The 144,179-nt window shown below is 39.8% G+C and overlaps 1 protein-coding gene across 4 annotated transcripts; it reads right to left on the reverse strand.

The window, feature by feature from the left end:
- Positions 1-3,419: 3,419 nt before the first annotated feature.
- Positions 3,420-88,978, reverse strand: NETO1 (neuropilin and tolloid like 1). 4 transcript variants are annotated; one of them, XM_084621041.1, is made up of 11 exons: positions 88,133-88,978; positions 81,846-81,899; positions 79,207-79,344; positions 71,652-71,900; positions 32,777-32,818; positions 32,541-32,668; positions 24,851-25,079; positions 9,261-9,374; positions 6,224-6,782; positions 4,989-5,063; positions 3,420-3,799 (listed from the first exon to the last, which is right to left on the reverse strand). In XM_084621041.1, the coding sequence occupies exons 1-10, from the start codon at positions 88,158-88,160 to the stop codon at positions 5,003-5,005; spliced, it is 1,602 nt and encodes a 533-aa protein (XP_084477167.1). In that variant the 5' UTR covers positions 88,161-88,978; the 3' UTR covers positions 3,420-3,799; positions 4,989-5,002. The 4 variants fall into 4 exon arrangements, with proteins under 4 accessions (XP_084477167.1, XP_084477165.1, XP_084477168.1 ...); XM_084621039.1 differs by having other exon boundaries at positions 79,207-79,347; XM_084621040.1 differs by lacking the exon at positions 3,420-3,799 and adding an exon at positions 3,951-4,258 and having other exon boundaries at positions 79,207-79,347.
- Between the last annotated feature and the right edge of the window lie 55,201 nt (positions 88,979-144,179).

Here is a 144,179-nt window from a genome sequence, read left to right on the forward strand (position 1 = left end):
GATATGGGAACTGCTTTTCTCAAGAACCTCAAATGGAATGTGGGTTAACAAATGGGTTTACATTTATTTTTATATATTGTGGTAGCCTCTGTGGGGCCCCAGTTATGAATCGGTAGATGCAGTAACATATGAAATTAAAAAGACACAATCCGTGCCTCATAGAACTTACCACCTTATAATATAATGAGAAACAAGAGGTGGAAACACAAACAGGTCCAAATTTACCATGGTATTGTGATGTTTAGTACAATAAACAGCAATCACAGCATCTTGATTCCCTAGTCATTCTCAATTGTTCTGTAGGCTTCCCATTAGAGGTGAGTTTTAAGAAAGGGTGTGAAGGAGGCTAAGATGGTGGCTTTACAGATTTTTATGGGGAGCTACTGCTAAGTGCAAGGTGCAGCATGGGAGAAAGCATGAAAGCACTTGTGGAAATATTGGTCTAATGGATGATGAAGACTGGTATCACTGGCTGAATGAAGATAAGGCCAGATCAACAGCTTGATAATGCATTGCACTTTATATAAAGGGTAAGGTGAAGCAGTAGAATTTTGAGGTGACTCGAGAGAGACAAAATTTCATTTGCTGAGTCAAGAACGGAGGAGGTAGTGGTAGTCAAGATGTAAGATGGCAAAGTCATGAAGGCCTGGATAGCAAGGGAAGAAAAAATGCAGTAGGAGACAAGGTAATGGTCAGAAAGAGAATTCTAGCAACAGTGGAGAGTGGGCAGGTGAGCTGATCCCAGTTTGTAGGTGAGGGCGAGGAGATAGGCTTAGTAGTCACATGGGAAATTTCTTTGTACAAAGTTCTTGAATTGCACAATTTTATAAGATCTGTGATAACTCAGAAAACTCTCCATTTTTGCTACCTTAACTGGAAAATTCTTGGGTGTCAACAGGGACCTACCATGTAAAGAGGGACAGAGGCCAAGCAAACACAAAACTAAGGCCTAATCCTTGTTTGCAAGACAGTCATTCTGCAAAGCACAACAAAAGCAGATCTATACACAATTCTGAAATGTTCAATAGTTTCCTTCATGTTGGAGGCTTAGAGAGCATCTTAACACAGTCACTGGTGTGTTAACCAACTTATTACAGGAAATGAGTGACACCTACACATCTTCCCAACACCCTCCAGTAGTTACCCAGACTATCCTCCCTTCATTGTTCCTCTGCATGTTCCCCATATCTCCACCTTTCTTCCCTCTACACTTCCTTTTCTCCAGCAACTCCCAACACTACTCCATCTCAGTTCCACCCACTTAGCGATAACACCCCAAAGATATTCATGGATGATGGGATAGTCACACATCTCAGAGCGATTTTTCTAAGTTGTCTGAAGAACCAGATTTCAGAGTAACAGCCGTGTTAGTCTGTATTCGCAAAAAGAAAAGGAGTACTTGTGGCACCTTAGAGACTAACCAATTTATTTGAGCATGAGCTTTCGTGAGCTACAGCTCACTTCATCGGATGCATGCCGTGGAAACTGCAGCAGACTTTATATACACAGAGAATATGAAAAAATACCTCCTCCCACCCCACTGTCCTGCTGGTAATAGCTTATCTAAAGTGATTATCAGGTGGGCCATTTCCAGCACAAATCCAGGTTTTCTCACCCTCCACCCCCCCACACAAATTCACTCTCCTGCTGGTGATAGCCCATCCAAAGTGACAACTCTTTACACAATGTGCATGACAATCAAGTTGGGCCATTTCCTGCACAAATCCAGGTTCTCTCACCCCCTCACCCCCCTCCCAAAAACCACACACACAAACTCACTCTCCTGCTGGTAATAGCTCATCCAAAGTGACCATTCTCCCTACAATGTGCATAATTAAGGTGGGCCATTTCCAGCACCTGGATTTGTGCTGGAAATGGCCCACCTGATAATCATTTTAGATAAGCTATTACCAGCAGGACAGTGGGGTGGGAGGAGGTATTTTTTTCATATTCTCTGTGTATATAAAGTCTGCTGCAGTTTCCACGGCATGCATCCGATGAAGTGAGCTGTAGCTCACGAAAGCTTATGCTCAAATAAATTGGTTAGTCGCTAAGGTGCCACAAGTACTCCTTTTCTTTTTGTGAAGAACCAGAGAATCAGATGGAATCCATTTCCACCTTGCTCCTATTTGGATGGCTTACTTTGCAACCATGAGTCCTAGAAACTTGCTTCTTTTGTGGTGACTTCTTTTATTTTAATGAAAGCTGAGATTCTGTGGACTTGGAACACGTTGTTTGGGCCAGGAAAATACATTGAAAGCCGTGATTGGTTGACACTATCACCTAAAAGGAAAAGGAAGTACAAAGCACTACATGCAACAAAAACAAAAACCCCTCAACTCTATCGTAATTCCACTTGGTACAAAAAAAAAACACAATGAGAAATAAGCAAGCTGGGTTGAGAACTTCTCTATATTAGAAAAATTGCACTGAGTTAACTAAATTGATTTAATTAAACTAGTGCAAACCTAAAATGTAGACACACACAAATCAGTTTAACCCTTGCTTATATCAGTGTAGCATACATCAGTAAGCTACAGAATTAAGTAAACTGATTTACCCAGAAGTTAAATCAGGGTAAGTGCATTTACATTAGGGTTTTACACCACTTTAACTAGATCAGTTTGAACTCTATTTAGTCAAACAGATGAAACTTTATTAATATAGTCCAGCCCTCAGTCTAGTTCTAAAAGGACAAATTTCAAGTTCACAAATATCTCCAATGCCACATTTAGCACTCTTGTAAGGATTAGCAGAGAAGCACAGGCAATCTTTTACTGCTGTCGTTTGTATTGTACTTGTAGTGTGGATGTTGTATGTACAGCTGGTTGAAATGTTTTAGACAGAAGTTTTCTGTCAAAAATAGGCAGTTTTGTCAAACATCAAAGGTTTTTGTGGGAAAGTATGGATTTTGATTAAACTTTAGAAGGGGAAAAGGTGAAACATTTTGTTTTGGCAACATCAAAATATTTCATTTCATTTCATTTTTACTTTTACATAATATGAAAATATTTATTTCAATATACTATATCATATTTATATATTATATTTAATATTCCTTGTATATAATATAACCTTTTAATATATTATAAAGGGTGAAATGTTGGAGGGCGGGGGCAATTCTAAAGTATTTGGTTTGATTTTTAGTTCATGAAAGCTGAATATTGAGTATAACCTTGTAGAAACAGGTTTGGTAAATTTCTGTGTAAGGTTGTTTTGCTTCAGTGAATGAAAACATTATCTTAAAACTCAAGGTAAGAAATTATTATACATTGTTTTATGTATCTTTATATAAAAAGTTACAAGTAGCAAGCATATGACACAAAGAAATGGAACAGTAACAACAGTAATTGTGAATGCATGCTTTTTACAATGTATCTAATAAAAGGGATTTTTGCCAACTCAAATATTCAGTAACATACATGCAGATTATTTTCTCAGTGGTCAAATTCAGTCATTTTGCTAGATGCATATCCAACAAACATTTCTATTGAAGTGATTATGAATGGCTAAATACCTGATTTCAATAAATTGTTCCTGAAATTGGGTATCTTACTTCGTAACTTTAATTTAAAAAGAGGAAAAAAACAAAAAGAAAAATGACCAATTATGATAATAATTAGAGTCTTATTGCCATCTAGTAATTTTACTCAATATAGTTTGCTGAACTTTATCATGATATGAGAAAAGGTGGTCAGAGAGTCCATAAAACCTCTAGCTGGTGTTTCCATGGTCCATAGTTTCACATTTCATTGAAGCATGTTCAAAACCACTCAGGAGCGCACTATTCTCAAGCAGTCTATATAATGAAAACAATGTACATATAACAAAAGTTCAATGTAAAATCATCTTCTTTCACATATCACACAATAGACAAGCTGATAAAGACATAAAATGTATCAACTGAAATAATACTAACATAAAAAATAAAGCTAGGATAGTTTCAGCCAGGAACTAATTTCTTCTTCAAGTTTCCAGTAAATCTCAAAATGTATTGAAAAACTAAGGAGCACTTTGTGGCCAGCAACCAAATTACAAAAGAAACATGTTATTGTGCAATGGGAATATCTTGCTGAGGAAGTAAAAAACGTCTGTAACTCTTAGGTTTGGATAGAGGCAGTGGAATGAAATTTAGAAATATATCCCCTTTTTTTCCAGACAGTTGAAATAATTCACTCTAGATTTTTCTTTTCATAGTCCCCATGTTTGCATAAATAGTTCTTCTCTGAAAACAAAACACTGTTAAAATATTTTCTCCCTATAAAGGAAAAATATAGGTAGACAAATATATTTATCTACATAAAAAACATTAAAGCATTTACACTTTCTCCCTACAAAATAGATATAAACATCTGATTAACAATTGTATATATATAACATATGTGTATAGCCTATGATCTAGCTGTAAATTCTTTATGAAAGTTGAGATTATATTTATTCAGATAAATGGTGGTGGTAATAAATTAATTTCAAATGAACTGCCTACTAAATGACAAGTAAAATGATTTGTAAATGGTAAATATTAAAATGACACTACTAACTCCCAAAACTTGAATGATTCAAATGAATTGACAACAGGTTGCTTCATATCTTCATAACTAAAATAAGTTAGGCTGCCAGGTTTTACATGCTGTATCACATGATAGGACTTTTAAAACGTAATTTTCATAAATGAAACATGAAACACCACATCCATGCAAAGCATCTGTCTTTATAATGTGTTAAAATGCAGATCACATTTAGCAGTGGGATGTTACAAAGCTATCAAGTATAAGGATTTTAATAGATTTAATGTTTAGTTTATATTGTTAAAGAAGTCATCTGCAATTTTAAATTCTCTCTATATATAGATATTCAAAACTGACTCTATATACAGAGACTTTAGCTAGCTAGCATATATCTTGAAAACTATCAAACTTTGTCAAATAAAACAACATATAATGAAATGCAACAGATGGTGCATGTGGCATTCATGTATGTTTACTTACCTTGAATTTGCCTTTTAGACCCTAGTTGTGTTGTACTCAGACTCATGTTTGCTTAGAGACCCAATGAGGCAGAACCTGGAATGTTATGGCTATTTCATTCAACATAATAATATTTGCATAGAAGAAAAGAAATATATGCATACACACACTTAATAAAAAGTATATATCTTGCTAATTTGATCAATTTGTACCAATAGCATCGAGCCATTTACACTGGCATGCAGCTAGATTAAAAAAAAACTGATGAGTTTTTCAGAGACTAGCTAGCTTAAATGTGTGCACAAACACACACACACACACACACAAACCAACCAACCAACTATGTAGGGAATATAAAACACAAAAGCACAACAATAATATATGCAAGGCAAAACACAAATACATATAAAAAGTTTCTGAGTGCTCTTTTCCAAATAAGTCATTCATAGGTGTCTCTGTTTTCCTTTTTTTTACTTGTAAACTTTTAATCATTCTTATTTACAGGCATTCAAGATGCAATACACAGTAAAAATAGCTTTTGTATTTAAAAAATGCCAGACTTCACTTTTTTTCATGGATTAGAAAGTCTCTTCTCAACAACATTTTTATATGTAAATATATAAGAATATTCTATAAGTACTGAAATGCCTCATTTTAAAAGGGAGAGAGAGAGAGAGAGAGAGAGAGAGAGATTAATGACAAGCAGTGATCTCATGGTTAATAACAGAAAAAATATTGTAATATTTTGAAAATATGGTCATTCAATTTGCAGAAAACAGCGTTTCATAAGAAAGGGGGTTTCCTTATCTCTGAAGTGTGTTTTGCATTGATCTGTCATGCACCAAAATAGGTCAATACTCCCCCTTTTTACTAATTTGTACTTTATTGTTTTCATGGATTATGGGACAATACTCAAGGCCACCTCTTAGCTATAAGGAAACCACATGCATGTAGCTCTTTCAAAAAACTAGATTTGATCAAAAACTTCTTTGGATTAGTAAAAATTGTGTCCACTCTTAGTTGAGGGGTGTGTGTGAGTGTGAAAGAATGAAAGAATAAATGAATGAACAGGGGTGAGGGGCTTCAGGAAGGGAGAAGGTGGAGATAGAGAGAGGAGAGAGAGAAAGACAGAAGAAAATATTATGGCCTAACCTACAAATAAAAAGAAATGTATAAAAAATGAGGAAAACAAGAATATTTTAGGGGCAATCAAGTCCTTATGCAATAGTCTTCATCAAAAATCTATTGATACTGACCGCTGGACAGCTTTATCATGTCTTGACAGCCTGTGACTTGTAGTTGGTACCTCTTCAATTTCATCTATCTCACACGCATCTGCAGCATCTTGTGAGTAGCTATGCTTCATGACAAGAATATTTCTCCTGTTCATGGGCTGGATGAGGGGCTTTACAGGCTGGGGTTGTATTTCTGTCAAGATAGAAGCATCTCTTGTGCTGAGGTTACTACGGCTGCCCTTAGTGCTAGACAGTTGTGATCCACAGTGATGGTCATGAATGCATTTTGAAGATGATCTCCGCAGTTTATGATAATTTTCAAAGTCATCTGCAACATCCGCAAGGTCAGCTGCAGCCCCTGTCCCTCTAAGAGTACATAACTCATAGTGAGGAGGCTCAAACACCTCCTGGAATACTGTTTGATCAAAGTCTGTTTTCCTTTGGACAAATTTTTTACGAGGTTGTTTGATCTGTACTATAACAGAGATAATAAGTAGGATGATCACAATGCAAGAGGTCACCCCAATTACAGTCCCACTGGTATTGGTAAGTTGGTCCAAAATGTTAGCCTTTCTTTTTTCTGTGTAAAGAAGAAAAGCACAGCATTAATATCCGATTAAAAAATAAATGCAGCCATGACTGTTTTGATGCTTAGCATAACATTGTTTCTATTCTGTGTTTGAGTTTACAGAAGCAATTTTGTAAAAACAAATAAAAAATGGTATTAATCAAAGATAGAGCAATCATATAGCAATACCACAACCTTTCCCATTTGCCACGTGATAATCAGAATGTAATCCAACTCAAAGATATGAAAGGCTAGTTTAGTTTTTAAACACTGTCTATAGTTTCATCCCCAAATCCCCATTGTATTGCAAAACAAATCACGAGTCTGCTACACAACACTTCTGTTTTACTTCCATCTCTCCTCACTAGATATAGGAGATTGGGAAAGGAGATCAATGAAAGCAGGACTAGTTTATGCGGTTTTAAAAATAAATATTTCTTTGCATTTGGAACTCATCTGAACTCCTAATATTGATGAGCTGAGCTGATGGTATTCAAAGATTGAGCTGAATCAGAAGAAAATGGAGGAGCTATTCAAAATAAGGTTTCCAGGAAAAATCCTCTATCAGCCTTTATTTATTTTATTTCCTAGAACCATGTTAATGAATATGATCCTTCAGAACACCACTGGCTTCAACTCAAAGGTTGATCCTACATACTACCCATACCTTTCTGTGGGCTGCCAAGTGCCAATCTCGCCCATTGTTAATACAGGGAAGAAAGAGAAATTCTCCCTGCCTGCTAAAATATCTGTCCCAGCATTAAAAAGGTTCAGTGAACTCTCAGAAAGAGAATTTAATGTCATCTCCCCCTTCTGTGTAGTTCTCTGTGGTTTGCTTCCTAATTTACAGGTGCCTGGGTGGGCTGATGGTGGCACTCAATGGGAGCTGAAAGAGTTCAGCACCTCTCAATAACAGAAACTTTAGGTACATGACTTTCAATGGGAAATTGTGAATAATGTTTAACTTTTAATTCAGCCTCATTTCTACTGTCAGTCTAATGCATAACAGATTGGTGTTACTTCAAAATCAAAGGCATTCACAACGAATCAGTGACACCCACTGCTTGGCCTGCAGGCACCTTTTCTTGTGGCCTTCATGGTATTTAAAGTGATGCTTCACTCCCCATTGGGCTGCTACTGGAGGTTGGTTCCCGGGTCCTCCAACCAACTGATGAAGACCTGGCAGCAGTACCAGATTCAAAAAGCAGCAGCACTGCAATCAGCCTATTTGTTTGCTGGAGCCAGCAAATCTACTTCTCTAGTAAGAAATATAATGGGAAATAAATAAAAAATATGCCTTAGAGGTAATGGTACAGCTTCAGCATGGCACTTAAACGAGGGTAGATGAGATTCATTCTAGAAATTAAAGGAAGGAGTGGGTCCCCCTCCTTTTTTTTTAATTTATGAAGAAAAAAGAAAAGCGATATAGCTTTCCCCCAACTGTAATCCTAGCTTCTGCAAGGCATATTACTCATTTTAAGTGCTTCGTTGTGTTTGTTGCCGGTATGAGTTCATTTACATTTTATTTTCTTTCCCTGCTTGTCAGAGGATTTTACAGACTTCAGTGGACTTATAAGCTGACTGTTAAGCCACCCTCATTTTTCCCCTTGATTGGTTCCTAAATTTGGCTTATCTCATGTTTGCAGGATCAAATCTGCAGTGGCAGAATAAGCAAATGGTGTCCACAGCCTCAAAGGAGAGTTAGTTAAATCATCTGAAGAAAACAAATGCTGAATTTTTCAAAAGTAAAGGGAATCTGACATAGGCCACTTGGAAACCAGTGCCACCACCTGATCAAGAGTGCCAGTCTGTCTCCATGACACAGACGTCATGCCTGCTTTCCTGTATCTATTCTTTACATTTCAACTTGACTGGGAGATTATACATGGATTTGGCTGCTTGATACAGAATTACTCCTGCTGCGCCTGGGGTTTCAGTGCTGCTGTTGCTAGCAACAGGCATCACAACTGGAAAAACTGATTTCAAACATGATAAGGGATGCTTTTCCCTTACTTCCCCAGCCATCCACATTGATGTCAAAGTAGCTAGTGATAGCCGAAAGCTTTCTTTCTCCTCCTCGCCCACTTCATAAAAGAGCAAATAATGTTTATGCCCCACCTCCTGCCCCACTACTGTAAAGGTATCTATGACATGGACTCCAAAGTTGAGTAACAGACTAAACCTCACATATACATGCAAGAAAGCATGGGACACAGAGCCCAAGAAATCAGAGAGCCAGCCAATGGGTCATAACCTATACAACCAAGTCAAAAGCAAAGCAAAATGGCAACATTTTAGGCAAGTTCACCAGTGTTTCCATCCCTCTTCTTCCTCTCAGTTGGCTGCTGTATATTGCCCCTTATTTGCTCTTGCTTGAAGCCTTAACCCGTAGGTCTGGCACATAGGTTAATAAGTCACTGAGAATAATCATGCTGTTCCCTACATAGTTAACTATCTTGACAATTCCAGTTCTATATACCTATAAATTACCTTTACAGTGGTTCTCATCCCAAGGATACACACAGTTCTGGAGTCCATTGCAGACCAATGTATTATTAATACACATATTACTATGGCAAAAAAACGAGTTGGCTTCACAGGGGGCTAAAAACAAAAAGAAGGAAAACCAATATTAAGCAGTAAATCACTGACCTTTCAATATTAAGAACACCTAGGAATGATCATAGAACATCAGGGTTGGAAGGGACCTCAGGAGATCATCTACTTCAACTCCCCGCTCAAAGCAGGACCAAACCCCAATTTTTTCCCCAGATCCCTAAATAGCCCCCTCAAGGATTGAACTCACAACCCTGGGTTTAGCAGGCCAATCCTCAAACCACTGAGCTACCCCTCCCCCATGCTGTAATGTTAAACAGCAATTAGCTATATGACAGAGGATCCTCAGAAGCAGTAATTCTTTATTATACTAGTCGCACCACTCAGCTTTCAAGTCACACACAGCCTACTAATCTGGGGCACAGGATTTCTCTCATGTTTAACATGGATCGGACTATTGCCCAATTTTTTTTTTATTCTAATAAATATTTCCGTTTAGAATGTGTAGAAACTCAGTTCTAGATACAATACTGGTGTCAATGAATTAAGAGATTGATCTACCTATGTACTTATTTGACACATATTACAAGCATCTGAAAATAGACATTCCACAGGAGATAAAATACCCTGAATGATAAGAAAGGAGAACTACAATGCAAATTCACCCTTCTGATAACACATGTACAAAGATTATAAAGCTCTATGAGCCAGGAGTAGTGCATAGTTCCCCAAAGGTGCATAGGCTGGTGAAATCAAGTCAATACTACTACTAAAGCCTCAGGATAAAATTTGATCTGAAGGCCATATACTATCAGTCTGCACATGCAAAATCAATGCCATCAATAGAAATTGTACATGCTTATCAATGAACTATGTTGTTCAACTGCTGAAAGTCCTCGGGTATTAGGCTGGTAAGAATTCTCCTTCAAAATGCTTTAAAATGGTAACATTAAAAAATGTTTAATGCTACATATATTAAGTGTCATTTCAGTAACACTCCTTTTATTAAAAAGAAGAAATTCAAAGAACTATTGAGCATTTTTTAATGGCAACTGTTTAGTTATATCAGAGTAAAACCAATATAAACACACTGGTTTCAGCAAATGTTTGTGCTTACATAACACCGAAATCATTTGCTTAAAAAACCTGAAAGTTGTTAAATGATCTAATCACGTTGGTTAATCTGAAAGGATTGTGATGGGCACAATAATGACTTTAGAAGTCAACTGCTGTTCTCGTGACAGCATGTGTCCTATTTTTTTTTTTTTAAGTAGGACTTATGGTCACACACATGCTTGGCATTCAGACAGACGTATTTTAGAGCAGTTGCAGATTTACAAACTCAGAACAGTACAAAGGATTTATACTGTGGAACTTCATGGCTTCCTATATCACACAAAAAGAAATCCACTATTTAAAAAGTGCCTAAATGCAGATTTCCATAATTGACTGTCACGGCTTCTTCAGAGCTGTTACAGTCTGTTAAGCAAATAATAAATGTTATCAAAACTTGTACATTTCCCAAAAAATACAGTCACCCAATAGAACATAATAGCTATAATGTGTATTTTCAATTTTAGCACATACACCAAAAGTCACTTAATTAGCCAAGCAGATTGTAATGACTCCAACAGAGCAGGTATGCTCCATCAGCTAAATAATATGCCTTTTAAAAAAGAATAAATATTTATCTGTCTGATCACTAATATGTATTTCTGTGATAGCACCTTAATGTTTTTAAAAGGTCCTTCATGTTTACCCTCAGACTTTCCCTTCCTTGTTTTCATCATTGTATTGCTCTTTAAAAAAAGCCAACCCTATAAATTGGTAGAGTTAAATGTATAATACATGTCAAAGTACAGCTGGGTGAAAACTTGGCCTATTTGGCTTACAGGGTCTCCAGAGGTTGGAGGATCTATTCTTCTGTTTGACTCTTTGACGGTTCCACCCCAACGACCATTTGAGTTTGGAATTTAAACACCACATTTCAAAACCAAAGTTCAGCTAAGCTGAAATGGCTGGATTTTACCTGGCTTCCACAGAAAACCAACAGACAGGAGCAGCTTTGCTAAAATCTCAGCTCAGTTTGCTCAAAAGGCTGCGGAAAACTTCCCCAACCTTGCCATGGCCCCAAGCTGAGTTTTAAGTTTGTTACAAGAAGGTTGATCTTCTAAATTAGACAGAAACATCACAATAGCTGATCGTAGGCTTGAGAGCAGCAAGAGGAGAGACTGTGTTACAGTAGCACATACCTGCTGGTAGGGATGCACACCTAGCAGCAGATATGTGCTACCTCCGCAGTCTCTCTCTCTCTCTCTGCTGCTAACCGTTGTGTGGAGCCACTTGGCAGTGAGGGCTGGTGGAGACTCCATGTTATGTCAAACAGTTGCCTCCATATGAGATATTACTGCACTTGTACATTATAGCATCAGCCAGAGATCCCAATCAGAATAAGGCACCCTGTTGTACTGTGAGCTGTACACTGTATATATACAAAGACAATCTCTGCTTCTAAGAGCTTGTGCTCCAAGGGAAAAAAATTCACACAAGAGAAGTCTGAGCAGCCAGTCATGCTGAGGTGTGTGGATATATAGCAAGGAGGAAGTAGAACACTGGGAAATGGGACCAAAAAAAGAATAGATGGGGAGAGAAGAAAACAGAAAGGGAAAGGAGAGACAGTAAGAAGTTTGAAACAACAAATTAGAATAATCAAAACCTATGGTGAGAAAGGAACAGAGAAACTAGTCTCAGAGCATGGAGAGAAAGGTCTGAAGCAGCATTCTGTCCCTGAGGGTGTAGAGACACTTAGATGCCTATGTCTTTGTTCTGGCCTTAGTAAATCCTAGCTGTTGTGGTCCTAAGCACCAGAGAGGAGACTAATGATGGAAAATCAACCCCCATAAGGGAAATTTGAGGAGCAGTTTGACGGAACAGTATGTCACAATGCACAGAAAGAGAGGCAGATCCAAATGTGAGAATGTGGGGGAGGTGGATGGGGGGCGGGGGGAAGATAAAGACTACCAGTAGAAGATAAAAGCAGCATTAAGGGGTGAGAGGAGAGCATGGGGTACAACAGAAAAAAAGCTAGGTAGAAGTGGTGGTGAAAAGAGGTGAGAAACATGAAGGCTAGAAATGAATAGGTTACAGTTGTCAAGGGATAGGCAAGACAAGCCTCAGTGTTCTCAGCAATGAGAAAGAGGAAGGTAAGGAAGACAGTGTGGTTTAGAGAAGTGGCAGCAGATTTTAGAAAAAGCAGCAGAGCCTGGACATGTGGGGGGAAGAATAGTGAGGGATTAGAGGACATCAACATTAGAAACTTTCGTGACAGGGAGGGTAGAGGAATTCTCAATTTTGAGAAAGGTGGTAGAAGACAGTTTTAGAGGAAAGAAAAATTCACTTTTTAATATATGTAAGGTTGACATAGTGGGACACTCAAAGGGACACTTAGGAGATATGGAAGTGGATGAGATCACCCAGGGAAAAAGGGAAAAAGGAATAGATCATGGACAGAATCCTGAGGGATGTCAACTGAAGTGAGGATAGAAGAAATGAAGAACCACTAAAGCAGGAGTAGGACAGAGTTTCATGACAGGGGTTAGTTCATGGTGTTGAAGGTAACAGAGAGATCTAGAAGGAGGAGCATGTAGAAGAGACCTTTAAACTGGACAGAACGGACATAATTAGTGATGGCCCTACTGAGGGCAGTTTCAGAAAAGCAGCAAGGGTGATGAACAGGTTAGAGGCTTTCAAGGTGAAGGTGGGACTTTGGTGTATCAAGAACCGATATGTTAAGAAGCTTAAAAGTGAAATGGAGGAGGAACTGAGCAAGGGTTTCTTAAAGGCAGAGGAGACAAGAACAAACAAAAGAAAAGAGAAAGGAGTAAGAGGTTGAGAATAAAAGAAAGAAAAGCTGAGTGATGGAACTCTGGAGGAAGGAGGAAGCAGGTGGAGGATAGGTCATGGGGCTAAATGTATAGAGAAGCAGGACAGCTTCAGAGCCAGTCTGGGTGAAGATGAACATAGTAACAGCAATCAGAAACCCAAATGTAACAAACTCATAAATCTAAAAAATAAGAATATACACCATGTTTTAGATGTTTAAATTAGTTTGCTCCTCCTCTGCTCCCCTGAACCTTTGGGAAGGGATAAAACAGTAAATTAACCTTTGGGATTTTTTGATTAGTGGTTCTTGTGGGAGCAAAGGATGGGATCTAGCAACACTGAGGGTGTATCAGTGCCCCAGATCACAGGGGAAGTTGCTCCAGAGCAACTTCTGCATTTTAAAGAGACACAACAGAGGAGTTTCTGATGCTCACTACTCCAGAATGTGGGCATCTCAGTCACTCCAGAAAGTAACAGAGTGGACTAGGGATGACTAGTGGACTAGCGAAGAGATTTAGCTGGTCATTAGCGTCCCCTGAAGAAGATGTCAAAGAAGACAGAATGAAGATGGCATCAGGTAGAGTGGGATGGTTGATTATAGGGTTTGGTGGGATACCTAAATGTTTCAGAAATTGATCATGAAAATGATCAGAGTTCAGGGTGTGTCACTAATGTTAGGGGAAATTTTAAATTTAGGGGTAAGTTTTATTGCTCACAAAAAGTAGCTTTTTATATCACTGGCTACAGCTAAGTGCAATATGAGAAAACATAGCACACACTTCTCCACACACCTCTGCAAATGCTCCTGCAAAACGCTTGCTATTCCAGACTGGAGCCTCTCTCAGCAGACATCCAAGTTAGGTGTAATTTCATTACTATTCAAGAGTTTCATTTGGGAACTAGACTGGCATACCCACACTCATTTTTCCCCTGCATCTCAGAGCAGATTTAGATAAAGATCCCAGAAGGAGACTGAACTAGAAGTTCGTAATGTACACTCATTCAGCACAATGACCAAACTATAACACAACCCATCATAGAATCATAGAATATCAGGGTTGGAAAGGACCTCAGGAGGTCATCTAGTCCAACCCCCTGCTCAAAGCGGGACCGATCCCTGACTAAATCATCCCAGACAGGGCTTTGTCAAGCCTGACCTTAAAAACTTCTAAGGAAGGAGATTCCACCACCTCCCTAAGTAATGCATTCCAGTATTTCACCACCCTCGTAGTGAAAAAGTTTTTCCTAATATCCAACCTAAATCTCCCCCACTGCAACTTGAGACCATTACTCCTTGTTCTGTCATCTGCTACCACTGAGAACAGTCTAGAGCCATCCTCTTTGGAACCCCCTTTCAGGTAGTTGAAAGCAGCTATCAAATCCCCCCTCATTCTTCTCTTCCTCACACTAAACCATCTCAGTTCCTTCAGCCTCTCCTCATAAGTCACGTGTTCCAGTCCCCTAATCATTTTTGTTGCCCTCCGCTGGACTCTTTCCAATTTTTCCACATCCTTCTTGTAGTGTGGGGCCCAAAACTGGACACAGTACTCCAGATGAGGCCTCACCAATGTTGAATAGAGGGGAACGATCACGTCCCTCAATCTGCTGGCAATGCCCCTACTTATACATCCCAAAATGCCATTGGCCTTCTTGGCAACAAGGGCACACTCTTGACTCATATCCAACTTCTCGTCCACTGTAGCCCCTAGGTCCTTTTCTGCAGAACTGCTGCCGAGCCATTCGGTCCCTAGTCTGTAGCAGTGCATTGGATTCTTCCGTCCTAAGTGCAGGACTCTGCACTTGTCCTTGTTGAACCTCATCAGATTTCTTTTGGCCCAATCCTCCAATTTGTCTAGGTCCCTCTCTATCCTATCCCTACCCTCCAGCATATCTACCACTCCTTCCAGTTTAGTGTCATCTGCAAACTTGCTGAGGGTGCAATCCACACCATCCTCCAGATCATTTATGAAGATATTAAACAAAACCAGCCCCAGGACCGACCCCTGGAGCACTCCACTTGATACCGGGCTGCCAACTAGACATGGAGCCATTGATCACTACCCGTTGAGCCCGACAATCTAGCTAGCTTTCTATCCACCTTATAGTCCATTCATCCAGCCCATACTTCATATTAGCTAACTTGCTCTATTTTTCTTTTATAACCTTAAATCTTTACAATTTTAACTCAAAACATAAGAAAATTCTAGTTTTAAATAGTCCATATCAAATTAATGCACCAGTTAAAGGCAGTTTTTAAAACCATCTAATACTTTTTCCAACTGCCATTTGAATTGCTGCCCAGTCATTGAAGCACTATTTCATGACTGTGTATGCCATGTTACAAACACAGAGAATCTTTGCTTTCTGCTTGATTCACATCCTCTCAGCTATTGAAAATGTTGGACACAAGATGGTGCACTAAGACCAGAGGATCTAAAAACACATTCAGCGCTCAGAATATGAAGTAAATGGGTGACCTCATGGAAAGAAAAAAAAAACTGTTTCTTCTTACAGCACATATTAGGGACAATGACTAAAACCCCAATATATAAAAGATACAAAGTGGCCTCTCCCCTGAAAGCCTACCATTTGGGGGCACTCATCTGCAAAGTTCGACACCCAACTTCTAATCTCTGCTCCAAATCAGGCACCACCTCATTCTGTTTTGTAAAGGGAGCCTAAGTCCCCTTGTGAATCTACTCTGATGTTTTCCCCCAAAAAACTATTCAGTAAATTTGTGTCAAATTCTTAAATAATTTTAGTCAACATCAAACTGCACTTTTCAGCAAATAAACCAATTGTCCAAAATTTTTTGCACAGCTCTAATTGAGAGTCATTCCATAGGCCCAATTTATATAATACAAAACAAACAAAAGCAGTATTTTTTTATTTGTTCAAAGTCTAATTTGCTGCTTTTACCTATAGATAAGGTAAAGTAAAGCAAACAGTCCTCTCAGCAAGAAACATTTTATATATAGTTCAAGCAACTATGATTCAGGAATAACCCAAACCTTGACTACAACCCCCAAAAGAGTGTATGATACACACACATTTATATGCAGTATATTGGATGTCTGTGTATAATATGAGTGAAATATACTATTATTTACCTTCACCAAATTTCTCTAAGCTTACATGGCTATTCTAAAAAACAAACACTATTATACAGCAGCGTCAAAATATTTGTATAAGGTCAAATCCCAACTTGTCATTGAACTGGTGAGGCCAGAGCTTCACAACCCAGCTGAGCTCAGTTACCATGGAATGGTTAGTGAATTCTCAGAGGCATGCCCTCTTCAGGAACAGAAATGGAGCAGCTCTTCCCCATCCTCCCCCTGCCACATCTCTTCCCCTAGGATATTTCTTCACTACACAGTTAACCCAGACTCTTACCTGTTTTCTACCCAAACCTCCCTCCTAACCATCCACACAGAAAAGCCACTGACTCAGGTTTGGATGTGATTTCATACTGGGCCAGCTGTGGGGGTGTGGGTTAGAATCTGTGCTCTGTTTAAACTCAGGCTGGAACCCACACACTAGGTGATGAGGATGCAGGCTAAATCACTCAAGAGCTGATTGTCGTCCAGCACCTTTATACAATTCTCCTGAAGGGTAGACCAACTAGTTCTCTTGCAATGCATAGTTGACTGGAAAAGAATCAAAGATTCTTAACACAAAGAACCATGGGATATTCCCCGAGACTGTATGTAGAATGAATGTAAAAATAATGAGGACACACCAATAAGGGTAGGGTTTTGCAATGGGGATGCCCATACTCAGGTACTCAAAGCAAGGTGTTGATCACCAGTGCGATCTCTGCAATGAAGATGAAACATCAGAAGCTGAGCTAGTGACTCTATCCCCCACGACAACACATAGTAATGAGGGTGTTGGGAAGTGAGTTCACATTTCACACAATCCCCCAGAGCGTCAAATAAGTCACAGCACTGTGAGCAAGATATTTACATTTAGCCAACGGCTCAATTGGGACTGTTTATTCCCCACTCCTCCTTACTGAAGAAGAAGGACTTTCTTTTTACAAGATCATGAGAAGTGAAATCTTTCAGGTATTCTTCCCACCATCCTTGAAACAGTGAGAAAAGATTTGTCCTTCAAACACTGGAGAAAAAATGCTATACATCTTCCACTTCATTTATGCCATTAAAAATGTTAAAATAGCACACACTACAATACACTTGTTATTAATCATGAAGGTGGCATAATGTGTACTTTCCTTTCCTAACATTAATGACAGCATAGTACCAAAAAACAAACAAAAAGAACCAACCCACCCAGCACCTTCATTGCCATTAGGAACTTGTCAATAACAATATTTTACTTAATGCTATTCTGTCTTGTTTATGGCTACCCTGAAGCACATTTGGTCAGTTTACATATTATTTTATTATTGGTTTTATAGTACCCCTCAGAGCCCCAGTCAGGGACCAGGACCCCATTGTGCTAAATAACGTACAAATACAGGACAGAAATACTGTGTCTGCCCCAAAGAGCTTACAATTTAAGCAAATGGGAATTTTGCTAAGGGTTAGCAGTAGATACACACCAGTACTTAAGGGTTTTTTAAATTTAATTTAATTTGTAACTGTTTGATTAACATTAAATAATGTGGATTATGGTCAAGATTCTACCACTCTTAAATGATAGGTCAGGTATCAACTTTGGTGGCATAAATGCACCCAAAGAGTCAAAGGTGTTAACATGACTCTGTACAACACTTTTAAACAAGAATCAGGGTTTGGTATACAAGACCTCAGCCTGCTTAGTGCCATGGCAAACACATCATGACAAATCCTTTTAACCCTTCAATAAAGATACAGAAAAAGAAGGAAAAACAGTTAAAACCATTGAAATGTAAAGTATTAACTAAGATTTTCATCTTAACAACATCCCTTATTCCCTATCCCTCCTGTTATGGAGAAATTTTAAAAGGAAACCCTGCTAATTGTTTTAGATGGTGTTAAAGATGATAACTTTATTTGGGGGTGGGCGGGAGGGAGAGATGAAGTTATTTGAGATGGGATGGAGACGTTGTTATTCTTGCTGTTGTTAAAGTTCAGTCCAAGTTTCTAGAAGACAAAACAAACACAAAGGGAAGAGAAAAGACAGTAAATGCAGCTTTTGTCTCTGGTGTTGACCCATTTTCAACATTACTACTGGAAAGCCGGAGGCACAGAACTCAGCCTTAACAGCCACTCCAGGGCCTGGAAAACTTGTACTCGCATCAGGCTATTTCGAGGATTGCTTTTAGCTGCCTCTTTTTCTTTACAGGCTTTCAGAAATGTTTCAAAATATACAGTCTTGGCTGGCTAAACCAGACTCTTATTAGACAGAAGGCAAAAGGAGAAAGATGGGAAAGAGAAGAAATTAGGTAAGGAAGGAAAAGGACACATGGAGGTGGGAGAGCAACAAAGTCTCACATCCCAGATGCTATTTGCGATTTAGCAAGACCTAGTGGTGTCATCTGGGCCCCTCTTTCTGACTCACTTGGGTCAGGACATCCCTCAGGGTTAGGGTGAGGAAGGTCCAACATTTTTACAGTGTATCTTGGGGTCCAAGGAAATCGCAGAAGTGGCAGCCATGATCGTGAAGCTCAATCTTTCCCCGTATTTCAGTCAGCAATTGTTGCATTAGCTTCCACCAATTTTTCTTCCAAGTCTCCTTTTTGGAGAATCACAAAAGGGATTTATGGGTGGAATAGGTCATCTTCCCTTTCTTTTGTCCACCAATTAGGCCTATTTTCTAACACACCAATTTTGGTTCATTGACTTCCAGTCCCACATTTGTCTTGTGTACCAGGCAGGATCTTAACATAGTCCTTGAATTATATCAGTAGTTTAGACTTTTTGTTTAGACTAATTCAGTCTGTCTCTGTTTTGCACCTTTTCCCACCAACATTTATTGTCCCTAAAGGGCCAACAAAATGTCCCTAAAGGGTTAAAAATCAGTTGAGGATCAGTGTGGCAAAGGGTGTCCCAAACATTCCCTCTTTCTCCTACTATCCTAGCGGGAAGGAGTGAGAGTAGCATGAGTTTTGTCTATTTACCACTAAGTTCTTCATCGCAGAGACTTTTTCTTACTATGTATATGTACAGTGCTTAACACACGGTTGGTTATGAACTAACATAATAAACATAATAAATAATAGAGTCCCTACACTGTCTCAATCCCATTGGAGGATTGCCTTTACACTAGACAATCCTCTTTGGGCAGCTAATTTGGCTGGAAGGATGGATTTAGCTGGTAGCACTGTGCAAGTAAATCTGGTCCTATATTCCACAATCAGAATATGTTTGGGTTTAGAGAAGGAAACTAGGAAGAATCGTAGAGCCTCCTTTAAGACAGCCAAGCATAATAGGACTTCTAAAAGGCTCAGTGCAATCTTTTTTTAAACTGAGGATGGTGATAAAGGGAGGTAAAAGAGTGATATTTTCTGATGGGGGTTGGATGAAGGAGATTCCCTTATTGGCAAGCATGTCCAGTGCACTCAGGGTTATGGATAGAGGGATGGAGTACTAATAAATAGCTGCCAGAAGTAATAAAATGAGCATCTTGTCTGTTGTGCATACAGAGGGATTTTGGGTTATCCATATATCCAGGTTCTGAGAGTCTGCTTTTAGGTTAAAGCGTAGGTGTGGCTTTTCAGAAGCAAAGCTCACTGAAGGGGCTATAGCTCTCTGTAGATAGTATGTCTGTCATTAATCAGGCTGGAGATCACTGTCAGAGTTAAGGTAGGTGAAGTGAACAGTTACTAAGTGGGGAAGGAAACACCTATAATATTTATAAGGATAGTTCAGGGAAGAATAATTTTTCAAGTCTCATCTGAATGTAAAACAAACAGCTTTTTTTTCTTTGTTGTCCTTTCCTTATGCTCCTGTTATTCGGATTTTAAATATAATTTAAAATTCATATTTAAAGTATGCTGCAGTCACTGACTATCACATATAGGAATTATTAAGTACTATTGGGGCATGGTAAAAGGGCATTTTAAAATGAAGTTGTATTTTGAAAGAACACAAAATGGGATTGAACCATAGCCAGATGAATTGAACAGACAGAGCTTAAATGAACAAAACTCAATGATATTTGATACAGCTGATGATTCTACTCACTGAATACTGAGTTAATACTGATGTGTTAAGAGTCTCTGCTACTATTTCCGTCATATTAGAATCAGTCACTGAGTTTTGTTGGTACAATCAATTTAGACTCGCTTTGTATGATACTGTTGCCCTTACTTCCGACACTAGTGTCCAATTGTGATACCATTGTCATTCCTCTGCAGAGCAATAGCAAATGTCCAGGTTCTTGCAGGACAGCTTCCCACTGGAGGAGAAACCAGTGATGTAGAGTTTGGGAATATTCTAAAGCATAAACTTGTTTTAGTTACACATATACACCAGTCCTGGAACACAGGTACTTAAACAGCATTCAGGCAAAGCCTTCTTTCAGATTTCTCTACCTAGAATTAATGCCCAGTTCCCAGGGAGATACTGTGCCTAAAGAATGGATTCTACTGAGAAACTGAGGCAGAAAGCAAATTCTCCTGCTACTTGCAAACCATCAGGACCACTGTCACGACACAAAGCCTTGCATAACAAAAACTAATACCATCATAGAATGTGTTCCAAAGCGTGAACATTGCACTCTAAGAAATGGAACTTGGAAGCTTTGTGTAACAGTGCCATTTGGTGACACCTATCATAATATGTAAGAACATTTACTTTGCCACTCTTTCATAATTGTATTTTGTCTATGCACATGTGAAATAAATACTACTAATAATGTGAAACCCTTACTAAACTCCACTACAAATACCACCATGGACATTTCAGAGCCCAGTTCAATAAGGCGGGAGGAGGAGGAGCAGCAAAGTGGGAGCGAGGGTGCTGAGATGGAGCACTCCAGACAGGAAGGTTGAGTATGATAACAGGACATACACGAATCTGTGATTGTACCATTCCCCACCCCACCCCCTTTCCCTTTCTGTTTCCCAAGCAGTTGTGTTTCTTTTCAATAAATGGATTTTTTTGGCTTTGAAAACATTCTTTATTATTGCATAAAGTAAAAGATACCTTAACCCAGGAAAGAAATAGGCACTGCAAGTCAGCGTAGCAAACACAGATTCCTACTAACATTGGATCCACTGCACTTCACTCCCATGCAGGGCACCAGACATTACTGGTGGCTTTCAGCCTTAAATTGCTCCCTTAAGGCAACCCTAATCCTTGTAGCCCAGCGCTGGGCCCCTCTAATAGCCCTGTTCTCTGGCTGTTCAAATTCAGCCTCCAGGTGTTGAACCTCTGATTTCCATGCCTGAGTGAATTGTTCACCCTTCCCTTTACAAATGTTATGGAGGGTACAGCACACGGATATAACCGCGGGGATGCTGTCATCGGCCAGGTCCAGCTTCCCATACAGAGAATGCCAGCAGCCCTTTAAACGGACAAAAGCACAATCCACAGTCTTTCTGCACCGCCTCAGCCTGTTGTTGAACCGCTCCTTGCTGCTGTCAAGGCTCCCTGTGTAGGGTTTCATGAGCCACGGCATTAAAGGGTAAGCGGGGTCTCCAAGGATCACAAAGGGCATTTCGACTTCCCCTATGGTGATCTCCTGGTCTGGGAAAAGAGTCCCGGCTTGCAGCTTCCTGAACAGGCCAGTGTTCCGAAAGATGCATATGTCATGCACCTTTCCGGGCCAGCCTGCGTTATTGTCAATGAAAGACCCAAGGTGATCCACAAGCACCTGGAGAACCATAGAGAAATACCCCTTCTGATTAACGTACTCAGAGGCTAAGTGGGCTGGTGCCAGAATTGGAATATGTGTGCCATCTATCGCCCCTCCACAGTTAGGGAAACACATTTGTGCAAAGCCATCCACAATGTCATGCACATTACCCGGAGTCACGGATCTTCTGAGCAGGATGCGATTAATAGCCCTGCAAAGTTGCATCAACATGATTCCAACGGTCGACTTCCCCACTCCAAACTGGTTAGCAACCGATAGGTAGCTGTCTGGACTTGCCAGCTTCAAGACTTCAATAGCCACCCGCTTCTCCACCGTCAGGGCAGCTCTCAATCTCGTGTCCTTGTGCCGCAGGGTGGGAGCGAGCTCCTCACACAGTCCTGTGAAAGTGGCTTTTCTCATCCGAAAGTTCTGCAGCCACTGATCGTCATCCCAGACTTGCATGACGATGTGATCCCACCACTCAATGCTTGTTTTCCGAGTCCAAAAGTGGCATTCCATGGTGGTGAGCATGTCTGTGAATGCCATAAGCAAACTCGTGTCATATGCGTTACTCGAGTCGACATTATCGTTGGAGCCCTCACTGTCACTTTGGATCATAAGGAATAACTCAACTGCCAAATGTGACGTGCTGGCAAGACTTGTCAGCATACTCCTTAGCAGTTCGGGCTCCGTTCCCGCAGACCGAAAGGGAAGACAGAGCGCGCAGTACAAAAAACATTGAAAGATGGCGCCAAATGTGGATGGAAGCTGGGATTGCTGGGATGCAAACCAATGTATCACGGGGCTTTGAGACAGGACCCAGAATGCCCAGGACCCGCCGCCCCCTTCCCACAAACCACAGCACCAGAATGGGAAGAGGTGCTCTGTGGGATAGCTGCCCATAATGCACCGCTCCCAATGCTGCTGCAAGTGTCACAAATGTGGCCATGCCAGTGCGCTTGTTCCTGTCAGTGTGGACAGACTGCAGCACTTTCCCTACTGAGCTCTCCAAAGGCTGGCTTAATCAAAGCACTCTACATCTGCAAGTGTAGCCATGTCCTCATATATCTGCTTTAACTTTGAACTCAGACACAGAGCAATAATCTTCTATGTCCATAATCATCTCTGGACAACTGATGTGGTAGATGCTTCTGATGGCAGAATTTAGCCTTTAATGTGTGCTAAGATTTTAACATGTCAGTGACAGTTTAGAGGAAATTAACCAGTTAATGTGACATGGAAAAATTTTCATCTGTCCTGCCAGAATATGGTTTAACACATGATGTTTATTATAAAGCGGCTATTCACCAGCTGTTGTTGGGTATGTTTTGGTTTGGGCGGGGTGGAGGGGGTTTGGCTGAATAACGTTTACAGAACTGTTTCCAGGTTTCATGGAATACACATTTTAAAAAATAGTTTTCCATGGATATGATTGAATTTTGAATTTCAAAGCCTTGTAAACATATATTTGCTCAAATCTTGGTCATAAGTTGATGATCGTATGCATTACTCTTTGGGTCTTTAGAGGCAGTGAATCCTCAATGCCTATTTCTCGGTTTCTAAGGTAACAGAGAAAGATTTTTTTTTCTTTTTTCCAATCAATCAGACTTTGAATATTCAAGACTTCTCCAGACAAGGAAAAAAAGCAAAAAAACAGTATAATCTCAACAGAGGATTCTCCCTATATTTTACACACGGGCTTGATTTATAGACAAGAGAAACACAAACTACCCTTAAAACTGCAATGTGAGAGAACTGTGACAAACATAGTTGCAGGTCAGTAGAGCGTCAAGAATATTTAATCAGAGTCAAACTAAGGAATTACAAAAGCGCACCTCTACAGTCTCATTGTTTCATCATAGCATACATACAGAATGCAGATGAAGAATATATCTGATGGGATTATGCACACATTCTAGTCACTGATGGCATTCTGGTAAACCAAATCTTTTTATTTGTGGAACTCTGTCTATCTGCCTACAAGTTATTGCTATTGCCTATATTTGTGTTACCTACCCCTTCCTCCCCAGGACACTTATTACTTACTTCACTGTACTGTACATCAGATGCAAGATGCATAGCACTAAAGATTATATGTTTAAATATAACAATAATCATTGTTTATAAATAAATAAACATATAGTCCTTTCCTAAAAAACAACCATGTTATTTTCATTAAACAAAAACATATGCTTTTATCACAACTGGTTTAAATTAATCATTTTTGGCAGCTGGCAGTGTTGACTGTATTTTCCTCTTACTCTGAGTGCAGGAGTTGTTGCTGTTTTTAGTCTACAGATTAAACAAGAGGTTGCCAAAAATGATTATTATTCAAATTTAGGTTTTTGTATCTTTTATAAACCATAACTTCATGTAAAGTTTCTGGATAACTTCTATGGTTACTAAAAAATTAAATAAAAGAATTTAAACCATCATCCCTTACTTAACAGGAATGATGTACCTGCTTATTAATATACACACATCATCTAGTGATAAAATAATCATATTGCAGTTCTCCAGTGCCCTTCATCTTAATATCTCAAAGCACTTTGTAAACAGTCAGTGATTAGGCCTCACAGAAACCTCTGTTCAGTTTGATCACCCTCACCTTAAATAAATGGAAACTGAGGTGGACAGAGGTTAAGAGACTTGCTCGAGGCCATAGAACAATTGAGTGTTAGAACTGATATCCAGACCTTCTGCTTCCCAGTCCTGTCGTCTAACCACTGTCTCACAAATCATCACACAGTGTAACATATGAAATAAAAACCTGGCTTGTGATTTTAATAGCTTGTTAAGGAACTTCTTTCAGTTCTTACTCTGTATGAAGAAAGCGTCATTAACAGTTTATGAGATATCATTTGACATATTGAAAGATAGAGTGCTTAGAGTCTTACGTTCTTGGAAAGATGTGAAGAGCATCTGGAATCGGCTGTTTCGACTGCCTTCATCTGCCCACATGCGGATTACCCCAAGACCTGTACGCAGCATCACATCATTAGCAACAGTGCTACAAAATTTAGCTTTTAAATCCTCCACTGAGCTACTTCCATCATAGACAGCCACAAAATTCCTTTTGCATTCATTTGAATTCTGCATTTCATAGTCCAAGAATCGTAAATAGATCTACAAAAGAACAACAACAATAAAAGAACTGTATAAACCAAAACAGGAACAAGAACAATTAAACAGCACTTTTCCCTGTGGTGACAAATAGACACTTGAACTATAATCAGATCACCATCTTTTTGCTTTTAGAGGTGACAAAACACAGGCCACTTTTATTGTTTTTTCATCAATACACTAACTGAGTACTGTTTATTCTTCATCACATTTTGCCTTGTTCTAAAGTCTAGTCCAAAGGAGGTCCAAATGCTTCTTTTCTTCCCTATTCTGAGACCCCGAGCTTCCAATTTAAACTCCTAAATGTATCCCTTTTCGGAGAAGCAAGTGTGTCCTCTAATCACCTAGCCTGATGACAGGTCAGAAACTTCTTCCTGTACTGACACAATATTGCTCAATTACTCACCCAGCCAGAAGAATAATAAGGCAAATACTTGCAGCTCCCTCCAGACAGTCAATGTGTGTCATCCTTGTGACATAGCTAAGCTCCACTGACTCAGGAAGTGAGAATCGAGAAGCCATTCAGAACCCAAACATTAATCTCTTCATGTTTCCTCAAGCAGTCTGGCCACCATCTCGGTCTTTATCAACAAAGCCCTTATCATTAAGTCAACAGGGATGAAACCAACCGTATTTCAGAGAAATTAAGCTAAAACCCTATGAGTCTTTAATAAAAAAATATTTTTTTTTCTGAAATTTTAAGCCATCTTATCAAATGTAACTAAAATAATTATCCTGGCTAGAGAATCCAGTAAAACAGTTTATTCATTTTAAGGAAAACTTATTCTCAATTAAAATCTATATGACCTCCATTAGAGGAAGCCATATTACTGATTTGAGAGCCTTTCCTAATAAATTAAAGCAAAATCAAACATACCAGTGTTACAGAGAGTAAATCAGAGGTTAGGCAGGCACATGATATACAATTAGACCATAAAGGATAAGCAGCACACCTTAGGAAAATATTGAAGAAAGCTAAATTACAGAGAAAAAAAATCAATCAATCTATACATCTATACATCTATACATGTATTTGAACCCAATGATTGAATGTATCCCAAAGCTGCATCTTTACTTCGAAACAAAAAACAAAAATAAAACCCCATCCAACTGACGTAGTAATCAGCATTACTTCTCCCTCCAATGAACTTTCTGCACAAAAAAATCTTGACTTCAAATAGTTCTTCCTATGAAAAGACAGAAGGGGAAGAGCACAATCTCTCTATTTTTGTGGCTTTGAGAAAGTATATAAGCACAACTCCTCCCAGACAATATGGAGGAATCTAGATGTCATGACACTCATGTTTCAAAACTCCTACTGCTTAGAATGAATGGGCACTATTGTACAGCCTGCCACTTCACAGTGTATATTTCCAAATTACCTATTAAATTTTTAGATACAGCATTGAATCCATTGGTACTTTTTATCCCTGACAAGTAGTCTCTCTTTAGAGAATGCTATGAATAGGATTTGTGATAATCAAGCCAGAGCATGAAAATAGGGTTGCTTGATTTCATTATGTTCATCTAGTCCTTATTTTAATAATATTGTGCATTATTTTTTATTTACATAGTATGTTTCACCCCAGGTTTTAAAGATGGTTTACAAACATTAATTGAAAGCCACAACACTCTTGTGAATGTTAACATTCTCATTTTACAAATGAGGAAACCGGGTCACAGAGCAGGTAAGTGACCAAAGTAACAGTGTATCAGTAGCAGAACTATGAGCCAGAAATCCTGACCTCCAATCCCATTCTCTAGCTACTAGCTCAAGCTCTTTCCCAGTGGATGTACTGGAGTAGTCATACACTGATGAGCATGACTGAGAGGGTTATATTCCAACCAAATTGCTCTAATGTGATTTTTACTCCTGAACAGTTTAGAGGATTTTATAAGAAACCATAAGTTGAAGAGACTTAAGTTGTGTTGATCTATACAAGTGGAACATGTTGCTTTTATCCATAAACTCTTCTGTCTGCAAAATGTTATTTCATTGAGTTCTATCTACAGTACTGTACTTAGCATGTAACACACACAATTAAGAGTTGAAGCTGACAGAAGAATTATTACATTGCTCTTTTTCGTGTGTTGTCAAACTTTCCTCACCGTACTGACCTTTTTAAAGGCACATTGTCTTGGAGACCACCTCTGCTATCACTCATGAGTATATATAATTCATCCCTGGGGCATCTATAGCAATTACTTACATAGCAAAGTAGAAATTAGGAACTATTTATGTATAATAAGTGTATTTTTTAAAAGTTAATCTGTGTTTTGCATTTACTGTCACCTCTCTTACTATCTGTTCTGTTCCTCTCTCTTTCCCCGGCTACCTTCTCCTGCACATGAATGCTGCCCAAACACTCATCCTCTTCTCCCTCTGGTCCTCAACTTCTTCATTCTCCTCCTACTTCCTCCCTCACCCCAACTACCCCAGATGTTCCTCTGTTACTGACAGCTTGTTTCTCTAGTCCCATAGGAGATTCCAGTCCTCACAGTAGCTCCTAATTCCTCTCCTCCACTTCTTAAATAGCATTAGCCCCTGATACAGACTACTTTGTATCCAGTAGTCTTTTACAAGCTCCAGGCTTCTCTTTGCTGGGAAGATTCGGTATATCTGTAGGAGGAGCTGGAAACAAGCAAGAGAGTCTCCAACGAGCACTCACCCAGATCTGTACAGGCCACCAGCAGATGACTGTGAATTCTAGGCAATTACTTTTCTTTTAAAGGGCCAGATTGTGAGTGTCTCCTGGCATTCCTATGGAACAGGGAGAGGCAAACTAGAATATTTCCTCTTCCTTGCATCATTGTGCAGGGCCTCTTCACAGTAGCAGCCCATATGCTCGGGGAAGCATATGCCCCTGCCAAAGCAAGACTCTGAAAAAAGGGGTGGGTGGGAAAGACAGGGTCATGCCACTTCTGTACTGATGGCTCATATGCTGTGGAGTACAGTCTGTCATATTCTACTGAATAGAGCAGATTGCTCATTCCCTGTGCGCAAGGAGAAGCACAACAGACATTGAAGCAAATCCCCGCCCCCCATTGCTCGTCCTGCACTAGTGCAGCTCTGCATAACATCCTGCGCTAGATGGAGACGTAAATGTTTATCTTACTTTCCTATGCTCCTTAGATGGGCACTGTGGTTACAAGTTATGGTAAAGGGGGATGGCGGAATACATGGCTTTTTCTGAGGTCAGCCCCAACATCATACCGTGATCTGGCATTTGTGACAAGCAGTGTCACCCACATCCTCTCCTGGGGACTGCAACCAGTGTTTTACCAATATACCAGTTCTCGAGAAAGTGTGGAGTATGGATCTACTCTCACATGTGGATCTCTGATAGGGAACCCCAGAGGGCCTTCACCACTTCATTGAAGTTAATTACTATATTTATACCCCAACTGCACTCTCCACAAGGAAGGAGCATTTGAAAGTATGGCTGAATCTTTCATGCCAACTACTCTCCCATTCCAAAAAACACACAAATGCATTATTCTAAAAGCTGAATAATAATAGTAAGACTAGTTTAGGGGTAACAGCTTTCATTCCTGACAAAATAAATCCGGGGCAATTTTCATCACTTTTACTTAATACCATGCTCACACTATATTGTTAACACTCGGTGCAATTTATTCATGCATTCACTATCGTCATTCACTTCACACATTCCTCTTTATTTCTGCAGGCTTCTGTTTTGAAGACCTCCGGTGGTCTACCACCCTTTAACCTTATAAAACAGTAGCCTATTTCTGAAAGTAGGTTAATATGAGAGCAGACAAGGAACAAACAGGATGATAATGTGGATTTTCACCTCCCCATTGTTTGCAAACAAGCCAACAGTCTGAAGTTCATAAATAAAATATATTTGTTTCCTAGTCCCAATTCTATTTTCACACAGTTTGGTATAGTAAATATAGATTTGTCAGAACTCAGCATTGATGCATTGGATTCAAATAATTAGCGTAAACCTGTGTGTCAAGCGTGCAAAAGAAAGAGAGCTGCTCCAGAACCAAAATGTAGATTTGTACATTCAAGCCAAGGAAGACCTGATCCTGTCAGTTTCCATGTACTCACAACTCTCAGTGATCATCACAGGAGTTGAGTGCATTCAGAATGTCACATAAGGAAACCAAGCCTTGATCCAAAGCGTATTGAAATCAATCAGTGCCTTTCATTTGACTTCAGTTGGGTTTGGATCAGTCCCACAATGCTTCACGAGATCAAAGACCTAATTCAGTGCATTACTAAAAATTGAATCACAATGAAAAGGACTCTGACAACTTGGTATCTGGTCAGCTAAAAAAAAAAAAAAGAGCTAAAAGTAATCTCAGGTACTATACCACCTGCTCCTTCATGCCTCTGCTAATTTTTGTAGTTTTATCATTATATATTCCTATATTTCTCTAACCTGATGATGTGTGAAACACCCACACAAATAGTGGAAGCTGACTAACAAACTGATTATGCTGGAAGAAAGAGTAAAACTGACTGTGCTGTCTAATTCACAATGCTCATGATCGAAAACCCAAGTTTACTGAACTTTGGGTCAGGCTTAAAGTGATCCAACTTAAAATGAGAGCATTTTTTCTAATCTCATTTATTCTGATGTTAAGTGCTATTTGTAATGCCAGTACATAAGAGACTTTCACACAAAAGTTAACTGAGTCCTTTAAAATAAATGTAAGGCCTGTTCTAGCCCCCATTCAGGTCTTTGGGAGTTTTGCCACTGATTTCAATGTGGAATAACTGAGTTGCTAGCATTTGAAGTAAGCACTTGCACATGACCATATTCAGTATTAGGAGGTCTTTCTTATTTAACTATACCATATACTATAAAGTAGAAACATAACTACGGTATCTTCTTTTTCCACATTTATGTCAGAAAATTTCAGTGAAACCCTTTTCTTCAAACCACCAATTCCACATTATACTGGGGGGGTGGGGAGCAAAGGACCAGCACAGTTTTAGAGCATTCGTTTTTACAGAGCTTTGAGATGCCGCTGCAAATGCCAATGCTATTACCAACAAAAATGATAAAGCTTCACTGTAGCTGTGGCATATATAATTTATATCCCCGATCTCATTGTGGTTTAAATAATTGTCTCGTCACCTTTCAGGTTTGTATTTTTATCATAATAATGAAAAACGAAATGCTGGTTAAATTGTACTATTTTTTATTTAGCTTTGAAATTAACGAAAAGCTCTGACTGACTATATTAAAGGAAAAGAAAGATTGTAAACTGTGAATAATATATAACTTCAGTAAAACAGTCAGATTATAATCTCTTCATTGTGAATCACTTTTGATGAGTTCTTCTTTTTTAATCATTCACCAAAAGTTTGAGCTGACAATGTGATTGATGAGGCAGGTTAGGTAAAGCTTCAAACCACTTCCCAGAATAACTGCCTTAATACTTGTGTGCAAAAAATCAGTTCTTTATAAGGCACCAAAACAAAGCACATAATAAAGAAAGGATTTGTTCAACTGCCAAGAATAATGTGTGTGAAAGAAAAGCTCCTTTCGCTCTAGATCTGACTTCAAAATCCTGTTCACCTGGACCCCTGCTGCAGCTAATTCCCCTGGTGCCTAGGTGGTGTAGGTAGGCCTATGCCACCCTCCTGTGCAGCTCCTGGAATAGGAACATATCAAGGATGAGGAGGGGTGCGTGGCTGGCACACTGCATTCTGGCTATTCCGAACTGTGGAACAGAACAAAGACATCTGTGCAAAGCTGTTATAAATCAGAGCAGCACTGGGCGCTGCCCTAACTTATTCTGCAGGCTATGCCAGCTCCAGAAGCAGCCCAGAATTAGGGAAGCATAAATGTTGGTTTTTTTGCTGATACACCTATCAATAACTAATTTTGCAGTATGGTGCAATAATCGTTTTCAGTCTACACGTTCAACATCGGTCATAGCTCTTTATTCTAGCAGAGAATGGGAATCCCGTCTATTTAGTGGAAAGCCTGTATTTATATTGCAATTATATGAAAGTAATCTAATAAATAGGAGCTTAAAGTAGGTATTTGCAATAATCCTGTTCTATCCTTTGCCACACAACATTCCACATTTCCTTCAAACTTTCACTGAATAGAGAAATGCTGCCACAAATCTGTCATCTCATGTTATGTAACTCTCAGGCACCTTTTCCTTTTGGGTACTGAATGCCAAAATGTTATAAAAGATAGGCACATTCTGTTCATTCTGCTCTGTAATAACACACAAAATGATTTATCACCCAGCTTTCTAAAGTTGGTGTGCACACAGACTCTAGTTTGCAAAGCCTGGACTCTGAGGCAGTTCTGCCGAGGGGGTAGTGCCCTCACGTCACTGGTAAAAAAACATTTTTTGAACATCAACTGCTGCGCTGCCTTTAGAAAATGTGTGTGGAAATAGGTGAGGAGCGCAAAGTTATTCCACTCCGGAGTAGAGAGGAGAAATGGTGTGCTATCCATCTGTAATTAATCCAAGTGTTCATTGCGGAGTAAAGCTGCAAAAATAATGTATTTTTCTCTTGGTGGCTGAAATATAAAACCAAAAAAAAAAAAAAATGTTTCTGGTCAAACCCTAACTGAAATTTTTATTACTATTTTGTTTCATTTTAATCATTTTTTAAAAATAAAACTAGCTAAATTTCAAAATGAAACATTGGCTTGAAACTAAAAGTCAAGATGTTTCATTTCAAAAACATTAAAATGAAACATTTTGACTGAAAAAAAGTCATCAAAACTATCAGTTGAATTCAATCTAAATTTCTGAATATTTTTGTTGATCTCAAACTGGGTGAAAAAACTATTTATCTGAAAAAATTTGCCCAACTTTACTGAGCTGGCCCTGGACAAATGAGACACTATAATAAAACCAAAGAAGGGAACGATTAGATTAAGGGGAAATATCCCTTTGCTATATTCTATTGAAGAAACAATGACAAAAACTTTGACAACTACGGAGGAAAAATAAGAATGGGGAGTCTATTCATCAGTGGGACACTCTCAGAAGTATAGGGCCCAGATTAAAGATATATGAATTTACCGTGGCTCTGTTTTCACTAATTTCCAGGATGACAAACAGAAGATGATACTATTGGATTTGGCAATGTTTTTTAAACATTTCATATACTGGACACATGATCTTAGTGTCAACATAAAGATGGGGAGTAAAATATGGAAAATAAAGGGATACATCACCTCACAGTTAACAAGATTTGCTGATTCTTTGAAGCTCAGAGCAAAGATGTGTTGGAGAAAATTACCCATTATGCTGCCCACATTGTTATTTATAGCAAATGAAGGTTACTGTGACAGCAAGGTGATATATCACATTCCAACACTGAAGAAAAATAATAGTTTAAAAGTTCAACACTGCAAAATTGCTAAGCAAAACTCGTGTGTACAAAAAAAAATACACCATATTTGTATTCTTAAATTAAGTGCCAAATCAGTGAGTAGATGCAGGACTGACCTTGGATCGTGGTGGTGCTCGGATGTACCATTTACAGTCAACTGCCTCCATATCAGAAGCTTTTCCTTCCTTCACAATTTGCACAGATTCCACAATTCCTTCAGGTCCTCCCATCTCAAACTCACAAACTGAATAACAAAATACCACAAAAATGAAACCTGAACAGCAAGCAAAAAATATTTTCTACAGCAGAAGGCAAAGGCCTCCAAGTTTTATGAAATATCTAGTATACCAACCTGGCAATGGTTTCAAAACTCCCAGGTCCTTAAAGTCCGGATCTTAAAAATTTAGAAAGGAGAAAATCAATATTCAATATTTTGTTATAACATTTAGTTGAGTAGAATATTACAGGCAATTGTGGGAGAATATCTATACACTTATTTCCCAGAAATTTTTAAAGACCACAGCAACAATTGATAATGCAAAACATGTTGCCATTTTACTATTAAGCTCTTTTTATTTTCCATTATGAAAATCTGCTACGGTCATAATTGTCTTTGTCTCCATCCCTATTTCTTATTACTGAACACAAAAGATGTTTTCAGGGCAAGCGCACCAGACAGCCATCCCTTTGGTGTTTTGATGCAGCAAGCTAATGCAAGTGGTTATCTTTCCAGACATTGCACACTGGATCCCCTTGCCTACTTCACAAACCCTTGCATGGCATGGTTACTATGGCTAGAGGAACTTACACTGCAGTTCATGATATCTGAATGGTCTGCAACCCCAACTGATAGTGCACTAGTTGAGCCACTGTCATTGTCAAAAATCAGCCTCGTGGATGTTAATAACAGTACCAGTTTTCCAGGGGATACGAGTGAACAAATTTAATGAATATAATGCAGCTTGCTGTTTTAGTGAATACACACACACACACACACACACAACTATCTTTAATTTCTGAGAAATGTTGTACCCTATTTATAGCCAAGTGCGTGACTTACATGAAACGAGATTGGTCTCAGCTCTGTGCCCTAGTAGACAAGTGTCCACGTTATACAAATCAGCATTTCACAAGGTTTGGCACAGTCTGAAGACACTATTCAAGAGAAGCCCAGAACTGAAATGTGAAAGGGACTAAAATATTTCAAGAGAGGATGATCTCTTGAGATTAGATTAGTCATTGTTCAGGAATCACAGTGTATCACATCATCATTCTCCTTGGCATGCATATTCCAGCTTCCAACAGGTTGTCTCTTTATCTTCATGAGAAAGAAAACAAGGGAAACAAAGGAGCTGGTCTTGATATTTTTGTCAAAATTCATAAGATTTGGTCTCCCCAGATTGGTGACAAATACTTATGACACATACTTTGTCACAACTTCTCCTGGACTTTTTAGAATTCTGAGCCACCTTTTCCCCAGACTTCACTGGGATAGTTCAAGATATAAGCCATGATAGAGTTTGGTCCAGTGCATCTATGTATTCAATAGATTTTATTTTATTGTCTCAGAAGTAGGTCACTGTATCAAAAGCCTAAAAGCATGAAAAAAATTCTTCAGAAATATGGAAATGCTGCACAATTTCTGCAATGCCATCTCAATCTGGACTAGTCAATGCAAGGAGAAGAAGAACAAGAAAGAATGTTCAGTTTATTGAATCAGTTATGATATCTTGGCTTTAAAAATTAAATCTGTAAAATCACCCTGTGACACTATGTGTCTGTACACTTTAGTGTGCATTTATGTTCTTTGCAACTATCTGTTGTTGTTTCAGAATATAGGTCTTAGTTAAATGCCCACAAACTAAAGGGACTGCAGATATATCTGAGCAGACAATCAGCATTAATTGTTAAGCAGAAGACATTTTAAAAAACAACCCTAAATTTAATTAAATATACTAGTTAATGAATTTAGGTGCCAATACCTATAACTGAAAGCAAGACATTTATATAACTGGAATCTATTTAATTTAACTACAAACTCAAATTAACATCCAAACCACAGAATCCTACATACAATGCAGCCATTCAGTTTTCTCTAACAACTGGTTTAAACCTTCATGGGCTGGATTCTCAGGTCTGCTGAGGCAACTTTAAGGCCATTTTGTGTTGCTTACGTGGTGCACTGTGCCAGGAGAAAGGCAGTAGAGAGTTCTTCCTGTACCAGTTAACTCTTGAGTGGTAGAAGTGGCTCTGTCACCTGCTGCTCCAGATGCCCCGTCACAACGTAAGGGGGGAGGGGGCGAGATGATGTAGGTGGGAGACAGCCTGACAAAAATGAACTCTGCTGCACAAATCCTTGTAGGCATAAGTTACGGCTGCCCCAAAGCACAAACATCTCGCTTCAGGGCTGAGATGCTCTGAATCACAGAGCCACAACAACGTCCCCATAGCTCCTATCTCAGATGGAGTGGAGACTCAGGCCCAAGCTGTTTTATTCATTTTAATCTACAAGGGGGGGGGGGAAATTTGGAATATTCATAATAAGATTTAAATAAGTTGGGGCAGTACAAGTGCAAGGCCTCATCAATTTCTTGTCTTCAGTTAGCAACAGAGAGCACCATCATACCCACACATACACCCTCCTTGAAGGTTGCCACAGCTTCTCCGAGAAGGAGGGTCATTCTGGTCATGTGTTATGTTTGCTGAGGATAGGGGGCAGGTGCTTCAAGGCCTCTCTTGCCCCCTCCCCAGAGTCTCTGGACAGTTCCAGAGACTTTTACAGAGGGGGAAAGAGGCAGGAATGTGGCAAGTGGTGATAGCTTCCTAAGAACAAAGTATTGAATGACGGAATAGAAAATATACTCTGACGAACTAGGAAACAAAGGTTTCAATCTATAAGCCCTTGACAGAAGCAGAATTGGAAGAATTCTTGTACTTTGAATAAAAATCTAGTGAAGATTTCCAAGCTGGAAGAAATTTTTTTGTTTCCTTTTTTTTCCAAACTGAACTTCTGAAGTGGAAGACAATAGCACAGATCTAAATGCACCAAGATAAAGTGGGACACATCTGCTGTAGTTTCTTGATGTAAAACTCACTTCACATCCTATTTCACTAGATGACCTTCACCTGTGTAACTTGTTCTTTCTTTCAAGTGGCTTGTAGATTTTAAGGCCAGAAGGGACCATAAGGATCATCTAGCCTGATCTGCTGCATAACACAGGCCCAGTATTTTCACCTAGTAATTCTTGTATCAAGCCCAATCAGAGCCAGAGTACAGGCTCACTTGTTCCAAGAGGATTTTAATTAACTCATGTGGAAGTTCCTTGGGCTTGATTTTCAGAGTTGCTGGAGACCTCTATCTCCCATTGACGTCTACTGGGGATGTGGCTGCTCAGGACTTTTGAAAACCTGTCCTTCTGAAGCTTTTCTGTAGCAAAATAATGAGGTTTGATTTTGAGACTACAGAAAAACTAAGGTGCCCAGATGCTACTCCACATAGGCTCCGTAAAATATAAATATTGGATACACAAATACATAATAAATAAATAAAGCAACAACCTAGAATAGAAGTTATACATTATAGATGAGGCTGAATTTGAACCATGTTCAAACAGTTTGTTATTTGAATAACACATAGCTAGTAGATTTGGTTGTTCTTGAAATAATATAACGCTAAATGGTTTATTTTAGAAGACTGCTGTTTATGATTTAAAAAAAACAGATGGTGCATGTTTTATTATTAGTTCTGCTCAGTCATAGTAAAGCAGAGCAGAACCTTTGTTAAGTTATTTATATACTGAGTGGCTAAATCTTCTGATTGGTGACAAACATCCTGTTGCTAGCAGCTGGAGGAAACAATGGGCAAATCCAGGAGGATCTACAAGGCAGCAAAACAGGATAGGATAGAGGAACCTCTAAGGGAAATTGGAGTGCATCAGAAAGTCTCTGGAGGGAATCTCTAGAAGGGGCAGATGCCTTGCAATCTCTATAAAGATAGCATGGAGAAAAGCATGAAGAATTTCCATGGGAGGGTGCAGGAATGCATTTGAATCTATAAATGGAAAGTTTTGTAGCATATTTGGTTTGCTTTTAAAAAGATCATATTGAGTATTTACAGGAGCAACAAAGGTCTCTGAAAGGAATGAGAGATGTCAAGGTATCTTTAAAGTGGATGGTGTTGCAGCCCATTTCACAATTAATGGAATTCCTAAAAATCAAATAAAACTCACTGGAAAGATTCTGAGAAGCAGAAGTACAGCAGAGGCTTCTTATGAGAGAGTAAAGGAGTGCACTGGGATATTTACAGTGGGTTGCAGGAAAACAGGAAAGATGTGGGAGTTCACCGGGATCCATAAAGAGAGGGCAGGGGTTATCTATGGCATTTGTAAAAATGGATGACATCTCTTACATAAGGGGAGTATGAGAGCACTGGGGATCTCAATAGGAGACAGGGGAAGAGAACATTAAAGGTGTTTCCACGGGCAGGAGCTTATCAAGGATCACTATAGTGGGCATGTCAGTAAATTCTTCAAAAAGTAAATCAACATCATCATTTTTTCCAGACAGTTTAAGCAAACTGTAGCCCCCCGTGCAGCTATATAGCCCCACACAAGCACACCCATTAGCCCATTGAAGGTCACTGCAGCCTGGCCAATAACTAAACTACCTAGTTAATGTTTTGGTCAGACAACTTATGAAGTAATGCCTGATTCACTTTTTCTTACTCATAACAAAATAAATCTGGGGCCAAATCCTGTGTGGCGCTGAGCATTTTCAACTGGCACTGACTTCAGTGGATGTCAAGCACCCTCAGCACTTCACAAGAGTGTTATAAATTAGCAACTTCACACAGTTTCAAACTTCACATACTTATACCAAGAAGACATGATGGACAATGCTGTTATTTACTTATTATTTAAACATATATGTAGCAAATTGTGCAACAAAATTGTACAATTACTATAACGTTGCAATATGTAAGCAAAAGAAACTCTCCAAAACATGTTCAAAATAATTCTGCACCAATTCAACGTTCTGGAAAAAAAAGTACAAAATATGCCCAATATTACTTCTCAATGGACACACAACACAGATTCCATAATGCCTACTGTAGATATTTCTCCATTGTGCTGAACTAAAACCAAAGTTTCACATAACACACACCACTTCAAAGGAGACATCACTCATGACAACAAGCAACATAATACCAGATTCTATATTGCATACACATTTGGAAAACAAGCATATTTCACATTGCAGCACAGATGTCACAGACTTTCCAAATTCAAAAACAAACATTTGGTATATATTCTGGAATTTGTGTAACTGAATGCTTTATGTTAATGTAGGATGTATTTGGAATATGTGTTGGGAGAAAGTAGAAACTATTTTGCAACTGCATTGTGGAATGTATCTTGCTTTTATTTCTACATTCTTTCCAATAAAAAAGCAACACAACTGGCTTCTTAAATGCTTGGAAACTATGAAATTTAAATACAAGGAGTGTTAGCAATAAGCCAGGCCAATGGCTTGGAGTTAGAAGGGTGTAGTCGTACATGAGATTGTGTTGCTCAGACATCTTATAAAATACCTGGTTCATCATCTCTTATTTGTAAAACTCTAGGGACAAGTGTCCTTAACTCCCATTGACTTCAGTGTGAATAGTTTGGTTCTGTTCACGTAGTGACTAGCGCCCTTCTGATAATCAGGGTATGGAAGACAGCTTCCTGCTTATCTTATGCGGTTGGGGAGGAGGGCGCTAAACACAGATGAATGGTCTGGTTAATATGAAATTGAGAAGCTACTTTGGTAGAAACTTAGAGTGTGGTCATAATGAGACCTTGTCCTTGAAGAACACTGTGATGGCTACCAAGAAAGCAGTTTTCATAAACAGATGCTGCAATTCACATGCATCTAATGGCTCAAAAGGATGTTTCATAAGGCAACTAAGAATAAGATTCAAATCCCATATTGGAATAGGTTCTCTAATCTGTGGGAAAAGATGATCAATCCTCAGAGTAATCTTGATATTGTGGGGGGGGGGGAGTAAAAACAGAAAAGCCATCAATAAGATCAGGAAAGGCTGTTATGGCTGCCAAGTGAACCTGATAGCAGACCTGAATTTTTTTTTTAATTTCAGCAGATAGTTTAGGATGGTGGGAAGAGAAGAATGAACAGGAGAAATCTGTCAACTGGTACACCAAAGTTGATATCTCCTTCACTTCGGAAGATGAGTATGTCTCAGACCCTTTGCTGTTCAACGCAACCTCTATTGAACAGGAAGTGTCAATCATCAATTTGCAGAACTTCCAGATTAGGGTGAAGTGTCTGTCTGGCATGCTGAAGCAACAAATGGCAAATGACTGGAAGTTTCATTGGTGGATGAGAACAATTCACATGAGGTAGGGATATAAACTTGTCTCAACCAAGTTGGTGCAATTAAAATGACCTTGGCTTTGTCCAGCTTGATCTCATACTTTCAAGAGTAATGGAATTGGTGGATGTGTGTAAAGAAGACCATTTGTCCATAAAATAAGGAGGCATCCCCCAATAATTGAGTGTCCCATCTTGAGAAATAAATGCACTGTGTGTTGATGGCAGTGGCAAAGAGGTCCACTTTGGGAAACCCCTATGATTGAAATATGTTGCTGAAGATCCATGAGTCCAACTCACATTTGAAATTCTATTAGAAATGTCTGCTGAGGTAGTTGGCCATGTTACAAGGAGGTAGCAAGTACAGATGAAGATCTGGTTGGCTATAGACCAATTACAGAGAATTTTATTGCCTTAGCACAAAGCAAGAAGGAGCAAGTGCTGCCCTGGCAATTGATGCAACACATGCCGGCCACATTGTCTCTCATGACCTTGATGGACTTGGCTCTGACCAGTGGGAGGAAATGAATGCAAGCATTTTGGACTGATCTCAGTTCTAAAAGACTGCTGTAAAGATAAAGCTCTTGTGGAGATCATTTGTCCTAGATAGTGTGTGACCCTAGATGTGCAGTGCATCCTAATAGGTATGTGTTCAAAATTATAATGATGGTAGGAGGAGCCATAATGAAAGGGACTACCACACAAACCTTGGAGAGGTCTTTCACCAGTTGAGTGAGTCCAGAACCTGACAGGGAAAGTTGCTAGTCCAGATTGGGATTCTTGGTTGATAAATTGAAGCTGTAACTGAAGCAGCACTGAAGATGTAACCTGTCATGTTGGGTTATGAAGGTACAAGCTGCCATAGGACGGAATAGTTGGAGACAATTTCTTGCTAAGGTTTGAGGACTTATCTGAATCCTTGAAATTGAATTGTTTAGGGGCATGAATCTGTCACACGATCCAGTGAAACTCCTATCAAATCTATCTGGTGTACTGGTGTCAAAGCTGACTTTTCAAGATGGAGTCAAATAGCTAAACTGTGGAACAAAGACCTTGTAATTTGTATTGCCAATAGGACCTCTTAGTAAGATTGACTCCTAAGTAGCCAGTTGTTGAGATAAGAGAAGACGATTATCCCTAGTTGACCTAGGTGGGCAGCTACAACTGCCGTGATCTTTGAGAATACCCTTGGGGCAGAGAAGAGGCCAAAAGGGAGCACACAATACTAGAATGGTCGACTATAAAATGAAGAAACTTTATGAGAGGAGTGAATCACAACATGAAAATATGCATCCTGAAGGTTGAGATGTGCAAACAAACCCTGGAATCCAGAAAGGGAAACATAGCTGCAAGAGTCACCATCCTGAATTTCTGCTGTTCCACATAATTGTTTAGATGACTAAGATCTAATATTGGTCTCCATTCCCCATTCTTTTTTTGGGAACAGAAAGTACTTGGAATAGAAACCCTACCCCTGTACTGGGCTGGAACTGGTTCTATGACTCCTAAGTGTAGAAGAGAGGCAACTTCCTGTGTCAGCAACTGATCATGAGATGGGTTCCTGAAAAAGGATGAGGGGGGTGGCAAGGAGGGATGGAAGTGAAATGGATGGAATAACCAGATGTTATGACTGTCAAAACCCATTTATCAGATGTTATTCTCTCGCATTCAGGTTGGAAATGGGAAAGATGGTATCCAAAGAAGGGGAAGGAAAGTAGAATGGTGCAGCAATAGATTCCTGGAGAGTGGATGGTTTGGACTCTTGACCAAGTCATCAAAACTAGCATTTAGATGACGTGGATGGCTGAGATGAAGTAGTCGTTACAGAAGCTGACTTCCTTTTTTTTTTTCTTTTTTTTAATATTGTGGTCTCTTAGATGATAGTTTAGTTGGTCTACAGAAACTAGAGGAATGAGCTAGGTGAGATCTCTATGCTGTTTGAGACCTGCTAAATTCTTTTATTTGCATAAAATAGGTGTATAAATCCTGAGGCATTTAAACAGGGGCCTCAAATACTTCAAAATATGAAGAAAGTGGTCCGAATCCCAAAACAATTGGGATCATCAGAGTATTCTGCACCTCCCTAGGGAAGCTGGACAACTAGAGTCAGGATGCTTTCTGCATCATTGCCATAGTGGAAGTGGACTAGGCTGCAGTATTGGCTTCATCTAAGGAGGCCTGCACAGATATCCTTGCTAAGATTTGCCCTTCATTTTTGATGACCTTATTGTTGACAGCACTCCTTTGGCAAAAGTTCAATGAAGATGTTGAATTTATTCTAATTTAGATCATCGTATTCGTATATAAGCACTTGTTTGCTATTCTGAATTGCATCATTGCAGAACAGTGACTCTTGTGACCAAAGTGATCAAGTTGCTTTTGGTCTTTTGCTGTAAGGGGCAGATGTTGTGTTATGCATCTACTGTGTTTATTAACCACTTCTACAACCAGAGAATTTGGTGTCACGTGTTAAAAAAAAAATCTCAGATTCCTTGGCCAGAACATCATGTTTTTTGTCGGCACATTTACAAGTTGGAGGTACCACAGCTGGAGTCTTCCAGATAGTTTCAGCAGGCTCTGGTAAAGCTTCATTTACAGGAAGGGCCACGTGTGCAGAAGCTGAAGTATGTAAAATCTCAGGAGCTAATGATGACCATCCTGGACCTCCTCCAGAGGAATCTGAAGCATATCACTGATGCCCTTCATCAGCTCCTGGAATTCTCTAAAGTTGTCTATTATGGAAGGTGGTCGAGGCATTACAGCCTCATCTGACAATGATGGAGAAATATCTGTGTTAGGAGCTGCATCCTTTTCAGTTCTTCCCTCTTACTCCTCAAAGTGCTCCTCCACTGGTTCTTGTCGGTGAGGTGGGAGTGAAGTATGAGGAGAATGGCTCTGCCTATGATCCCTGCAACAATGACTGGGGGCCCTTAGAAATTGCTGACACTATATGGCCCAGAAGTCCCAAAAGGCTACTGGGGGGCTCACCCAGAAAAGGAGGTGGCATCCACTGCTCGTCATACCATATAGACAGAAAATGAGGTTGTCTTCCCTACATTCTCCCAGAATACATATGAGGGTGATCTCCCACAACATAGACAAGAAATCCCTGAACCAAAATCTGTGAGTCTGAGGAGTCTTCCTCAACATATTCCAGGGGAGGTGATCACTATTCACCCTGGATGGTTGAAATCGATGAAGTAGTGGGTCTGAATGAAAAACGTGGAGGTGGTGACTCAGAAGTCCTTGGTGCAGAAAGGTGTTTGAGTACCAGTAAATAATGGAGACTCTCAGCTCCTTCAGCACAAGATTTTTTGAATACTAAATTCCTCCTATACCAATGGTGCACAGACAGGAGCTGAATGTGATTCTGTGGACTCTGACTTTGGTACTGACACAGGTACCTGTGTGGAATGCTTTGAAGCTATGGGCACCGAATGCTTCCAACCAGAATCAGACTCCAATATAGAAGTCTGGGGTACTGACATAGATACTTAGGTATGCATGGTGTAGTTCTCTTTGAGGTATAGTGCATGCTTTTATGGGCATGAGAACTCAAAGTAGAAGTGGTCCTCGGTACCAAATCTCACTTTGTAGAAACACGGCTCATAGAAGTAGCTTTAAATGGCTTCCCAGTTCCAGAATGACTTGGACCCTCAATAGTACTTCCTTGGACCTGAGGTTTCTGGAGCTTTCTTTGGAGTTGGTGACCGAGGCTCCTGTACCTTCTTTCCAGTACCTGTCCACTTTTGTGGGGCTCTCAGAACCAGAGGCACAGATGAAGCCACATCCCCCAAGGCTTTTGGTGACCAAGGCTCTGAAGTAAATAAAATACTAAGTACAGAGTTCCTTGAGGCGCTCAGTGACTGGGAGCCAGAGGTAGAAAGGACACTAAATGTGCTCAGTGGCCATGGTACAGGAGGGTTTTCGGAGCCTGGGTCAGAAGCTGGTCATATGGCTTGCTCCATCATCAAGAACCTTATCTCCCTAGTTTTACAAGATCTGCTCTTGAAGGAGGAACAGATCTTACACTTAGGTGCTATATGCATGTCTCACAAACTTCGGAGACGGCAAGAATGTCCTTCACTCACTGGAACAGCCTCCCAGCAGGAAAGACAATGTTTAAATCCTGAGGATCCCAGCTTACCCCAGAGAGTAAAAGCCCAGAATAACCCTCTTAAACAGAGAAGAACAATCAAAAGGAAAACACCAACAACAAACTCCATCTATCGCAACTAAACTAAGCTAAACTATACTCTGAAAATTTGAAGTGGGCATGCTTGATTCACGATTTCAGGCTATAGGTGGTTGAGGGTGATTCTCCTGACCTACCCTATATATCTTCAGTATGGGCCATGAGGATGTGGAGAGTGCATGTGCAGGATAAACGGGCACTGCTACTGAAAATCACTGATCAAAGGCGAGGCAGGGCACATAATCGTAACAAAACTACTCAAGGAAGAGCTGTAACTTACTGCAGTTGCTAGTTGGGTTGTCACTTGCATATAAACAAAAACTGAACCAATTTGTTATTCATTTTTAAAAGATAAGTAAACCATATCATCTAGTTTCTACATGTAAAAACAGCAGGCTGCTAATGATAAATAAGGAAACCATTTCATTTGACTCATTAAATCATAAGTTAAAAATAAGCATTTAATTTTGCCCTGATTGAAAAACTGAAAAGCAGTAAGTATTCTAGTTTATATCAAGCAGCTGCTAACAAATTCCACTACTTACATGTACTTCGCTATCATGGAACTTAGAGAGAGCAGATCTTATGTACAAATGCACATAGTACACTAAACAGGGACTCAATGGATTTAAAAGCCATGGTAGCTAGGACTAGCACTTAGTTCTTTTAAAATTATGGAGTGAGATTACTCTTAAAATTATTTCCAAAAATTTAATCTGTTCTGCACTCTCCAATGGAAGTATCATAATACTCCTGTGTAAAATCACAGAGCTTGCACAATACAATATAGAATAGTAGGATTATTTTACGATATTTCATGTGGTTTTGTCACTTGGCATTTGAGGATACAAAGAAAATACTGCCGTAAAACTGACGACAAACTCAAACGATTTTAAGGGACAACTGAAAGCATGTTAAAGAAATCTCAGAAGCAATTCAAATATAGTAGAAGAGACCTGAAAAGAAAACATCTCTTTTGTGAATTGTACAAATAAGAGGACTGAGCTGTACTATAAGAAAGAGAAAAAGCTCCTGTAAATGAAGCAACAGCCCACCCACCCACTAAATTAAAAACATCACCATCTCAATCTAAATTCCAGTGGTTATTGGTGTGGGATGTTTTAAAGGGAATTTGTTCTAATGGCTCTTTTCAGTTGTACAGTCATACTTCAATTCAAAGAAATATCCCTACATGTTAGTTTATGGTACCAGGAAATCTTCAAAAGAAAGAATGCTGTGCTTTTACTAAGAATTCATCCTAGAGTACTTATGGAACTACCTGAACCAATATCAGAACCATTGGCAGTTGTCTTTGAGAACTTATGGAGGACAGGTGAGGTCCCAGAGCACTCGAGAATGGCAAATATAGTACCTATCTTTAAAATGGGGAACAAAGAGCATCTGGTGAATTATAGACCAGACAGCCTACACTGATACTTGGAAAGACACTGGAACAAATTATTAAAAACAAACAAACTGTGAGCACCTTGAGGATAATAGCTTTATAAAGAATAGCCAGTATTGGATTGTCAAGAACAATTCTTGCCAAACCAACTTAACTTTCTTCTTTGACAAGGTTACTGGCCTAGTGGATGTGGGGAAGCAGCAGACATGACATATCTTGATTTCAGTAAGGCTTTTGACACCATCCTACATTACATTCTCAAAGGCAAACTACGGACATGTGATCTAGATGAAATCACTGTAAGGTGTGTGCAGAAGTGATTGAAAAATTGTACTAAGAAAAGTAATTATCAATGGTTTGCGGTCAGACGGGGAGGGCATATCTACTGGGGTCCCATAGGGGTCAATCCTGTGTCCAGTACTTATCAATATTTTCATTAACAATTTGGATAATGAAGCGACGAGCATGTGAATAAAATTTACACATGACATCAAGCTGGGAGTAGCTGCAAGCACTTTGGAAGACTGAGGGTGAGAATTCAAAACAACCTTGACAAATTAGTGCATTGGTCTAAATTCAACAAAATGAAATTCAATAAAGACAAGTGTAAAGTCCTACACTTAGGAAGGAAAAATCAAATGCACAACCACAAAATGGGGAATAACTAATTAAGCAGTAGTACTGCTTAAAAGGAACTGGAGATTACAGTGGATCATAAACTGAATGAGTCAACAAAGTGATGCAGTTGCAAAAAAAGCTAATATTCTGCGGTGCATGAACAGCAGAGTTTTATATAAGACACGGGATGTAACAGGCCCACTCTACTCACCACTTGTGAGGCTTTAGCTGGAGTATTGTGGTCCAATTCTGGGTGCCACAATTTAGGAAAGATGTGAATTAATTAGAGAGAGTCAAGAGGAGAGCAACAAAAATAATAAAAGGTTTAGAAAACCTGGCCTATGAGGAAAGATTTAAAAAAATGGGCATGTTTACTCTTGAGAAAAGAAGACTGAGGAGGGAGGACCTGGTAACAGTCTTCAAATATGTTAAGGGCTTCTATAAAGAGGACTGCGATCAACTGTTCTCCATGTCCACTGAGGGTAGGACAAGAAGTAATGGGCTTAATCTGTAGCAAGAGAGATTTAGGTTAGATATTAGGAAAAACATTCTAACTTTTGAGTAGTTAAGATTTGGAATAGGGTTCGAAGGGTGGAATCTCCATCACTGGAGGTTTTTAAGAAAGAGGTTGGACAAACACCTTTCAGGTATAAAGAAAAGGAGTACTTGTGGCACCTTAGAGACTAACCAATTTATTTGAGCATAAGCTTTCATGAGCTATAGCTCACTTCATCGGATGCATTCAGTGGAAAATACAGTGAGGAGATTTATATACACAGAGAACATGAAAAAATGGGTGTTACCATACACACTGTAAGGAGAGTGATCACTTAAGATGAGCTATTAGCAGCAGGAGCGTGGGGGGGAGAGAAAACCTTTTGTAGTGATAATCAAGGTGGGCCATTTCCAGCAGTTGACAAGAACATCTGAGGAACGGGGGGGTGGGTGCAGGAGGTGGAATAAACGTAGGGAAATAGTTTTACTTTGTGTAATGACTCATCCACTCCCAGTCTCTATTCAAGCCTAAGTTAATTGTATCCAGTTTGCAAATTAATTCCAATTCAGCAGTCTCTGATTGGAGTCTGTTTTTGAAGGTTTTTTGTTGAAGAATTGCCACTTTTAGGTCTGTAATCGAGTGACCAGAGAGATTGAAGTGTTCTCCAACTGGTTTATGAATGTTACAATTCTTGATGTCTGATTTGTGTCCATTTATTCTTTTGCGTAGAGACTGTCCGGTTTGACCAATGTACATGGCAGAGGGGCATTGCTGGCACATGATGGCATATATCACATTGGTAGATGTGCAGGTGAACGAGCCTCTGATAGTGTAGCTGATGTGGTTAGGCCCTATGATAGTGTCCCCTGAATAGATATGTGGGCGCAGTTGGCAACGGGCTTTGTTGCAAGGATAGGTTCCTGGGTTAGTGGTTTTGTTGTGTGGTTGCTGGTGAGTATTTGCTTCAGGTTGGGGGGCTGTCTGTAAACAAGGACAGCCTTTCAGGTATAGTCTCTATTGACCAGGTCCAGCCTCAGCAGAAGGGGCTGTACGTGATGACCTCTTGAGATCCCTTCCAGCCTAACATTTCTCTGATTCTCTTCAATAGAAACCCTGGAAAACTTCTAAAATCATTGCAGCTGGTAATAACCGTATACTGGTATTTAATCTTTGTTTTCTGTGTACTGTGTCTGAGATCCCTGCTGTATGCTGGCCGAGTGGAAGTAGTTTGCTAAAGGAAAGAGACACACTCCCGACACTTTCACATGGATATCTTAATTTTGTCTTACTTTTTTGGGTGTTTGTAGTGTCATTGAACTGAGAGTACAAAGTTTCTCTTTGTGTATGGGAAGCAAAACAAAAGAATGCTGAAAAGTCCTGTGAAAATTGAAATGATTTCATGTGTTATGTGACAAATTAAGCTTCATTAACAGAAACACAGCCCATTACTTGTGAATGAGAAATATGAAACAGTTATTTTAAAAGACTGAAGTGATGCCTTATATATTTATTTCATTATATTTCTTATGAAATTGTCAAAATAGCTCCAACTTTCAATTTAAAAATGAGCTTTTAAACTTTCAAAATAAAATTGTTGGCCTCAGTTTGATTTCCGTGTCTCACCTTGCTTGATCTTGACCCACTTTTGTCATCAAAAACTAAATCACATTGTGCTCTGACGTACATCTTGTACAACTCCACTGACTTCAATGAGATTGTACAGTCTGAGTCAGGCAGCATTCAGTCTTACACATATAGGTTGCTGGTTTTTTTATTCTTGGTTCTTTGATATTGATGTTTCTAAATGAAAAAATTGAATGGTATGAAAAAAAAATATTTCTTCTAGCCAACTCTTCAACTCTGTTTATTTGACCATAAGGGTACATAAGCCCCAAACAGCACCTAACGCAGTTATATATTAGGCTGACCTACTCAGGCCATTGAGTCAGTTCCATGGGGACCAAGTGCAGAATGGATTGCAGGGACAGTAAGATCATGCCCTAAGCTCAGCTCTTGAGGGTAATCGAGAGGGACCAAGTCTGGGGTCCCCAACATTAAATCAAGACCAAAAATATTACCTGTGTGGGGATTCCTTGGGCGATATAAAAATTATAATAACTTCTATTACCATAACACTCAGAGGCCCCAGTCAGGGATCCAGAGTACAGACACATGGAAAGATGGCCCCATGCCCAAAAATGTGGGGCCATTTGCCCTTTCATCTTCTGATCTACTGGCCAGGTGTTATCTGTCAGCCTTAATGAGCCCAGGACTTTGCTCTACTTCAAAGATCTGTACATTTACAGTACAGCAGCACAGCTACGGCACTGCAGCTGTGTTCCTACACAGGCAGAAGGGAGCTTTCCATCAATGTAGGGATGTGTAGGGAGATAAAAGGAAGAATTCTTCCATTGACGTAGCTGTGCCTACAGTGGAGATTGGTCATCTTACATTACGCAGGGTGTGAACATTTTTCACAATCCTGAGTGAAGTAGCAAGTCAACCAAAGTTTTAGGGGTAAATCAGGTCTGAGCCAATAGATCACTCTTGGGACCACACAGACCATTTCCCTCCCTGAACAGCATCAACAGTGGAGCAAGCCACACATGTGAGAATACTGGAGAAGCACTGAATATACTGAGTGTCTCCTCAAGATCATATCCCATTGGTCAGGTCTCCTGGAGTAATGAACTCTGAACCTGGCCTGGGAGAGTGCTGGACAACCCCAAGGGCCTTATGCAGCCATATCTGAATGGTGTTAACCCTTCAGGATGGAGGATGTTATAGAGTATGGCTGAACTATGTAACTGCAGCCATTCTAATATCACAAAAGTAACAGGGCTCAGGATTTGGCTCATTCACTTTTTAGGCTTCCCTAAGAAAAGTGGCATGGTTGGGGTGGGAATAGTGGTTCATTGATGCCTACATATCCAGCACAACAGGCATCCTACAGTACAGAGATAGATGGCACAGGGTAGGCTGCCATAGCCAGCTGTTAGGTATTGCTTCTCTAAGATGGATCAGTTTACCCAGGAGTTCTGCTGAAGTCTAGCATATACTGCTGGTAGCAGTACATAGGTCAATTGGACTGACAGCGGGGCACTTGCCCTAGCCTATAGATAGGATTCCCAGGGACACACTTTGGCACATAAGCTACATCCAGCCTCATAGCAAATTACTGAGGTTGTTGAGGGGATCGTGCCTGGTTACTTTATTGGAAGGAAAAGGCTGTCTCCCAATTGTGCTTTACAGAAAAGGATTTAGACTTTGGAAAACATTAATGAGAACCTATAAACAGCACAAGCCATAAATTCATCACAATCTCTAATTCCTTTGAAGGGCTACATATGAACATAATTAACCCATTGTAACAGTTTACAATAGCCAAGTATATTTACGAATATCTGGGTGGATTCAAATAGCGCTGCCTAACCTGGTGCTGGCCCCGTAATGAGACCCGATCCCAGAAGAGACAAACTGAGGTGCCAGTGTGATGTTTCCAAGTCATGCTCCAGTGCCATGTCATGTGGAATAAGAGCAGCTTCATGCCAACGACAAGCTCTGTGGTAAAAAGGGAGCCTCAAGGGGAATTGAGAGAGTTCACCTAGCTTCTCAGCTTGAATTGGGGCACCTCACAGTTTTCCTCCTGTACTTTAACAGGAACACTCATGCACGATTTCCCTAAGTCTCCACAAATGCAGACACCAGCTTTGAGTGTCCCCTTGTTCTCATCCCAATTTCGTACCTAGGAGGCATGGCAGAGCAGCCAAAAAGGAACATTTCATCTGAAGTGAAGGGTCCAATTGAATAGGACTGCAAGGGATCCCAAATGTGTATGAACCAGCCCGATGACAATATCTGCATTAAAGGTATGTATATTTGCCTCATCTTATGGCAGTACAATACACAGCTCAGTAGATTAAAATAGACATATTGCTCCTGAAAGTGGGACCAAGAGAGGTGGTGAAGATACCATAACTCCTACAGACCTTTGGATTCAAAGGCACTCTAAGAAATATTCATAGGCAAGAGAATACTTGTTAATTATTTCAGTGTCTAACGATGTTGGATTTTAAAAAGTTACAGTACGTACTGCACAGTAGAACCCTCTTATAACAAAGTTATTTCATACTCCCAAAAACCAGCATCACAGGACGTGCAGTTTTACACTCCATCAGGACTAGAAATCTGCACATGCACAACACTGAAGAGTTCTGGACGGTCGTTCTACTTCACTGAGATGTAAATTCTCTCCTCCCAAATACGTTATTCAACTCCTTGAGTTCATCTCTAGTTCTCAACACATGTGCCCCTTGCAGGTCGCGGGAGGAAGGTTTAGCCAGCCCATACAGTGAGCTACAAGTGCAGCTTCAAATGCTGTGGACTGAAGAATATGCAGAGGAAAAGAAGCCCACCCTCATAGACCCCAGAAAATCTGCAGGGAAACCCAGATCCTCTGCACTGCTGTGCCCCTGGCAATTCAGCTTTCTCAGAAGCCATGCTGCCATTGACTCTCTCCCCTGTTGTGTTGTTGGTCACTACCCATTCTGCTACTGTATCAATTTCTGCTTTAAATCGTTTGGTGATTGAGAGCACCCTGAAACAGCAGCTCTCTAGCATATCTCCCCAAAGCTTACAAAGCCCCAGCAAGAGAAGGAGCGCACAGAACTATAAAGAGAGAGATCCGCCAGGAATTTTTTTGACAAAATGCCGTTTCATTAAAAAGTGCCAATTTGTCAAAATAAACTTTTTGCAAGAAAGGGTCCATGTCAACAAATTGTCTGACTTGAAAAAAATATGAAAACGTTTCCAAATTCATTTAGACATTTTCTAAATGAAAAGTTGTGGTATTTTGGTTCAGAATTACTTTTTATTTTGGAATGTAACTTAATTTACATGATCAAAGGGTTAAAAAGAAAAAAGCCATAATCATTAGAAAATATTTCATAATTACCAAAATGAAACATGATCACCTCAGCAATGGCCACAGCTTAAGATGAGACATTGGACCGGTGGGCCACAGCTCTGAGGTGGCACCATGCATTCTCTCTCTCTCTCTCTCTCTCTCAGATGCTTGGCTGGATGGTTCTTGCTCACATGAGCAAGGTCACGCTGATCACCATATGTGGGCTTGGGAAGGAATTTCCCCCCAGGTCAGACTGGCAGTGATCTTGAGGCTTCTTAACCTTCTTCTGTAGTGTATGAGTGCAGGTCACTTACCAGGATTATCTGGGTATATCTAATGTAAGCATTTCCCTGCCTTTGCAGGAGGCCTTGAGCACTGGTGCACCTTAGTCCCTCCTATTCTCTGCCTGTGGCCCATAATAATCTAGACTCCTGAGGGCTGAAATACTTTGGCGTAATTTCAGTTGCTGGGTTTAACATGTAGCTGTTTGGTGGTGTTGGTGGCCTGTGACATACAAAAGATAAGACTAGATGATCTGGGAGTCCCTTCTGACCTTAAACTCTATGACTCTATTTTGATTGATCCACATTGTTTTTGTGTTTTGTTTCAGTTTGTCAGTTAACAATTTTTTTTGAGATTGACTTTTCGCCAAGTTCAGGATGGGAATGTTTTCTGAAATGTCAAAAATTCTCATGGAACAGGAACACCATTCCCTTTCCCCTCCCAGCCCTACATCTGAGGCATTTTTACTCCTTTCTACTCTCATTAGCTTCTTTTGGTGTTCAGCACAATAGAGGAGCAACTGGCACTGGGAATATTTTTACCTCATTCCAGTTCATGGCAACAAGGTATTTCTCTTTAACTCTTATCTTCCAGTAGATTGTGTAATTCATCTTAAATCTGCTCAAATACTTCATATGAACTTTACTTTTGAGAATGCAAAACAAAATATAACATCAAAGCAGATTAATGCTATTTGGGGAGGGTGGCATTAACATCCTCCTTCCCAATAATTATGACCTCTAAAAGTGTGATTTTTTTCATCAGAATTCTGTAAAACAGAGTATTGGAGATACAGAACACCTTAAAATAGTTAAGTCCAAAGCAGACTGCAAAAAGTTACAAAGGGGTCTCACAAAACTGGGTGATTGGGCAGCAAAATGGCAGATGAAATTCAGTGCTGAAAAATGCAAAGCAATGCACATTGAAAAACATAATCCCAATTATACAAATAAAATAATAGGGTCTAAATGAGCTGTTACCACTAAGAAAGAGATTTTGTAGTCATTGTGGATAGTTCTGTGAAAACACCCACTCAATATGCAGCATCAGTCAAAAAAGGGAACAGAATGTTGGGAATCATTAAGAAAGGGATAGATAATAAGACAGGAAATATCATATTGCCTCTATTTAAATCCATGTTGAATTCTGCGTGCAGATGTGGTTGCCCCATTTTAAAAAAAGATATATTGGAATTGGAAAAGGCACAGAAAAGGGCAATAAAATGATTAGGGGAATAGAACAGGAGAAATTAATAAAACTGGGACTTTTTAGCTTGGAAAAGAGATGACTGAAGGAGAATATGATAGCGGTCAATAAAATCATGATGGTGTGAAGAAAGTAAATAAGGAAGTTTTATTTACTCCTCAGGACACAAGAATTAGGGGTCGCTGAATGAAATTAATAGACAGCAGGTTTAAAAGCAAACAAAAGGAAAAAGAAAAGGAGTACTTGTGGCACCTTAGAGACTAACCAATTTATTTGAGCATAAGCTTTCGTGAGCTACAGCTCACTTCATACATCCGATGAAGTGAGCTGTAGCTCACGAAAGCTTATGCTCAGATAAATTGGTTAGTCTCTAAGGTGTCACAAGTACTCCTTTTCTTTTTGTGGATACAGATTAACACAACTGCTACTCTGAAACAAAAGGAAGTATTTCTTCACACAACACACAGTCAACCTGTGGAACTCTTTGCCAGAGGATCTTGCAAAAGCCAAGATTATAACAGCATTCAAAAAAGAACTAGATATTGTCCATGGAGGATAGGGACATCAGTGGCTATTAGAGATTGTGTCCCTAGTCTCTCTTTGGTGGAAGCTGAAAATGGGCAACAGGGGATGGACCACTTGATAATTGCCCTGTTCTATTAATTCCCTCTGATTCAGTGTGGCCGTTCTTATGATCAGATACATGGCTATCCAGGATTTTATGAGTTGATTGTACATATGCTCATTTTGGCCACTTGTAATCCATGGGAATAGTTTAGAGAGAACTCATAATTATCTTAGAATGGATGATCTATCTGTATGTTCAGTGTTGTTACCCCTATTTTACAGATGGGGAAACTGAGGCACAGGGTGGGATGTGACTTGCCCAAAAAACACCCAGAAAGCAATGGCCCAGACAGGAATAGAATCCAGGTCCCCCAAATCCCAGTCCAGTGGTCTATCCACTAATCCACACTTCCTCCCAAAAGCACCCTTTCTACTTCAACTGAAGGTGAATCTCTTTGCTCTTAGCAATGCAGAGTAATTATGACACACAGTTGAACAATTTTAGTTAAATCCAGTGGGTTCACCTACACATTAGCCAGTTTATTACAATACAGCTTAATGTTTGGTTAACTATCTGGAACTGAAACTTTCTAAATTCAGGCAATACATTCTCTATCATTATATAACGTACACAGTGTCAGCTTGAATAGGTCGGAATATGAACAAGAGGCTGCTCGGCAGCTCTCCAACACGAGTTTCTACAAGCCATTACCCTATGATCCCACTGAGAGTTACCAAAAGTAACTACAGCATTTGCTCAAGAAACTTCCTGAAAAAGCACAAGATCAAATCCGCACAGACACACCCCTGGAACCCCGACCTGGGATAGTCTATCTTCTACCCAAGATCCATAAACCTGGAAATCCTGGGCGCCCCATCATCTCAGGCATTGGCACCCTGACAGCAGGATTGTCTGGCTATGTAGACTCCCTCCTCAGGCCCTATGCTACCAGAACTCCCAGCTACCTTCGAGACACCACTGACTTCCTGAGGAAACTTCAATCCATCGGTGATCTTCCTGATAACACCATCCTGGCCACTATGGATGTAGAAGCCCTCTACACCAACATTCCACACAAAGATGGACTACAAGCCGTCAGGAACACTATCCCCGATAATGTCACGGCTAACCTGGTGGCTGAACTTTGTGACTTTGTCCTTACCCATAACTATTTCACATTTGGGGACAATGTATACCTTCAGATCAGCGGCACTGCTATGGGTACCCGCATGGCCCCACAGTATGCCAACATTTTTATGGCTGATTTAGAACAACGCTTCCTCAGCTCTCATCCCCTAAAGCCCCTACTCTACTTGCGCTATATTGATGACATCTTCATCATCTGGACCCATGGAAAAGAAGCCCTTGAGGAATTCCACCATGATTTCAACAATTTCCATCCCACCACCAACCTCAGCCTGGTCCAGTCCACACAAGAGATCCACTTCCTGGATACTACAGTGCTAATAAACAATGGTCACATAAACACCACCCTATACCGGAAACCTACTGACCGCTATTCCTACCTGCATGCCTCCAGCTTTCACCCTGACCACACCACACGATCCATCGTCTACAGCCAAGCTCTGTGATACAACCGCATTTGCTCCAACCCCTCAGACAGAGACAAACACCTACAAGATCTCTGTCAAGCTTTCTTACAACTACAATACCCACCTGCAGAAATAAAGAAACAGATTGATAAAGCCAGAAGAGTTCCCAGAAGTTACCTACTACAGGACAGGCCTAACAAAGAAAATAACAGAACGCCACTAGCCGTCACCTTCAGCCCCCAACTAAAACCCCTCCAACGCATTATTAAGGATCTACAACCTATCCTAAAGGATGACCCAACACTCTCACAAATCTTGGGAGACAGGCCAGTCCTTGCCTACAGACAGCCCTGCAACCTGAAGCAAATACTCACCAACAACCACATACCACACAACAGAACCACTAACCCAGGAACTTATCCTTGCAACAAAGCCCGTTGCCAATTGTGCCCACATATCTATTCAGGGGACACCATCACAGGGCCTAATAACATCAGCCACACTATCAGAGGCTCATTCACCTGCACATCCACCAATGTGATATATGCCATCATGTGCCAGCAATGCCCTTCTGCCATGTACATTGGTCAAACTGGACAGTCTCTACGTAAAAGAATAAATGGACACAAATCAGATGTCAAGAATTATAACATTCATAAACCAGTCGGAGAACACTTCAATCTCTCTGGTCACGCAATCACAGACATGAAGGTCGCTATCTTAAAACAAAAAAACTTCAAATCCAGACTCTAGCGAGAAACTGCTGAATTGGATTTCATTTGCAAATTGGATACTATTAATTTAGGCTTAAATAGAGACTGGGAGTGGCTAAGTCATTATGCAAGGTAGCCTGTGTCCTCTTGTTTTTTCCTACCCCCCCCCCCCCCCCCGCCCAGATGTTCTGGTTTAACTTGGATTTAAACTTGGAGAGTGGTCAGTTTGGATGAGCTATTACCAGCAGGAGAGTGAGTTTGTGTGTGTATGGGGGTGGGGGGGATGTGAGAAAACCTGGATTTGTGCTGGAAATGGCCCACCTTAATTATCATGCACATTGTAGGGAGAATGGTCACTTTGGATGAGCTATTACCAGCAGGATAGTGAGTTTGTGTGTGTGTTTTTTGGGAGGGGGGTGAGGGGGTGAGAGAACCTGGATTTGTGCAGGAAATGGCCCAACTTGATTATCATGCACATTGTGTAAAGAGTTGTCACTTTGGATGGGCTATCACCAGCAGGAGAGTGAATTTGTGTGGGGAGGTGGAGGGTGAGAAAACCTGGATTTGTGCTGGAAATGGCCCAACCTGATGATCACTTTAGATAAGCTATTACCAGCAGGAGAGTGGGGTGGGAGGAGGTATTTTTTCATGCTTTGTCTGTATATAAAAAGATCTTCTACACTTTCCACAGTATGCATCCGATGAAGTGAGCTGTAGCTCACGAAAGCTCATGCTCAAATAAATTGGTTAGTCTCTAAGGTGCCACAAGTACTCCTTTTCTTTTCACAATACTGGAACAAAGGGATATATGTTAAATTAAAAAGCAACAATTTTAAAAACAGAAAAAGGAAATACTTTATCTAACATGTGGAATTATTTCCACAAATCATCAAGGCCAAACACTTAGCAGTATTTTATAATATTTGATATTTATATGAAAAATAACATCCACATTTCCACTAGAAGGAACAAAATGAGATGTAAGAGATGTAAACCCTCATTTCATAGGATATAATGCAACTAGTAACTGCTTCAGAGTTCGGAAGATTCTTCTCCTATGGAAAAGTTCTTCCAGTTGTTTTCATCTTATGGTTTCTTTCCTCTACAGCATCTAACAAACTAGCCACTGTCACAAAAAAGATGCTGGGTTAGATGGGCTTTTCATTTGTCTGGTTTAGTTATCCCTACTGCAAAGCCCACTATGTATTTTGCTAAAATAAAGATCACACATAGCACAAATTGGCTGCTGCTTAAGCAATAAATAAATAATAAAACAAACAAACAACAATGTATGTAGCTCCCATTAGTACCAGTGGAAGATGTACACTTGTACAACAGTGAAATAGACCTATAGTATAACTTCATATAGCTGCATTAAAAAACAAACAAACAAGAAAGTGGATTTTAAATTGAGAGTTCTTCAATCTTTTCATTCTGCAGACCACTTTGTTAGACAGACAACATCCCCTGTACCTCACAGCCTTTCCAAGAAACCAGTACTCACACTGCCTGGTTCTCAAACTGTTTCCTTTGAGAACCTCCACAGATGCCTCTGTGGACCACTGGAGCCCCATAAAACACAATTTGAGAAACTTGTGTTCTAAACATTAAAAAGTAAAACCAAAACATCCTAATTATCTAAAAAGTCTCCTTTTTTTCTTTTCTTTTCTTTTTTTTTTAAGTAGCTTGCCTATATTTCAAATTTGATTGCCACATTCTTTGGGATAATGGTAGGGGGGGTAGACAATTATTTTTTACAGTTGAACTGTTGTAGTGTTCTCTCTCTCTATTGCAAACTGTTGGCCTAGGGGGTTGATCTTGCTGCTGCTGAATCGGAATTTTTATATCAGTTTCAACGGGAGTAGGATTGGGACCATAATCTAACCTGGATTTAGACATCCTGATTTCATTGCTTGGTTGGTGTAATAAACCTACAGCTGAAAATGGAAACTGACATTTCATTTCAGTTCCATTTGCAAAGACCATACAATGGCAATTGTGGGACAATATTGTCATTTGGAAAAAATGGCATCCATAATTTTTTTGGATACTCATCAACTATTATACATATATAATTTGCCTGTCTAATCCACTACTTTAAATTTAGTAAAGTAGTGGATTAGACAGGCAAATTATCTGCTCTTTGGTAGTGTTTACAAGGAAACTGAGGAAGGAAGCCCATTTTCATTTTCAGCATCAGGTCAAACATTCTAGTCCATCAGTGCGCTCAGGAGTTTAAGTGTAGGTCAGCAGCTTATTCAGTGGGAAGGCAATAAATTAAATTTCACTCAACCACATCAGGATTTTGGTGGCCAAACAACAGGATTTTTTTCTAACTTGATCTAAAGGACCACAGTAATACTTTCACATTTAAATAAAACATTTAATTTAAAAGCACTTCACAAACTGTTGATCCATACATAAAACATCATTGTGATACAGCCAACAAGCACACCGCAGGCTATGTTTATGCTAAATATTGTTATGGTGTTAGAACCTATGATTCCAGAGAATCATAGCCAAACCTGGTTTTTAAACTACTAGGTCACCCTCACCCCAGTACACATTTCATATACATTATAATTACAATGTCTTATTTCAAAACTACTTTATACTAAAGTTTATGGTCAGTGCCAGTAATAACAATTTGCCTAATCCCTATAATGAAATCTATATATGACTTCTAGAACAAAAAACTTTTCCAGACAACTGTCCTCTATTCCCTTTTTTAATGTTCATGTATCGGAGAGAAAACAACTACAGTAGAGAAAGAGGGTAGTGGCGGGGAAATACAAGTAGTAAAAGTATCATACAATCTTTTATTAACCCACATACTGCAACCAGCAGATCTGATAACATTGCCTCTGGAGCTTCAACTACTAGATAACATCTGGCAAATGATGTTTGTAAGTCCTGTTACACAACATCTTCTGGCTTTTCAATGTCATCTAGGGGACTGATATGTGACTGGAAAAACACATTTTACACTGCCTGCTTTTGTCATGTTAGTAAGGATTTTTAATAATAAATGTGCAAGGGTGATTTTTTTTTTAATATTAGTTCTTTAAGATTCCTTGGCAGTACAATTTTTATAATCTTGTCCAGGAATTAAAAACTGTTAATGCAAGGCCACAGTAGGTATTAGATCTAGTCTTTCACTATCAATGTATTCACATAATCTTGCTAAATCTTTAACATGTAATGACTTCTGAAGCAGTCTTTTTAAAATGCTGGTCAGGAACATTTTGTAAATTGCTTATATCTTTGAAATTTTTATAGGAATTTCATCCCCTTAGGATGTCTTTCTGAGTTGTTTGGTAGCAAGAGCTCTTATTAACCTAAACATTACAATATTTCTTCTAGCCTAGTACATATTTTAGCTTGTACACTACAGCTCACCAAAGCTTAATTCTCAACAAATGAATGCCAGCACAAATATGCAAGACACTCCTTCCCTTTGAATAGCAGACCATGATTATGAAAACAGTGCAAGTTCACATAATTAAGTCCAGTCATCAGAGCCTGACACTCTCAATCTAAAGAGGTAGCAAAAATATTTGTTGTATTGATTATGCTTTGCATTTTTAACATTAAATGGCTCTCTAAGGGAAGGACTAATGCTGTTGACAGTTATATTACAGGTTTTATTTGCATACCACTGGCATATTCTGAATGAAAGGTTCTGTATTAATAGCTATAGCAAGGTATTATACAAATACAATTGTCAATTCACTTTTCAGTCATATTGGAAGGACCACTCATACATACAACAATTGATGAGCTGTAAGCACATAAAATGGGTTTGTAGCGAAACAAACAGTTTTTTTCATTCATCTATCCCTTCTGGGCTCTGTGTTCTTTTTCTTTTTAAAGAATAGCATTTCCTGAGCCAAATGCAAAGCTGGCATAAATGGGCACCATTCCATTATTGCCAAGGGGGTTGCACCTACCTTGCAAGCAGTAAACATATCGTTGAGAGCTTTATACTTTGTCACAATGATCCGTGAAACTTTATAAAACTCACAATTGTATTAACATATTAACTGCTTTTTGAATTATTTTACCAAACTTTTATATTTCAACAGTAAAAGATGCAGGACAAAATTCAACTTGACTGAAAGTAGGTCCAACTCAATTGCTGACAATGGATTTTCACTTACTTACATCAGAGAAGAATTTGGCCAACCTGCTTGTCTGGAAATCTGCACAAGGCACTTTGCACCCATGACTTAAATTAGAAGAACTACAGAAAAGCTGGAGGAAGGCATTAAGAGGGCATGAGGAAATCTGCATGCCGGATGCAATAACCACTAGTCCCAGTTCTGATGCTTGCTTTAAATACCTGGGTGTATTTTTGGCCTTTAAAAATTATATTTCTACTTTTATTTTTTGTTTAAAATTTAGAATGTGTAATTACTAGTATATAATAAAGATTTTTTTGTAACCAAAAGGTTCAAATGAAAAAATAAAACTTACACAAACATAGAAGCATAAAAGATATAGATGAAAAATAATTAGAGAAAGGACCATGTCTTCCTAGATGTCTGTATAATGCTGAGCACAGGAACTGTGCTTAGTATGTAGTAAATTATGAATAAATAAATGATAGATAATAGGTCATCTAGCCCAGCCCCTTCTAAATGAAGGATTGTTCCTTGCAGTTCAATATACTCAGGTGCTTTATCCATTCCTGTTTTAAATATCTCAATTGGCAATGCAATGTTATTCCAAGAAATACCATAGCTAGGGAAAGAATATAAAAGTCTACAGCAAAGCTTATTTTATATTCAGTTCACAAAATCCCAGTAGCAGGGAAAATAAATAAATACAAACTGTTGCTGTAATGAGTATCACTTAATTTTACAAATAATAAAAGCTGATGTACTAACTGTGTTTAGGACCAAAAAAACACAAAAACTAAGACAACAAATAGCTATAAAAACAGTTGCTGTAAATGCCACCTATTTTCACGTGGAGAGCACAGACAATTCTGAGATCTCTTTCAAAGGCTAGGATTTCTAGAAGAAGGATAGCATGTGAAGACAGACAAAGCAGTAACTCTGGTGATTCATGCACCAAGAAAATTCAATTTGCTCTCTCACACACAGAATAAACTGAACATGAGAATATGGAAAAGCTGGGGATTAAATGATTAAGTAGAACAAGACTGCATTAATGTATGGTTGTGAATGAAAAGGCAAATATAGTATGGATATGTATCAATCCATGTGATTTGAATAAAGCCATAAAACAAATTATTTGATGGAAACTGTTCAAGAAATGGTAGCCAAGTTTTCAGATACAAAAAATATTTTCAGAATTTGGGCCTTAATTTAGTCATTTGTGCTATTCAGCAAAGCACTGAAACCAATGTGCTAAATCTCAGTGACTTCAGTGGGAGTTAGGCACATGCCTAATTTTAAGCACATGCTCAAGTGCTTGCTAAATCACAGTCAGATTTAGTTACTTGGTATTATCCCCAGGCATATAAAAAAGTCTTTCTAGACTGTGTCATTGATTTTCTGATTTGCTACACGGGTCTCAAAGGGCATAGTGAAGAATTTCGGCAAATTTTGCTAAGAGCAAAATAATGACACCAAACAAACTAATAGTTAAAAGAAATCATTGTACTGAATGTAATTTGAGCAAAGATGTTTTAATTAGAGCTGGCTATGAAACTGTTTTCCTCTCCTGAGAAAATGTTCAAGATTTTATTTTTTTTCCTGTTCCACATTGGGATGAAAAACTGAGACCTTTTGAAATTTTAGTGAAAAACCAGAGAGAGAAAGTCATCCATCCCAGAATAGGCAATATCCCAGTGGTTAGTGTGCTCAGCTGGGATGTGATACACTTAAGATCAAGTTCCTACTCTGCTTGATTTGGAGTCTAGACCTGAAATTGGGCCTCCCACATCCCAACTGAGTGCGAGGCTCTTGACTTTTCTGGGGGTCGGTGCCTCTCTCAGACAGGAAATTACATATTAGGCCTGGAAAACCTCCCAACAGAAGTTTTATTGAAAAGGACCTTTTCCTGCAAAAAAGTTTTGTTTTTGATTAATTAGAATTTTCTGATCAAAAGCAGTAATGTCAACAAATTTCAGACTATGTCTAGTCTTAATTTTATAACCCAGATTAACAAAAAGCAATTTTTGAAATACCAACACTTCTTCATGTTAAAAAGACCTTCAGATATTTTCAGGAACAAAAAAAATGATCTGCCAAAATTAAATTCAAAGCCACCTATAGCCAATAAATACTTAAGCGAAACAGTGGGAAATGACATTGCCTGGCATTAGGAAGACATACTATAAAAGGATGTCAGACTCTAGGACACTGCACTGAGGCGATGTCTGTTGTGTCATCCTGATATTTGGTACTTGACCCTTGCATGAAAATGCAGTGAATTACTGCGGTCATATTAACAGGTAGATCTTGCTAGCTACACCAGGATTTGAGAGAGCTGTGTCTGGACAAAGGGAACTAGGGTCAGGGGCTGGGGGGAGAGAAAGGGGAAACACATTCTTAAAACTTAATTGAACTTAGTTTTGGACCACAAACACTGAAATATACTCATCACAAAGGTATGTTTGTTTAATGGCACCATAGCAGGGCAAACTTAAGGCTGTCTGGATGCCTTAACTATACATTTCCATACTCAAAATACACGGCACTGCTGAGACTTCATCTGGATTACTGTGGGCAATTCTGGTCTCCCACATTTAAAAAAGATAAATTCAAACTGGAACAGGTGCAGAGAGGGCTAATAGGATGATCAGAGGAATCGAGAGGCTACCTTACAAGAGGTGATTTAAGGAACTTGGCTTGTTTAGCCTCACCAAAGGCTGAGGGGAGATATGATTGCTCTCTATAAATACAAAAGATGAATCAACACCAGGGAGGGAGAGGAATTGTTTAAGGGCCAATATTGGCACTAGAACAAACTGATATAAACTGGCCCTCAATAAGTTTAGATTTGAAAATTAGACAAAGGTTCCTAACCACCAGAGGAGTGGAGTTCTGGAACAGCCTTCCAAAGGGAGTAATGAGGTCAACAATATCTAACTTGCAAAAAGAAAAGGAGTAGTTGTGGCACCTTAGAGACTAACCTAACTAACTTAGAGCTCACGAAAGCTTATGCTCTAATAAATTGGTTAGTCTCTAAGGTGCCACAAGTACTCCTTTTCTTTTTGCGAATACAGACTAACACGGCTGTTACTCTGAAATATCTAACTTGTTTCAAGACAGACCTTGATAAGTTTATGGAGGGGATGGTAGGATGATTTCCTACAATGGCATATGATCCATCTGCAACTACTATTAGCAAGTATCTCCAACTGCCAGAGATGGGACACTAGATGGTGAAGACTCTAAGTTACTACAGATAATTTTTTCCCAGTCATCTGGCTGGTGAGTCTCACCCACAAACTCAGGGTCTAACTGACTGCCATATTTGGGATTGGGAAGAAATTTTACTCCAGGTCAGATTGGCAGAAACCTTGGAGATTTTCACCTTCCTCTACAGCATGGGGTACTGGTTGCTTGCTGGTTTGAATTGGAGTAAATGACGGATTCTCTGTAACTTGAAGTCTTTAAATCAAGATTTGAGGACTTCAGTAACTCAGCCAGAGGTTATGGGTCTATTACAGGAGTGGGTGGGTGAGGTTCTGTGGCCTGTGATGTGCAGGAGGTCAGACTAGATGATCATGATGGTCCCTTCTGGCCTTAAAGTCTAGGAGCCTATGTTTCACTCTCTTTTAGATTTAACTTAAAAGCTTTGAATTTTCTTGGTTAGTAATGCTTGTGTTTGGGACAATAACATCCCTGTATATTTTTTTACCCTCAAGTTACTAAGATGTACTCTCAACCTTAACTCCCTGCTCGTAATATATATTAAGTTTGAGTATGTCTCAGTAATTTCTAGTTGGATATATTTATAGAGAGAGAAGGCTTGGCGAGAGGAAGGATAAATTGTACTTCGACCCTCATAGAGGAATTATGTGGTTAAATATATTAAAGATTGTGAGGTTCTTATATACTGTGGCAGTGGGTAGATATGAGAAAGAGAGAAACATGATATATATCGAAATCTCTTACCAGCCATTTAAAGGTTTGTTTAAAAATGGTTTGGGGCAAATCCTGGTGCTACCAAAGTCCATGTAAAAGTTTTTGTGAATATGATTTGGTCTTTGTCTTTAGTACCATGGGAACTTAAATGTAATACTGAAGTTGAAAGAATTACATTTAGTGGATATTTCAACAGGTCGGTAGGCAGAGCCACACTAATATCATTAGTGAGACTGATGAATAAGATATTCATGTGATGCGGCACATACCTATTACTGCTTCCAAATTTAGTTTTGTTTCATATTGAAACAGAGAGCCCATTTTGAATATAGGTTTTTGCAAGGATCCCCAAAAGAGCTAAATCACATTGACAGTAACTGAGCCAACACAGGCAATTTAATGAATAAATTAGTGAGGACAATATTTTGATAAAAGGAGAAAGCTGAACAAAAATGCTCACTAGCAGTTATCTAAATATTGAAAATGTAAGCAAAGGGCAAGAGATGCCCTGGGATGAGTGCTCACATAACTATATGTAACCGTTTTCTTAAATCATGCACACTGTAGGGTCACGAAATCCCAGAGAAAGTGTATCAAAGTTTAGAAGACAAATCTGAATTTGACAAACACTATTAATTGATTATTACAATAAATTAATGGGCATTTCAACACTATCAAACAACTAGGGTGGCAATTGCCTTTATAAAAGTCACTATGAACAGGATGTAGAAAGTCAGAAATTTTGACTGCTGGTAAAAGACTCCAATTGTCAGGGGTGGAGTTTTAGAAATTTTCTAAGTCTCACCACAGTTTGCACACACCACGTCCTTCTCAAAATAACGACAGAGTAATCGGAACCAGAATAGCTATTCAAAGTGAAACATTTGTCAAAGAAAGCTAATCATGTCAATAAGGAGCCATAGCTATCCCTGTTGGATCTTAAAAATTATCATAGTTTCAAGGTAACTACACCTGTATTTCCCTCTTCATGTTCCACCAAGGGCACCCACTTTAGGCTCCTTGGACAGAGACACACACGTCTCACTCCCTCCTGACTGGGGACTTTAAGGTTGCACAGCTCCCCGCCTTACACTCTGATACCTCAGCAAGCCAGATTGCCAAAAAAAAAAAAAAAAAGGCCAGCACCTGTGCTTTGCTTTCTCTTTGAGGGCTAAGACCAGTTATAAGTTACCACACAGCTCTTTCTAATGAAGAACAGTAATTCCTAAGACAAAGAATTACAGAGAAAACAATAAAATCCCTACATGCATTCTAAAAAGCTCACTAGAGGTCACCTTAACTCCAACCTGGTAGGTTTTAGTCCTCCATAACCGTGTTTTCAGTGCTTACAAGTTCATCCCTCTTAAATCCAGAACCAGAACTTAGAGTGGGCAGATCAGTCATTTCTTTATACTGCTTGGGACTTTGATCTTAGCCTTCTGTAACAGGTAATCAACAGACAATGACTCTCTCTTCTGGGCATGGTTTCAAAAGGCTGGGTACTTGCATAACCGCAGTTGGGGAAGTTGCATGAACCTCTCCCTTGGGATTCCCCAGAAAAATCCACTTAACACTTATTGTTCCAAAAGTTCATACTTGTCCGGCACATTTTCTGTGTAGTCTTTTGAACTCCCAGGTCCCACATCTATCATATCTCCCACCTTGAAGGGTTACATACAATCCTGACACAATAACACCTAAACTTAATTCAAAAAGATCTTTGTAGCATATTGCAGGAGATTATGAGTCTGTCACATACATCAACAGAAGAACAGATGATAATGGAAACATGAACAAAGTCTTTATGTCCCACAAGACCTCAGCTATTCAGACCTAAGCAAATACCGGATTTACAAATATAACTGGAAGAAAGGCAAGGAGATTAAAAAAAAATTCTTTGGCAGGCATATAAAACCACTGTCTTCTAAATGGACAGCCTGACAACCAGTCCATAAGAAAATTGAGGGCAACAGTTTAAAACGAGCAAGAGATATCACCCTCCTCTGCTCCTGCAGAAGGGCCACAATCATATGCGTAGAAAATAGACTGTCAGAAGTACAAGGGCAATTGTCAAGCCTTACTTGGAGCCTTTGCAGCATCTGAGATATCTGTTGATACAGGACATCATAGTGAAAATTGAACTTCTTAAAGAAGAGATAAGTGGGGGAGGGAAAAAGAACTGCCTGAGTTCCAGGAGAATCATTGCAGACATCCACATCACCAAGTGCAGAATTACCATAGACCACAGCAGTGCCAGGATGAAACAACAACATAATCATCCTGGAATAGTGCTGGTAAGGGCTATTAGAAAAAAGAAAAACTTGCCAGACATGGGGGTGATGTGAACTGTAACCGACTAAGCGACTTTGAAAAGTATTCAGAGTCTATTATACCAAATATATGGTTAAAAGTATTGTCTTAAAAGAAATATAGTAACTTTTAAAAAAGGGGAAGGGGAGATGTCAGGAATGAAAATAGCTAGTTACTACAGTGAGAGTGACTATACTAATACACATTTTAAGCCTCGGAAAATACTCATTAAGAACTAGGTGTTTTCAGAAGCCTGAAAAAACAGACTGCCCAGGCTTCCCATACAGTTAATGCTAAACCATTCTTAATCACTTAGAAAACATTAGTGGCAAAATGAGAGTCAATGAGAAGGCACAGCACAGGAGAGACATGGTTTTAAAACAGAAATGGCCAACCCACAACATTAAGCTCTGTCTCCAGATTTACAAATTTACCACAAGCTCCTGAGCGGTTCAAATCTGGGGTTTAGCTTCAGGCCCACCTCTAGTTTGAAACTGTACTTAGCTAGTATGCACTTTACTGACATTCATGCAGCAGGATGAAAGTGCTGACTCTTCCCCTCCCTGTATCTCCTTCCCCCCGCCAAAAAAAAAAAAAAAAATAGGGAAGCAGTTATTATGTGGTGGATATTTTGAAACAGTGACAGAACACTGCTGTGCCCACACAGCTCATTCTATAAATTGGATGTTTTTAAACATGACACCAGATGTTTTTTCAGATGTATTTCTGAGTTCATGCAAGAGTTATTCTCTTTTGAAGTGTCAGACTGCTGATCTGAGGAACGGGGATACTATTCCTTTCTAAGTAACACCTAGCAACATGGTAGTATGGTTTCATATATTCGGCCAAACTCTACTCTATTTCCTAACTCTGGGAAAAGTTGGGTATCATACGAATCTTAACAGAAAAATGGCCCATCTAATCCACTGTCCTGTCTTCCAACAGGGCAGATGCCAGATGTTTCAGAGGCAATGATCAGAACAAGGTGATTACTGAGTGATCCATCCCTTCCTGTCCAGTCCCAGTATTCAGGACTCAAAGGCTTAGAGGCATCCAGAGCATAAGATTACACCCCTGACTGTCTTGGCTAATAGCCATTGATAGCCCTATCCCCCGTGAACTAATAGAATTCATTTTTGAACCCAGTTATACTTGTTGCCTTTCTCTGTACCTTTTCCAATTCTAATATAGCCTTTTTCAGATAGAGCGACCAGAACTGCACACAGTGTTCAAGGTGTGGGTGTACCATGCATTTATTTAGAGGCATTATGGTATTTTCTGTCTTATTTTCTGTCTATCCTTTTCCTATTTGTTCCTTACTTTGTTAGCTTTTTTGACTGCCACTGCACACTGAGTGGATATTTTAAGAAAACTATCAATGATGATGCAAGAATCCTGCCCCTGCTTCACCCAAGGGTGAAATTCTACTGAAGATTGAGTTTTGGCATTGACTTAAATGAGACCAGGATTTCACCCAAGGTACAGAGTGAGGTCTGGTGTCTAAGACTACTTCGCTGTAACTTGACATTTGCTGTAGCTTCTCTTAGCACTGGAGTCACCGCCACAACGTATTTAGCCTTGGCCAAGAGAACAGTGTGAGAACTATAATTCCATACTGGGGGTGGGGAGGGGGGGCATTGGGGCAAGAAACTGAGATGTTGGAAGGTTAGGTTGGTGAAATTAACTATATTATAGTGTCAGGAAGGCTGCAGATCTCACAGAGGCTTTGTCTATACTAGGAAATTGCATTGTGTTATAACAGGTGCTAGCTAACTAATTGTTCATTGTAGACAACAATAGTCAGTTAACGTCATGCTATTAATGTGTCTTAATGTAATAAGTTTTCTAAACAAGACGAGCCCAAAGAGGTGCATGTGTGCACACCTGGAATGCAGCCACAGCAGCTCCAAGGTCAGGATGGAGAATGGGCCTGTGTGGTGCAGCTGAACACAGAGGGCGGATGAGAGAGAATTTCAGAAAAGGTTTCAGAGTAACAGCCTTAGAGTAACAGGTTTAGAGACTGGGAGTGGCTTAGTCATTACGCAAGGTAACCTATTTCCCCTTGTTTTTTCCTACCCCCCGCCCCCCCTCAGACGTTCTTGTTAAACCCTGGATTTGTGCTGGAAATGGCCCACCTTGATTATCATACACATTGTAAGGAGAGTGATCACTTTAGATAAGCTATTACCAGCAGGAGAGCGGGGTGGGGGGAGGTATTTTTTCATTCTTTGTGTGTATAAAAAGATCTTCTACACTTTCCACAGTATGCATCCGATGAAGTGGGCTGTAGCTCACGAAAGCTTATGCTCAAATAAATTGGTTAGTCTCTAAGGTGCCACAAGTACTCCTTTTCTTTTTGCGAATTTCAGAAAAAGTATACTACAGGGAAGGAGGAAAAGGCTCTGATAGTACAAGGGGAGCCATAGATGGGAGGAGTCAGTGATTCTCTGACCATGTTAAAATACCACCCTTTAAGAAATCAGCGGGTAGTCTGTACAGGGTGATCCTCCCTGGCATACGCACAAGTTGAGACACCAAAAACATATGCACAAGTTGAGACACCTTTCCAGCCAACATGGTTTAAGATCAAAATGTGCTAGACAACAGCAGCTTCAAAATGCTCAGGGCTCTAAAAATGGAGTACATTTATTATTCTGTTTTCATGAAAATTTTGCAAACAAAAAAACATTTTAAAGAGTAAAAACACTGGTTTGTGGATTAGGAAGAACTCCACAGATTCACAGAGCTCCATGTAGGCCTCAACTAAAGCAGCTAGAGAATTAAAAAATAAAATTGAAAGGATGGTAAATGGGTACATTTATTTAAAAAAATATACCTTACACATCTCAGAATGCTTCAACGTTTGTATAATCATTTTGCATTCTCAAGTATTTAGTCATAAAACATTTAACAAAAAATCGGTGTAACTATTTTTTTCAGCCCAAATAGCTGAAATTTCAAAAGTAAAAAACAAAGAAATAAACTAGGCATGTGTACATATGACTTCATGAATCCACATTTTGCTTTACTACTATTTTTTAGAAAAGATTTATTTGCAAAGTTCAGTCATTTGAAATAGTTCTCCCAGTTATTAGTGAGAAAGAGATAGGTACGTTTGTGTGTACCCAATCATATTTGTAGTGTGTTTGTTTCTGAGTTTATTCATTCTGAAAGTTTTACATTATACTTGTAATTTCAGAGTATAAATTAGAAGAAAATAGCTACAGTTCCATTTAAATAGTATGACAATGGTCTCATTTGTCATGAGATGCCAGAATACCCTGTCCCCACACAAAAACCACCCCACAACTGTTAATGAATAAAATCCACAAGAGACTTCTGAAGTTTGCACTGGAACCTTTACATTAAATAGATACAGCAGAGTCTGTGTGCAAAATTTTAGGTTTCCAAATACCTCCTGGGCAGCTCTCTCTCTTGAATCAAAGCAGTTGAAGACAGGAAAGGTCCAATACTTGCAAATTATTAAACTATCCCTCTGCCAGGATTGCTCTATACCATTTCCTTTCTAGTACTTCATCCAACCTAGATTTAAAATATCTCAACTAATGGGGCTTCTTAATTTCCCTAGGCTAATAGATTTTACCATTAGGAAGTTTGTTTGTCCTGATATTCAGCCTTATTTCTCTTTCCTTAGCTTCATCCCTTTTGGCCTAGTTATACACCCTTTAGACAACCTAAAGGATTCCTCTCCCTCCTCATACATACAACTTTCAAGTAATTATAAACAGTTGTGTTTTCTGTTGAGTCATTATTTAGCCAAGTTATACACATTCTTTCTTTCAATCTTTCTTTATAAATCAGTATCACCGTTATAATTACCTTTGTTTTAGTTCTCTAAATGCCCCTCAAATTTGTCTGCATTGTTTTGGTACTGAGATGCCCAGCACTGAATGCAGTATTCTAGAGGCAATCCAGACGCAAAGAGGCATTTTAGTCTCCCATTATCACGTGAAGCCTCTGCATTGAAAGCTCTGATTGTATCTATTGCATTTGCCACCAAACCATAATGCAAGTTCCAATCTAATTTTCTGTCCATTATAACCCCTACATCTCTTTATGTATCAATGTTTTCCAAGTGTCTCTCTGTTTAGATCTCTTTGTTTTCCGCTGATTTGTTCGCAAGCCTTGTTGTCAGTTTTCCCTTGATCCTTACTTTGTAAAAAAAAAAAAAAAAAGTGAGTATCAGAGACAGTTATGGCCCAGGATGAGTATAATTTCAGTGACATTAAAGGGTCAGGTGTTCAATTTACAGAGGCACATGAGCCAGCCACTCCTCCCTTTGCTCCTCTTTAACACTCCCCTTGGGATTGTCAGTTTTATGGCCGGGCTGCCAATTGCCTCTCCCCACACCCCACCCACACATTTAGGCTACAGATCTTGAGAAATCCAGCCCTGATCCCGCACGCACACAAACATCAGAAGTGGGGAAGAGGAGAAATATCACCTTTCATGGAAGCCAGACCTTTGCAGAGTATTATCCCACCCTCATCACCTCTCCAAGTTGGTAATAGAGGACCTATGATCCTCATTCGTATGTCTCCTGTGTTCCTGATGAGCTTCTCTCTGCTTCCCCTCCTCAATTCCAGTCCTCCAGCTAACAACATGAGGAAGACCTGATTTTATATAATCATCCACAGATGTAGCTTTGCCTTTATCTAGGGAGACAGGAGTGGGAACCCCTACATCCCACTCTTTTTAAAGTTATAACTGGCTATGGATCTAACTATCACTGACCTTCACAATACACAAATCAAAGGTAAGGAAGACAACACTACTCTGAATTGTGTCTGGGTGAATTATACTTTTATTTATGGCCTGTATTCCTAGACTCACTTATTTTTTTTCCAAGTCCTCATATAGGATGCTTTCAAAAAAGAGCTATTCCACCTGAAGTCTGGAGTAATTTATGCTGCTACAGCAATTTACTGGCATTGATCTTGAGTCAGAAAAAAACTCACATCAGCGGAAGAGGAATGAGGAATAGAACATGGTAGCAGAAATTGTTTTTTTCAGTTGGGAAGTTTTTAGATGGAATAAAGTTGTGGATTGTGCTAACACCGTCCATTTCGACCAAAGCACCATAGCTCCTTTGAAATATGAGGGATATGGAGATCTAGAATTAAGTACTTTTTCTGAGGCAGGGAGGTGAGGGAATATGGTGAAGCCCACGGAGCCTCTGTTACTGACAGATCACAGCTAATCCAATTTTTAAGAGGTAAGCACATGTGGCTCTTCAATAAAATTTCACCCAAGGAATATTGTTCTGTCCATTCACAATTGTTTATAGAAAAACAAAGTGTGTATATATATGCCCACCAGCTTACTGAAGAATTTCCCACAGACATCAATAAGAAGTTCTGCTATTGTATATGTGAAATGCATGTCCGACCTATAGGTACACTTTCCCCTTCAAGAGACAATATCCTTCAGCTTAATATCTAGTTGAAACCCAATTGTTAATTTTATGTTGTCTCTTGTACTTGTTTCAGATAAATAAAGCTGTGTAGAGCCCTTTGAGGTTAATTCCTGCTTGCTTTAGTTACACACAGGTAGTCCTATTAACTTCTGTGGTACCACTGGAATAAGGAAGCAAGCAGGATTTGTGTCTGACTGATTTTTGCTCATGTTCTAAAAGAACATTACTGTACCCAATACAAGTTAACTGAAACATTGGTTACGTAATTGACAAAATTACATAAATAATTACAAGTACAACCCCTCTGAGCAAGCTGTATTAAAACATGAGTCATTGCTCCGTATGTCAGAGACCCTATAGAATGCCATGAAATCCTCAAGACTGCAGCGTAGTGTTACTGAAGCCAAAAATAAAATAAATAATTTGTTTATTGTAATGATCTGAGGAAACATTTAGCTGGAAGTATGACTAGAAATTTTGATTTTACTCTAATAAATTAAACAGACAAATTGATAAAGAAAGTGTAATTGTACAACTGCAAATGAGATTTGGAAACATCTTTCACTGGAACACTCAGCTGAACACATTATTCTTTGGATCTCAAGCTTCCTTTTGGAATACATGCAGCAGTTTGCCAGTTATCTCCCCTAATTAGCACAGGTATAGGATAATCCCTCTCTAATAGAGCAAAGCGAAAAAGCAGTGATGTAATTTTCTTAGAATTCCTTTTTTTAATTATTATTAAAATACTTTTTATTGCTGATCACTTTGAAGGAAAAACTACACAGCGTAACAATCAAATATAAACCATATACTTCCTGATAAAGGATTTTAAATGATTTCCTAGAATAGAACTCTGTTGAAAACAATGTGTTTTTACAATTACACAAGTCCCTCTGCTCGATATGTGAAAAAAGCTGGATGTGTTGTGCAAAATGGATAAACAAACTGGGCATCAGGAGCTTAAATTAAAAAATATATTTTCTTTGAAATTAAAATATATTCCCATTAAAAATATTGAAGTGCTGCACAATTCTACATTACTACCAAAGCAAGCTGTAAAAATCAAACCTTTTGCCAAAAGTGTAACACTTTGTACTCACCAGGTGTGAAATTATATCGAGCAGAAAAACCCATAGATTCCAGCTCACCATCAGCAAAAAATTTAATCCACAGGAATCTGCCACTAGATTTTATCATAGGTGGATTTTGCTGTCCACAGAAACGTCCAATGATTGGGGAAAAGCCAAAAGGTCCATCTCGCACTTCAATGTGATCAAATTTACACTCCCAAGAAGGCTCTACAGAATATTTTTCATCGAAGTGTAGCTCAATACATTGTCTAGGGGCAGCTAGAGGGGGAAAGAAAACAAAATTTGTGCAGTTAAAAACTTGCTAATTTTTTTACTTTCAGAATTTTGATAAATGTATACATTCTAGTTTCTCGATACACTATTACCTTTTTTTCTTAATCAATGGTTCTGGTCAGTATCTGAAAATTATGACATCTTCAGTAGCCTAACTAAATTTCACTACATTAACGTACATACCTATTCTTACCCTATGAAAAAGCATTTCCAACACTATTTCTTAAGTAAGCTAAGAAAACCATCTATGTCAAAAAGCAAAATATGATTTGGCAATAGTTGGTTCACAGAGAAGTTCTGAAGGAATCCAATTAATGGGTGAAAATCTCTCCTCAGACATCTTAAGGAAGATGTACTTTTCTTCAGTGCTTATGAAGATGAGGAATTCCTTCTTCAGAACTAGAGTATGACACTAAGGACAAATTCTGTCTCCAGATGCACTGAAGTCAATGAGAGACCTGTGTATAAATCCTACAACAAAATTTGGCCTTAAATGATTTTACCATCTTACTGGAAACATAATATTAAATACGGGAAACATCATTTATGAAACCACCCAAAGAACAAGTAAAACTAATTTCCTTAATTAAAGAACAAACAATATGCTACTGGAAACCTTGAAGATACTTTAAAATGATCACTTAATCAAAGATTTGACTATTAAAGAGATACTAAATTCAGAGATTTTTATGGCCGGTGGGGATCCTGTATAACAAAGACAAGAGAATTTCACCCAGTAATTTGCACATAAAGTCCAATAGATTGTGGTTGAACTACATCATTTTCTTAATCGTCAGTGCCACTGAAGACAAGGATCTGGCTCTGGGTGGGCCCTCCACTTTTGCTTCTGGGAGCATGACATTAATTTCATGTATTGTTTGTTTTTAATTAAACTGCCTGTGTTAGAAAACCCTATCTCTCCATCACACCAATACATCCTATGAGAAATCTTGCCAGTGATGATTCATAGTCAAACAAATGCTTGACCAAACGTTGCTTGATTTCCACGGATTATTAAATGTATTGTGAGAAACACTGCAAAGAGGATTCTGATTTACACTAAGACCTTTTTATACCACTTTGTCATTGATAAGTAAATTACACTGCAAGAGTGGTGTAAAAGGTAAGTGAGAATCAGACCTGAAGTCCTGACTCCGTTAAAACTCCCATTGGCATCTGCTGAATAAGGAGTGCAAAATTTAGTTCATTCTGTACAACAGCATTCTGAACCTTATATCAATATTGGTTTTAGGATTTCAATATTGCTACTGTTTATTTTCCTTTCCTTATATTTATTTTTAAACTGAGTTGAGAGTGTTTTGCCTATGTGAGTATGTAGCTCTGAGTAGAGGTTGTGCAGGGCCCCATTGCCTCCTGGGGTGTTCAGGGCGGGATTGTGCTTGCCCTGAGTTCTCCTGTGTACAGAACATGCACCGGCTGCTCTAAGGCTGTAATGTCTACTACTCCTATTATGCCTAGCCTACTAGACAGCCCAGTACAGAGAAGAACAGAGCTTTCAGCCTCACCCTCTCTGTTTGGGATGCAGCACTTTGTGCTCCCCCAACTGTAAGGACTGTGATTATCCCTAATCCTTGCAGAGGGTATCCCAAGATAGGAAGGGGTCCCAGGCCCTACCCCATTCTCCTATCCAGACGCACAAAGGCCAAGAACAATTTGGCCCCTAAACTGCATTGCATTTTTGAATACTGTGTTTACACTTAAAGATCAAAGTTTCAAGCTGACTACATCTCATCTGAGCAACAAAGTGATCCAAATGTTCCTGAAAATATCTATGGATGATTGAAAAAGCCACAGCTCAAATCCTCGCTTCTGGTTAAATACTGAATACACAAGAGTATGATTTCTACCAAACCTCCTCTTTGCTTACAACAAGCAATTTTCTATGAGGCCCTTCCTGTGCCCTAGCTTACTGCACAGCAACACAGTAATGCTCTCAAGCAGGCCTACCACAACTATTAGATTATACTTTCCTTCACAGTGTACAGGAAAATGTACTCGTTACTGGGAGGGTCAATCCTGAAATCCTCACTCATGTGTAAAGTCCACTGATGGCCACAGGAATTTGGCCTATAGTTACAGTTTAGGCAAAGGATGTGAGTAAACACATTGCTGGTGCCTCATCAAATCTTAAAAATCTTCTTTATTAAGCTTCTAATTATTTTTCTTCTGAGACTTTAATACCATGGAAAGACTGCTTAATGCTTGAATGTCTTGTCACCTTTTTAATTTAATTAGCTTCCACAAGTGCTGTCTTTAGATTTTACATTTGCTGGGGAAAAAAAGACATTGGTTGCTAACTAGTTCTAACAGTTGCAGCAAAACTCACACAATTAAGGTTTTAATTCTGAGCAGCCTATAAGTCTGTGTAACTAACAGCTAAAGTTAAGGAAAAAAAATTCTGTTTCATTTAGCAGATTGTTTGGAAATGAGATAATGATCTAAACATCTACCTCTCAGAAATGTGAGTTGCTGCAGGACTAATGGATTTGCTTAAATCCTTGGTATCTCCAGTTGTTCAGATCCTTTTACTTGTTTTGGATAATAAATTATAAAAACATGAAACTCCATGAAATATACTATGTAAATCCACTTATATTGTTACTCAAACGGACAGTTTTTTTTAATATAGTGAAATATGACAGCCCTACAAGATTTATATACAGAAAAAGAGTATACAAGAAACTTAATGATCATTGGGAAAACATGGATGGCCTTCAAGAGATCTACCGTTCATTTTGTATTGATTATAAAGGAAACAGGCAGGCAATATTAACACCCAAAAATATATAAATTGGAAGATTTAATAGACAACTCTTCTCAAGTTCATAAAAATGATCCCAGGCACTCCCTCCTTATATTTATAAATATGCATTTAATTGGAGAATAATTATTGAATTGATCTAAATATGCAAGTAACAAGATTCTACACATCTAGCACAAAAGTTGAAATATATTTTATAATGTTTGGCTGTGTCATTCTCAGAATATATTTAAACACAAGTAAAAGCCTTAGCTCTTGAAGGTGCTCCAGGTGCACAATTCCTGTTGAAATCAACAGGACAAATTCATTGCTGGCAAAAGCAAGTGCAGTTACTGGAGTTAACCCTGAATATGCCAGCGGTGAATTTTGTCCAGCAGAAGTTGTGCATGTGTGACGCACATGCAGGATCTGTCCCAATATTAAATTAAAAAGCACACAACTTTCTTTGCCCACTAAAAAAGGCAAGACCACACCCATATTAACAGATTTTATGGCCAAATGGGACTGGTCTGATCTTCTAGTCAGATTTCCATAACACAGGTCATAGAACCTCATGCTGGAATTCCTGCATCGAGCCCATAATTTCTAGTTGATCTAGAACATATCTTTTAGAAAACATCCAATCTTGATTTAAAGATTTCTAGCAATGGAGAAACCGCCACATCCCTAGTTGTTCCAATGGTTAATTATCCTGACTGTTAGAATAATTACATCTTATTTCTAGTCTGAATTTGTGTAGCTTCAGCTTCTGGCTGTTGGCTCTTGTTACATCTTTGAAGGCTAGATTAAAGAATCATCTGCTAACAGAATCCCCTCCCTCCCCCCATTTAGGTACTTTAGACAATGATCATAGCACCTATTGTGGACACCTATTCTTTATTAAAGCAATTTTAAAATGCTAAAAGAGTGGTATACATTTAACATGAGCTACAATATTTTGAAACTATTTTATAGCAAAATAAATTACTATTTCAGTACGACAGGACAAATTCTGAAGCTCTTACTCAGTCCCATTAAAGTCAGTGGAAATTTTGCCTCAGTAGGGACTTCAGGATTTCTGCTATTATTGTTTTTATTGCCCTATTGTGTGTTTTGATTATATTATATTGGAACTGAAAGAATACTTTTAAATATATTATTCTGTGAAACTCATTGTCACAGATTACATACAATAGGATAACAATGTATAAGGCATATAAAGGCTTTGAATACAAAGGCGTAAACCATATACAGAGATAGAAATTAGCTTGAAACTTCCCCCATGTGCACCTTATTCCTTGCTGTTCATGATAGGGATTCTAGCACTGGTGTCTGAAGTTTCTGGTAGTTGCTGCTGTTGAAGACAAGATACCAAATTTGATGGATCAGTGGTCTGATCTAGTATGGGAATTCTACGTTACTATGTCCTATTTGTTAAGTTTGAGAGAGACTTCCACAGAATAACAGGTTTCAGAGTAGTAGCCGTGTTAGTCTGTATCCACAAAAAGAAAAGGAGTACTTGTGGCACCTTAGAGACTAACAAATTTATTTGAGCATAAGCTTTCGTGAGGTTCACTGTAGCTCACGAAAACTTATGCTCAAATAAATTTGTTAGTCTCTAAGGTGCCGCAAGTACTCCTTTTCTTTTTCCACAGAATAGACAGTCACATCTTTATGATGTGGGTTAAATGGCATTATCAAATTTACCAGTCATTCATCCTTCATTTAAAATACACACATACCGCTTATTCACAGTGTTTTTGTAACCATGCTGGTCCCAGGATATTAGAGACAAAATTAAAAGATATTACCTTGTCCACCTTGTCTCTAATATGTACTGTATGTAACTTTAACTGTTCTTATCCATATCAGTGTCTAATCTTTTTTTGAAAACCCTCAACCTCAATATCTTGTGACAATGAGTTCCACAGAGTAATATGATACTTAAAAGTATTCTTTCAATTTCTTTGACTGTCATACTTATGTCTTGTAAAAAAAGGAACACTCAATTTATTTTTTCTGTGCCTTTATTTTAGAGAGCTCTATCCTGTCCCCATTTATTTGTTTCTTCTGTAAGCAATTACAATTTTTTCAGTTTCTCTTATTTTGAAACTTTACCACACCTCTATTCATTGTGGTGCCCACCAGTTGACCTGTTCTTGTCCTGCCTCTTTCTTTATTTTTAAGACTGAGAGAGAGAGAGAGAGACCAGGACTGACCACAGCATTGAAGGGGAGTGCTTACAATCATATTCCATAATGTCATCATAAGGCTTCAGCAATTTTTTTTAATCTCATTCCATGTACATCCTAATATTCAAGTTTTTAAATAAAAACCAGCAGTTGCTCATTAAGCAGAGAACTTAAGTGTGCTGTATACAAGAACACCTAGGTTTGTGTTTTGTTTTGTTAGGTAGCTACCACTAATTTATAACACAGTAATGTGTAGGAGTTCAAATTATTCCTTACAATGCAATGTACAGTGTATCTGTCAACATAGAATTTCATCTGCATCTTGCAACCTATTTGCCTATCTTAGTTATATGTTTCTCAAATTCCACACATATTTCTGCAATTTTGACTGTCCTAAATCATTTTACGTAAACTGAATATTTTGTCACAGTACTGTCCACTCCCATTTTTCAGATCATTCATGAATATATTCAAACAACAATAGCCGATCCTTTGGGTACCCCGTTGTTCAGAGAAAAAAAAAATGGTCTTGTGGTAAGGCACCAGACTAGAGCTTTGTTCTCATCTCTTCCACAAGCTTCCTCTGTAACTCTGAGAAATATCACTGTGCCTCCATTCATCTCCTGTCCAATGGGGATAAGAAACCTCAAAAGGATGTTGTGAGGATACATTCATTAATGTGTGCAAGAAGCTCAGATTCTAGGAGCATAAGTATCACAGTAACGGAAATAAGTTAAATAACCTTTTCATGTTCAAAACTGACCTACGCTTGTGTTTTTCTATTAGCCAATTTCTAATCCCTGACAGAATTTAACCTATTACCTCATGACTGCTTAGTTTCCTTAACAGATTCTTGAGAAGGAAGAATTCTAGTTGACTGGAGAAGCCCGGTTTTCCTTTATAGAAGTCGTGCTTGTTTGTCCCCATATCATATTCATCTTGCCATTTTATAATTCTCTCTTTTTCTTGTTTTAATCAATTTCCCTGGTAAAGTAAAGCTCAGTAGTCTGGAGCTCCCAAGACCCTCTCTACCACATGGTTTAAGAAGAGTTCTATGAAAACTCAAAAGCTTGTCTCTTACATCAACAGGAGTTGGGCCAATAAAAGATATTACCTCTCGCACCTTGTCTCACCTATTTTTCCAATATAAAAAGATTGATACAACATTTGCTGCCCTTCAGTCTCCTGGTATGGTAGCAGATTTTTATAAGATAGCATACTGTTAGCAACTCTGGGCCAAATTTTTGAAAGTATTTAGGTGCCTAAATCTGCAGACAGGTGCTTAACCCCATTGAAATCAACGGTATCCTAGGTGGTTTTGAAAATCTCACTAGACACCTATCTGGCCCTCAGTTACTTCATTCTTATCTAGATAGGCATAGAACCATTATCACTGGAGCAGCTTGATTGCCTTCCCAACTCTTACATGAATTGCATCTGGTCCTTATGACTTGTTAGTTTGTTCCTACACCCACCTTTTTTGACACTGTAAACTCTGACAGTACCTCAATCTTTATTACCTTCCCCAGACCTCATCTTTTCAAGCATCTCCTCAATGTTCATCAATCTGTGCTGCAAAGGAAAGAAATCGTGTAGCTTGTGTGTAATGTCCTTAATTGCTTTCTTTGAAGCTTCCTGCTTCTACTGTATTTACATAATTTCTTAGTTGTTTTGATACTTTTGGCTCTTCATTCTTCTAAATCCCATTTTACCTGCCATAAGGTATAGTCCTTTTTATTGGAATCACTTTACTTTTATTATTAATTCTTTTTTAATTACAGACTCTTGTTTGGGTTGAATAAGCTCCATTCACACACACACTTTTTTGTTCAGCTGCACTGGGTTGGTTTTGAATCTTGCCCTCTTGCTTCCCTTTTTATGCATACCTTCTAGGATTCAGTTATAGTATGTTTAAGAAGCTTCCATGATGCTTTTTTATTCTAGGGTTTTTTACTTGTTCTCTTTTTTTTAAAAAATCCTTTAAAAAGTTTAATGTTATGGTACCAATTTTAGATACAGTCAGTCCCCCAAGTGAGTTTACATAATTACATTGTAGTCGTTATTCGCTAGTGAGTTATCCATAGATAACTGTGTGTTGCTTCAGAATTAGTCAAGACTCCACTTGTGTGCACTACAAGTACCTTTCCCACAAAGCAATCATTTAAGATGTCAAGAAATTGCTTCTCTAAATCCTGTCTCCCATTTGACCAAACTATCAGACATATTTTCCAATATTTGAATCACCATACACAAATTCCCAGGACACATATGAGATGAAAGACATTATTTGTGAGAAACCCAGTTAATCTCGGAAGAATGGGAGTCACTGGCTGGTCACCTTCTATAATGTAGATGCACTCTCTGTCAGGAGGATACTTGTTGGGGTAATTGGGAGAAGTGAAGATGCCTCCTTCTGCATATTTTGTCCAAGTTCCACACTGTACTGGTTTCTGCCCTTCTGAAGTGGTTTGCTTTTCTGCTTAAAACAGGGGGAGGGGGGAAAATCACATCACACAAAATATTTAGTACACGTAACTATTTAAGATAATAAGTCCCTATTAAGGGTCTAAACCTATTTACATTGAAGCCAATGGGAGTTTTAGCATTGACTTCAATGGGAACAGGGTTGGGTTCCAGGGCCTGAATAGATAGTCTTTTTAAATGTCAAACGATTAAAAAAATTAATCATGATTAATTGCATTGTCAAACCTATGAGAATACTATTTATATAAATATTTTGGATATTTTCCACATTTTCAAACATTGATTTCAGTTAGAGCACATAATACAAAGTGTACCATGATTACTTTATATTTATTTTTATTATAAATATTTGCACTGTAAAAATAAAATCATATTTTTCAATTCACCTAATACAAGTATTGTAGTGCAATCTCTTTATCATGAAAGTTGAACTTACCAATGTAGAATTACGTACAAAAAATAACTGCATTCAAAAAATAAAACTATGTAAAACTTTAGAGCCAACAAGTCCAGTCAGTCCTACTTCTGGTTCAGCCAATCACTCAGACAAACAAGTTTGGTTACATTTGCAGAAGATAATGCTACCCGCTTCTTGTTTACACTTTCTCATGAAAATGAGAAGAGGTTTTCGGGTGGCACTGTTGTAGCCGGTGTCGCAAGATATTTACATGCCATATGCACTAAAGATTCATATGTTCCTTCATACTTCAACCACCAGTCCAGAGGACATGCGTCCATGCTGAGGATGGGTTCTGCTCGATAACTATCCAAAGCAGTGCAGACAAACACATGTTCATTTACATCTTCTCAGTCAGATGCCACCAGCAGCAGGTTGATTTTCTTTTTTGGTGGTTCAGCTTCTGTAGTTTCTGAAACCGAGTTGTTGCTCTTTTAAGACTTCCGAAAGCATGCTCCACACCCTGTCCTGATCAGATTTTGGAAAGCACTTCAGATTCTTAGCTACAGCACTTGACCTATCTTTAGAAATCTCACACTGGTACCTTCTTTGCGTTTTGTCAAATCTGCAGTGAAAATGTTCTTAAAATGAAGATGTGCTGAGTCATCATCTGAGGCTGCTATAACATGAAATATATGGCAGGATGCAGGTAAAACATAGAGCAGTAGGCATACAATTCTCCCCCAAAGAGTTCAGTCACAAATTTTATTTACACATTTTTTTTAAAACGAGCACTATCAGCATGGAAGCATGTCCTCTGGAATGGTGGCTAAAGCATGAAGAGGCATACAAATGTTTAGCGTATCTGGCATGTAAATACCTTGCTATGTATGCTACAAAAGTGCCATGTGAACATCTGTTCTCACTTTCAAGTGAGATTGTAAACAAGAGGCAGGCAGAATTATCTCCTGCAAAAGTAAACAAACTTGCTTGTCTGAGCAATTGGCTGAACAAGTAGGACTGAGTGGACTTGTAGGCTCTAAAGCTTTACTGTGTTTTGGTTTTGAGTGCAGTAACCAAATTTTTTTTTAAAAAATCTACATCTATAAATTACACTTTCACGATACAGAGATTGCACTACAGTATTTCTGTGAGGTGAATTGAAAAATGCTATTTCTTTTGTTTATCATTTTTACAGTGCAAGTATTTGTAATGAACATAATATAAAGTGGCACCTTAAAAACTAACAGATTTATTTGGGCATAAGCTTCCCTGGGTATAAAACCCACTTCTTCCGAAGCATGGAGTGAAAATTACAGATACAGGCATAAATGTACTGGCACAAGAAGAGAAGGGAGTTACCTTACAAGTGAAGAACCAGTGTTGACAAGGCCAATTCAGTCAGGATGGAGGTGGTCCACTCCCAATAATTGATGAGGAGGTGTCAATAGCAAGAGAGGGAAAATTGCTTTTGTAGTGAGCCAGCCACTCACAGTCCCTATTCAAGCCCAAATTAAAGGTGTTAAGTTTGCAAATGAATTGTAGCTCTGTAGTTTCTCTTTGAAGTCTGTTTTTTAAAGTTTTTTTGTTGAAGGATGGCTACTTTTAACTCTATTATTGAATGTCCAGGGAGACTGAAGTGTTGTCCTACTGACTTTTGTATGTTACCATTCCTGATGTCTGATTTGTGTCCATTTATTGGACTCTTCATTGTTTTTTGTGGCTACAAACTAACATGGATACCCCTCTGATAATATAAAGAGAGTACTGGTATACTTTGTATTCGATGTTGTAACTGAAATCAATATATTTGAAAATGTAGAAAAACAATTTTAATTGCTATTCATTTTTTTGAGTTAATCGCGTGAGTTAACTGTAATTAATCGACAACGCTAGTCCTTACTCAGAATAACCTCCCATTGCAAGATCAGGCACTGGATCATCTAATGCTATCTGCAAATTTATAAAATAAATTATATTTGAATTTTCATCAGTTCACTTTATTGATGCAAAAAATACATACGAGTACATTATGAAATATTTAAATATCTAAACAGGTGTCCAGAAATTGAGACTATACCCCATAAATAACATACCTGTTCCTTTTTTTGTTGCCCCAGACAGGTGTAGGATGATTAGACTTGCTACAACTGAAAGACAAAAATACATTAGGTACAACATGAGGTTAGTGTCCGCAATTAAAGCAACTGTAACAACCTATCTCAATATAATACAATTTAAAGATATCCACAGTACAACAACAGACTGTTTTGTGGTGGCATTAGAACATTCTTTTAAAAATATGTCTATCTGCAACTGGGTTCACCCTCCTTCACTCCCCACCCCCCTTTTCAATATTAAAATAAGACACTGGGCTGCCAATATTTTTTTTTTTGTATGTTCATGATTTGGCATCAATAAAAAGTCAAGTGACTGCTACAAACACAGTGAGCAGAAAGATTGCTATAAAGTGTTGGTGGCACAAGTCTTATTTCAAATCTGCTTTGTTGTGGCATAAAGACAGGTTTGGCCTTACGGTGGGCGATATGAGTGACTGCCCAGGGAACCATGGTCAAGAGGCAAGGAATGGTGCAGGCCTGGAGTGCGAGACCACGGAAGGGAGATCAAGGCAATGGAGAGGTAGCAGGGCCCGGGGATGCCAAAAGGCAAGGTCTCCCAGGGCACCATTTTCCCTAAGGCCAGCCATGCATAAAGAACTTTTGAAAACTAATGTGGTTGTGCAAGAAGGAGAAATCTTTTTTTTTCACATCACGACCAAAAGCAACTGCAAAGTCCCACTTACAGGAACTGTTCTGTGGGGAGGGGTGGTAGATCTGGTTTATTTGAACTTTCTTACATGAGACAATTGTTTCTTGCTGTGAGGAATTCACAACTTCTTTTGCAGATAAAATTAGCTGAATCTGGACCAAAATATCTGCACCCATAGCAGCGGATCAAATCTGGTGAGAACCAATGAAGTCTTTCTTTGCTTCAGTTCAAGCTGCTGATGCTTCCTGAGTTTCTGGAATTTGCAGCCTGAGAGTTAAATCCATGGCACTTTAGACTGGGGAAGACTAGTAAGGAGATACTGTGGCTATTATCAGAAACACTCTCTCTTTTCAGAAAAGCAAGGGGACAGTTTCTTTAAAGGTGGTTGTTAGACTTTTGCTCAAGACATCATCTCTTGATGTTGACAGTTTCTACAGTTATCACCTTGTCTTGGATCATGTGCAGGGGAATGTGACTCAACAAGAGAGTAGAGAACAGCTCCAGCAGTACCTGTTTTGATCAGGTCTTTTCCGCCCTAGTCCATTTGGTATTCATAGAATCATAGAAGATTAGTGTTGGAAGAGACCTCAGGAGGTCTTCTAGTCCAACCAGCTGCTCAAAGCTCAAACCCCAATTAAATCATCCCAGTCAGGGCTTTGTCAAGCCGGGCCTTAAAAACCTCTAAGGATGGAGATTCCACCACTTCCCTAGATAACCCATTCCAGTGCTTCCCCACCTTCCTAGTGAAATAGTTTTTCCTAATTTTCAACCTAGACCTCCCCCACTGCAACTTGAGACCATTCCTCCTTGTTCTGCCATCTGACACCACTGAACAGCCTCTTTGGAACCCCCCTTCAGATAGTTGAAGGCTGCTATCAAATCCTCCCTCACTGTTCTCTTCTACAGACTAAAAAGCCCAGTTCCCTCAGCCTCTCCTCATAAGTCATGTGCCCCATCCCCCTAATCATTTTTGTTGCCCTCTGCTGGACTCTCTCCAATTTGTCCACATCCTTTGTGTGTGGGGGCGGCAAAACTGGATGCAATACTTCAGATACGGCCTCACCAGTGCTGAATAGAGGAGAATAATCACTTCCCTCAATCTGCTGGCAATGCTCCTACTAATGCAGCCCAATATGTCGTTAGCCTTCTTGTCTAACCGTAATCCCCAGGTCCTTTTCTGCAGAACTGCCACTTAGCTAGTCGGTCCCCAACCCGTAGCACTGGATGGGATTCTTCCATCCTAAGTGCAGGACTCTGCACTTGTCCTTGTTGAACATCATTAGACTTCTTTTAGCCCAATCTTTCACTTTGTGTAGGTCGCTCTGGACCCTGTCCCTACACTCCAGCGTATCTACCTCTCCCCGCAGCTTAGTGTCATCTGTGAACTTGCTGAGCGTACAATCCATCCCATCATCCAGATCATTAATGAAGATGTTGAACAAAATCAGCCCCAGGACAGACCCCTAGGGCTCTCCACTTGATAATGGCTGCCAATTAGATATCAAGCCATTGATCGCTACCCATTGATTCTGAAGATCTAGCAAGCTTTCTATCCACGTTATAGTCCATTCATCCATTCCATACTTCTTTAACTTACTGGCAAGAATACTGTGGGAGACTGTATCAAAAGCTTTGCTGAAGTCAAGATATATTACATCTACCGCTTTCCCCATATCCATAGAGCCAGTTATCTCATCCTAGAAGGCAATCAGGTTGTAAGGCATGACTTGCGCTTGGTGAATCCACGTTGACTATTCCCGATCACCTTCCTTTCCTCCAAGTGCTTCAAAATGGATTCCTTGAGGACCTTCTCCATGATTTTTCCAGGGACTGAGGTGAAGCCGACTGGTTTGTAGTTCCGCAGATTCTCCTTCTTCACTTTTTTTAGCCTGGGCATCATATAAAAAGACTGCACAGGTTCTTTTTCCAGTTATTAATCAGGATGGATACTCAATCTTGATTATTTTAGATCTACCAGCTGCCATTGATACTGCTGACCATGAGAATGTGCTGATATATTCATGGATCACAGCAAACCTAAAAAGGGTTGCCTTTGAATAGTTTCCTTCCTTTTTGTCCTGATAGCACTGGGAAATTGCCATCTACATCAATAACTCTTTCATACAGAGTTCCACACTGTTCTCTGTTTTTTCACTTTTTGTACTCAATGTGTAAATGAAACCATTAGGACAGTTGGAGAGAAAATATAGTCTGTGGTGCTTTCAGTACCCTGATAACACCCGAATCTGTATTTCTAGGTCTTCCGACCCGAGCCTTGCAGAGGTTTGTGGCAAAGTTTAATCTCAAAGAAAGACTGAAGTGATGAAAAAACAATGCACTGGGAGCATATCCACCATTACTTTTCCAGTCCAGCTGTCTTGTTGGATCCCCAGCTGCTACTGGATATGCAAGTAGAAGTTGCAAATGGTGTAAAGCATTCTTAAATTTACACTTAGCAAGAAAATTGCAGCTTTTTTCAGATATGGATCTCTCCAGTCATCCATGGCCTTATTGCAACATGTTGTACATATTTGAACATGTAGTCTCATCTCAGAATCTGAAACTAGTGTGGAATGCAGCTGCTCATTCACTAAAGCGGTGTTCCATGCAGGAAGCACATTGCAATTGTGCCTATGATTTCCATTGGTTGCCAGCTAATTTATGGATAGTGTAAGATGCTGGTTTAGACTTACAATATGAAGCTAACTGCAGAGGCTCTCTCTTTCTATCCTCATGAATCCATGGCAATTTCAATCTGAGGTACTCAAGCTAGTAGCTCTATGGATAAAATGGGAGGAATCTGCTAGCAGGGCATTCATGTGAGGGGGCCCAACTCCTTAAAATTTCCCTCCCTCTATCTGCCAGAACCTAGATTTGGTGAACTCCAGATCACGCTACAGGGTGTTCCTGTTACCCCTGGCTTTCCTGGGGTGAAGACCAAGTATTACCTGACAGTGAGGGTTGAATGGCATGTGTGTAAATGTCTTTTTCTGCTGGGACACTTTGTAAGTTATTTATTTATTACTGTTTTAATTCTAAGTGTATATATTCTGAGACTCTGGAGCTGTGCATTTTTTAAATGTGAATAACATAGCATTTCAAAGATCTGTGCTGTGCAAAGAGAATGGGAATCACTAATGAGTCAATGGAGAGGGATTATGATCTTCCACCCCAGCTCCCAATCTAGTAAACCTTTTAGCTCTCTCAGAAGACACTGATTATTAGATAATTAACAAATACCACCTTATCCTTATATAGCACCTTTCATTGGAGGCCCTCAACACACTTTTAAATATTAAAATCACCACTCTACAGATTTAGGAACTGTGGCACAGAGAAGCCAGGTGAAGGGTCCCAGCGACATTTCAGCAAAGATGAGAGGAGAATCCAGGTCACTTAAACCCAGCTTTCAGTTCTAACCACTAGAAACAATGTTTTTTTAATTAAATTACCTACATTGCTGCAAAATGGAGAGCTATGCTTACAACTTGGCATGATGGTATTGATCATAAACAGTAAAAAATAATCTTGGAATAAAATATAATAAAGAAACAAGAAAAGCTTAAGGAGACTCTGCTTAATCCTCATATACTGTATCCAACACAGCTGTACTGTTCAAGTGAAATACTTGTTCCCTTTACTTTTAATAGAGTAATTTGGATTGGGGGCTTTAAAGCATAAAAAATACTTATATTGCCACAATATCCCACTTCTTTCTTCAGTGCTTAAAGAATTATGGAAATTTACCCCTTAAATTTCAAGGCAAAGACTCGATAATATATTTCTGTCAAGCAGATAAATGTTAACCAGTGGAGAAATTTCTCAAGATGAATATGCTTATCTGCCAATGGGTTACATTTACTGGATTACAAACACAATATTTTGCATATTAAATCAACTGTAAAACCTGATGCCTTCCCCTTTTCCTCCCCTCTTACTACAGGACAAATACAATCTTTCCCATATTTAAAAAAAGCCAAAAGAAAAGTCTGATCCTGCTATCTTTACTCAGACAAAACTGCTAGTCAGGGAGCTTTGCTGAAAGGAAGACACCAATATCAGCAATCATGGAGGTTTAGAGATTTTTTTAAAGCAGGATCCCACCTAATTTCTTGTTGATCTCCCCAGTCCTCATCATCTAGCCGAATTGTAATTAGGCTTATTAGTGCTCCTCTGATTATGGACCTGTGCATATTTCTATTACACATCCATATTTGAAGAGTCTTATCATTTAGCCATAACAGTTGCTTAAGAATGTAACTTGACATGTAAGGTCTAACCCAGTAAAGAATTTTGAAAACAATTTCTAAAAAATATTGCTATTTTACAAGCTAGCTGTATCTTTAAAGGATATTCTTTCAGAGTAGTTTAAACTACCAACCCTTCACACCTTCTCTTTTCTTGGGGAGGGGGTAGAAAATGACAATTTCCGGACCACCCATATTCATACCGTGCAATAGCCCCCATTGATATTTTCACACAAGAACTCGTGTTTCAAATGGCCTCGGTCCTGAGGCTTTTGTTTGTTTTACACACGTCAGGTTTAGCGAGTACATCTCCTGGCGCTCCTTACTATTCCTGTTTGGACAGGTGATTATTACGGAATGCGAACCATTGTCAATGCGCAACTCACAGCATTCACGTAACTGTGCTCTACAAGAGTAACATGAACTGCTGCTAAAGCTTAGCGGATTTTGGATGGAGAACGCCGCAGCGTTAGAGTAGCTTCATAACCAAGACCAAGCCACCAGGGCTTTTGATTCCTTCCCATTGATCACTTCAAATCAATAGAGAACACATACTAGCATCCAGAATAGACCGCCCCCAACACTGAAAATCCCATGTAAGGGTCTGATGGGGAAAAAAAAAGTAAATTCCGAGTTGTGACTGAAACTCTATCCTTTAATCCACCACATTGTGTTAAATGATTTTGATTACCATGGGCCAAACGTAGATCTCCGTGACACCGGCGATAATCCGGAGTAATGCCGATGAATGCATCCGATGAAGTGAGCTGTAGCTTACGAAAGCTTATGCTCAAATAAATTGGTTAGTCTCTAAGGTGCCACAGGTACTCCTTTTCTTTTTGCGAATACAGACTAACAGGGCTGTTACTCTGAAAGAGGCCATCAATGGAGCTATTCTGGATTTATATCAGTGTGATTTAGGAGAAAAGCAGAATTTAGCTCCGTGTCTGAAGATCCCTCGGGTCTGTCATTTGAGGGTTCAAACCCAAGCCTCAGAGTTAACCCGGGTTAGAATCCCACAAGCAAGGAGATGGTATACCGATCAGTCCCTGCAGCACCCTTTAGCTGCTAGTTTTGCACCCCCACTGGTTACTTTGAAAGCTACTCTCTCTCTCTCTAATTACAGGTATACTCAGTCCTCCCTATCATCACCACAAACTCAACAAACAAGTGCATGTGTCACTGCAAACGCCAGGCTATATCTACGTCTTTCCTGCACCTCTTGCAATTATACTGCATGGGGGGGGGGGGAGAAAGTTTAAACCCGCGCCTTGAAGCTGTGAGCCCCCCAGTATTAACCGTCTCCACCTGGAAGAAGGAAAAATAGTTGCCCTGCGAAGCAGAGCGGCTTCAGGAAAGATACTTACTGTGAAACAAACTGCGCCCATGGATCATGTCTGTTCCTTACGCGAGGGGCTTCGATCTCCACTAATTCCATTTAGATACGGGAGGACTTCCAGTGGTGGGGAGAGGATGGAGTAGGAAAACTGAAGCCCACACACTCAGCGAAGGGTAGCAGCAGCCCTTCCTCTCCCTCCTCCTCGCCTTCAAACAATCACCGCCGTCTCAACCCCATCACACCAGAGCGATCATCATCACCACCACCCTCATCTTTGAATCATATCAAAAGCAGCAGCCGCTGAGTACGACAGGGAGTCTGCATAACTGGCGGCGACGGGCCAGAGAGAAAGGGACCGGAGGACAAGCACCTGGCAAAGAGCACATCAAAAGGGGGCCAGGAAAGAGGCCGGGGCAACGAGTAGGGGGGGTCGCTCGCACAACCCTCCCCCCCTAATCACCAGTTTCATACAAAACCAAAAGCCGGTCGAAGCATTTCCTATAGGATTTCAAGCCCAACGTTTCCCAGACCTTTGGGTTCTTTTGATGCATTGAAGGAAGGATTAATGGGTCCGTCATCGGCTCCCTGGGCTTGGTCCTCTGAAGGGGTGGGGTGGAGGGAGGGAGCCCAAAGGGGAGGGGGCAGGAAGATTTACCAAACAGGAGATTTAGTCATATTTGTGGGCACTGCAATCCTTATTAGAGAAGAAATCCTTTAAAATCGAACAAATCCATTTTTGCAAAACCCTCTCTCTGCGTGTTGCATAGTGTCAAGCAGCAGCGGCAAGCGGCTGAAAGCACATTGCACCGGCTCAAATCCTCCCGGCGATGGATGGAGAGATAGAGAGATGGATGTACGTAGAGAGAGATCCCCTCACTCCTACAGTCCAGGGCGAAGAGCAGAAGAAAATCCCGGAGATTCTTCCATTTATTCCACGGGGGGGGGGGGGGTTTGCTGTAGATTGTTGAATGGGGGGGGGAAAGGGTTTTTCCTCCTTCACTTTATGTCCTAAAGAAAATGTTCATTGTTCCTCACCCCAAGAACTGCATCTGTCAAAAGGAAACAAGACACTTTCCCTCTTTGAGCTGAGCCTTCCCCCATTTACTTACACACACACACACACACACACACACACAGAGGCAGGCAGCAATAAAAGTTTAGCGGTTAATCCTTCGGCTGCAGATACGATCGCCTCTTCCAATCAATCCACAGACAGGCAGGGAAATCTTTCACCCCCCCTTCCCCAGCGTCCTCCCCAGCCAGCTCTCAGCCCAAACACAGATGGCAGAGGAATACTGGGGAAAAGGGGGTAGAGAGAGAGAAGGGGAAAATCTAGAGGAGAAGAGAACGACTCAGGAAGGCGGAAAGAAAGAGAAATGAAAATGCAAGGCGGGGGGGGGGGGGGGAGGAACTGCAGTCTCCTCCCCCGCTCCTGGTCCTGCCAGCAGCGGCAAGCTCCCACCGCAGCAGCCCTAGGTTAAGTCCGCAACGCCGGCTCCTTCTCCACAGGGACCTCCAGTCTGCACCCGTTGCCTCCTCCCTGGCACCCTCAAGACACCGGCGCAGGAGGAAATGGACGAGGGAACAAAGGCGGAGGCGAGGGGGGCAATGGGAAAGAGAAAGAACCGCTGTGTTTGCCCCAAGTGAGAAAGGATGGGGATGTTCCCACCCCTGGTCCTGCTGCTCCCACGCCGGCTGCGCCGGCTCCCCAGCACCTGCTGCCGCAGCAGCGAAGCTGAGGCACGGAAAGAGAGCGTGTATCACCTCCTCCTCCCTCCCTCTGGGCTTGGGGCGAGGAAGAGGGAGCTGAACAGACTGCAAGAGAGGGAAGGTCCTGACCACAGCATAGCCAGGATCAGATAGAAAACCCCCAACTCTCTTTTCCAGGCTGCCAAAGGCGGGGGGGGGGGGTAGACCGAATGCAAAAAGCAAAAACCCCAGTTCTCCGTACCTCAAGCTCATTCCATCTGCAAAGAAAAAAAAAAGTGTTCACCCCCCTGCCTTGAGGGAAAGCAGATAGAGAGGCAATAACTAAACACCCTGAGGTTCGGCTTGGCAGGGTGGAGTGTGTGGGGGGGAAGTCATTCATTAATATTAATTAAATTTAAACGCCATGTCTCCAACCGATGCAAATTTGCTGGTGCTTCTAAAATGCTCCCTGAAGATTGATTTTGCACTTCGGTTTTGCAAGCAGCCCTTCAAAAGAACGTGGGTGGCTACTGCCCCAAATCAGTTGTCTCCCAGATTTTCTGGGGAGGCTTTAACGCAACCTCTGTAGTGTAATGACTAATGCGTGATCGTGCAGAGTTAATTGTCCTTAAATGGCTGCACACGTTGGGGGTAAATAGATGATCAGGTGCTGCTGCGTGATATGCAGACTTGGCTCCTTTAAAAAAAATACCTTATCTTTTTGTAAAGCAGGTCTCTGTTACCTTTAGTACACCCTTGAATCGCACAGCTGTTAAGCCCAAAAGGTGGATGACAAGAAAACTTGATTTTACAGCAAACCAGCCTGGATTGATCAAAGATCCTCTTTTCCCCTTTCATATTTCCAATTGTCCTGTGGATCCTCTGCTGTGTAACCTGGAGCAGGAAAGTATCTGCCATAGAGAGTTAAATATGCAGTCTGTCAGTTCCAGCTCCATACACACGAAGAGTGTGAAATAATCTTGGCCGATGGGATTCGCACATCAATCCATCCATTTTGCCTGACTTTATGTAGTTTACAATCCTGCTGGGTGAGGAGGACACAGCAGCGGGCTACTTGTATTAAGGAATACGGAGGGAACAAGATTGGCAAGGAGACTGTTCGCTTGATCCTCCCTAGGTTTTTCTGTTTCTTGCCTTACTAGAGGCAAAAATCAAGACGGCAGTTGTTACTCTTAATAAATTGGTTACACTCGCCCTCTCTGCTTGCTCGCTCTCCCAGTCAAAAAGAACCTCCTCATCTGCGGTATATTTGAGAGGCAGCTGAGGATCAACTTCCATCATGCAGATGTGCAGAGTCTTGCTTTCTGAGACAAGCAACATGTAGCGCAATTGAAAAGGGAGGGCATGGAAACATACTGTAATACGGTTGTTTATAAGCAGATTGGCCGCATCTCCTGCAGGGCAATGCAGCCATCCATATGGCTAAGTTTCAAGCTATAATTATTTACAAAAGGTTAAGGTATAAGTAGACACAAAATAGCTGATTTTGCTGTTTTGGGAAAATGTGCTGTGTCACATTTTTACAACGCTAAGCTTCCATATTCTCCCCCTTGCTAGATGTATTCTTTGTGTTGCCATACAGGTGTTGGTTGCTTTAAAGATCCCCTAGCTTCTTGATCTGTGCAACTGTTTGAGAGTATCATCACAATATTATTGTTTACATAGCACCTGGTGTGGATGCTGGGAAGTGTGAGAAAAAAGTAACAGGTCCCTGCTCCCAAGGAGCTTTCAGAGGGAAGGCACAGAACAAATATAGAATGGCATGTGTTCATTTTAGCCAGAACACTGTTCAGAATAGCTGGGTTTTGGAAATTAACAGCACTAAAGTGACAGTCATAGTATCCCTCAGCTACTATGGGCTACCTTATGGTAGGGTTTTCATTTCAGGAATTCTGTGATCAGGTTAAATGTCACATACTACTTATTTTATTGTTTCTACAAACAGGTTTAGAAAAATTGAAGCTGTTAGAGGGAAAAGTATATGTGGAAGCTAGCCACAAATCAGTTTCTGCTGGAGGATTCATTTTAGATAGCCTTGGCAGGTGTAAACCTCAAGCCACTACAGTAATCTTCACCTTTTAATTTCCGCTCTGGGGTGGTTGTATGTTTTTTCTAAGATTTTGCAGATTATAGCTGCAAAACCTATTATGTATATGTACATAATCAGTGTAGGGAAGGTGGTAGCTTTACTGGGCCAGCATAAACCTTTCACTACACAAGCTTTTATTTATATGGGTAAATAGTTTACATAATGAATGCCTAATGTATTTATATTAGCCTCTATCTGGCCAGCCTATCAAGTTTCAGCTGCAAACTGAAAAAGGGAGGCTTCCCATTTAATGAAACGGTTTTGAAAAAAACAGTGGTGACTATAGTATATTTTAATTCTTCCCACGGGCAACTCAGTGTAGGCTAGAATCCTGTATACCTTTCATTGTCAAAACGCCATTAATTTAAAATGGAAAATTTCCCCTCAATAAGGTCATCTGAATACATTAGGGTATAACTACATTTCAGGGGAGTTTACTTAATTTTTACTTAAGATTAAAATCTTACTTCTCAAAATGAACAATATGCACAAAGTGTACATTCTTGGTTCACACAGGTGCCTAGGGAAGGTGGTGGAATCTCCTTCCTTAGAAGTTTTTAAGGTCAGGCTTGACAAATCCCTGGCTAGGATGATTTAGTTGGGGATTGGTCCTGCTTTGAGCAGCGGGTTGGACTAGATAACCTCCTGAGGTCCCTTCCAACCCTGATATTCTATGATTTTATGGTTTAATGTGCATATAACTCAAAATGTTGTTCTATGTTATTATAACCATACATCACATAATCCCATTATACCACAGCCTGGCTGGAAGCCTCTCTCCCTGAACCTTCCTATTGATTTTAAATGGGTGCTTGAGTGGAGCTACAAGATGAGGCCCTTTTAAGTACTGAGGCCCAAATCCAGAAAAAGGATTTAAAGTGCCTAACTCCCACTTCAGGAATCCAAGTCCAAAACATAGATGTCACTGAGATCCTCAAAATCGGTGCTCAGATGACACTGTGGAGGCACCTAAAATTCCTCAGTATCTACATTTTTTGCTAAAAAAATCCCCTATTTCTGCTATTGGTCATGTGTAGAACACCTCAGTCTAGGTGTCCAAGCATTTATCTCAGAGCTAAGTCCCAGCAGATCCTGAAACTAGGTGTTATCCTACCTTTCGCACCTCTGGGGCCTGATCCAGAAAGTACTCTCAGAGAATGTATAAACATCACAAATGACCAGAAGGGAGGGAGGCAGGCAACCCTCCCATATAGCCTTTAGTCCACTGGTTACAGAACTCACCAGGCTGTGGGATAGCCCAGTTCAATTCCCCCTCTTTCTGAGGAGAAGGGATTTGAACATGGGTTTCCCCACTTAAGTCCCTTTATGGATGTGGGCCTGACTATGTATGGAGGGGAGAGAGAGAAAAAAAAAGCTGGGTAAAATAGTCGGAAACCTTGATTTTAAAAAAATAGCTCGGCTATAAATTGAAATGGAAAAATATATTCATGATGCCAGACTATCACCCATTGGTCTATTTCTTCCACAAACAACTTTACAGTTCCTTCCATGCTGTTCTTCATGTAGCAGATGCCCACCACAAATGAATCCAAAGAGCCAATTTCACCTATAATAAAAATCTCTTCTCTGATTCAATAATACGTGCACATCATTTGTCCCTGTAAACATGATTTGTCCCAATCAATGTTACGCTTATCCTTCCCTCCCCACGTGCAACTTCCATTTGTTTGTTACACCCACTTTTTATGTCTTATCCACATTTAAACCTCACCTCTGCACCTCAGTCTGTGCAGTCCAATTCTCAGGTTCACATGGGCAAGGGTCTGCCCAGGTGGATCAGCTTGCAGGATAGAAGCCTTAGACTTTCTGGGGCAGGCACTGTCTTTTATTAGGTAGATAGCATTTAAGACAATCCCAAAATAATCCACATTTGAAGTAGAAATAGAAAAACAATAATGAAAGTTAAGTTTGTTCTGTGGTGAATATAGAAGTATTTTGTGAACTATGGGAAACAAGTTTCAGAGTAGCAGCTGTGTTAGTCTGTATTCGCAAAAAGAAAAGGAGTACTTATGGCACCTTAGAGACTAACCAATTTATTTGAGCATAAGCTTTCGCGAGCTAGAGCTCACTTCATCGGATGCATTCAGTGGAAAATACAGTGAGGAGATTTATATACACACAGAACATGAAAAAATGGGTGTTACCATACACAGTGTAAGGAGAGTGATCACTTAAGATGAGCTACTAGCAGCAGGAGAGTGGGGGTGGGGGGCAGGGAGAGAAAACCTTTTGTAGTGATAATCAAGGTGGACCATTTCCAGCAGTTGACAAGTGTGGCCTATCAGAGGCTCGTTCACCTGCACATCTACCAATGTGATATATGCCATCATGTGCCAGCAATGCCCCTCTGCCATGTACATTGGTCAATCTGGACAGTCTCTACGTAAAAGAATAAATGGACACAAATCAGATGTCAAGAATTGTAACATTCATAAACCAGTCTGAGAACACTTCAATCTCTCTGGTCACTCGATTACAGACCTAAAAGTTGCAATTCTTCACCAAAAAAACTTCAAAAACAGACTCCAATGAGAGACTGCTGAATTGGAATTAATTTGCAAACTGGATACAATTAATTTAGGCTTGAATAGAGACTGGGAGTGGATGAGTCATTACACAAAGTAAAACTATTTCCCCATGTTTATTCCCCCCCACACACACACAGTTCCTCAGAAGTTCTTGTCAACTGCTGGAAATGGCCCACCTTGATTATCACTACAAAAGGTTCTCTCTCCCCGCTCTCCCTCCCCCCACTCTCCTACTAGTAATAGTTCATCTTAAGTGATCACTCTCCTTACAGTGTGTATGGTAACACCCATTTTTTCATGTTCTGTGTGTATATAAGTCTCCTCACTGTATTTTCCACTGAATGCATCCGATGAAGTGAGCTGTAGCTCACGAAAGCTTATGATCAAATAAATTGGTTAGTCTCTAAGGTGCCACAAGTACTCCTTTTCTTTTTATGGGAAACAAGTAAGTTACAAGATTGAGCAAACATTTACTTATTTTTATAGTGATAAGAATTGATACAATATTTTCTAGGGGGAAATGATATGTTCAGTAGTATTTCTTGCAAAGATTTTCATCCTCCCCATAAAAAATAAAAATGAAAAGACATTTAGCATCAGTTATGGATAGTACTTAATTCAAGATGCATATGTGGTCATATTGTATTTGTGAAGGTATGTTTGAATTTTACTATATTCTACCTAAAACTTGAGTAATAATACTACATGCTTTGTGAATTTAGGAAACAGTGAAATATAACAGCCAAAACTATCTTAATTTGGACTGCGATAGAAGCAGCAACAAGGAAAAATTTTAATATATTCAGTTCTTACTACAATTAAGTCCCTTCTGAAAGGGGGAATGTAGTGAGGTTGAGACTCACCAGTGCAGCACCTTCTGCTGGTCGTCTTGGGAATTAGCTATTTCCAGCCTTAGGAGAGCCCTTTGCAGGCCAGTGTTTCGCCTACGGTTGGCATCCGTGTCCCTCCCAGACCCCGGTGCCCTTTACTCTGGGCTTCTGCCCCAACAGTACCCCCACATTCTGGGGAACACCCAACCGTCTAAACCCACCTTGCCTCAGTGGCTACTAACAGTCATCATCTAACCCGTGCTCACTGGGGCAGACTGCAGTGTAAGGACCACTCATCATTAGCAAGGGGTTAGGACCAGCTGCCTCTGCCTATTCCCAGGCTGCCCCTCTGCAGCCCCAGTACCTTTCTGGGTCTTTACCAAGGCCTGCAGTCTGGGGTTTACCAGGCTGGGGCTCCCCAGCTCCCTTTGCCTTTGCTCTTCCCCAGCACTACTCTTGCTCTTAGACAGCTAGCCCTTCCCACTAGAGTGAGACTCTCCCTTCTGGCCCACAGCCCTCTTATAAGGGCCAGCTGTGGCCTGATTGGGGTGTGGCCCCAGCTGTTCTTAATCCCTTTTCCCAGCCGCAGCCCTCTCTAGGGGTGCTCTTATTATTGGCTCCCCCAGGCAGCCCTATCCCAGAGCTGTTTTAACCCCTTCAGGGTCAGAGAGGGGTGACCACCCCACTACAGGGAACTTAATTTTTTCTGTTGATGAAGGTATTAGTGGCTGTTTGAAGGTGGCATAATGGCACCTTATGTAATAACGTATAGCTTGAAAATTCTCTCCTACTCCCCATTTTACAGCACATTTGTGATTTTTAAAGTAACACAAGCATTAAGTGAGGAGAACAAGAGGAATTACAAGGAATCACTTCTATGATAGATAAAACCTAAAGCACTTCTCTCAAGTTGCTTATTCATAACAAAACCCTCCCAAGACAATGCTCCAAATCATGAACCATACACTCAATATCTGAAAACAACCATGGTAAATAGGACATATGCTTTGCAGTAGGAATTTGATATGTCAATATGTAATATTTATTTAAAAACTGCATCTATTTGTATTACACAAGCTCTAGTACTCATTAACTCTGAGCACAATGCTACTTTTGCTCTAAGTATGGGCAAGGGTTTTGCCAAAGAAATAAAACATTTACATTTTTGGTCTTTTGATGAAAACCCTAAAAACATATCAATTTCCAAAGAAAACCAAACTTCCATTTTTTTTAAAGCAGAAAAAAAAATTTCCTAACCTGCTATAGTTGCAACACATAAAATGTGTACTGGGGCATCAGCATCTCTCTTAAAAGGTTCAAACTAAATGAACTCATCATAGAATCAGAGGATAGAAGGGACCTCAAGAGGTCATCTTGTCCAGTCCCCTGCACTCATGGCAGGACTAAGTACTATCTAGATCATCCCTGACAGGTGTTTGTTTAAACTCTTCTTAAACATCTCCAATGATGGAGATTCCACAACCTCCCTAGGCAATTTATTCCAGAGCTTAACCACACAGACAGTTAGGAAATTTTTCCTAATGTCCAACCTAAACCTCCCTTGCTGCAATTTAAGTTCTTTGCTTCTTGTCCTATTCTCAGAGGTTAAGAAGAACAATTTTTCTCTCTCCTCCTTGTAACAACCTCTTATATACTTGAAAACTGTTATCATGTCCCCTCTTAGTCTTCTCTTTTCCAGACTAAACAAACAAATTTTTTTCAATCTTCCCTCAAAGGTCATGTTTTGTAGAACTTTAATCATTTTTGTTGCTCTTCTCTGGACATTCTCCAATTTATCCACATCTTTCCTAAAATGTGGCATCCAGAACTAAACACAATTCTCCAGTTGAGGCCGAATCAGCGTGAAGTAGAGCAGAAGAATTACTTCTCACGTCTTGCTTACAACACTCCTGCTAATACATCCCAGAATGATGTTCGCTTTTCTTGCAACAGTATTACACTGTTGACTCATAATTAGCTTGTGATCCACTATGACCCCCAGATCCCTATCTACAGTACTCCTTCCTAGGCGGTCATTTCCCATTTTCTGTGTGTGCACTTATTTTTCCTTCCTAAATGAAGTACTTTGCATTTGTCCTTATTGAATTTCATCCTATTTACTTCAGACCATTTCTCCAGTTTGTCCAGGTCATTTTAAATTTTAATCCTCTCCTCCAAAGCCCTTGCAACCCCTCCCAGCTTGGTATCATCCGCAAACTTTATAAGTGTACTCTGTATACCATTATCAAAATCATTGATGAAGATATTGAATAGAACCGGACCCAGAACTGATCCCTGTTGGATCCCATTCATTATGCCCTTCCAGCATGACTGTGAACCGATGATATTACTCTCTGGGAATGGTTTTCCAACCAGTTTTGCACCCACCTTATAGTAGCTCCATCTAGGCATTTCCCTAGTTTGTTTACGAGACAGTCATACGAGATGATATCAAAAGCTTTACTAAAGTCAAGCTATACCATGTCTATGACATCCCCCCTATCCACAAGACTTGTTACCCTGTCAAAGAAAGCTATCAGGTAGCATTGACACAATTTGTTCATGCTTGACAAATCCATGCTGATGGTTACTCATCACCTTATTGTCTTACAGATCAGTGGTTCCCAAACTTGTTCCGCCACTTGTGCAGGGAAAGACCCCGGTGGGCCAGGGAGGTTTGTTTGCCTGCCGCGTCCGCAGGTTCAGCCAATCGCAGCTCCCAGTGGCCGTGGTTCGCCACTCCAGGCCAATGGGAGCTGCTGGAAGCGGCACGGGCTGAGGGACATACTGGCCGCCGCCGCTTCCAGCAGCTCCCATTGGCCTGGAGCAGCGAACCGCAGCCACTGGGAGCCGCGATCAGCCGAACCTGTGGATGCAGCAGGTAAACAAACCGGCCCGGCCCACCGGGGGCTTTCCCTGCACAAATGGCAGAACAAGGTTGGGAACCACTGTTCTAGATGTTTGCAAATTGATTGCTTAATAATTTGCTTCATTATCTTTCCAGGTACAGAAGTTAAACTGACTTGTCTGTAATTCCCCGGGTTTTCCTTATTTCCCTTTTTATAGATTGGCACTATATTTGCCCTTTTCCACTTATCTGGAATCTCTCCCGTCTTCACAGATAATCACTAATGGCTCAGATATTTCCTCAGTCAGCTCCTTGAGTAGACTAGGATGCATTTCATCAGGCCCTGGTGACTTGTCTAAGTAATTTTTAACTTGTTCTTTTCCTATTTTAGCCTCTGATCCTACCTCATTTTAACTGACATTCACTATGTTAGACGTCCAATCACTACCAACCTTCTATCATTAACAGGGTAGAAAAGTTCTGCTGAATGTGGGATCAACATACAGCAGTGCTTGTTTTTGATGACGAGTCAGTAGATTTAGGTTTTCATATTCAAATTATGGGGGACCCTTTAATCATGGTAGTTAACATGTAACCAACCTTTAATAAATATGTTTGGGTGAAAAGTAATGGTATTGTAAAATGCAAGATCAAAAGTGTGTTTGTTCCCTTCTGATGGTTACATTACGTAATTTCACAAAAAACATAAAATGCTGAATCATTTATAGTCTCAGGTACTACGCTGAGACTATAAATAGTTGATAACTGCTTCTCCAATGCCTGCGTAATAACTTCATGCTTAAACCTACTTCCCCCACTTTACTGGAGTATGATAGATGTAAATAAATATTTTCAAAAAAATCCTCACATCATCTCTTTAAGGAAGGAAAATAATTATTGTTACTTCCCCAACTGAAGCACAGAGCAGTTAATCACAACCTCATGATGAGACAGTGACACAATCAATCAATAACAGAACTCACTGGTTCTTGAGTTTCAGCTCTATGGTGCTCCTAATCTGAGACATCCTTAACAAAGGCATCTTAATCTGTAAAGATTCACTTTACTAAACAGCACTAACATAAGTGACAGGTTTCAGAGTAGTAGCCGTGTTAGTCTGTATTTGCAAAAAGAAAAGGAGGACTAGAAAAGGAGGACTTGTGGCACCTTAGAGACTAACCAATGTATTTGAGCATAAGCTTTCGAGAGCTACAGCTCACTTCATCGGATGCATTCAGTGAAAAAAATGAATGCATCCGATGAAGTGAGCTGTAGCTCACAGAAGCTTATGCTCAAATACATTGGTTAGTCTCTAAGGTGCCACAAGTCCTCCTTTTTTTTTTTAACTAACATAAGTGTAGCACATGCACACAAACCCTAATGTGCAAAAAATTAGATCTAATTTTATTCATATTGGAATTGTTCTTACCTTCTGCAATGAGGACTCTAAAACAAGCAGTGAAATTACATTTCCATCTATTTATGAGTTACATCAGTTCAAATATGAAGATATAACAAAGCAGAACATACTGGAGGAGCTCATTTTCATATTTGCATAAATCCAAAAAGCATATATGAAAATGAGCTCCTGCATACATTTTCCTCACACTTTTTTAAAAAGTCACATCTGGGTGAGACCAGCTGAGGAAAGTATCAAAAGCAATGTGTTTAGCAAAATTATAAAGAGAATGAAACTGGAGAGCTGGGATGGAAATTTTGGTCTGGATTCTCTATTAAAATCTGTCCCCTTTCCATGTTTTTTAGGAGATGTAAAGTGTCTGGGAATTGGCCAAAGATAGCCAAAAGAGAATTCCCATGAAATAGGAGAACTCCCAGCTGGGGTAGGTGTGCCAGCTCTGGGCCTGCTCTCCTCCACCGTCTGGAGTTGGGGAATGCCAAGCACGAGTCTGGCACAGAAGAGAATATGCTTCTATAATTCACATTTAACTACAGCGTGCAGTATTTACAGTAACTAAACAGAGTATTATTTTGTCTATCTGTCTTTGAGATGTGAATGAAAAATGTTTTCAGTGGGCCTTGGGCCATTAAGGTTGATTAAGTGGCTTATGGCCTAACTATGTAAGTTTCAAAGACTAACACAATATACAGGAAGAAAAGGAGGACTTGTGGCACCTTAGAGACTAACCAATTTATTTGAGCATAAGCTTTCGTGAGCTACACTCACTTCATCAGATGCATACTGTGGAAAGTGTAGAAGATCTTTTATACACACAAAGGATGAAAAAATACCTCCCCCCACCCCACTCTCCTGCTGGCAATAGCTTATCTAAAGTGATCACTCTCCTTACAATGTGAATGATAATCAAGTTGGGCCATTTCCAGGTTCTCTCACCCCCCCTGCCCCCCCAAACACACAAACCCACTCTCCAGCAGGAGAGTGGGTGTGTGTGTGGGGGGGGTGAGAAAACCTGGATTTGGGTTGGAAATGGCCCAACTTGATTATCATTCACATTGTAAGGAGAGTTTCAGAGTAACAGCCGTGTTAGTCTGTATTCGCAAAAAGAAAAGGAGTACTTGTGGCACCTTAGAGACTAACCAATTTATTTGAGCATAAGCTTTCGTGAACTACAGCTCACTTCATGCATCCGATGAAGTGAGCTGTAGCTCACGAAAGCTTATGCTCAAATAAATTGGTTAGTCTCTAAGGTGCCACAAATACTCCTTTTCTTTTTGCGAATACAGACTAACACGGCTGTTACTCTGAAACCTGACAATATACAGGATATTACATTTTATGCAGCATCACATGTCCATATTTAAATAACTTACTACATACATTACCTGATCCAACTGTGCTTACTATTGACACAGCTCATTACAGCCTTGCTTGCATTCCAGTTCTAGTGGGTACATTTGTATGAAAAAAATGCCAAATGTCAAGTGGTGGTTGGAACTGGATATTTTGTTTTAAAAAATAATGTGTTGTAACTAGAGACAAAGGATTTACAGTAAAATTACCTGTTCTGTCCTATACCTTAGGGCAAAACTTACTATTCAATTAAGGGTACAGTAGAATCTCAGAGTTACGAACACTTTGGGAACGGAGGTTGTTTGTGCTCAAATGTTCATAACTCTGAACAAAATGTTATGATTGTTCTTTCAAATGTTTACAACTGAACAATGACTTAATACAGCCTTTGAAACTGGAGAAAAAAATCCTGCTTTTAACCATCTTAATTTAAATGAAACAAGCACAGAAACAGATTCCTTAACAATTTTTTTAAAACTTTCCCTTTATTTTTTAATAGTTTACATTTAACACTGTACTGTACAGTATTTGCTCTCCACTCCTCCCCCTTTGTCTCTGCTGCCTGATTGCAAACTTCTGGTTCCAAATGAGGTGTGCAGTTGACGGGTCACTTCGTAATTCTGGTGCTCGTAACTGAGGTTCTACTGTACACAGTTTTTTCCACTGTTGCTTATTACACAATCTCTTTAGCCTTTGACAAAAAAAACCACCTCTTTTTATTAGGATTAACTACACTGATATAACTAACTCATACTACATAATCCTAAAAGCAGTTAATTGGAAAATTCAACTAATTTTTATTTCATCAGTTTTCTGGGGGGAATATCTTAATTACATTTTCCAGGGGATTGTTAATAGGATTTTATTTAAATTTTAGAACAAATATTTTTCCCTCACTCTGGGGAGAAAAGTTAGGCCCTTTTTATTATTTTAAATAAAATAGACTGTTCATAGTATCATATGGCAGATAGAGGTCTGTGGAAATCATGTGGCACTGCTAAAAACTTCAACCTTCAGACACAGTAAATGGGACAGTGATAGACAAAACATCCCACTGATTCTTGAATTCAAATTAGTTACTGGTAGGTGTCCTGAAAAACATTAATTTCTACACATATTGCTGTAGGCACTAGTTTGTACTCTTAACTCTAGGACAAAAGAAGTTTGAATGCTGCATGCTATTTAATTTTTTTTTCTGTACCTAGAGTTGCACCATTATGTGACAAAGCTAATGTAAGAGGATGGTATACCAGTAAGTAGGTTGAAACAATTGTCAATGAGGAAGGGTGCTATTCATGTGTTGAACAGGTTGCATATCTTTGGTTAATTTTTCAGCTGGTATGTATCAGTACAGTTCCATTGAGCTCAATGGAGATGCACTAATTTATACCAGCTAAGGTGCTGGCTTCACTGCTAATTTCCAGACTAACATCTACTTTAGACTTGAGGTTTGGTTTTGTTGAGAAAAGGGGCAGGGAAGAAAGAGGGAGAAGAATAGAAGGAAAGAATGCAGAAAGGGATTTAGGTGCCTAAATCCAAAATTTAGATCTTCAAAACTCCTGCTCAGCCTCTGCCTAACCCTGTAGGCACCTAACATCCCTGGGCACCTAAGTTTTGCTGGTGAAGTCCCCTAAGCACTATATTTCTGTTGCTGGGCATGTGCAGAGCTATCTATGTCCTGACACCAGGGCACGTAGTTCAGGTCTAAGACCTGGTGGAATCCTCGAACTATGCCTTCCCCTGCCTATCTTGCCTACAGAGCCCAAACCAGTAGGTATGTTCTGAGCAAGCCTAATGTATTGGACTTTGCACAAAACAAGGCCAAAGGAGATGGTGTCCCCCATAAATCTTTAGCCCACTGTTTGGTGCACTCACACAGGATGTGGGAGATCCGGGTTCAAATCTCCTCTCTGCCTGATGTGGAATAAGGATTTGAACTTAGGTCACCCACCTCCCAGGTGAGTGTCCTAACCACAAGGTATTCTGGGGGTGTTGAAGCTGTTCTACTTTGTATAAATGAATTAAATGGTTATTGAGGCAGAGCATGTGAGCATGATTCTCTAGCCTGATGGTTAGGGAACTCACCTAGAAAGTGGGAGAACCAAGTTCAGGTCCCCATTCCAATGGCTTTATTTATACAAAGTGGAACAGCTTCAATAGGAGAGATTGAGACCCCTCTTGCATACCAGAATATCCCATAGCCCAGTAGTCAGGACACTCAGCTGGCTGGTAGGAGACTTAGGTTCAGAGTCCCTGCACCACAGCAGGCAGAGAGGGATCTGAATGTAGGTCTTCCAAATCCCAGGTGAGTGCTCTAACCACTGGGCTAAAGGTTATCATGGGAATACCTGCTCCTCCTCCATTTTTTGCAAGAAAGGCCTTAGGCACCTAATTCTTGGAAAGAGTTAACAGCTATGAATATCAAGTAGAGATAGGAACCTCAGTCCAGCCTGGATTTAGGCACCTACATTCTGCAGAGAGGTGGAGCCTCACTCTTTTCCTCAGCATTTTCTTTCTATTGGCTAGCTTAGGCAGCTCTCCACTCAGCTTGCTGGGCTTTGTACAAGACATTTTTAGGTGCCCACCCCTCCCTATGCATTATATTGGGAGACCTGGATGCCTAACTTGGGATCGTGGATTCCACTAGGTTTCAGGGTGCCTAAACATTAGGCATGACAATGCTGGGTCTAAATCTCCTTTGTGGATAAAGCCCTGGAAGTCTTTCCATTGACTTCACTGGGAGTCTTTCCATTGACTTTCCCTGTGAGACTGCTAAGGATGGTGTCACCAAATAAGGAATGCAGCACTAAGCCTTTAGATTTCTACTCAAGAAAGGGAGATTCAAAAATCCACAAGCAGAGTGACCATGCAGAGTTGGGGGGGGGGGGCTCCACACAGGCTGTGTGCTGCACAGTTGTCCCTTGAGCTTTCAGAGGCTAGCACTGAGGTTAACAATGGAGGTAGACCAAGAGAGATCCACCATGTTCATGTCTACCAAGCAAACGATGGGGTTGCTACACGTGGGACCAGACCCAGCAAAATAGGTACATTTAGGACTAGAGGGAAGCTTCACGCTGTAACTCTGAACTCTTGCATTTGGTTGCAGGGGAAGGGGGAATAGATTTCATATCCCTATCTTCACTGCACTGAAAAAGTGTAAAAGCCTTTTCACACTGGCTTTACCCTGGTGAAATGAATTTCACCCTAAGTGACAGCAGTTTGTGCCAGGAACAAAATATGCGGGAAAGTTCGCAGACAGACCAGATGCAAACTAGTGACACAAAATATTGCAATAGTTTTTTCCATTAAGAAGAGGTTTAGTTTTAAGCTGTTACGGAATTGTATATGTTGAAAGGATTTTTTTCAAGCAACAGCCTAGAGAGCAAGCTTCTTAAATAAAGCAGATGTTTACCTTGTTCTGCATACATGAGGCTTGTAGGAAACTGATATCAAACACAGTGCTCTGAACAAGGTAAGCCAAAATAACTTATATTTTCCAGAAATAAATTTTTTTACAATTTTGTTGTGGTTGCAATCTCTCCAAGACGTTAACGATACATATAATTCTTTTATGAATATTGTCTACATGAATGAGTAGTTACATGATTAAACCTTTTCATAAAGTTTCATTTAAAAAGCTTGCTTTGATATACAGTTGCTATAATCAGTCTCTGTACAACAGTAAATTTGGTTATAAAAGCTCCTTTTGTAGCACATATTTTCTGTAAAATGCAAACTGTGGAAGGATAATCAGCTGTATTTCAAGTCCTTGTTAGAGAAAAAATTATTAACATTTGGTCACGAATGTTAAAATTAGTTTTGATTTCTATCTTTTGAACAACCTTTCACTCAAAGCTCACATATGAAAATTCCACAGAGGTTTTCATGTTTAAGATGAATACTACGTATTTGTGCATGACAATTATAGTTCAGCTTACTCAATATATTCTGCATCAGCTCTCTAAAAATGAACAGCCTCCTGTTCAGGTATTCAGTTGCAAAACTGCCAAACACTGTGTTAGTAAAACAGAGAGGCAATTCAAGAAGTAATTAATTCTAAGGCTCAGAGTAAACTGCTATTTTAATTAAAAGAACACTAAATACTAAAGTCCTGCTGCTCTCTACTTACAGCCCAAGAAAACCCATTTAAGGGCTAGTCTATGTTTCTTTTTTAAAAACAAAACAAACACACACACACACACACAAAATGTCCCAGAACCTCATGCTTACAAGCCAGAAGTACTCAACTAAATTCAAAGAAAAATTCTAAAGATAGAAGAGAAAATAAGTGTAGAGCATAGACCTGAACATCTTATCACTGAATTCAATGGGAATCGAGAGGATCAGGCACAACGTTTCTTAATTATGCTATGGGATTCTCTCATTAATCTCCTTCCAACTCACTATGAGCAAATCAATTGGTATATAGCCCTTCCCTTCAGGCCATTCACTCTACAGGAGGAATTAGTCCCCAATTGTGAAATTCTACTAATTGCTTCTTTACAAGTTCACAGACAGGGTAAAACATAGGACAAGTCTTCCCTAGAAGCAGTGAGTTAAAATGATCTCCATCCTGTTTAAATTACAACTGCTTCAGGTTACTCAAAGTGTAAGTTACACATCAGTAAGGGTGTCTGCATCCAAAGGAGTCTGAATGTGAGGGGGGAATAAGTTTCTCCAATTGGCTAGAGGGCTCCATCTTATCTCAGTTATTTATACCTAAATTACCTCTCAGTTGGACTATAGCAATACAGTATACCTGGATACGAAGCCTTCAGTGCGTAGAAAACTCCAACTGGTGCAGAACACTGCAGCACATCCCCTCAGCAACAGAGGCAAACATGAATGCAGCAGACCTGTTCTCTGCTCTCTACACAGGCTTCCCCTAGAATCTCAAATCAAATTCAAGGTCTCTGTTTCTATCTTCCAAGTTCTCAATGGCCTGGGCCCAGGATATCTAAACAAATGAGAACCTCTGGATGAAGACAGTGGTTGATAATTTTACCTCTCTAGTACAATGGGACATTCTACAATATGAGTAAAGCGCATCTGTATGGGAGACAGATATTTCTTGGGGGTCAGTCAGAACGGTGGAGTGAACTGCCACAGGAACTAAGCACCACCACAAATCTCATCATCTGCTGCTCCAAGTGGAAGCTGCATATGTGACCTGCCTTCGCAAACAGAGCAACATGTGTGCACATTAATATATATATATATATATATATATATATATATATATATATATATATATTATACAAATTTTCTAAAACAAAAAACTGAACTGCACGCACCAGAGAGGAGGAGAGAACAAACACATGTCAAATGTTAGTCCATTGCTTGATGTACGACTCACTGGAAAGCATTGTGGGTACATGTACACATGGCTGACCAGGTCAGCTGACTTAGGCTAGTGTGCCTCAGGCTGTCAGGCTGTAAAATTGCTCTGTAGACATTGGGGCTCAGGCTGGATCCTGAACTCATGGAACTGCAAGAGGGGCAGAGCCCAGTTCCTGGGGTCCAGCTTGAGCACAAACCTCCACACTGTAATTTTTAGCTCCGCAGACTGAATCAGCTGACCCAACCAGCTGCAGTTGTGCCCTGGGACTTTTATTCAGATACTATAGTGACCAGTGCAGTATAACAATCTGTATAGGATATACAATAAACCTATGTTAACAGACCTTTAAGGTTGCAAAGTCAAGCATTCAAAATTTAGGAAATGCCAGAAGTAAAGTTACCTCTGAAACTGTACTTTGCTCCCTTTCTGTGTATGTAGTATGATACAGTCCTTAAGTACATAATCCCCCAACACAGAAAACATGCATACTGGGAAAACACATTTCAACATGTGGCATCATATTGGCACCCACATGCTTCATCAGCAGGGTTGGACCATTTAGATCCACTGTAAAGGCCTCTAACACTTGCGCTTACACAGTAACTCATGGCAGTAATAGGTTGTTATCCTCTATGTGGACCAACACTAGAGGGGTATGGCACACTTTTCTAGTGAAGTTCAGAGATATTTATTGACAGCAGAGTTGGTCAGACTTGGGGGTCTTGAGTTCCATTCCAGGCTATGGAGGAGAATATGCAGACTCTTCTGCCCATTCCTCCCAAGCTTGACACCTTCTGTCCTGGCTGTTCCAACAGGTCCCTGTCCTAGTTCTGTCTTTACTTACTTCTCACCCCAGTCCCATTCTCTTCAGGCTTCTTCTCCCAGTCCCAGGATTTTTGCCCAACAAATCCTAGTCTGAACCCCTCCAGATGCCCAGACCCACCTATTCCCAGCCCTAGACTTCTCTCTCTCTCTCCCCTAGTCTCCTTCCCAAGTCACTCCCAGTTCCCTGCCCCACTCATTCTCCAGTCTTCAGTTGCCCACCTTCCTCACATTCTCTGTCCCCACTGATTCCCAGTCCCTGTCTCCCTCCATGGGCTTCTCATCCAATCTCAGTGTCCTCACCTGACTTAGCAACCTGTCCCAGTCTCTTCACCCAGTCAGTCCCAGCTCTCCCCCTACACATTGGCTCCTTGTTAAGTCTGCCAGTCCCAGTCTCCCCCAGCTCATCATTTTATCTCTGGCTCCTACAGCTGGTCTCCTTGCCTTGCCAGTCCTAGTCCTCTGCCCCTTGGACTCCTTATCCCAATTTTCTCGCCTGGCCCTCCCTTGTAACATTCTATGTCTGGCTGCTGTTACTTTGTATTTGAATCAAATGGCTGCCTCCTCCATGCTTCTGGGTGCCAGCAGGGGAGTCACAGAGAGCACAAACAGTGACAATCTCTTTGCTTTCAGTTCTGTCCCTAGACTCACCTGCAGACCAGCTCTAGTCCTGATTGACTGACACCAGGAAGGGCAGAGAAGCATTTAAAAAAAAACAAACGTTTTTTTGTTTTTGTTTTTAAAAGAATGTCAAAAAAAGCTTCAAGGCCAGTTTGGTTATAACTTCAAGAAGAGGTTTTAGCCCAACTCTTCATTTATCTAACTAATGCCCTTCCCTATTTAAAATATTGTTGTTCATTTCAGCGGTTTATTGTCTCTCAATACAGCCTTGTAAAAAAACTCTCCAAAGGCTATATTAAAAAGAGAAAAAAAATGAAATTAACTGTAATGTTGTGACTTGCACATACAAATGGAAGGAAATTCTATTAATTCAGAAGTTTTGGTATTAATGGTTTCTCTTCTGCACTACATGTTTACAGGTGTGTCTGTGATTCACCAAATGTATGATCCAGTGATTTTACAGTACCTGCCACACCACCATCTAGACACTATAAAAGTGAGTTAAAGTGGATTAAGAATAAGACTCTTAATTCTAGTCTGTCAACCCATATCCTAGTCTGAATTTGCTTTCTTTACTTGATTTAGCACAGACTTGTAATTACTACTTGTGTCCCCCCCCCCCCACATGTTAATTTATTGGTTGTATGGAGGGATGACTTTTCAACTAATATTTTAGTTTGGGATATTGCAGTTTAGACAGGACACCGCTTTCTATTTGTATGAATGAAGAAATAAAGTGACAGTAGGATAAAATTGAAATCACAATAGAGATGTTAGTGGGTTTTTTGATTTCACACAAATGTAGTAAATGAAAGGGAGTGTTTGCTTCCCAGTGAAAATGACATTATCAAGAACTGTGTTCACAAGATTTGGCTGCACTCCAGAGTAAGTAGAGCTTTCTCCAGAGTGCCTATGACAACTGTGCATGCATAATTTTTGCACAGTGAAAAAGAGACCTTTTCTTGAATGGCTCATCTAACTATCTAATCTACCCTACCTAAAGTACAGTATTGTATAACCACAGCCCAACTAGAAGAGTTCTTATTGTTTACAGCTAAAATAAGCATGCTTAAAACAGTGTATGTGCTCCTTTGTTGACACTGTGAATAGTTATAGCACCACTGTTCAGATGATTAGACATAAAAAGTTAGTAAATTAGATGTATTTTTGAATCATAGGTGGGGGGTGGAGTAATTCTGCAGGTTCCAAACTTGAGTGTTTCAGGGTTACTAAAAATCAAAATGACAGTGTTGGGTGGAGGAGGAAAAAGTGTTTGGGATGAAATTTTGAATAGCTCTGAATGGATAGACATCACACAATGTACCAGAAATGGTGAAGGCATTTTTTTAGCCTTGATCTAACATTAGGATGCTTCAAAGACACCATAAAAGGAAAGCTTGAATGAGGATGAATAATCATTTCCTCATTATGTATATAAGCAGAGAAGCACAAAATGGTCATAATACTTAAAGTTGCAGAATCCTGGCATGCATCACAAAAGACCCCAAACTGCATGCCAAGATGGACTGGCTGAGCTGTCAGCTTATCCACCTGCTGAAATGCAGCCTAAAGAAACAATATTCAGATCTTCCACGCAGTAGGACCAGTCAGTTAATTGCATGGTTACCAGACTCCACAAGTAGATGAAATTATTATTTGAAGACCTGATGACTAAAACGAGGACTTTTCCCCTGGCTGCACGTACTGAGGGTAGGAGGGGGAAAATACATCTGGGGAGAGCCATTCTGATACTACAAAATTATTACCATCATTAGGTTAACTAAAACAAGCCTTCTCCTCTGACTTTGAGGTAATGACTGGTGACTAATTAGTCTTCTTTGCTTTGCATCTACAGTCCACCATTCTAGGGCAGGTGTTTCATTGCAGTTTCCCTCTGTATTCTCTAGTGGTTTGAAAAATGAGAGAATAAGACATACATATACTGTATATGGCCAAATGCTGATGTGGGAAAAAAGCCTGATGCAGTAGCATGATGTTGGAGGTACTAATCCAGAGTATTCTAAGGTATAACAAAATAGTGTGCAAAAAATAGACTACTCTCTGCAGAATAACCTCAAGCAAAATATAGTCCCATTCCTACAGGAAGAAAAAAAAAGCACAATGCCTCTCCAGAAGTAGTCAAAGAGACAGGCAAGAGTTCATTTACCAATTTCAACAGCTCACATGAGTCATGGAATCTCTCACCTAGTATTGAATGATATAGGTGGTGAGAATAAAAGCTCCCGAGGAACAGTAGAATATTGACAAAGAAAGTAGGAAAAACAGTAACCATCAAATAGTCTGAAGCTACATAAAATTTGCCAGTGATGCATTAACTTTGAAGGGGGGAAATATTATTCAAGTTGGTCAAGAATATATAATGGGATGGATATCAGGACTTGGGTCTGTTAGGACTTACAATAAGGAACCAATTTATTTTCCAATATCTTATGAATCATCAAGGTTGAAAATCAATGCCTCTGGAAAGCTGGCATAGAATCTTTTCTCTAGTTCTAAGGGTCTGCAAGTAGAGCAGACCACAGAGTCAGGTTCCAGGTTACAAGAAACGTTCAAAAAAATATTCATTCTGAATTGGAGTAAAACTAAAACCTGAATACATGTGTCACTCTATAACCTGGTGGATAGGTTGCTAGGAGTTCAGTTGGTGCCTGATTCAGAGCAGAATTTTTCATCCCAGAAAACTATCAGGCAGAGCATAGCACTGAACCTGGGTTTCCCATAGCCCAGGTCAGTACCCTAATCACCCAGGTATGGGGAGCACACATTTTTCTTATGTTCCCTTCACAGCAAAAGTTTTATGGAAACTGATACATCACTGTGAAACATTTTGGCTTTGATAAAGCAGCATTTTATTAAAATTTCATCTGACCGAAAATGTTCCAGCCAGCTCTATGAGATAATTGGTGAGACTCAGAGGTCATGATTATGTCATTCTGATTGCTCTCTTGCCTTCCCTCTCAAATGTGATCCTATTCTATCAAATTTTTGTGGCTGTTCTCTGAAGATCTGTAAAGGTTACAACCCATACTGCAAGTTAAGCTAGCTGTAAACTTTAGTTGCTATACTCATTTTGGATAAATCTCTATGTAAATTTAGGATGCAGAATAACTAAGGAGGCCATTTGGTGTTTTCCAGATGGATAATTGCAGTCTGAAGAGGGAAGCAACATTAAACTAATGCAGAGGAAAAATGTTATATCCAGTAAATGAAACACATCTGTAAAAATTATTTGAAACTCCATGATGAGAGATATTTTTCCCCCAACAGGTTTCATTTGGGAAATACAAGGTATCAAATCCTTGCCCTAGCAGCACCCTTGATGTGATGATCTCAGTAGCTCCTTGATCTATATAGGGTTGTGCTGCAGGGGTATAGATTATATGTCCATCTAACACTCCTCTCTGTCATCTACTTTTGTCCAATGTAAAGGAGGAGTCAGTAACTAAGGACACTAAATGTGTATCATGACCAAGAATAAAAGGAGTACTTGTGGCACCTTAGAGACTAACCAATTTATTTGAGCATAAGCTTTCGTGAGCTACAGCTCACTTCATCGGATGCATCGATAGGATGACTATTGGTCCTGAAAACCAGAGTAGTCCCCATTGGTTTTACAACAGCAAGTATTCTGACCTTGTATTTATACCTCCCTGTGGATTGGCCACATGAGCGAGTCACTGACCATCTGAAATGGTGAGACAGACAGCAGGTTGTCTATGCATATATGCCCCTTACAGATAAGCCAGGCATATCCTATGCCAACACCCTGCTGGGACGGGTTTCCTCCCGAGGTGCCACTGAGTCCCCAGACCCACCAGCCTGGGCTCCCTCTCACACGGTACTACTATGACATGCTACAAAGCCCTCCATTCTGCACTTTCACCAGCATACATACAGATAGGGGCACACCAACCCATACTGGACACAAAGTTCCAAGCAGGCTCTCTGACCAGCACCTGCTTGGGAAGGCTACTCCCAGCTCCTCATGCATGCGCTCCATCTGGAGTATAAACCCAAAGTTATACAGTCTTGCACTATACAGGAAACTGTACAGCATAAGCTCATAAAATTCAACCCCTCCCTCAATGTGGAGAGAAATATGCAACAGCCTTTTGCCTCTGAGTTATGATTCCCACACACTTTACTTCCACTCTCTGGTTTAGATAAAGCAAAAACAAGTTTATTAACTGCAAAAGAAGATAGATTTTAAGTGATAAGTGATACCAAAGAGATCAAAGCAGATTACTTTTTCATTTATTTGCTAGGTAAACTAAGCTTAATATACTAAACAGATTGGATATGAATAGCAGACCAGATTCTTACCCTACGAGATGATACAAGCAGGCTGTAGATTCTTAAGGGGCAAACTGCATTGTTTTACAGCTTGGAATCCCCAGGTGTTTCATTCACAGGCTAAAAATCCCTTTAGCCTGGGTCCAGCACTTCCACCTGTTCAGTCTTTGCTCCTCAGGTGTTTCCAGGAGTCTTCTTGTGTGGGGAGCGAAGAACACCAGATGTCACTCCCTGCTTTATATAACTTTTGCATATGGTAGGAACCCTTTGTTCCCAAACCTTGGTTCCCAGACCAGGCTGTAGAAAAATACTGACATCCCAAGATGGAATCTAAAGACATGTGGTCTCATCACATGTCCTTGTAGAGTCACAGCAGCCATTACTCAGAGGCTGCCTGTAGCATTCTCAGGAAGGCACCCCAGGTGGGAGATAAGCTTCTCCTAAGGTCTATTGTTTTTTCCTAATGGCCAATTGCCCTGGATAGGCCCTTCCCCACCCACTATCTAAACCAAAAGCATCTTGTCTTGTGGGCGTTACCCAGGTGTAACTGCATTTGAAATACAGATACTTAGTCAAAATTCACAACTTCAGATACAAAAATGATATATGCATACAAATACGATAATCATATTCAGCAAATCATAGCTTTTCCAATGACACCTCACGTGACTTATCTTGCATAAAATACATTATAATTATGTCATAAACCATAATATCACTGAAGAATATGGGGTACAGTGTCACACCTGCATTCCCAATACACATCCTCAGGGCCTTCCAGTGAGCCTACCTGAATTGCACAAGTCCTTGAGCCAACTATCCCTTACAGAAAAAGTCAATTCCATGGGGGAAGTAGAGGGAGGGAGGTTGTCTGCCCAGGCACAAGTCTTTGATGCCCAGTGTAATCATCTGCTGCACGCTCTCACTGTCTAATCACCCTAATCTCTTCTGCTTTCAGTCACTTAGGCTCACTGCATTTTCACTGCAGTCAACTGAAAATTCAGTCACCCTGTTTCTAGCCACATTGCAATAGCTAAAAAAAATGAGGAGTACTTGTGGCAGCACCTTAGAGACTAACATTTATTTGAGCATAAGCTTTCATGGGCTAAAACCCTCTTCATCAGATGCGTGCAGTGGAAAATACAGTAGGAAGATATAGATACACAGAGAACATGAAAAAATGGGTGTTGCCATACCAACTGTAACACGACCAATTAATTAAGGTGGGTATTATCCGCAGGAGGGAAAAAACCCAACCTTTTGTAGTGATAATCAGGATGGCCCATTTCAAACAGGTGTGAGTAACAGTGGGCGGGGGGAAGTTAGCATGGGGAAATAGTTTTTACTTTATGTAATGATCCATCCACACCCAGTCTTTATTCAAGCCTAATTTAACGGTGATCAGTTTGCAAATTAATTCCAATTCTGCAGTTTCTCGTTGGAGTCTGTTTTTGAAGTTTTTTTGGTGGAGAATTGCGACTTTTAGGTCTGACATTGAGTGACCAGGGAGGTTGAAGTGTTCGAGTAGTTGTTGAATGTTATAATTCTTGATGTCTGATTTGTGTCCATCTTATTCTTTTGCATAGAGATTGTCCGGTTTGGCCAATAGCTGTTTCACCATTCTGTTCAGCTGAAATATGGCAAACCTACCCTAACTTTTTCAGCTGTAATTGACAATGTCATGGTTTTGTTAGCTAAATGCCTATTCTGGCCCAGATGTTAATAGCAAAATTTGTATTGACTTTAGTAGGAGAGTAGCATTGGTCTCTTGGGGTATGTCTAAACAGCACACTAAATCCAGGCTCTGTGACAAGTTTCAGGCCAAGCCCCCCTTCTGTAGAGACTCTAATCAGTTTGACTTGGGTCAGCAAGCACTGTGGACTCAGGTCCTAGGACTTTGCTAGGGGGGAGTCAGAGCCCAAGTCCTGTTGTGACTCGGGTCCAAGATCTGTCATTTTGCTATGTGGATGCAGTTCAAGCCACAGATCCGAGTCAGAATGGCTATGTAACATAGCCTGGATGTGTAGTACAGCTGTGAGACTCAGGTTGAGCAATAATAAACACAGGTTTAATAATGTGGTGTGAATGCTCAAGCAAAGGCTTGGAAACAGAGTCCACAAGATCAGGTCCCATCGCTCTGGGCTTCAGTATGCTGTGTCGATAGATCCTTGGTGTGTGCACTCAGCACTGTTTAGCTGAAAGCATGCTTTGTTTAGTGTAGAAATTCAGCCTTTTGGGACAAAGATTTAGTTGCTACATCAAATGACTGCCACAATCTGATTTCAGGAACAGAATTTATCAGAGCAATCAAATATAAATCTAACCAGGAGACACTGGCACACACCGTCACTGCTGCTGTTGATCACTTTCTTATTTCTATTTAGGCCTTTGGCAACTGGTACGAATCTAATGTTGCTGCTTCTGTGTTCTGTAAATTTGGCATATAGCTCAAATGACAATTTAATGGTCTCTCTTTCACTGGCATATTCATATTTACCATTCATTTTAGCTTTTTCCCCAGGATATTTTACTAATTAAAATGGCAGACTGTTGTTCTGTCTACACTAAGACAATTTGTTTTTCTTGCACAAGTAGCCATTTTTTATAGTTTTTTCACGAACATCTGCTATTGTTTTTTACTAGACACCTCATTCCTGATTCAGAGTCATCCAGCTTTGAAGTGAGCTTCAATTCGCCTCTCACCAGAGCTATAGCCAAAGTTCATGTTATGAGTGAATTTCTCTCCTCCAAGCAGATATAAGAGAACCCTGAAAGCATTAGAAGAAGGTTACAGAATAATAAAGCCCAGCCACCCAATTGCATTTTGAAATGACATTTTCAGTGTAGTTTCCTGTTATACACTTATTTGATAATCGGATATTACAGTGAATAGATTCTGAATTGTCCCCAAAAGTTGCATTAACCTCTATCCTTCTAGAACTCTACAGCCCTTACAATCTTTTGAGAGGCTTTCATATGTGATTAAATCACTTTATAATTTATAAAACCAGGACAATATATTCTTCTACACAGCAGAACATTTATTTGGGAGAAAAAAAATTGGTTAAAAAAAAAATCTGAGTCTTCACCAGCATTACGTTTCAATGAATTTTCACTCCTTGCCTGTTCCATAAGTGATGTGTCATCCATCTGTAAGCAAGGCCTTTGCTTCATCAAGAGCTTGACTTCATTACAAAGTACAAAAAAGTATAATTTTCCTTTTTTACCCCCTCTCCTTCAGCTATTTTATGGATATTTTTAATGGTGAATTATTTAGCATGTCTTAGAAATTATGGTTAGTTACATTTTATGAATAATTTTTGAATTATTCTAGCAATCTAATATAGTGGAGTACAATGGCTTTTTATAGTTTATTGATGGCATAGAATTTCTGTACTTAGCTTTTATGTAGTGAAGCTCACAGTGCAGACACCTTAAACCTACAAGTAGAACATGCAGAGGTCATCTCTAAAAAGTAAGAGAAGTTACTTACTAACTGGTGTTCTTTCAGAATGTTTTCACTCTATATTCAAACTCCCTGCCTATCATTCCCACTTTAACTGAGTCTCAACTAAGAATTCCTGAATTAGTGAAAGAAGCTAAAGGACAACTTATTTTACCTGCATGAGAGAGGTGGTGAAGAGGTGGGAGTGGTGATTGGCCCCAGTGGATCCTGCTATCTAAAAGATTCTGGAAACACAGCAGCAACCAACTTAGTGAGGACTTAAAAGGGCATGACAGAATGGGTTTAAGGAAATTCTTGCTCCTAATGATGGTTGTTATGGATCAGATGAAAATCATGGGGTAGAGGCAAAGAGGTAAGTGGGGTAGGATGGTGGGACAACTAACTTCATCAGATTTTCTTAGGAATTGTCTATACAGTGCAAGAATGTGTACAATGAGGGTGTGATTTCTAAAGGTGCACTAATGTGCTGCACATTAATTGGGTCGTATAGACCCTGCTGGTGCACACTAAAAATTCCCTAATGTGCTTTAACACAATACTGTTAAACACACTAGAGACTCTAAGTGAGCACCAGCAGGAACTGTGTGGGCCAAATAACCCACAACACATTAACGAGCTTTAGAAATCATGCATTACCACACTGTGTAGTCATACCCTTAATGTCCAAAGTTGGTTTTGACGGATAAAACCTGGCCCTGGGATTCAGTAATGTGTGCATTACTAAATCAAACTATGTTAGCTGTTGCTTAAGACATTTTGAATGCAGTCCTTTTGTTCATTCAAGCTGCACTCTAGGTAGGACCTTGGGATAGGACAATGCCACCCTTATGGCTACCACTGATCCTGGGGCTGTTTGGATATAGTTTGCTCTTCAGCACAATTTAGAATAGTCTCAGGGCTTTACACCATTTTAAAGCTAGGATTCCAAGCTTTCAGATTGTAAATGACATGGGTTCTCGCTCTAAAACTCTGACATAGTGTTCATTAAACCCATGTCATTTAGAAGAGGGGTAACCTGCAATAAATGATTATAAGGCTCAATGTTCCAAGAAGCACCAGGGCTATAAACAAACTTATGTACAACAGTGGAAATTGGGATATCCACCTTTCCAATGATGTATACAATTAAGTTAATGCTGAAGGTTCACAACATAACTTAAAATGGTCACTGGTCCTTCATATCAGGTAAAAAATATAGGTCATTTACTAGACAGATCAGGATGTTTTCAGTAAACCAAGTGGCCTGAACCAGTGTGTCTGAGGTGCATTATCTTCAGACAGAGGTGGTACTTTGAAAAATTAATCAACTGGCAAAGGCCTTGCTTACAGATGGATGACACATCACTTATGGAACAGGCAAGGAGCTGAAATTCATTGAAATATAATGCTGGTGAAGACTCAGATTTTTTTTTTTTAAAACCAATTTTGTTTCTCCCAAATACATGTTCTTGTCTATATGTTTCAGTAGAGTAAAGGTGAATCCAGTGATTGGCAGATTACTGGTAGATGTATATTGATTCATAGAGAACTAATAATCTAAAATACAGCCTACCCTGATTATCATGCATGCAATGGATTTCATTAATGTTAAGAACTTTTCAGTTAATTCAAGTTATACTGGATTTAGTAAAATCACAATGATTGATTGATGAGGTTCACCAGTGGTCAACTAGGGTATGTTCAAGTCCAAACTGAGACTTGGATTCATGTCCTCTGCTGACATTGCACTTAAGTAGCACAGAGGTATTTCTCTATTTAAAGGTATTACACTCTGGTTTAAATCAAACTCAAGCCCAGCTATTCTTGGCAATAATAATGTAGTTGTCAGAGTATCCCCTGACAAACTGACCCCATGGCAGCTGATTACAAAGAAGTCATGGTAGAGGAGCAAATTGGATTTCATCCCAAAACAAAAAAGGTTCCTTTTTTCTGTCCTTCACAGTTGTGGTACTGTGTATAGTAGGCTAGCCTCAGAACTATAGAAGCCCCTGTGGTACTGTGCACACCATACACATAGAGGTGTCATACTTGTGTATTAGTCTGTACTGGAATGCATCTAGTTCCAAGGGTCTGTTCTCCACAATACACACAAGAGTAAATGTGCTGCTCCCCATGCCCTATCTCACTCTGCTTCTGTGGAACCAGAACAGTTTCACTGTGTTCATGCCCTCTGCATCTACTGTGCAGGGACTGCTTACAGTGTCAGTGTTTGCATCAGGGAGTACAAAGACCTCACAAGGCTGGAGGTCTTCTGATAGGCCAGAGGCCAACAGGACCAAGGGGCCTTACTCCCCCCAAACACCAAAAAAAAAAAAACACATGCACCTCTCACCTCCCCCCAGGAGAGCTGCCTGGAACCAGATGGGAATGAGCATGGATTCATCTCTGAAGGTAGTACAATAGCTATACTCCTTCTGTCCTTCACAGGGTATTGGGTTCTGGCTAGATGCAACATTTGAGCAATAAGAGGATGAGAAGAAATTATCATTCATTAGTCTGTCAGAGATCCCTCCATGAGTGCAGGGCAGATATGCCCCATACTCTGTGTGAGCTATTTCTAAGGTACCTAGGTATCAAATACAATAATTAATATTGTCAGAGTTATCCAAAGTGGACTTTATAAGATGCTGAATCTAAAAGAGAATGCTCAGTTATTAGAGGGAGGCTTTTTGCAAGGGAAGGTGAGCATCTTGTAGAGTGGTATAAAATGACAAGGGTTTTCAGTATTTTCTCCTCCAGTATGTCATTCCATAGTTAAAGGCTTAAAATGAGAATGCCTTAACTCTGGATCTGTAGCGCATGAGTGTATTCTTTCAGAGGAACATAGGTAGGTGTCTTGGTGGACCATGAAATATACACAACTTGTTTTGTCCAGACCCCAGCCAATAGAAGAGCTAAAGATCAAGTATGGCTTTGATTTGGTAGCTGAAACAAAATGGGAATATGGAAGATGCAGAGCTCTTGTGTGATGTATTCTTGACTTTTCTCCATCTAAGGAAGCAAGTCATTGTGGTTTTCATAAGCCAGAGGCTCCTTGATGTCTTCACCCTTTGCATTATATATAGTGAATTACAATTGCCTAATCCGAGGTGCCAAGCACCTGGGTCATTGTGGATAGATCCTTATTGAAGATAAAATGACAATTTTCTGGTAAGATGAAGAGAAAAATTTTTTTACTACTGTCACTACCTATATATTGAGGATTGGCATGAACCCCAGTAAGACTCTGAGGCTTCATCAGTTGCTAAACAGACAAAAGTTGCCTTTAGTCCCTGGAATCATAAACAGGGCAATCTCAGGTAGGAGTAGAGAGGTTATGGGTATGCCCCAGCAGCATGGGAATAACTACTAGTGCAATGCTATGTCCAGTTCTGATGTCCACAGTGAAAGAAGAACATTGACAAACTAGAGATGGTTCAGAGAAGAGCTCTGAGAATGATTAAAGGATTGGGAAACATGCCTTATACAATATGCTCAAGGAGGTTAAATCTATTTAGCTTAATAAAGAGAAGAAAGAAGGTTAAGGTGTGACTTGATTACAGTGTATAAGTACCTACCTGTTCCCCATGTATTTGAGCTCTTCAAATCAGGCAGATAAAGATATAACAAGAGCCAATAGTTGGAAGTTGAAGCTAGAAAACTTCAGACTGGAAATCAAGCATAATTTTTTAACAGTGAGGATAATTATCCATTGGAACAATTTACCAAAGGTTGTGATGAATTCTTAGTCACTGGCCATTTTAAACCAAGATTGGATGTTTTTCTAAGAGATATGCTCAGGTTCAAATATGGATTATTTTGAGGACATTCTATGGCCTAGTTACACAAGAGGTCAGACCAGTTAATCACAAAAAAGTCACTTCTATCCTTGGAATCTACGAATGGAAGGAGAGGTCAGTGTTCTGGGGACCTTCACAAAAATGTGTCCCTCTCTTCCTACCAGCAACACTTTAGTCTTCTCTTTTTTCAGTTTGAGAGTTTAAATCCGGCAGACATTGCCATGATAGTGATAATCCAAAATACTTTATTAAGAAAGCTTTTGGGGCATACACAATGACTACAAACTAGCATTGTGGGCTTCTTTTTCCTAGTACACAGTTGCTCAAGAGCCCACAGAGGTTCTACAGTTATAGCTACAGATTCTGAAGGATGATATTGACACTTAACCTGGGAAGGACTGCAGAATTTCTCTCCTTCAGCTGCACTATTGGGCTCTATCTGTATCATCTGGGAAGGAGGTTGCCCATACCAAGTATGCCTCTGAAGACTCTGCTTAGATGAGGGTAAATTCTTGCCCCCTGCAGGGTCACCCATCTTTAGGAATGCTTTGAATATGGGTGAAGCCACACAGCTCCCAAAACTCACCAGAAGAAGATGGAACAAAAAGGTAAGGAGAGGGAGGCCTGGGAGATGGAGATAGCTAGCTAGGGAGTCACTGTTTGTCAGCAGCAAGCTCATTTGCAAGCATTTGCACACCTGAGCTGATGTTCTCCAATAGAATGAAAGCTAAGCCCATCCAGATTTTGGGCAGATTCTTATTTCTATGTAGCTTATTCCAGTACTTGGAATTACATGTAGATAAAATCCTAACACAAAATACTAAGCTACATTCGTGTCAATACAGGAGCTCAATACTGTACGAGTTTATCCATAGTAGTACATATAATTTTCCCTTGTTTTTTTCTACCCCCCCCCCGACGTTCTGGTTAAACTTGGATTTATGCTGGAAATGGCCCACCTTGATTATCATGCACATTGTAAGGAGAGTGGTCAGTTTGGATGAGCTATTGCCAGCAGGAGAGTGAGTTTGTGGGGAGGGGGATGAGAAAACCTGGATTTGTGCTGGAAATGGCCCACCTTGATTATCATGCACATTGTAGGGAGAGTGGTTGCTTTGGATAAGCTATTACCAGCAGGAGAGTGAGTTTTTGTGTGTGTGTTTTTTTGAAAAAAGGGGGTGGGGGGTGAGAAAACCTGTATTTGTGCTGGAAATGGCCCACCTTGATTTTCATACACATTGTGAGGAGAGTGGTCACTTTGGATAAGCTATTACCAGCAGGAGAGTGAGTTTGTGTGTGTGGTTTTTGGAGGAGGGTGGGGGGGGTGAGAAAACCTGGATTTGTGCTGGAAATGGCCCACCTTGATTATCATACACATTTTAAAGAGAGTGGTCACTTTGGATGGGCTATTACCAGCAGGAGAGTGAGTTTGTGGGGGGGGCGGAGGGTGAGAAAACCTGGATTTGTGCTGGAAATGGCCCAACTTGATGATCACTTTAGATAAGCTATTACCAGCAGGAGAGTGGGGTGGGAGGAGGTATTGTTTCATGGTCTTTGTGTATATAATGTCTTCTGCAGTTTCCACAGTATGCATCCGATGAAGTGAGCTGTAGCTCACGAAAGCTCATGCTCAAATAAATTGGTTAGTCTCTAAGGTGCCACAAGTACTCCTTTTCTTTTTGCGAATACAGACTAACATGGCTGTTACTCTGAAACCCATCTACAGTCAGAAGACTGGGAGTGGCTGGGTCATTACACATACTGAATCTATTTCCCTAAGTTAAGTATTCTCACACCTTCTTGTCAACTGTCTAAATGGGCCATCTTGATTATCACTACAGAAGTTTTTTTCTCCTGCTGATAATAGCTCTTCTTAACTAATTAGCCTCTCTCAGTTTGTATGGCAACTTCCAACTTATCTGTATGTATATATCTATCTTCTTACTATATGTTCCATTCTATGCATCTGATGAAGTGGGTTCTAGCCCACGAAAGCTTATGCTCAAATAAATTGGTTAGTCTCTAAGGTGCCACAAGTACTCCTTTTCTTTTTCCATAGTAGTAATGATTACTTGCACCCACTAAGAGTTTGCAGGACTGGGGTATTTTGCACCTTTATGTGGGCACATGTGTGTTGCAGAAGGATTCAGACACTGGAACTATTAAGTCAGTCCCCAAACAAAAAATCCAACTTGCTAGCAACTGACACAAGGGACCAGGAATTCAAGAGTATCAGTCCCACCACTGTTATATAAAATGAAAGATCCATTACTATCCATAATAGTAGCATTTATATGCTATTCCTTTGCTCTCTGCCTCCAGGGAGCAGAGCCACTATGTATTAAGAGAAAAATATTGGATAACTACCTCTAGACATATTTAAATATACACCACTGAATGAGTAGCTATATCTCAGAGATTAAAGTGTAAGAACTAAAGTAAGTACACTTTACTGTTCCAAATTCATTGAATAGTATCAAGCACATGGTAATTTTTACAAGTTTTGATTTTATAATTTTTGTTTTTATTCTAATCATTCCTGAATGATTCAAGAATGTATGAGTGGTAATAAAAAGTGAACCTGAATGTTAATGTAATTTACAGTATATATTCACTTACAAATTCATATTGCTACAATAGGTGTGTGAACATGGTCTTATATGTAAATATTTTGAATATTAATTTTGTCTCCAAAGTCATGGCTAATTTATCCTCTATTCAATAGATTTTTATATTTTACTTCAGCAAAACAGTCCAAGAGAACAAAATTCTAACATTCTACTTTAGAAAACTTTGATCTTTGAAAAACTGTTCCTTCGAATTTATTTTACCATCTGTTCAGCGTATAAGTGGCTGCTTAGTGATGATCTGCTTTATGATACTTCAAGTTTTCTGCAACTTTTGTGAGTTTATCTTATAAGATCTTCTTTGGATGTTGTCCTTCAAACTAAAATTATTGCTTCTTCAGAATGGCAAGCAAACTTCTGTGTCACATTCAAAAGAAAGATTCTGTTTGCAAGCTTTAAAACTTGTGCAAACCAATGAATAATCAAGTTTATATTACATCTGATGCATTCATCAGTCAAAAGACTGTTTTATGTTTAGTGAGAGTTTCTTCAGCTGGAAATAAAAAGAAAAACAGTACAATTAGACAATGGATCAGCTTGCTTAACAAAGCAGCTATGGGGAAGTCAGGAGAGGTGTTCGAGTCAAGATTAGTTACATGTATCTGAAGGGTTCTGTAGATTCTAATGTAATTCCACTTGATGCAGGATGTTGACCCTGATCACCCAAGAGGTCCTTATTATATGAGAGACATAATGGTTGTCATTAAAACTTTGATAACACCACACAGATTGCTGCAGGTTTTAAAACTGAGATTGCTGCAGGTTTTAAAACTGATCTCTTATCCATGTGGCAACTGTTAACTTTTAAGTCACCACCCGTCTAAAATGAGAAGCCTTATTCTAGCTGATTGGTATTAAAGATGAGCTGGCAAAATAAATTTGGACCCATAGATCTGAAATTTGATGGTGTTTGGTCTAGACTGAGATCTGGATTCATGTTCCAAAGTTTTAGATAAAAACGCCATAAAGAATTTCCCTTCTAGGATTCAGAAGAAATTAGGTTCAATTACCAGTTTTGCTCCACCATCCCATGAGCATCTTCCCTTTTCCTGGGGTTCACTTATTATAAATGGCGCTGGGACAGGCACTACCCCATTGGAAAGCCGTCAGGTGAGGCCACTGTCCCTCTAAGCCACTAGTTTTCTTCTGTATGTTGGTTGTCTGACACCAATAGAGCAGTGGGGTGCACTAGCTTCTAGATCTATGGATCACAGAAGCCTCCTGTAGTATTAGGAGGCTCTGTCTGACCTGGCATCCCCGCTTCCTCACAGGAACTAAAAGGACTGCTTTTGAAGAGCCTCAAAGAGACTAGGTGCCTATAGCCCACTTTCTCAAAGACAGAATTGGTTAGTGGGAGCCCCACGAGGAAGGAAAAGGTGTCCAGGAGGCAAGCAGATGGACGGAGGTCAGGGGTAGTCAATTATTTTTTATCAAGGTCCAAATTTCTTGGTCAAAGTATAGTCAAGGTCCAGACACCAGAGAAAATAATAATAAAAAAAACAATAACAATGAGTAAATAAAATGATTTCAGGGTCCATTCAAAAGCATCTGTCTGTTGGATTTAGCCTGTGGTCCACCTATGACTACCCCTGATGTCGGTTGAGCACGTAGAGAGGAAAATGGCAAGCTTCTCATGAACTGTTTGAATAGTGACTTCCAGGGTTTAAGTTAAAACTTCAAATCCTCAAATGAACTTGGGCAGCATCTAGATCTGGACATTGTCAGGTCCACTCTTCTGTAATAAATATATTTTTTCACGTAAATATTTGGAACATGTTGATGAAGTTATTATTTGTCTGTGCATCATCATGCGCTTCTATGTCACCACAGAAGCAACAACATTTCATTGGTTATTCAATGAGAGTTTCACCTGAGCAAAGACTTCAGGAATTGGCCTAGGGTATTAAACAGATGGCTGACAGCATCGGTAAAGCATCAAACATGCAAGACTGGAGAGTAATAAGAAACCAGTTGTATATAGCATACATTGTATAGCTATGTATGCTATGTATATAGCATGCATGTATGTATGCTGCTAAATACGGAGAGCATTTTACTAGTTAGACCAGTAAAAGTCTGACAAGTCTGGTGTATAAAATTGGAAATGTAGGATTTCATTACTATAGAAGAACCCCACAACCAACAGATTTTTTTTCTAAATACACCAGAAAATCAATTAATTAGGAACAGTTTATTTTAATGAGTAAAAACATATAAGTGTAAATTATATTTTTAGTTATTTTAGGGTCGTACACCCAAAAATATTACAATATTCTCAACATAATAGAGGACTCCAGCTTCAATATGATTTAATCAAGAAGAAGGTGGGGAAGCATTCCTCTCCCTCCATGCCAAAATAAAAGGTTATTTTAGATCTGCCATGCCCAAGTCCCTTGAAGATTTCCAAATACTGGACTGAAAAACTTCAAAATACCATGGGTTAAACTCACAGACTTAAATATTGGGTCTAAATCTGACTGTCTAAGAAAGGGTTGCATCTTAATTAGGGGACTGGATGGATCAGGAAATTAGCAATAGGTTATGGTAATTTTCAGTTCCAAGTCAACAGTTCCAATTCTTCCCAAGTGGCTTGCAACCAAAAGCTGTTACGGTGAAATAACTGTTTGGTGATGGCTGTGTTATATGGAATCAAATTCCCAAAATGATAAATCACATCACAAAACACATCACCACCAATAGGCTACTTCTGCGCCCATTCAGCTAGATGGTCAACAATGCAATGGAGGAGTGAGAATTAATCACCCTCTCTTCCTCTAGAGGGGGTCTCTTTAGGTCAGAGTTGAGGGAAACTGGCAAGGTAGTATTGAGAAGCTTGCACTGTTGCATACCAGCTATATAAGATTGTGAACAAACAGGAAAGTTCAGCCTTCAGCTCTATTGGTCTGGCACCTTGACGAGCACTGAATTAACAAGTAATTAACACAGCGCACCTCCTCATTCTCATCTTCCACTTCTGAAGCTCACAAATCAATGCAATGACATAGGTAAGAGCAAGTCACATCTTTCACCACAGTTCGGAAGGTAATCATGAATCACACTTATCTAAATGTATTTTTTAAATGCATTTAGTTTGTTAAAAAAGTGCTGGAATGAGAACTCTGGAAATTGAGGTCATTTATCAATAGGTGAAGTATAGCACAAGCAGAATCAATGCAAGCTTCCCACATGAAAACTGGAACAGAGACTTATTCTTGGTGCAGTCACAGCTTAACTAAATGTTTCACACTTTTCTAGTCTCAGCCCAAAAGTAGTTTCTCTTAAAGTTGAGTTGAATTCATTCAGCTATTTTGAGTTGTTACCAGAGAGAAAAAAAATTTTGATGTTCCCTGAGGAATTTTAACAGAAAAAAAATCCACCCAAAGTCTTATGAATGGTAGGTATGACACAGAGCAGACCCTGTGAGGTGTTGAGAAAGCTCAAGTCCTATTGACCACAGTGGACATTGACAGTGTTCATCATATCACAGAACAGATTACAGAATAAATCAATGGTATTAATTTCAGCATTTTTTGTAGTTATATTACTGCCTTTGATAGCATTGAGCTAAGCAACTCCATAGCTCTGTATTGTGGAACCCAAACACTAAAAACCTCAATTGTGCAACTTCAAAATCTGGTTCCTGCAGATTTTTTTTTTTTGGATGGGGGGAATCCATATTTCCTCTTCTCCCTTCCAACTTGAGGGGGGAAAGAAGTTAAACACCAACAGTCAATTAAGGTTGCAGATTTGACAGGCACAAGCTATTCCATTCAGATTCATACATAGCTCTTACTCTCCAAACACTCATAGTTCAGAAGTGTTTGCACCTGGGTTTTGGTTCGGCCCACTGTCGATGTAACAGCTGCTAAATTGGATCTGGAGCCAAGTTCAGGTTCTAGACCCTCCAAATTTCAGGGATTTTGGATCCAGACCCACCTCTAATATGTCAATACATAAGTTAAAGTTCCCATATTACTGCAAATATGTAATTTTCCACATGTGGTTAGAATGAAAATGTACAACTTAACTGTGGTGTTGCCAAGTTATCATTGTTATGGAACTCTTTTGCATTGATGTGTGTGTATCCAGAAGTCTCTCTTGAATGTTGTATTAACATATTTTTTTGCATTTAATTCTGAATATCACTTCCTTAGTGATGTCTGCTTCCAACTGAAGCCTAAAGGCAGACATGTTTGATCTCAAAAGCTACCACCATAAATCCCATGGATCTACTTTGGATATGTTATCAATTTGAGCACCTGATTTTTGTAAAGAAAGTTCCAAGGTATTTTAAGTTTTCAAAAGCTGGAATCATAGCGTTCAGAGACAGAAAGGAAAGTGGCCATGCATGAGGATTTGTTTGCTGAACTAGTAAAGAAAAATCAAATCTCCTGGTAACTAGGTCAACGAGATCAGGAATGAACTGAGATTTAATAATGTACGGGTTTTAGGAATTCCTGAAAAATCTGACAGGGGATTTGTCTGACTTTAAGTGCTTGTCTGAAAATTATGGGTCAGAAAGAGGTATGTTCAAAAGGGTCTCCGGGAATCAAGAATGCACTTTAAATCACAATGGGTTCACCTTCTCTTCCTTATAAACCTCAGTGTGGGTTCAAGAAACCTGATCTGTATGAAAATATCTACCCTTCCCACTCCCTGATCTCCCTACAGGTACTCCTAGGAACCATTTGATCTTGTATTACAGGTATTTGGGAGCCTACACACACACACACACACACACACACACTCTCTCCCTCCCCGCCCCCCCTTCCCCCTTCTAGGGCAGGATCCCAAAACACCTCTCTCACATTGCTTCACTTTATCTAGCAATTTTGGAGGGTGCTCTCCCTAACAGGCACTTCAGAGGGTGAGGAACCAAGTGTGGGGACACTCCTTCCACACATCAGTAGCTGGACATCAGACCACACACTGGGGCAGAGAAGCCATGCGATCAGAAGTAACAGAACTCTGGAGATTATAGAATGTCAGTGCCACTCATTTTGTGTAGCCGATGGTTAGCAATCACAGCAAGAGTGTTTCCCTCCCAGTCCTTTGGAAGGCCATGTACAGATTTAGGAAGTAGTAGTCCATACTGGGAGAATCTGAAGAGCCAGCTGGGGAAAGCAGTCTCTTGGTGCCCCTGAAAACTAAATATGAAGGGTTCCAGAGTTTGGAAGTGGGCAAAGCAAGTATGGGGCAGCTCTGTTTGGATGGTTTGAGTGTGTGAATTTTTTAAAGATTTGGGCTTGTGTAGATCCAAACTTCCAAAGAAGACAGCAAAGCTTGGCTCACTGCCAGTCCAGATGAACAGCCCCATAGCAGTTCATGTGGCCCATTAACCCATACCCCTATTTAGGAGTCATCTTGAGCGATTGATTTTCTTTGGTACCCACCATTTTTCTGGTGAAGGGCTCTACTGATCCCACTACTCAACCTATTTCTTCCCATAAGATTTTGGCTGCATGTGGGAATCTAAAAGTATACAAATGTGAAATTTTAGGACAGCGGTTCATAAAAGACCCAGAATCAAAAATTTTAAATTCAATTTGGTACTATTAAGTTATAAGAAAGGTGATGGAAAAGAGGTCCATGAGTTTGTTCTACTTGTGGTGTATATAGAATAGCAGTGTGAGCAGCTGTGAAACCCAGCTGTGAAACCCAGCTGTGCTACATACAAACTGCACATGGAGGCATCTAGATACTATAGAGCAGGAAATCTTGGACAAGCTAGTTAATAGTTTTAATTTTTGTGTGTGTCCCTGAAGAGGCTGTGTTTTGCACTGAAGGGGCTGATATAGGAAGGAATCAAACAAACAATGGTTGATCAACAGAAGTGGCTGACATTGATAAAGAATACTAGGTCTTTCCCTGGTACACGCTTGCACCTAAGCTGGTTGACAAGAAGATATATTATCATTATTATTATCAGCAGCAGCTGAAGAGGTTATTAAGTTTATTAAAAAGGCTCAAGAAGAAAAATTCCAAAGGAAAGAAGGACTAAACCAAAAGTGAAGAAAGATTGGGCAGATCTGATAGGAAGTTGACCAGGTCTCACTGTGCATTACAAACATTATTTGCAAACAAAAAGCAAAGAGGCTCAGAAGAGATGGAAATGTTGTATTTTTGAGACTAACATTTACTTGAGTATTTGTGCTGAATGTCTAATCAAAAAGTTAGTCAGGCCAAGAAACACAATTGCTTTTCATGTCCAGCATTAATACGCATTAGCAGCTGCTGCATCCCAGATTGCATCAGATTTCCCATTATTTGAAGGTTGTGGTAAAAAACAAATGCACCTGTGGCATATTAAATGGAGACTGAATAATAGCAGTATAGTACAGTTGACTAGTGTACAGTTGACTACTGCATGAGTAAATTGTGTCAAACAGCTGGAATTATCCAGTCATTATGTCTGTATCTTATCTTATATAACCTGCATTAGACTTGCGAGTTTGGAAAGCTACACCGGCGGCTTGCCAACCCTCAAGAATTCATTGGTATTTCAAAGCCTCTAATGATCTTAGAATATAATCACTACCAAATATTTTTTTTTACAAGTGACTTTGGTTTGTTGCTCTTCAAATGCACGAAAAGATTCTCTTGGGGATTTTTTAAAAATTATTTCCTACAAATCAATTCACAAGTAACCAAGTTTTTTTTTTAAAATTGTTGATCAAATAGTGTATTGATTGGAAACAAATGGTTTCAGCCAGTCCTGAAAAGATTCTGATCCTGTACTGAAAACTCATGGGTATGATGGGCATTTTGATCATTCTTTTAACCACCATATCTTTGACATCATCCCAAATAATATTTTTTAGAATTTATGACTTCTGCATATGATGTTATGGAGAGACAAACACTAATACATTGCTACATATCACTGTAAATGGGATTTCCTGATGGACCACCCCCTGTCGTATCAACAGTATGGGTAATGGTGTACAATTGTGACAATTCAGAAGGCAAGTGAAAGTAAACTGCTAGTGGTTAAGGTGATGCACAATACAAGAGTTTAAATTTCAACAGATTTATACTTTTTAAAGAAAATATTATTACACTAATCAAATCAGGGTTCCATTTGTCTGTACCAATATTAGTTTACCATGCAACATATCAAAATTAACAGTATACAGAAAGCTCCATGGAAACGACATAGCTACAATGCTTGCTCAGGAAGATGAGAACAGAGTCTGAATATTTAAGGTTTCAGAGTAGCAGCCGTGTTAGTCTGTATTCGCAAAAAGAAAAGGAGGACTTGTTGCACCTTAGAGACTAACCAATTTATTTGAGCATAAACTTTCATGAGCTACATGAAGTGAGCTGTAGCTCACAAAAGCTTATGCTTGAATATTTAAGCTTATTAGATTATTTCATTTCAAGGAATCTAAAGGATGTGGAGATACTACTGTATCAGGATCTCTCACAGATTTTCAATAACTTTCCTCCTACACCTTATAGTCTGAAAGCTTTTCTAGTCCAGTAGGCTTGACAGATTGTAACGATCATATTCAAATACTAAAATGCTTCTTTGCTCCAGTTTGAACTACTGTTTCTGATATGGCATATAGCCTGATCCTGCTGAATTTACTCAGTTGAGTAGTCCTTACTCCTGTGAGAATTACCACTGATATGGCCAGAACTATTCCTACATATAAAGATTATTCAAGTGGGTAAGGATTGCAACAGTGCCGGCACCAGGCAATTGCTTAGGGCCCTGAGCAGCTCAAGGGGGGGCCCCCTATTCACCTTTTTAGCATGTGTTACGTGTGTGTGTGTGGGCAGGCGGGTAAATATTCCTACTTACGGCCCCCAATGGGCTATCGCTGCCTCTGGATTGCGGCATCAGGCCCCTGAAGAGGTGGGATGAGATGGGATGGCAAAGACAACATGCAATTTTTTTGTCTTGTGATTGTATAGTACACTCTCTTCTCTATTCACAGTAAGAGTTCTGGAGCTTGGCAGGCTAGCTGTGCTGTGAAGTATAGTTACCACCAAACATGCCACCAAACATGATTTTGTGATAACAACCTCACAGGTTTGTGTTTCAGCCTGCATTACAGTGACTATCACTACCTGTTCCTGCTCCCATTAAAGTTAAGCTATGATTTCCAGGGGGGAGTTTTATTGATTATTGGTACCCTTCAGTTAAATTTTGTTTTAGCTCTCTTTTTCCTAAGTAATTATACAAGTTAATTTATTTTCTAGCTAGCTCCTTTCACACTCATGGTATCCCAAAGCATTTTACCAATAGAGCAGCAACTATATAAAAAAAAAATAAAGCAGCCATTATATTCTCAGCAATAGCTGGTTAACATCCAAAGACATACATCTATTTTAGCAAAAGGGATGTTGGCTAGAATCCTGGTGTTATCTGGTGGCCTAATAGGAAAAGAACAGAGCCAGACATCAAAACTGAGTCTCTCATGCGGTAGTGAAAAAGCATTACTCACAGGCACACCACTGGCATTTAAATTTTGTAATTCCTTCTAAATTTCTTAAGGTAGTTTGAATTGTTTAAATTAGTTTTTCAACATTTTTATAGAGGTTAGTGAATGATTTTTGGGTTACCAATTTGAGATGATTCCATATCTCTTCATTTATTTCATATGGTTATTTCCTCCATTTATAAAATCCCTTTTGTTTTCAGTTTTCTATTTTTGAGACAAATTAGTTTGCATATGCAACTCTTCATTTATATGTTCAGCTTGTACAGATTCATTGTTTGCCATCATCCGTATTCTCAAATTTAATTAATTTCCGGGGGTAATTATTTTTATTGTACTTGAAATTTAGAAATACATTTTTCTAATTCTACCCATTTTTTTCCATTAATAAATGGATTATTTTATCTTATTTCAAGATAGAAAGTTATATTGAAATAGTATAAATGTGCTAATATTCAAGAACTAGAACTGCAGAGAAGGATTTCTTTCAAATATAAATTATTTTTGAATTTATACTTGTAAGCAGAGTCAGGAGGAGCTCCACCCTGACATCTGGTGGTGAGGTGTGGCAAGTTGTGGAAAAGAACTTCAGGGGTGGATCTCATTTGCATAGGCACACCCACCCCGCCTAGAATGAGGCCATAGCTGCCCAAATGGTCACTTTAGCTGCTGTGGGATCCCCAGTGTCTCTGTTATTGGGGCAGGAAGAATAATTTGTTATTACCCTGATTATGGGAATCAAGGATAGTAGAACTGTACTTGGCCTTTTGTTATAATGGAGGGACTCGCCATCAACTAAGTAGCACTCGCTAGGCAAGGGACATGGATTCCAAAACTCTGTGAATTGAGAGAGGCTGGGAACAGATATTAATACCTGGTGGCATGGGCCACCTGGTGAGGGCCTTACATGCTAATTGCACTTCCTCCTCTCTCCACTGTGGAATATGAGAGCTAATTTTGATTCCATTAGGAGTCTAGTTGCAGGCTGCTAAGCTGAATTCACTTTGGGCTAATGGTGCACCAGCACTGAGGCTCCCCTACTACAAGCTGAAATCACAAAAGAGCTAAACTTACTAAGAGCTGAAATCACTGAGTGTTGTGTTAAGTAGTGGGGGAGCCTGAAGATATATGGTGGAGCAGTTTGCGGGACAGCGAGCGGAGCGGCTGGTAGAGCAGAGCAGTTTGTTGGATGCCTAGAGCAGCCCATGGGGCAGCTGGCAGAGCGGAGCCCCATGGAGAGGTGGGGCCATCAGCTTTGGACCATGTAAGGTGCCCCTTAACACCCCCCCATCTCCACCCAGGTTGGGAGGTAAAACTCTGCAGATAAACTTTTGAACTCTGGGGCTGCCCTGACCAGGGACAGAGACTTTTGGGACTTTGGGTGATTTTGGATTGCTGGACTCAAGAACTAAAGGGAAAGGACATGCCCTAATTTGCTTGGTGTGGGTTTTTTGCTCAGGGGTTGTGTTATGAATCCTGTTGGTGGTGTTTCCCCAACATAATGCCACATTGTTTCTCTCTGTTATTAAAAGGCTTTTTGTTACACTCAGACTATGTGCTTGCGAGAGGGGAAGTATTGCCTCTTGGAGGCACCCAGCGGGGGTGGTATATATTTGTCCCAGGTCACTGGGTGGGGGCTCGAGCCAGTTTTGCATTGTGTTACTGGAATGGAACCCCTAGATACTGAACCCGGCCCTTGTTGCTACCAACTCTGACAGGCAGAAGGGTTACATACTTTTAACCAAAGGTGTTCATATGTCATCACAACCAGTCTTAGACTAAAAATTATGGCAGAGCCTTTTTTCATAATAAAGCTATGCAGAACATTACAGTAGTACAAAATGTTTCTTGTGTGACAAAGACACACTAAGTGGTATTATCAATTTAATAAACTGCAAGAACGATAGTAAAAAGCATTGTTAAATGTTCTATTTATTAAAAAAATAGGATCTTGAATGATCCATTGTAAATTTCGTTCATATCTGAAACCAGGACAGTGTGTAGAAAAAAAAATCTCTCTCAATAAATCAGAAAAAGAGCTCTTCAACTTAAGAACAATTTTTTTTTAGCTGTAATCTTACTCTTATGCTTTATTATTTAAATATAGTGAATCCCTGCCATGTGTCCTGGAAATGGATTTAATACCCTCAGGGTGGAAAGCCATGAAGGTACAATGTGCCCCTATTCACTTATATTTGTAAGAAGTGGGTGCAAAGTGGGCATAAAATGCCACCCAATCAGAAGAATTAACATTTCACATATGTTTACATAGGTGGGTAGTGAGTACACAAGGTGCAAGGCAATAAGAAATGGGAGGAAGGAATGGAGGAAAGATGTATAAAAGTGGATTAAGGAGTTCCTACAACACGAGTGCCAGTACCCTGTGTCCCCCATTCTTGCTAGACCTTAGATAATATGTACTAAGGTAAAAATTCTCAAGCTTGGGTGCCAAAAGTTAGTAGCTTAGATGTATGTTCAGGGACCTAAGTACATGGCCTGAATTTCAAAAGGAACTGAGAACCAGCAGTTAGAACTGACCTTTGGGCTCCAGCCTGTGAAAGTATTGCTGCCTTGATTTGAGAAAGCTAGCAATGTTCAAGAGAATCTATGTTTTTATTTCATTCTTCCTTTTCCTTGCAGAGCTAATTTAAAAATAACTGATAGAAAAAGGGACTAGCTGTTCACCAATTAAAAGAGCAGGTAAAAAAAAATATATTTTTTTTCAAACCTTTCTTCCCCAGATGATTTTGTTTTTAGTTTTTAAATTTAGTTGATTGGGATAAGCAACTGGGCTTTTCTGCTGCAGCAGGGAACTAGAGGAAAACTAGAAAATACACTTATGTAAAATGAGTCAGGTAGGCTATACCTAAAAGAGCCTGGCCTCCTGCATAATAGTATGATGCTAGTGCACAGGAATCAATTATGTTAGCAGATGGAGGTGCAAAAGGCTTGGACAAGACCACTTAAATATGCTGAAGCCAGTTTGGCCCGAAGCTTGCATGGGTGTTCAGCAACTTTGAAATACCAGGCCACTTATTTGTGTAATTTTGGGCATCCGAGTTTGAGAATTCTGGCCTACAGGGAATTGGATAACTGGATTTGAGTTTTGGATAATTGGCCAAAACTTTTTGGCCCGAAATGGAAAATACGTGCTCGCAACAAAACGGAATGGTGTGGTGTCGATTTGTGTCCATAGATGGACAGATGAGGACAAGCTGGATAAAGGTGACAAAGGTGAAAAGGGCTCCACAGCCATACGTGAGAACTACAGAAAGGACGGTTGAGAGGTCTTATGGGCACATTCTCCACTTGTGCTTAATAAAGCTAATTAGTAAATAGAAGTGTAAAACCAAGTCTAAAATTTAACAGAAAGCTAGTTTTTATACCTGCAGCAAATTGGCTTCCCATAAAATAGCAACAGAAGGGCAAACATGCCCACTTGCTCCCCTCTGAAGTTAACAGCAAAACGACTATGGACATCAATAGGTCAGGATCTGGCCAAGTATGGCGGTTAATGGGCACTGACCTGTGAAATGTGATGCTACCATCATCAAATAGAAAAGGGGAAGATAAACTATGTATTAAAAAAACCCAAAAAACAAAAATTCTATAAATAAATGTTGTTATCCAAAATTCAGAGTCAACAACAGTCATGCACCCCTTTAGTCACACAATGAAAAGGAAATAGTAGGTACTAGATTTTAAATACATTCCCATCTAGAAGTGGCAGCCATAGTGCCCTGGACGTAGAACAATGGCTCTCAACCTCTACTACACCCCTTTCAGAAATCTTATCTGTCTTGCATACCCCAAGTTTCACCTCAATTAAATATTTGCTTACAAAATCAGACATAAAAAAGTGTCACAGCACACTATTAGTGAAAAATTGCTTACTTTCAAATTTTTACCACAATTATAAATCAATTGAATTATAATTCCCGTGCTTACATTTCAGTGTAAAGCATGTAGAGCAGTATAAATAAGTCATTTTCTGTGTGAAATTTTAGTTTGTACTGACTTCGCTAGTGCTTTTTACGTAGCATGTTGTAAAAACTAGGCAAATATCTTGATAAATTGATTTACCCCCTGGAAGACCCCTGTGTGATTCTCAACCAGGCACATGCATACTCCTGGTTGAGAACCACTGATCTAGACAACAAAAGTTACATTTAGTTATTCCATAAGAAATAATAAAATAGAGAGAATTATAATGCGAGAAAGTTTAAAGGTACCCATTACATTCTAATGGGCAAGTGCACACATTAAAAAAAGACCACCTCAAAAAAAGCGCAAACAAGTCATCTACCATGTTTTGAGAAGCAGATACAGGAGTCCACTAAAAGGTTTTCTATTTCTTCCCACACACATACTGTTTTTGTTTTAAAAGAAAGAAGTTCCACTCAAAACCACAAACTGATCTTAGAGCAGCTAATTGCCTCAAAGTAACAACATCAGTTTTAGAAGTATTCAATTACAGAATACATAGGCTGACTATGGCTTTTGTAAATGCTAAGCAATTAAATAGCTCTGCTCTTAGTCACAAAAGTTGGCACTCTCAAAAACGTAAGCAATCAGGAAGAATATAAAAAAAATCAATAGCATGCAAGGACCACCACCCAACTGTAGTACATATATTAAACAAACAAACAAACACAAAAAACCCCAAGAAACCACCAAACACCAACCAAAAGAACCCCACATAATGAAGGGCCAGGGAAAAAGCCATGGAGGTTTCCACAAACATATGTGGTGAAAAGCTACCTGTTTGTTAATCAACTGTTTTGAATAGGTTTCAGAGTAGAGCAGCTGTGTTAGTCGTGTCCGCAAAAAGAAAAGGAGTACTTATGGCACCTTAGAGACTAGCAAATTTATTTGAGCATAAGCTTTTGTGAGCTACAGCTCACTTCATCGGATGCATGCCAATTAGGCAGTTTTCCAACAGCAGCCAGTACGTTCTTTCATTCTCCCTTCCCTTGCACACTAGCACAAAGGACAGTCACAATCTGCCCTTTAATGAGCATGACTAAGGAACTAGCTGAATTCTCTGTGAAATTCACTATGAAGGACAGACATATGATTGGGGTGGTAATTCCACTGTACTAGTAGGCAAAATGCAGTCCATCCCCCTTGAACACCAGCCAAAACTTTCTGATTATGTACTGTAGAGCTTCTAAGAACCATTCCTCTCCCTATGGAATTTTTTGAGCACCACCAAAAAATAGGGGATGCTTAGAAGCTCTATAACTACACCTCTGAAGAAGCATTGCAGGGCGTGGCATGGAGCATGAAGCTCCACAGCAACCCTAATCACGGAAAGATTCACAGGACAGGCATGGAGCTTCAAAAGCCTGTAGCTCTTAGTTTTATAATTACAGCCCTTGAAAGAGCTTAGAGCTTGATAATTAAGCGGATAAATCATTCTCTGAGACATCTCAGATAAGTGGCTTCTATTGTTCAGCAATTTTTTTTTAAAATATATTGTCCTTTACGCAGGTGGATGACCAACAATGTAACATTGTTTTACCCTTGTAGGAAGCTGTTGGGCATCATTAGAGGCTTTCTGATGATGATTTATTCATTCCTTTAATGTCATCTGCTTAAATATGCTTTTCGTAAATCATTATTATATAGAGGAGCATTGGTCACAAGTTGTTACACTTAAGACAGTACAACAGTTTCCATTCTAATCCACTGGATTTCAGTCACTCCTCCTAATCTTTCAGTTTTTTCCAGGCTACCACATTTTGAGGCTAATCAAAGGACAATATTTGGTGGAAGTTTCAGCAAACATAATTCAGACATTTGAGTAATAACAGAATCACATACACACACACACACACACTTTCTTCCCTATTTACTGCCTCTGTACAACTAATATTCAAATCTGCTTCCATTCCAAAGTGCTATTTTTATTTTTCCTATAAGAAATAAGCCTCTAAGGCTTGGAAAATTGCCAGTCTGTCAAAAACTAGACAATTCACATTTAAATGACTTGTAATTAAAACATTAATCTGGTTATAATTTTTACTTCTGTTTAACTGTATATTTCAAAAATGGCTTGTTCCTACACAGCAAAGTTTTCAGTCTATTATCCTTGGAACTCATGCCAGTTATATTTGAAGAAAATAGATCATAGTTAAGCTAAATTATGAGAGAGACAAGGTGGGTGAGGTAATATCTTCTGTTAGGTCAACTTCTTTTGGTGAGACTGATATGGTTTTGAGCTACACAGAGCAATTCTTCAGGTCTGGGAAAGCTACTGTCAAAGCTAAATAGAAGATCTTGTCTCTCTCACCAATGGAAGTTGGCTCAATAAAAGATATTACCTCACCCACCTTTTCACTCTAACTTCGTGGAACCAACATGGCTACAACAACAATGAATAAGCTAAGTTAACAGTTTTGTTCTGGAGAGTTTAGGGCCCGAACCTGTTGCCACTGGTTTTAGTGGGAGGCTTTTCTTATCACTTTCAAAGGGAGAAGAATCAGGAACTATAATGTATTCTCAGACCTAAACCATGCTAGGATGGAGTAACATTGAGAGAACATGAGTAAAATTTCCTAGTGCCTAATTCCCATTGATTTTCAATGGAATTTAGGCTCTTAAGTCATTTGGGTGCTTTGAAAATTTTACTCACATCAATAACTGAAGGGTAAAAATTACAAGAACATTGTAATTATCTCCAAAATCAAACATTACAAACCCAGGAAATTTAGAGTTCAGCTTAAACTTGAAGGAAATTCAGCATGATAAGGTAAGAAATGCACATTTATGGCACGCAATGTAAAATGTCTGCCCTGCAATGCACACAATTCTGATTATTCCATTTAAGTGTCTGTGGTCCCAGATTACATGGATTTTTACAGGCATATTAGCATTTGATGCTTTTTTTTGTTGTGTGGGCGGGGAAGGGTTTGCCTTGTGATCACAACTACAAGGTAACTTCATCAACCTTTCTGAACAAACACTTTGCCTTTTGTTGGCTAGTTACTTCTTACAAAGAAGTTAGCTCTGTTAGCTAAGGACATGTCTCTAACACAAACGGATAGGCCTGGGACAAAATTTTCAAACATGGGTTGCATAGAGTTTGGTATCTAAATCCATATCTAGGCACCTGAATAAGTATCCTGATTTTCAGTGGTGCCAACTTCTGGTACTCAATCTATTAGCTTTTTACATACATAGAGATAGAGTGTGCTTGTAACAGAGCTGACCACTCATGTCTCCCATTGGCTTCACTGTTGTCACTTAGGGTATGTCTACACTATGAAATTAGGTCGATTTTATAGAAGTCGATCTTATTAAACGATTTTATACAGTTGATTGCGTATGTCCACACTAAGTGCATTAAGTCGGTGGAGTGCATCCTCAATACCGTGCCTAGCATCGACTCACGGAGCAGTGTACTGTGGGGAGCTATCCTACAGTTCCCGCAGTCTCCGCTGCCCATTGGAATTCTGGGTTAAGCTCCCAATGCCTGATGGGGCAAAAACATTGTTGCAGGTGGTTTTGGGTACATGCAGTCAGTCTCCCTTCCCTCCCTCCATGAAAGCAAAGGCAGACAATCGTTTTGCGCCTTTTTTCCTGGGTTACCAGTGCAGATGCCATAGCACGACAAGCGTGGAGCCTGCTCAGCTCACCGCTGCTGCTGTGAGCATTGTAAACACCTCACACATTATCCTGTAGCATGTGCAGAACCTGGCTAAGAGACGCCAGCATGAGGATGATTGCTGGCACTGTTTCAGACTAGGTTAGACATCAGTGCAACCAACATTCCCATTGTTATTGCTGCTTGCTGTGTGCTCCATAATATCTGTGAGAGTCAGGGGGAGACGTTTATTGAGGGGTGTGACATTGAGGCAAATCACCTGGTGGCCGATTTTGAGCACCCAGACACCAGGGCGATTAGAAGAGCACAGCTAGGTGCGCTGCGCATCAGAGAGGCTTTGAAAACCAGTTTCATGACTGGCCAGGCTACGATGTGACAGTTGTGTACCTTTCTCCTTGCTGCAAACCTGCTCGGTTTGTTGATTTTAATTACCTGTAAGCAAACCATCCTCCCCCTTCGATCACAGCTGGCAAAGGAAATAAAGTAACTATTGTTTTAAAACCATATCTTCTTTCTTTATTAATAAAAAAAAGGGAGATAACTGACAAGGTAGCCCAGGTGGGGTGGGATGTAGGAGGAGGGAAAGACAAGGCCACATTGCTTATTGTAGCCACACTACAAATCAAAACTGTTTGAATGACAGCCTTCTGTTGCTTGGGCCATCCTCTGGAGTGAAGTGGATGGGTGCCTGGAGCCTCCCGCCATGTTCTTGGGCATCTGTGTAAGGAGGATGTGGAACTTGGGGAGGAGGGCAGGTGGTTATACAAGGGATGCAGCAGGGGTCTTTGCTCTTGTTGGCTTTCTTGCAGCTCCACCAGATGCCTCATCATGTCTGTTTGCTCCCCCATTAGCCTCAGCATAGCCTCCTGCCTCTGCTCTTCGCGTTCACTTAACACTTTCCTGGCCTCTGCCACTGAATGCCTCCATGCATTAAGCTGTGCCCTATTGCTGCAGGAGGACTGCATGAGTTCAGAAAACATGTCATCACGAGTGCATTTTTTTCACCTTCTAATTTGCGATAACCTCAGGGATGGAGATGATAGAGGGAGCATAGAAACATTTGCACCTGGGGGGAGATAAAAGTGGGGTGTAAAATTTAAGAGGATACCTTTCTGAGAACAAAAGGGAGACTCTTTCACTGTGAATCAAGCAATCCACAGCACACGTGCTTTAGGTACAAGGTTGCATTTTGCCTTTTATATTGAGCGTCTGCCAGTATGGTGACATCACACATGGCTGGGCAACAGAATTTGGTTTCCAGGCAGCCATGGTAAGCCTTTTGGTATGCGGGGCTGGCTTCTTCCGCCTTCATATCATGTGGGAATGGTTTCAAACTGCAGCGTCCTCCTTTCCCATAGCAAGCAATGCTGGTTGGGTTTCACATTTAAAAGGAGGGGCTGTGGTTTTCGGGTGGATGTGCAGCACACACCTCCCAGCACCCCTCCTCAAGGCTATTCTCTGGGATGATCCCTTTTAGCCAAGTGCAAACAGCCCAGCATGAATGGGGTCCTTTTACTGTTCCCTTACAAAAATTCCCCTATGTCAATCAGGTGACCATGAATGATATCACTGTCCTGAGGCTAATACAGAAAGATAAAGACCAAACGTTGCTTGAATGCGACCAAAACCCAGGACCATTCGCTGCCATGCTTTGTACTGCAAGGATTCCAGACTACTTGCTACTGGCTTGGTGTGGTAAAGTGTCCTACCTTGGAGGATGAAATAAGGCTGTCCTCCCCAGAAACGTTCTGCAAAGGCTTTCAGAGTACCTCCAGGAGAGCTTCATGGAGATGTTCCTGAAGGATTCGTGTTCCATCCCCAGACACGTTAACAGACTTTTCCAGTAGCTGGAAATTCTTCAGGGCAAATCAAACATTAAACACTATTGCTTTTAAACCCAATACTGTAGTTACAAATGTGCACTCATCAGAGGTGCCTTCTCCGGCTTCAGGGTCGGGGATCCTGCCCTGGGAGGGTATTGGCTCCAGCGTGAGGAAAAGGTCCTGGCTGCCAGGGAGAACAGATTCACCACTTGCCTGCTGCTCATTCTCCTCCTCCTCCTCTTCCGCATTCACAAACACACTCCTCCCTGTTGCATGAGACTCCCCCCTTGCCGGTGTCCACGGACAGTTGGTGGGGTAGTGGTAGGGTACCCCCCTAGAATGCCATGCAGCTGATCATAGAAGCAGCATGTATGGGGCTCTGACCCAGAGCGACCATTTGCCTCTTTTTTTTCCCCTTTTGGTAAATTTGCCTGAGCTCCTTAACTTTCATGTGGCGCTGCTGTGTGTCCCTGTTGTAGCCTATCTCCACCATGCCCTGTGTGATTATGGCATATATATTAGCATTTCTTCTTTTTGATCGGAGTTTGACCTGCACAGATTCTTCCCCCCATATGGCAATCAGATCCAGTGTCTCCCTCTCGGTACATGCTGGAGCTCATTTGCGATTCTGGGGGGACTGCATGGTCATCTGTGCTGCTGAGCTCGCCATGCTGACCAAACAGGAAATGAAATTCAAAATTTCCCAGGGCTTTTCCTGTGTACCTGGCTAGTGCATCAGAGTTCAAAGTAGTGTCCAGAGCGGTCACATTGGAGCACTCTGGGATAGCTTCCAGAGGCCAATACTGTTGAATTGCGTCTGTACTACCGCAAATTTGACCCAGGTAGGTTGATTTTAGTACTACTCCCCTCGCTGGGGAGGAGTACAGAAGTTGATTTTAAGAGCCCTTTAGGTTGATGGAATGGGGTTGGCTGTGTAGATGCATTCATTTTAAAATCGACCTAACACGGCTAAATTCTAACCCCATAGTGTGGGCCAGGGTTTAGCAATCTTAAATGGTTATGATAAGTTGTATTTTGGTTTTGGATAGAAAAATCTGACTTACGAAAAGAAAACAAACACCCCTACATAAAATGACCAAGGATTGAAAGTTGAAAACTGGCAAGGAAAGAGACCACATTGAAATGTGCCTTTTAGAGTAAGTCTGGGTACTTCTAACAGAACCATGAGAATTAGAGAGAAAAAAATCACATGCTGTGCATGGCTAGTACATTGTACTGAAGGATTATGAAGGATTATTATTATTATTAAGCTTATGAAAGCTACACCTAAATACATCTCAACTTTTGCATGTGTGGCCCTGGGCAAGCTAAGCTTATGTGTGCACTGCATCACTCCAAACTAGTCAGGACTTATTTCAAGAAGCTACATGGAAACACAGCATCTAGTAACAGGGATTCTCCCCCAGTGTAATGAGCATTTGTGGCCTTCACCTGTGAGCCAAAACACCAGGCAATCATTTCCTGGATCTAATACTTACTTGCTAGGAGATATGAGACAAGTTATTTACCTTCCTTGTTTCCTTCTCTTTGAGATTAAGATGTATTTATGGCACTGGTGGGTTATGGGGATTAATCAGAAATGTTTGCACAATACGTAATTACGATTTGCCCTGGTAGCAAGGAAGAGAAGAGTGTAGTAGTATGGAGAACAAACATTTGTCCCCTATATCCTAGGTCCCCTGAGAGGTAGGAGATCTCAGGATATTCAAGGAAATAAACTGGTAAAAAAAAGTTTGGAATTATTTTCTGTGAAGACAGAGAATGATTTAGGAGAAAAGTTGTAGGCAAGGTAGACAATCTCTGCTCAAGAGTATGGCTTGGCATCTAAAAATCATTTACTATGGCCAGAGCACTCAGTACAAATCTGGGCAAAAGTTAGCTTGCATCATTATCTCCTAGGAAGATATATTTAGTCATGGTGTTGATTTTTCAGCCCAGGCCTTAAAGAAAATTAAATTAGCAGCTCTGGCAACTAAATAGCACATGACACATGTGGTAGGTGTTTTCTGCATGTGCACATGTGTGGGACACCAAATAGAATGTTCATTCTCCCCAGAGTTGCACAAAGCAAATTCATCAACTGGCCGCTGCCCTAGACTAAGAGGTTGCTGCATTTCCATGTTCTCTGTATGCAATATATGATGTGATTTTTGGTGAAAGGTGTTACTGTATTTAAATTAAAAATATTTTTACAATATGTTAATACACTGGACAAGCAGTGTTATTAGGACATCTCCTAAGAAACAGAGTTAGCCTACTGATATTGAGTGCAACAAATGCATTTAATTTGGACAATATTAGCATAGTAGTTTAACAGCAAGTAACTAAATGTTAAGCAAGTGTGAAATTCTGAGAGAACCCTCAAAGATGGAAACATTCTGATTAGTTCAATATGGTTTCATATTATGAAGTTATGTTTTTTGGGGTTTTTTTCCCCCAACAGCAGAAACTGAGACATTCGTTCCTATAGATATTTTTCCCCTTTTCTTTTAGTCTTAAGAAAAATCCCAAAAATTCCATTAAAAAAATCAAAACCCATAGGTTGTTAAGTGTTCTTGCTGCCGAATGATTAAGCACTCAAAAAGGTGCAATTTTAATTCTGCCTCCGTGTCTATACATTCTTTAATTACATGGTTTCACAAAATATTCTGCATATAAACATAATTTATCATTCCTTTCATGTTTTTTTTCCCCTAAAGAATCATTCTATACTGTATTTTTCAGATACAGCTACTAGTTTCTTTAACATTTCATAAAGAGACACATTGGTAACATATAGAATTAATGTTTTTACAGAGACCATTAATTTCTCATAGATAGAGAAAGCAAAAGTTAAGATTGAACACAAGTTTAACTTTGTTCCTTTGCACACAAGCATTATGATATAGGGCCAGAGCCTTAGCTGTGTAAAGTTGCAGAGCAGCTGAGAATTGGGTCTATAGTCTGTATTTTATGATCACATAATTAAAAAGTACTGTAAGTACAAACTAATATTGCATAATTTCCCCCTCTACACTTTAGTAGTTAATAAGTACAGCATCTTATTATTCTGTGTATACCAGATGCTATGAGTGTAATTTATGTGGAAACGGAAACAGGTAAACATATTACAAGTGAAGTATCTTATAATATTTTTGTCATTGTTCTATAAGGCCTTGAGATCCTCTGGATGTCTAGGGTTTATCAGAGCCAAGCAAATCTATTTTTTGGTTTCTGACAGCTGGAATTTTTTTTTTTTTTTAATAATTTCAGGTGAATCGGAAGTCAATAAATAAATAAAAAATAAAATAATTTTGGGTCAGATTTAATGTTTTGTTCAACCTGAAACAAAACATTTGGTTTCAAGTGTTGTAGCCATATTGATCCCAGAATATTAGAGCGATAATGTGGGTGAGGTAATATCTTTTATTGGACCAACTTCTATTGGTGAGAGAGACAGGCTTTTGAGTTTATGCATAGCTCTTTTTCCCCGTCCCCCAGGACAGCACCTCTCGTGTAAGCTCAAAAGCTTGTCAGTTTTCACCAAGAGAAGCTGGTCCAATAAAAGTTATTAGAGCGATAATGTGGGTGAGGTACTAACTTTTTATTGGACCAGCTTCTCTTGGTGAAAACTGACAAGCTTTCGAGCTTACACGAGAGGTGCTGTCCTGGGGGACGGGGAAAAAGAGCTATGCATAAACTCAAAAGCCTGTCTCTCTCACCAATAGAAGTTGGTCCAATAAAAGATATTACCTCACCAAGTTTGTCTATCTAATTTTGTTTCTAGGCATTTTAAACTTCTTTTAATTTTAAAAAAAGCAAAGGACATTTAGAAATGAAGGTTTGCAAGGGGACTGAGGCACCATTCACAGAACACAGGAGGAGGAGGAGTTTCCCTTCGGTTAGATCACTCACTAGGATGTGGGAAAGCTGGGTTCAAGTCCCTGTTCTGGAGAAAGGACCTGAACCTAGGTTTCCCTGCTTTCAGATGAGTTTCATAACTACTAAGCTATAGAGGTGGGTCTCTCAATTTTTCTACTGAAGTGGTGTCACTTTTAGAGAAATACTTAGTCATTACAGCAAGGACATGAGCCTAGGTGCCCCACGGGTGCCCTAACCATTAGGCTGTAGAGTCATTCACTTTGTCTGTCTCAATGACTATTCAAATATTTTTACAACATGGAACAGCTTTAACAGGAGAGACTGAGATTGACTCACCCCAGCACACCCTATAACACGCATTTGGAAGAGGGGAGACTTGGTTTCAAGTCCCTTCTCCAGAGTAGAAATTTGAACCCGGGTCTCCCATATCCTGGATGAGTTCTCTTTCCATTGGGGAGGCAGGACACTACCACTATTCTGTAAATAATGCTTAAGTTCTAGCCTGAAACATCTGATTTTGGAACTGTCTAAATGAATCATTTAGACAT

Source organism: Lepidochelys olivacea (assembly GCF_965140295.1).
Source record: "Lepidochelys olivacea isolate rLepOli2 genome assembly, chromosome: 2".
In the NCBI taxonomy this organism is placed as follows: domain Eukaryota; kingdom Metazoa; phylum Chordata; order Testudines; family Cheloniidae; genus Lepidochelys; species Lepidochelys olivacea.

Coding starts and splice junctions, on each gene's coding strand:
- NETO1 (XM_084621039.1), bottom strand. CDS start 88,160: ATGATCCATGGGCGCAGTTTGTTTCACA. Junction 71,901..79,206: donor GTGCATCTACATTATAGAAG/GTGACCAGCCAG, acceptor TTCCCCCTCTAG/CTGCCCCTAGACAATGTATT. Junction 5,064..6,223: donor CATGATAAAGCTGTCCAGCG/GTCAGTATCAAT, acceptor ATAACATTCCAG/GTTCTGCCTCATTGGGTCTC.